This window comes from Calliopsis andreniformis, chromosome 12, assembly GCF_051401765.1.
Source record: "Calliopsis andreniformis isolate RMS-2024a chromosome 12, iyCalAndr_principal, whole genome shotgun sequence".
NCBI classification, from domain to species: domain Eukaryota; kingdom Metazoa; phylum Arthropoda; class Insecta; order Hymenoptera; family Andrenidae; genus Calliopsis; species Calliopsis andreniformis.
Genome location: NC_135073.1, coordinates 7073983 through 7218161, shown reverse-complemented (window position 1 = coordinate 7218161; position 144179 = coordinate 7073983). Strand labels below are relative to the sequence as shown.

The 144179-nt window shown below is 35.4% G+C and overlaps 2 protein-coding genes across 3 annotated transcripts; one reads left to right on the top strand and one right to left on the bottom strand.

The window, feature by feature from the left end:
• Window positions 1-47727: 47727 nt before the first annotated feature.
• On the top strand, window positions 47728-49893 carry LOC143186252 (glutamine amidotransferase-like class 1 domain-containing protein 3, mitochondrial). The gene is made up of 3 exons (XM_076389822.1): window positions 47728-48608; window positions 49279-49442; window positions 49682-49893. Exons 1-3 carry the CDS (start codon window positions 48304-48306, stop codon window positions 49891-49893), a joined length of 681 nt encoding a protein of 226 aa, XP_076245937.1. The 5' UTR covers window positions 47728-48303.
• Window positions 49894-52532: 2639 nt separating this feature from the next.
• Window positions 52533-127994, bottom strand: LOC143185765 (uncharacterized). 2 transcript variants are annotated; one of them, XM_076389009.1, is made up of 4 exons: window positions 127907-127940; window positions 92309-92374; window positions 60716-60753; window positions 52533-53828 (listed from the first exon to the last, which is right to left on the bottom strand). In XM_076389009.1, the coding sequence occupies exon 4, from the start codon at window positions 53820-53822 to the stop codon at window positions 52806-52808; it is 1017 nt and encodes a 338-aa protein (XP_076245124.1). In that variant the 5' UTR covers window positions 53823-53828; window positions 60716-60753; window positions 92309-92374; window positions 127907-127940; the 3' UTR covers window positions 52533-52805. The 2 variants fall into 2 exon arrangements, with proteins under 2 accessions (XP_076245124.1, XP_076245122.1); XM_076389007.1 differs by lacking the exon at window positions 92309-92374 and having other exon boundaries at window positions 127907-127994.
• Between the last annotated feature and the right edge of the window lie 16185 nt (window positions 127995-144179).

Sequence of the window (144179 nt, the reverse complement as noted above, 5' to 3'; positions counted from 1 at the left end):
TTTTCTTAAAAGTATAACAATAACGAATTAATAAAAATTAATTTTGTCAATTCTGAAATTTATTACATTTATCTATAATTAATTTTAAACTAACTATAATACGTCATCAACATCCACGTAATATGCAAAATCTAATTTCAAGTACACTCTACAATCATCTTTCACTCTCAATAATCACCTCTTCAGCGGATTATTAATACAACCTTCCCTTTCATCCAACGTAGTCTTTAAAAATTTCGTCACCATGGACGAATATATTACGACTGATAAAATCAGAGCGTACTCAATTATTAATAAATAGCGCGTCACAAAAAAACCTGCCTCTACGCCCAAAGAGCTTTTCTCGCGACTCAGCCAGAGAGAAATCTTCGTTTTCAGTTCCCGAACGAAATTCGCGCGGTTGTCTAGAGTCGCGGGTGGGGTGACGATCGACAATCGTCAGGTTTCCAATTTTCGATAAATCATCTCGAGACGAGTGCGCGGAGCGTCAATAGATCCACAACGGTATCAGAAACGTAAGGCGTTGGGCGAGAAGGTAGGGACCGCGGCGAGGGGCGAAAGGGAGAAGAGGACGCGGTGGTTCCACGGCCAGAAGGTGGAAGAAGGAGAGAAGAAAAGGGGTAGTTCTACGGGTTCCATGGGAGGATGGGGAAGGCGAAGTAGTACGGGAAGGGGACGGGGGAGGGGGTGCAATTTCCGCGGCTCGTGATTGGGGCAACCTCCTCGGGGAGCAAAAACTCCATCTACAAATGAACAGCCGTGACAAGAGCCATAATTTCTCGGGGCTGAGCTGCAGCCACCGTGGCTTCTGCCAGCCGCAACCTTCCTTTTCGCTTTTGATACGATCTTGTATATAGAAGATGGCACACGACTATGTCGAAGAATTCAGATCTTCGAGAAGCTCACCTCGCTTACTGTTCTTCGGTGAAACTGTCGGTGGATTCTCTGAACCGAGCGAGATTCTGTGATTAGAGAAGCGAAGGGACGCGATACTGTTTGGAAGTATCCACGAAATAATGACTATGAATATAATTAAAAGAATGTGCCTAAATTCTTTAGCTATGCAAGTTTCGCATCTCGTATATGTTGAGAGGACTGATACACAACTAAAGAAATGGAATTTATGTATGAAGAAATTTGTTTCCCCTTCCAAAAATTTTAATATTTACTTTACTTTTTGATATATTTGTGTACATACTTCTTTCATAAGAAGAAAAATATTTCAGTAGAACAACTCAACCATTTAAGATACTCTATACGCATAAACTCTAAAGTAATAATGTAAAGTTACAACTGATAATAATTACAACATATTCACAGTAACTTCTATACAGTATTATCAAGATAAATAATTTGTTTACAGATGTTACAATTTTTTTTATTAATAAGAAAGGTTAAAACCTCTTAACAAAGTATCTACGTTTAAAAGAAGATAAAAACTGATGACGTTTTATATCTACATCGTTATCAAAATGACAGATATTTTTCAAAACATATACAATTCCCATTAAAATGCTTCACTATTAAAAAATCATGAAACATCTTTATCTTAAATAATTTATGCATATCATTTGTTATTCTAAACTAACGAAATATATACTTCATAAATAAGCAGATAAACTTAAAACAATTTATATTTAAAATAATTTAACTTTCCAAACATTTTTCCTTGAATATTCAATTTAAAACAAAGTTTCCCCCGTCCTTACCAATTCCGTATTTAACCACAAAATGCATTTAACCTACTGATCTCAAATACATCCTTCAGCCAACACACGTCACCATGGATAAACGACAAACGTGCCCTTCTTCAATATTACTCTCCCAACGCGAACAGCCGCATCTCGATCGAGAGCCATCGATACCATGACGCGAGGTGTCAGCTCCACGAGAAACGACTCCACCGAAACTTCTTCCCGTCGGTATGACGTGTCGATCTGATCGCCAAGCTGCTACCACTTTTCGCCGACATTCCACGCCCGTTCCCTTTAAAAATGTGGAACGTTGCGCATCGCGCGGTATACTTTCACCGGTTCGGTCAATCTATCAGCAGCAATTCCAGGCTGCAACCGGGAATACGGTTGCTCGCGCGAGAAGCAAAAGGTGAGGTTCCATTTTCCGACGAATTTCTCGGTTGGTAATCCCGCCACGTCTACGGAAGCGAGCCCGACCCTCCAGCCCTAACCGGATCACGCTTCGAGGATGATGTATGATTGTGCCCGCGAAAAAATTAAACGTACATTTGATAAATAGAGTTGGCGGCAGTGACTGTGTCCGTGTGGAGGCAGGGAAGTGAAAAGGTCGGTTAGACCTTGCCGCTGCCGCGCTCGCTACAGTGGTAACGCGAGAGCTATCGTGCCTTTCGGTTTTCCTCCGAAATTCACTGTCCCGCGGGACGGCCTGCTCCTGATGGTTCCGCGTCGGAGATCGCGTTCGTTTGATCACGCCTTTCGTGAATCGTTAAAACTTTTTAGCACGGCTCGCGAGTAAAATCGCGCGACCTATCGGCCCTGCATCGGAATTTCGTTGCTTGGAATTAAATTTCTCCCGTGAAATATGAAGCGGCACGAAGGCGATGGAAGTTGCGGGTCCCAGGGAACCATGTGGTTTATACGCGAAGCTCGCTGACTTCTCATGATTCTGGGGAGCTAGCGTCGATAGAATTATAGTGGTATCTCGGTTTGCCAATTGACTGGTCGCACTGTGGCCATTAGTTCGGCCCTGTTTCTTTCTTTATGACTCCGTAACTCTATCGGCTATTGAGAAGCTAGGCGAAAAAATTTATCGCCCCTCGCAGCCAGGGTTCCTCGGAGATTACAAAATCTTACATAAATTTATCGAATTCTTTTGAAAAAGTGCTCCTCTGTTGGTAATAGAATTAAAATTATATTTTGGTGTATTTGGTGGTATTTAGGTATAGAAATGGTGTTGTATTTTTGATGAACAGTTTAGATGTATTTAGATTGGCTACGTACAGGTAATTCGCTCGGGCTTGTTGAGTGTTTCGATTGTTCTTAACTGAAAGCAAAGTGACAAGCCAGACTGAAACGATTGCTAGTTAGTTCAGCCTCTTCGAAGAGGGTAAACCAGTTTCCAAAGTCCGAGTTTCTGCCCCGAAGGAGCTGACCTCCATTACGCGGGGTTAACCGCTCTGCCTTCTCACTTCCGGTAGACTTTGATTGGTCCCGCAATCCTGTTAGTCTTGGGTACCACCCCTTACATTGTTTCGTTATTTCACGAAGAAATATCGCCGTCCACTAGTTCAATTTCAACTTCGGAAGACACTTCGGTACCCCTAATACCATTCTCCACTTTTACACGATATATATTTGATCATATACTGTATCATACGTGATTGGCAATAAATGGTTTTGTAAATAGATTACGTAAAGTAATTAATACTTTTTGAAGGTTTCCTTTCGTTTTTTTTTTAAATTTAATTGAATTGTATTATTCTAACTAATTTGAATTGTTTCAATTTTTTGTACCACCTTGAGATAGCATTTACTTTAGACAAAGAATGTCAATGACAATGGAAAATAATTTCTAAAGACATTTATTTCTTGTACGACTTGTAATAAAACTGATAGACAAAATGCATTCGTATTTTTAATTTATAATACGCACATTTTAATTGTGTGTATCATACTACGTATAGTTCAGATTTTGAGAAAGTGAAGAATTTAAATGAAGAATCAACCTTCAGTCCAATTTATTTTTCTAACATGACAATTCTTAATAACAAATTTAAACATGAAAATATAGTTAGAAAAATTTGTCTTTTTGATAGATTTTATATACCATACGATCTAAGAGATGTTCAGTTTTGAATTCCAATATAGGAGAGAGAATGTCAGGTTGCGTTCTTCCCCTTCCGCCATGAACTTCTCGTTTTCTCTTTTTGCAAGCTAGAAGTATAGATCAAATCTACATAGGGAACCATCTTCTTCGTGCATTCGGCGTTTCAAAGCATATGCAGATGGATAGATGGAAAGCTGTGACGTCGCTACCGCCTCGTCTTCGAGTCTCCGGAGACGCCGTGCGTCGCGACCCTAAATAATGCACAAGCATATTTTTCTATCACGTGCGCGCGGTGTCGTTGGCACTACTGAAAACGCGCGATTGTCACCGTCTCAATTTATTCTCAAGTTTAGCCAGTCACTGTAAAATATTTCCCAATAGTGTCAAAGCACTGTGGCGGAGTACTCTAGTTTTAAAAATATCCCAAAAATTTTTGGCGACCTATGATTTGATAAGCAGCTGACAAATTCATCGAAATAGATCACTTAAACAACGATTACTTAAAAAGTGCATTTTGAAAACATACATACAATTTTTAGAGGTATTTAAATTTGTATGTTCCAATATCAATACTGTTGGCTTTTCTCAAAATGAATTTCTAAATATGAAACTTGATTTTCTGTGTAATGAATTGTACAAGCACCTCTAGAGTGATTTCTACCACTATCTGATAGCAACCCTTAGAGTATATAGGATCTGATTCGGAGCGTGTTGTACCTAATTAATATTGAGCATTCGAGTATACGAGTGTACATCTACATATGTGTATGACACATTATGTAAAGAAATTGCACTATATATTCTTCAATAACGAATCTAGAGTTCAATTATGTTATTATAGAGGACCTTCTTTTTTCTATGCTGTTGGTGTGCATGGTGTCAAGGAAAGTTCCGAACAACGCAGTAATTTCGAAGAAAAACTTCGTCCCGATGAACCACCAGCATGTGGCGCGAGGGTGGAAGCGGAGACGAGAAGAAGAGGCTGTAAACAGCGAGCAGTCTTTTGCTGGCGATATTAAAACGGTATGAAGATAAATATCGTCTATCCAGGAGGAGGAATTGAAAATTTTTAAGCGACGAACGGTACCTCGCGAAGGGCATGTCGCTGAGTTCCAATAGAAATTTTTACTCCAAAAGATCAAGCAAAGAATATATCCTATGCTGCAACTTGCGAATAAGAAAAGTCTCTTATTTAATATATATGGATTAATAAAACATTTGTTCTTTAAGTATAGTTACTTTTAGTTACATCACAAATAATGTTGCTAGTATGATAAACTCTATGAAATAATGAATTCAGTCTTCTTCATGGTGCTGGTATTTACCGAATCAAAGTGGAATTTAGTTTGCTATTTTAATTTACATACATATAATATTTCATTTGTCATATCAGGAATGGAACTGAGTGATTTCTCCAAGCCAATTACTTCTACTGGAAAATGTACAATTGCAAGTAAAGCCAATTGGCTTTAGTTGCAATTTTGACACAAATCACCAAAAGTATGTAGAAGTCACAAAAATATATCTGTAATTCATTTAATATAAGTAAATATCGAAAATGAGACAATGAAAAGGAATCAGTTAGGGGCAAAGAAATAAAAACTGATAAATTATATCTCAAAATCTAACAATACCAAAATCCATAGTTATAAAAACCTTCTTCTGAGCTTTAAGACCTGCAATATATAACTAAATATCACAATATCCTTTTATAACAACCAAATAACAGTTACCACAGCCAACCTTATGGCAGTCAGAACTCTACCTTAGTTTTCACATAAATTTATTCAACCTCAACTCAAACCGAAGTTCCATATTAAATTCTGAATCTTCCCATAATTAATACTTGAGATGTATGCAAGCAGACCCTCTATTCCCCATTCAACATTTAAACTCACCCTACATACTCACATAATCGATCCACTCTGAAACTTCACACCTCGAAGTTGCGCCACCCTAAAGCATATCGGGTGCAATCAAACATATTCGATTAAAATCATTCTGTTCACAATAGTCCAAGTCAACAGACAAGTTTTTTGTAAAAACGAATCCAAGGATGAGCGGCGTTCGCTGCGGGGCTCGAAGGAGTCGGCAAGGTTCCAGGTGGCTGCAGCTACGCGTCGTGACCGCGCAGGTGCAAGTGGGCCGGGGCACTGCTCCACAATTAAGAGCGAGGTCCCTCCGAATTAAGAGTCAAGGTGCATAGGTGGCCCCGGCGGAGAGGGGACCTGGGGGTTGGTGGATTTCACAAGGGTTGCTGGCTGCGAAGGCGGCACCGGACACGCCCCTGGTGGCCGTGCGCACAACCACTGTGCGCCTTTCCTTGCGATATGCCATCTCTATATATATCGGAAAACCTAGCACACTCTGGCTGTCTCTTTATTCCTGTTCTCTCTCTCCACCCCTTTTGCACTCGCCGGGACGAGCTGACTATGCACGCATCGGCGCAAAGAGCGGTAAACCCGCTGCACCGTTCGCACAGCGCACTCCTCGCGGTTTTGTTGCTCCTCGGCAAAAACCGCGTCGCCATTAATCCTGGTACGTTCGATTTTCTCAAACTTCGAAGGAGGAAACTGTGGTGCGAGGGTTTTACGTTGTCGGGCGATAGAATATTTCGTACGTGTGTTTAATTATAGAGATATGGCGGTACTAAAGTCTTAGAGCTTACATCTACGGCATGAAAAGAGTCTTAGCTTAGATTTCAGATTTTGCAAATGGAATTTTAAAATTCTTGAAGAATTATATCCTTGTTCATAGGAATGTAACGAAAATCTTTTAGGAATTGTCTGACGAAGCTGTTTTTTGATATATGTAGCAAACTGTTTTATTCCTCAGATCTGTAAGGATTCTAAGTTATACAATACATCGATGGTCAAATAGGAAAGTAATTAGTTCATCTCGAAAAAGCTTTGTAAATATTTCAAACATATTTTGCAGTGCCCATCTGATAGACAAAGAGCAAAAATATTTACTGAAATTAGTCCCTATATAATGAGAAAGATATACGAATTTATAAAACAAGTAGCTTGATATAGATAAAAAGTTGACGTATACCACAAAAATGAAGAAATCATTCATCAAAAAATAACTAATATTTTATCACTAATCAGTAACTCAAAGAGAGTCATATAGTAACGAAATGTCATTATGTAAGCATATGTTATAACTGTAAGAACAGTATTCCTTTAAATAACATAATCATTTGCAAAATGCAGTATCAACACATGCAATCTGAAATTGATCACTTTGTACTGATTACTTTTCTAAAAAAGGACGTCTTTATATACCACATGAACGTTTTACTCCCCTAAAATCTCGTAACTTTCTTAAATCTAATAGTAAACCGAAGTTCCATATTTTCTGCGCTCTCTGTTGCTCCCTATATCGGTTTATGACTTGACTTCGCGACGAAAATGATCGCACGTGTCCATGGCCCGGGTGCGTACGGCTTCCGATACTTTTGGGACGAGTTCATGAGGGCACAAGCCCAGAACGGTAATTACGCGAGTCGGAAAGTCGTCAGCCTCGGTCATAACTTCGTGGATTCCCAGGAGAACGCGGTCGCAATTTGTTGGTAGGCACGAGCAGGAGAAAAGGACCGGCCTCGATTATTTGGGGTGCAGAATGCACGATGCAAACAACAGTGGGGGACGTTGAACAAATGATGTGCGCCTGTTTGTGCATTCGTCTTCTTTCGTCGATCGTCTGTCCCTGCTTGCTCTGATTCGGAGCGTGCTGCAAAATTCTGCCCCGTACCTCCGGCAAACACAGAACCTCGTCAAGGCAGCAATCGTTTTAACGACTTACGATTAATGGTACTACTTTGATCGATCGGAATTTCCAAATGCGTCGTTTACGTTATTAAAAGGGAGAATTAGTTTTTACATGGACGTGATCGGTTTTCGAATTCATTCAAATTCGTTATGGAGCTTTATAAAATTTCTGATGGACCTAGAATAGTAGCTAATGTATTAAATATTTTATCGAAAGTATCGTAATAAACTTTATCGTTTGGTATTTATTTTCAAAGCTTTAAATTTGTACTACAGTGTTTTTACACTTCGAGATCAGTATTTTTTCTCTTCCCCTGTATAATATAATCTCTCTCATATTTGACAATGATTTTTAAAGTAAAGTCCTAATAAATATCTTGAGTAATTTTGAATTATACGTTAATAATGCCCTCCCTTAAAATTCACGGTAAAATAGATTCTAAAAGAATTATTACCAAAAAATTTCTTCCATATACTGAAAGTGGAAAAAGTATACAAAAGTAATAAACTACAACGAGATATCCTGTCTAATCCACATAAGTGTATATAAATTTTCACGGAACTCACAATCGTCGCATCACAGGCTGGTTCCGTATACGTCTTGAGAACGACGAGATACATGGGCTAACCAATGATCCATCAATGATTCAGGCGCAATCTCATTCTGTATGATAATTCGTGGGTCCAGAGAAATATTCATCGTGGCGTTTCAGTGGTTTGCACGAAATTTCTCGTGGTTTTCGCGGCTCGCCCCTTCCTTAAGCAAATCACCAGAAGCGCCACCTCTGGCTCTGCCCTAGCCAGCTTTCCATAGCATGTGTTGGACAGTGTGATACATGCAGAAACATCCCTGCCGAGTTCTTGCGCCGAGAACAAGAAGACTCGTGAAAGAAATAGCACGAGGTGGTAGGAAGTAGAACGGCAGGAAAAACTTGTCCTCCTTTTTTCCTTCAGGAAAGTTTCTACATGGGAAACCGCGGGATTACGAACGGTGGGGAATGCTACTTTCGTGAGTCGGACACAAGTAAATGATGGATCGTCCTCGACGTGCCATGGAATGTAAAACTCCCGTAAATCTCAACCTCCCGTGGCGTTCTGACGCAAAGTCTGTTTAGTGTACTTCGCACTTTGCTGCCCGATGTTTCAAGGTTCCTCACTTTGTTTCATGGTGACCACGCTAATAAAGCTACATAATGTGTTCTGAATGATACTCCCGTAGGAAACAGAGCGTTCAGAAAGAGAAATTAGGGGGTTGTAGTTAACGAATTGATAAATCTGAGTTAGCTTGAGCAATTTGCAAAAATACATTCTGTAAGGTCCTCTGTACAATTTAATATAAGTACATATGTGGTGCATGAGAAAAATTTAGATACATATAGCTTTCACTGATCAGTGATACCTACTGTTTATTGCTAATATTTATTGGAAAGTAAGTCTATATGATGATGCACTAGTTAAAACTAAAAATTATTAGTATTTGAATTTTGTTATTCAAAATTTTGGCAATTTTAGAAGAATTTCTTCACTGAGCGAATAAAATGCTTTTCAAACTCAATCAATGCTCTAATTTATACAAAAAGTTTTCAAGAAACTTATAAGAAACTATCGCCTATTTCACGTATTAATCCAATTCAAATATGGAAACAATTAAAAGAAACAATAATTCCTTTTCAACAATAAAAAGCAGCCTAAAGTGAAAGCTAACCCCACAAGGCCGGGGTAGTCATTAGCATAGTTCGGCAATCTCTTATCACAGACACAAAAAGTGAAACTGGGACGATTCTGGTGGCGAAAGGTTTGGGAACAAGCGGCGATGATCCCTAGCTCTCTCGAGAATTTCAACGAACGGTGGCACGTACCTGCGAATCGAAATCTAACGCGGCGCTCCTTCTGGGGCTTTCGGAAGTCAAATATTTGGACGGATCGTCGAGTCATCGCGGGCCACACGCGCGGTTTTTCATGCAAAAGTCGACGGTTTTCACGGGGCTTGTCCGTACACCACGGCAACATGGAAGAAAAGAAACATTGTGCGAGCTTCCCGTACCCTCTGGGACATGCTCTCCTCCGCCTCGCCAACAGCTGATTAATCGTCCCAGATCTTCCCCGGAGACCAAGGAGACGCATCGAGCGGCTTCTTTGTCGTTACGAACGGCGTTTCGTGTCGACTACCTATTTTTCGTTTACCGTTAGAAGGAATGAACCGATACAACCCATCCAACGTAGACTTTCTCATAACACGCCCCCCTAGCCTTTACTTTGTTCTACAAGAATGTTTGACTGCACGACGTACAAATTTCTTACACAATGCTGTCGTAGTTGAATAAATTTCTTTTATGTAGAGTTATGGTTTGAAAGTTTTGTTAGACAGATTTTCCTTATTTTCAGTGGCGACTGAATACTTTTGTTGCAAGAGGGTGAAAGGTAAGATGGAGTAGATAAAAGTTTCATGATGAGACCTCATGAAATGTGACTAAGCTTTTAATGGATACTGGTGTATACTTGAGGGTTTAGTTCTTCCCCTTTTGTTAATTTAAATATTACTAATAAGATATAATATATATTATGATGAATGAATATTTATCGTGAAATTCATTAATATGAATTTGGAAGTTGATGGATATTATGCTAGGTATAATATAAAAATGTATTTTCTCAACTTCTAATGTGTTCGTTATCTTTCTATATATCAATGTTGTGGTTTAACTGATCCCGAAAATCTGATATCCTTGAATAAAATGAACAGGCTTAATGGTCAAAATCGCTCCCACTTACCTGTTATGGATTGTATTTTTGCATAAATATAAATAAAAATTACAAAATATATTCTTTACACATTTTTTTCTATAAAGCATCATTCCTGAAAAAATACTTGAATTTGCCGAAGACTAAGAAATTATAGTTTTACCAGCAATGGTAATTTTATTATCAATGCTACGAATACGATAAATCTAGTACAAATAGATTGATATAAGTACCTAATAGAGTTAATTAAAATTATAATTTTTTTCATTAATCACTTTAGTATCTAGCAAATTATCAAATAAGATTTTTCCCAAAATGAAGCTTGATAAAAGAAACTGATTTGCCTAGAAAAGAACTAATCCCAATCTAACTCCTGCAATGAAAATTAATTCATCTTTCCTCTCTCTAAATACAGTTGCCTGTCGCAGTGGTATTATGCTATACGAACTGTCTAGAATGCTAAAGCGAGAGCTACTCGAAGAATAAACGGGGGCGTTCCGAAGAGCAGACGTACGGCAGTTTGTTAAGCGTTGAAGTTGCCCCTGCAGTGCGGCACATTCGTTGCAGCTTAATTTGTTTATTTGTAGAAAACGGTGGTAGGGCGGTAGGACATCCGAGGGGGGAGGGTGAATTGCAGCGCGATACAATGTTTTATTTAAATACGTCGCTGCGATCTCACTCGTGCCCCATGGGTGTCCTGGACGGTAGCTGCCTACACTTAATATGGGAAGCGACAGACTCATTTTTATTTCTCTCAGTCCCATGGAAACCGACCATCCAGTTCTTCTTTCGTCCTCTTTCCGTCGCGATTTTACAACTTTTCTATGTATACATATATAAATTCTCAGAATTAATACTTCTGCCTAAATTGATAGTGTCCTGTAGATATTGTACTTTAACATATCTACTTTTTTCTATTGCTATTACGTTAAGTGCTATGATTGACGCTGGCTTGTCAGTATAACATACAAAGAAATTTTGTAGAGACTTGACGGTTAAGTATGTAGACATGACTAGGTAACAATTTTTTTCTGTGAAATCTTATTTGTCAGGAAATAATTTTCGAACAAACATGAAGAAATCTATGTTCCCTTAATCATCATTTTAATCTTTCTTAAAGATTTATTAGATTATTATTATTATTATATTAGAATAACACGAATAATTATTTCAAAATATTCTTACAACAAAAGATTATATCGTATTCCAATTATCTATCTCATATGTTTGTTAAAACAAATGCATTAGGCTGTAATTACTGATAGAAATCATCTTCCAAGTAGTTAAGGTCAACGAATTCCGCCACATCAGTGTTCCAAGTTCAAACGTCGCGCCGTCAAAAGTCACGTGTGTCCCACTTGAAAATCACATGTATTGAAAAATGCAGTATTTTATACTTTCTTGTTCGCTCGTTACCGAAATGTTCAATGATTCCTATAACAAATTCAAGCAAAGACTCTTGCATACGTGAATGCAGTTAATTGAACACTCCCCTTTATGGTTCCGTGACGGCGGTAATTAAGAAGAAACAAGAAGCTTTTGTACGACGTGTGGTTACGTCATGCTTGTTATCAGGTACTTCTCTTATGTTAGGGACAATGGAGATTTTGAAAAGACTGCATGAATTCTAAATCCATGCTGGGAGCATGGCCCAGCGCGGCGTAATTTGAGTTAATTCCGCTGCAGGGAGCAAGAGACTTGATTAAAAATCTTGACTCATTGTCTTCTGTTTGCTCTGGGTGCATACTGGACTCGGGCCAATTTTCTCGGACGGCGCTGGAAACGTGTTCATTAAAATTCATAAAACTATGCATCTAGTCAGCGACCACCACTAAAATCGCTTTCGTTGCACCTCACATCGAATATTCTATCCAATTGGCGTCTTTCCTTTCTCTTTTACATCATCCCTTTGGAATTCCAGATAGCCATGGTCAAACGATACCAAGGATGCCTTTCCATTTTGAGCCAGTGTAAAAGGAGCACCGCCTCGTCGATGCCAGTACGCCAAAGGTAATTATAAATTCTCTTTCTTGATTACATCGAAATCCCCACGGTATAGCAGAGTCAATGGGAGGCGACTTGTACTTAACTCTGAACTACCTTCGGTAATCTTACCGTGTACAGAAAGTTTTGTCCGACAGGAAACGTAATCTAGATTAGCTATTAGAAAAAAATAACTCGATCCTGATTGGAACTTGATCAATGGCGATTGAACTTCGAGCAACGAGGTAAGGAAGGGAGTAGGTTTTTCTTCATTGAAAATCGAACAGGAAATTTCACGTGTTTGGTCACACGTATGGAGACATTAGATCAGCGAGGATGTAAGCAAATACGGTTAACGCTGTTTGCTCTGGTTTGAATAGGAATCGCATGTGTGGTGCTCGAGGACCACGACCCAGGCTCCTCCTACACTGTAACCTTCTCCACCTCGGTGCGCACCAACGGTTCCTCAAGTTAAATAGTATAATGGCCAATTTAAAATGTCCCGGAGTATCTAAGATCCGTGTTTGCCCGTGGTCGAGATGTGTTTGAACGGTATCTCGGGTCCTGTAGAGCCAGAATAGAGAAAAGAGATGACGGATACGACGATGACAAACCCCCTGGGCCCTCGATCAGGGAGTGTCTTGAACTTTGAAACCACGGATCCTTCAGACGTACATTCAAACGGTGATTTAAAAAGTACAACTGGAATGAAACTCTTTGCTCGAAATAATTTATACAACGGGACACATGGTTCAATTATGACGGAGGATAAGATAGAATAAATGGACGTATAAATTCTTTTGCGGTGTGAAGAGTGTGTGCATGTAAAGTAAAATTCAACGAGAGAAAGGAACTTTATGAATTCTAGTATTAACTATTATATGTATACTGTATAATTTTTGTGTTCGTTAGTTTATTGTTCCATGTTTTATGAGTTTCTATGTAATTTACGAAGCTATGCAAATAATTTAATAAACCCCAGTCATTTCAAACTTTGCAGTCTTTAATAGTAACTATTAATACAGTTTATCATTACCTGTTCGAATATATACTTGAAGAATAGAATTAAAGACGAACAGATATTCAAATAAATTATTTATTGATACTAACTTCAATCCTTCAACTAGCCATACCTATTACTCCAAGGTATTCCAACAGAATCCAATAACATATAACTATAGTAGGTCTCTAATGTCAAACCTACCCTTTTTAACAAGAATTTACATCCATCCTATAAAACAGACAAATCGAACGACCCGTGGTACCCCCAAAAAAGCAGATTACTCGTCATGTTCGATCAGTGGTGGACCCAACGCTAAGCGAGACTATTTTTCACGTAGCCAGTGGAAAGGAGGCAGAGGGTTGCGCATTATTGCATTGTCCAGTTTGATAGAATCCCAAAATCCTTCAGGTCCTGCGACGGGGCCACGCGAGGTGCCTAGCAATGCGCCTTGCGACCATGCTCCCCAGGGCACGCGGTAACCCATCAAACTTTTAGCCGGACATTCCCCACCCAATCCTCCTTCACGCTATTCTTCTTCTTTCGCTGGAACGTGCCAGAAACCAGCTTCACGGGCAGCCTGTGAGAGGGGTTTACTGTGATGAATATTGCAGGGGGCGCTTATTGTTTCCACTCACAAATCATCCGCCGATGTCTCGCGGGGAGCGCCGCGCAATGTTTTATTCTCCTCTGGTCGACAGGGTCGACATTCGAACACCTTTCCTCTGACTTCCACCAACTCTTGCCCCCGCACAGAGTTCTCTTCTCATTCGAGGATAACGTTGATCAAATGCAAGACTTATCGACGTCAATTCAATAGATGTTCTATTTTGGTTGACGTATTTCACCAAATTCGACAATGTTTGATAAAAGTGGGTAAATTTAGGTTAGTGCCATCTAAATTAATTTAGAGGCGTTTAACAACTTGAATGAAAATTGAATTGACAGTAGCTTAGATCTGTAAGTTTCTAAACACTAACACAGAAGTTGTCTTTATTTTACATTTGACCAGAAATGATAAACGACTTTGAATATACTTCATTTAGAGTGATATCATGTGTAATACCTTAATTTAGAAGGGAGGTATATTATAATCGACACACGTAGTCTGTGCAATAGTTCCTTTCGAAAATTGAAAATTAACTCTCCTCCCTACCACTTTCTCAGTTTTACAAAATAAACTTCATGAAGTTTAAAAGAGTAAACATCAACTTTCTCCACACGTTACTGTAAAAAATAAGTTATTACAAGTTATCGTAAAGTCGATAAATTTGGCTTTCAACATTCCCAATTGTATTTAACATGATACCACGTGATAGATATTACAAAAATCTTATTACTGTTAACTTTGCATATTAACCTAAAATGTCGTATGAATCACGACAATTCGATATGCACATGTACTCTGGCGTCGTACACGTGTTACATAAGAATTCTAGAACGTGAGACTATGGGAAGAAATCGCATGTTGGTATAAGTATATATCCCAGTTCTTTACGAGGAAAGCTAAATGGTGGTCGGGAAAGAAACGTGTACTCGTTTCTTTGCCAAGCTCGAACACCACCCTCGCCCCAATTCCGTAACAATAATTTTGCAAATAGCCGACGGAAGCCGCTGCTAAATAATGAAGCATCCTGTCGTCCGGGAAGATTCAATTTGCGGCACCAACGCGTGGGATGAACCAAGGTATATTCCGACGGAAAAGAAGAACCGCGGTGAAGTTACTTCAACTCTGGTAAAATATCTGGCTATCGTCCCTTCTTCTCCATTTCGTCGAGCAATTCAGGGAGTGAGAGAGAGAGAGGAAAAATGACTCGTATGCATATTTTGATTCTCTTTGATTTAAACATGTATGACAGCTAGGTGTCTGCTAGCTGGTAGAGGTGTTTCGATAATTCTAGAAGTTACTTATGAATTATTTTTGAGTTTTTGAATATAGGAATAAAATTAAACGTTAATTTAGAGATGTTACATAAATTCCGTATTTGTGGTGTAATTAAATATTTTCTTCTCTAAGAGATTTACTTTAGGATAAGTAAAAATTAATAACTTTCATAAGGTACATCATTTTATATCCACTCATATTTATTGTATAGCCCTTCATAAAACGCAAGCATTTGAAACCTACTTATTGTTAGTAAGTAGTATAATATAACCTAATGTCCTAAATATCCAACACATTTATTGCACTTCCAAATTTGATTCAATTACATCTTATTTTAATTCAGGTGTTATACATTAAACCGAATAGTTTTTGTGTAGATATCGAACAAAGATATGTCTAAATATGAAACATGTTACTATTCTACACCACATTGAGAAACTCCAAGGTTTGGTAAGATATTCAAATGCAATATTCAAATGCTGACCGTAATCTGCAAACTTGATTTTTCACGTATATAAATCAACGTCCGTCTTTGGACGGAGCTGTCGTAGCTTGAAAAAACCGATTTCGAGGGTTGACAAGCTTTATACTATGTGACTACCATTTACCTAACACATATAGAATACGGTTGAAAAGTTTCTTATATCTGCCACAAAATGTATGGCAAATAAACATTTGAATTTTAGCCTTGTCTAAGTTCCCATGGCACATAATCTGTAAATGGAATCACTTAAAACTGATGGTAAGCTAATTTGTTATGTTAACAATTATAGCTCCTATTTGGTACATCTACTATCCTATATAGAACATATCCTATATGGATATTTGGTACATCAAATATTAAATTGTTTTCCACTTACAGTAACTTCATAAACAATTAGGAGCAAATAGCTAGTGAACTATTCTCTGTTCCTAATCTTTCAATCTCTTACTACAAAAGCGACAAATAAAAAATCTGAAAATTCTTTAAAAATCCTCAAATCGCCTCAGGTATCCCAATTAAATAGATCCTGCTTATAATCTCTTATTTCAGCTCTCTCAGTTTCAATCTCTATCTCCCTGAAGGGCACGGAAAGCGAGAAGCAACGCAAGGAAAGAAATATTCATCGAGATAAGCGAATACTATATTCCACGTATTATTTCACACACACAGAACGCCGACTAAACTGCGATCACGGGTAGCGTTGCCTTTAGAGAAGAGAGTGAGAAGTTGCGGATTTCCGGAGGTCAGGGAGGGAAGAGATCCGCTGGAACGTGTTTACTCCCGGCGAAACTAATTGCGCGTGCACGATTTTATTAAATTTGTCCACAACGTTAGCTCGTTTGCATTCGTTAATGAGTTTTCGGTCTGGCAGTCCGAGGCAGGGACGTAACGAGGTTGGGACGAGGGAAAAGGGGCGGGGATGGATGGTGGAACAAGCGGGTGGTCAGGCGAGTAAGCGAACCGTACCCGTTTGGTTTTTGCCGGAATTTGCATAATTTTCGCGGTAAGTTAATTCCTGGCACATGCAAAATCATGCTTTTTCTGTGTCCACGCGATGAAGTGACACTCGGCCTGGCCGAGGCAGACTTTTATACGGTACATATAAGTACACGGAGGCTGCGATAGACCATCGTAGATCACTCTGTGGTCTGGCATCTCAAGGGTCGCATTATCCCCACGCTGAAGGGGGTTGCAACCCTTTTTGTTGGGCTTTCTTCTACAAATTACGCTCTACATTCTGCCGCCTCGTTCGTGGAAGAGTTTAGTCGACCTCACGGAAAAAAGATGGGCACCTAAGCATTACTTGGCTGATCGAAGGAAGACTGCACCATCTTTCTGATCGTTCTTGTGCTTTCCATCCCTTATACTGTTCCTTTGATACTGAAGCTACTAACGATTAACGGATATTTCATTCTAGTGAAGTACTTAAAATGATAAATTTCTCAAAAAGTAGAAATATATTTCGGAAAAATACTGTTCCTTCATGCTGCCTTTTTTAAATCTGATTTAAAAGATTATATACTATTATAATCAAGTAAAAAATTCATGGAAAGAAGTGGATCTATTTTCAATAATGAGAAAAGAAGAAATAGAGGAAAGTGGAAGTTTTTTTTTTAGTGTACAATAATGTGGTGGAATACTAAAAGTGTGTAAAAGAAAAGACCATAATCTTCAGTCTTAAAAATTTTGAATTCAATTAATTAGTTTCAATAATAGATGCCAAATTTTCTTCAACTTCTTAAAAAAAAAAAAAAAAAAAAAGAAATAATTCAACAACTAAATATTTTCTAAGTATATATAGGTATAATTAAATTTGAATTTCAATATCTTACAACTACATTAAGATTAATGTATTAAGAGTGGCAATAGTTCTAAGAAATCTGAATATCAGGAAAAGTAGTCTGAATAACTGTCAGTTGACATGTATCAAAGGGGACGAAAAGTATTTCGCGACGATAGAAGCTAAAAATTTATTCGATATAACTTTTTATGTATTCGAAGTATGTGTATGATACTCCTATCGTGATGGTTGCCGAAACTTTTTAATCGCTCCGTTCTGATACATAGCGAAATCTTGACTAAAACACACTCCTCTTAATGTTGAGACTTCTACAACGATACGATGTCCCAGGGGAGCGAAACCACTTGGAATATTTACGATAAATACGCACACGTACTTTCCTGTCTACCACCCGGATAACAAGGGGATGTAGGCCGATAAAAGACATTATTCAAATTTGCTTTCCATATAATCGACTAGAATAAAGTGAAGATTGAAGAGAACATGGCAATGGATACATTTAACCAATGCTTTCTAATTCCAAGGAATGAAATATTAAATTGATTCGATCGCTAATTGTACGTAGAAGTACTATACCTATAAGAAGAATATTTATCTTCAAGTTTCTATTATTAAAAAATAGTGCATTGCCTAAAGCTGTTAATTAATACTTCTTTCTTTAAATTGCATTTCTTCTTATTTTTTTGTAAAAACTGAAATCTATTTACGAATTCAGTGAAAAGTTTGCGTGAATCCCTTGATATACAATATATTTGCAATAAATGTTGTAACTTAATGTGAACATATGAACGATTGTTTTACTTTTTATCAGATTAATAAAAACAAATTGTCTGTATTTAATTTAAAAGATTTATACTCTAAATTTTGAAGTATAATATAATTTACAATTTCTAAATTTCAGCTAATACTATAAATCCATATATACATTTCAAATCCACCCTAGAAAACCGCATGCATTATGTCCTTTAAAGCCTGTACATGTATCTGACCCTCTTCTGTCTATCCGAGCATTAAGATTAAGATATTATTGATCTTCTAACGCAAGCCCTGCTATGTATAAGATATGGTACATAATCTGGCTCTTTACCAGGAGAAACTTACTGGTCGTGAACAGAACCAGTGAGCATCGCGATGAAGGTGTGGTGATAGATGTCTGAGCAATATCACGGGGACATGGTCATCTTAATAGAGTCGTCGGACGTCGGCGTGAAACCAGGAATCCGAAAAGCACGCACCAATGATTTTAATGAGATTCACAGGTCGCAAATCCTGTCTGAAACGATGACACCCTACTACTGTTGGAAGTTTTAAGTTGAACCTTTTCTACCGCTCTAATCCTTCGCTATAAGTAATCAACGAAACACTTTAAACTAAGTTTATCAGCATCTTAGCAATGATCATACTTCGTATATATCGATTGCTTACATTATCTCTACACTTATTTCAAAATAAGTTCAATCGTTATTATGAACAATAATTTGCAATTTATTTGAGGTAAAAATATGTTCTATTAAGTATATCTATATTGTTAAATAAATACTCTCTACTAGTTCCAAAGTGCCGAGTAACTCTTGACGAGAGTAGCTCCTTAACAATAAGCGTTAATCAATAGATTTAGAAACTTTCAAATTGGTAAATGTTTCAATATTTATATTTTTAAATATGCAAATTACAAAGTGTTAAAATTTAAATATTTTTAAATATTTCAAAAAGTTAAATTTGGTGCACTGACTTTAATAAGTATCAACCCAAATTATTTCTAAACGTTAGTATACACATTATCATTCAAACATATCTACTCAAATTACTTCATATATATTCACAGTTACCTATCCAATAAATCTAATTCCATACAGAAACTAATTCATAAGGTAAGTAAGTATTCTCTATCATCAAGTCCACACAACAATCACGATCTTCACCATCAAGGAGTTTAGAAGTGCTAAACAATTAACGACATTCCAAGATTGAAGAAAGGCGTGGGAGACGATTGGTTTCCAAGCTCTCGATCCACGGCCAGCCAGGCAGCACGTGGTAAAAACGAAGTGGAAGAGGTTGAATTTCAGTTTCGCTCTACCGGATGGTTCGTGAGCACCGAGGATAATTGGAGAGAGAAGAGAATGGGGACGAGAAGGACGAGACGGTGGCGGGATTGCGTTCGTGCTGGCCATGAGTTTCGGACTTGGGAATTTCGGCCGGTGGCTCGTTCGCGGGGCACAAAGCGGTCTGCCAGACTTAACGTGATTAGCAGAGATACCCCGGTAGCTTCCTATTATCCGTGGTCCAGACGCCGCCACACAACCAACCCCTCTCCCTCTTTTCGACCCCGTCAACCACTTCATCTCGGTTCAACCATACAAATGGATAACGCTGACTATCAATGTCTTTGGTAAACTACGGTCTTTTCCTTGGTGGGCGAATCCCTGTCTCTGTATCAGACTTCCAATGCCAGGAAATAGTTCTATGACTGTATACATAAGGGTCACAAGATGACAAACTAAAATAGAGCATACCCTAAAGCAGACATCGCATTGTTGCATTAGCAGCCGAAGAAGAATAGGAGAAATCTTCAATAATCATTAGCATCTATTTAATTTCTTGAAATTTAACATTCAAGTGAGAGAGAAACTCTAAGGTAGCAAGTTAAACCTTGCATCCCTATTCAAATAGAAATACTTGCAATAAAGACACATGGTATTAAAAACTGAATAACTAAACTACGTTTAGTTACTCCAAAGAGTAAATGTGTCTCGTGAAGTCGTCACAGTTAGTGATGTTAAGACAAGTGGCTGTAAGCACAGCTGTTCGGTTGACTGAGATGAACGTAGAGCTGAGCCGAAGCTAAAATCGGAGAAACGAAGCAATATTCGAATGCACGAGCTTACGGACAGTACACAGGGTGAGAGTCCCTGCGAGTATGAAACTCAATTTGATTCCTGCTTCCACCCGACCCCGGTCGTCGGAAGCAGAGGTGGGTGGCCAGGGAGGGAAGAGTGGCGGACCACCGCCACCCCAGGAAAGGGGGTGCTCCCAGGGGCGTGCGACTGACCCGACATTCTGCAGGATCCAGCCACTCATATTGCCAATTACCAACTCTACGACCCTCTCGCTCTTCGCTCGCTTTGGACTTCGGATGATTCCAGCCACTTCTAGGCTGTTCCAGTTACGTCGCCGACGTTCTCTTCGTCATGCCACCAAGAAACGTCCTCCGCGCTTAAGAGACGTGCGTGTCTGTCCGTATACGATACAAGGACAATATTTCACGACATTGAAGAGTTTGTATATGTATTCCCGTGCTTTAAACGCGGGTTTAGGTTTATGAGGAACGTAAAAATGTGGCAAACTTGCAATTAGGTGAAGCCGATGGACACGAAGGTTGGGTTTATGAAATAACTTGTGTAGAGGTTCTGTTTAGGGAACTAACACTAGATGCTGTTGATTTGGGAGTTAGATAGGAGCTACAAAGTGGCATAAAAGTTTGTAATTTATAATATGTTAAGGAAGGACGCCAGAAGCGAGCTGGCAACTGAATACGAAAATTTGTAAAAACTAGTCGCGAGCTGTTTTAGTAAGCTTCAAACTACAAATTCTAAACTCAGTTTTAGAGTATAATTAGCCTTGAAGAAGGCTTTGGTAACAAGTAATACTTATTGTAGATTCTTTATTCAGATATACAATAAAAGAAACAATAAAAAGTACTCTGAATTCACTACAATAGGATCTCGATTATCTGAATTCTAAATAAGCGCAGTCTCGTTCATTTAAGGTTACGGCTACTCAGTCATTGTAATGACAATACAAATACAACACGTCGATTTAGTATCAGTGTAGTATTTTAGTTTAGATTTAGTATCAATTAGACAATAACTACAATTTAATAGCAGTCTACCAAAATAATAAAATTAGCTAGTAGCAGCGTACGTCCAGTGTAAGTCTCTGCTAAACTATCTTTCGAAAATACTGTACGAGGAGACATGAATTGCACGAAAAAAAATAATGAAGAAAGACGATATAAATGAATAAACACCTAAGAAAGATATACAAACAATATGGGTTACCCGTGTCAAGCTGTAGTACAATCGAAAAGAAACCACGAAAATACGATCGTAAAATGACTTAGGTTTATTGGACCGGAAGAGAAACGGTGGTGCATTTGACGAGGTAATCGTATATAAAATCTATATGTCACCCGTATACGATCCTATACCATGAAGTTTATGCGTTATAAAAGAGGGTCGCCCGGTGGCATGCGGATAGAGGCGAAGCCAGAGAGATGTCAGAAAGGCGAAAGGAGAAGGGGAAGTCGAGTTTAACAAATATTGAAGTCTTGGAAACGTCAACTCATCCCGTACCACTCTTCGTCGCGGCAAGGAAAGAAAGTTCGGAGTTTAAACTTGTCTAAATGTTTATACTTTTTCCTTGCTTCGATATTTCCGCGGGAACCGTCTTAACTCCTCTCCGCCATGCTCTGACACCATCGTCGATTCGACGTCCTTATGAAACGATATTTTCGCTCAGCCTTCCTTGAATATTTTCTGACTTAAACATGATCTTATTGTTCTTTCTCTGTTTCTCACTCTTAGGTCAATTTATTTTTAGATATATCTCTTGAATTGCATATGACTAAAGTTTCATATTTTTATTGATCTCTTGAGCGGTAGCTTGACGAATTAATAATACAGAAAAAAAGGCACAGTCTAGGTAAATTTTGAAAATCTGAAATAAGATTAGATTGAAAACTCGATACTGTTAGTGACATGTCAATAGGACATCAAGAAGTATTTAAATTGCTTCTTGTATTACATATTATAGAATACAATAAAACTGTATTATAATATATAACTTGTCGACTATTTTTCCATAATCAATAGGACAGTCAAATAAAACATCTTTATAAATACATTTTTCAAAAATCCACGTTGGACCTCTTTCTCAACATATCTCACAAGTATGTAAATCGTGTCACAGAATGTGTAAAATAATCAGCTTGACTCCATACAAAGCTGACGAGAAATATTTCCATATCGTGGAATGAACACACCATGGCCAGATGCAATCGAGGGACGATCGTTGCCGATTACAAACGCATCGATGCAACGCTCGCGGGTAACGGAGGGGTTGAGTTGATTCGTGGAAGAGTTGTCGGTGGTGGGTGGTTCACGGCAGAGTAAGATGTAATTTTCAATACTCGGGGCCGGGGTCTCTGGAGGCGCAAGGGGAGCTACAATTCCGGGGGTTTACCGTGCACTGTCGACGTAAACTCTCCTCAGTCACACCCCCGTCGGCCGAAGTCAGCCACGGAGAGTACCACTTATTCGAGCCCCCAGTGACTGTCAATACAGGTTCCTATAGTGTCTCCAGGACCATATCAGACGGATGAATAAATCTCGTTACATGCTTGATCCGATAGGATTCGAATAAGTTGCGACATGTTAAACCGTCGATCAAGACGCCGCGCGTTGCGACGTTGCTGCCCCTTTGAGTCATCCCCTGCGATCGTAGGGTTGCTGAAGATTCGGTGCGAAGATGATAATCAATATCGCGACATGCTTGAATATTTACGTATTTATGTGTAAGAAGTATTAAACTTAATGCTCCTTTTCGAAACAGATCTAATATTAACCCTGTTATCCCTTAAAGTGTACCACTTAAAATACCTTGAAAATATGTGATTTCTTAGATATAAAATATTTTCAAGGTAGGTACTTATTTATTATTATTTAGATGTCATTTATGTTTCTGAGGTTAATAGATTATTTTAATATGAAAAATGTAGATAACTTTCGAAATAGAAGTTTATAGATGAATCTTTCTAGGATTAATTTTCACCTAATTTATCTCAAGTATTTAACATCCAGTTACAGACATTTATCTGTGTATAATATGCGAACAAGGTAACACAAGGAATTCCTAAATTACAACAAGAAACAACATTTAGGTCCGCTCTATATCCTTTTGCAGAGTCTCTTAGCTAACATAATTAGTATCTTAATCATACAAGCGCAACGAAAGGGGAGACCAATAGGGTTTTCTTTAGAATAACCTTGTTTCAAAGTTGCATCTATGCCATTCGGTGTAGTAAGGTGAGAACCATGTGGGAGCGTCGTTCAGAGCCCAAGGGAGAGCTGAGAGTCACACTGATCTCGCTCTTTGTCGCGAGGCCCATTGGAGTGCATCCTCCACCTACGTGGCATCTACTACCGTTCCCTCTGCTGCGCCGCCACGATCTTCCCGGCATCCTCTCTGGTGCCTTCCTTCCGGAGGAGTCGCGGGCTACATATCGTGGCTTTCGAAACCTCCTGAGACGGTACGCTGACTTCGATATTCCGTATCGAATTACGCTCGTTTCGTGTACCAAACAGTCCGCAGGTACGTGGGCGTCAACCAACGCACTAGCAGCATTACAAGAGACTCGTTAAATTATTGAGAAGACACCTTCCCTATGTCTTCGCGAAACACTTCACCCGGTTTCACAACTAGATATCGTTTATAGATTATCGTTTCCCAAAGGCGGGAATTATGCCAGTCAACGAGGAATATGCCAAGGGAGGAATGACTTATCGCGAGGAATCCATCAATTTCATTTGCACGAAACGTCTACCAACATGTACCATGCGTGACGAAACATACGAAATACGTTCCTCACAATTTCTGATAACGCTGGCTTGTCATTCGCGAGATTAGAGATGAACACTGTGGTAATAATTAGACTAATGAACGAAGCTTGTAAGCCTACGATATCTGAATAATGATCCCTTCCTGGTAGCAATATTCCTTGAACAAGTACTGCATATGTGCAATTCTTTAGAAACGAATTTGCCAGTACATGGAACAAGAGATAGGAAAATTGATACCTGATCACTGATTCACCAAAGATAAATCAATGAAGTGTCTTCAAGTGGGTTTACGTATCAACTAATTATTACCTGGTTCATGTAAATTTTAGCTTTTATGACGGAGTCATGGCATTTGTACTAGCTCAGTTTTCTATGGTTTATTTTATGCTGTTTGGTATAAAAATACGGATAATTTATAAAGATTAACAAATATAAACATAACCAATTGTCTGTATATTCATTTTGTTTGATGAAAGCACAGTAGCCTTATTTATTTCCTTACACAACTGACAGCGTACCAGCCAAGGGTAAAAGATAGAGTTCCTGTTTGATCCATTCACCACAGGCTATATCTATGCACGCATCATCGATTGTTTATATCGACTTGTACAATCCATAATATGTACAGCTGAATTTATTTACACGTGTCCAACTTTCAACTCTGCTAAATATTAAGATACTTGTGATAATACTGTCTCCTCCTTACGAGACAAGGCATTTAGACACTTGCAGTCCGCGCGAGGAAAGTCAGAGTATCGGCAAATGGCGGCAGTAACGGAAGAGCGATAGCGATGATCGTGATCTCCGAGCGTATAACGATCTTCGAATCAGGGAAATTCCCAGAACGCCGCAAATTAGTATCCGTTTGATTTGCCCCTGGGAGGATAAGGTAAGTAGGCGATCGGCCGTTCGTCTCGGGTACACGCAAAAACGTCTTCCGGCCCACCGCTGGAAATGCGATCGTCATCTAATTGGAACTCGATACCCAGTAACGAGGGTTACAAACTTTTCCGTTTTCTGTCTGCCTCAGCCCTCTCTTTCCTCTCCCCCACATTGCTCCAACTTGCTCTCCCGGCTCCTGGTAGGTGCAATCCCTCGCGTTAAGACTACTCCTAGCTTGGTAAGAGGAGAAGGGACGCGAGAAGGGGATGAAAAATTGTTATCTTATTTATGGGCACGAGATTAGACCACGTAGAACGTTTCGCGCCGCTAACAGGCGTCGGAATGATGAATGGCCTTGGAATCGAGCGTGCCCGGACCGACTCGGTCAACGAGTCGTTAAGTCCATTTACTAGAAGCTCGTTAATTAACTAATTAAGCGAGCACATCGAAATAATGGATAAGCCAGAGGCGTCACGACGGTATGGCGAAAGATAGAGTGGAATGCACGATATTACGGGCGAGTTGATGCGGGACAACGATTACCACGTAATTGTCACGTCGTTCACGTACATGGCCTACATGTTTGTTAGCCTGTGCGAACAGGCTGTTGATTTATTAGGTGAGGATATTGGAGACGATCGTTCTCTATGCTGGTTTTGAGCAAGCGAGAGAAAGGTTGCTTTCCCGTCATAGTGTTGTGAAAAAGTAAATCAGAAAGATTGGCGGTGTCTGGGATTATAAATGCTCTGTCTGCATCGTAACATCCATTGCTGACCTCATTGCTACAATGAAGAAATGAAGATAATACACCACCTCAAGTTCCACGCGAGTACTGACATCTATTTAATGGATAGTATTTTCTGCACTTAATTACGAGGAATCTAATGGGACTTAAATAATTCTCTAAGTAGCATTTATATTTCTATTCCTTTTTACAAAATTCAGAGTAAGAAAAGGGCCAGAAAATAACTTTGACTAATATTTCATATTTTACAGTATAAAACTGGCCTTAAAATTGGCGTTTCACGAAGACCAAGCAAAGAACAGGAAGATTCAGTATAATGTGCTGCTATAAGACAAGCGCGTTGGGGGTAGGTAGGCGAAACGAGTAGCGTGTTTCGCGCGCAACGACGTCGAATACGGGGAATTACTCCTGCGCCATTACGAGCTGCGGTTCGTTTGCAGAGCGCCTCAACGATGCAGACAGTGCATTCGACTGCAACCGGCCACGAGTCCCCAAGAGGGATGCAGTACCAGCTTACCTACGCGCCAGTTTGGAAATCTCAGCGCGGAGATGCGATACGTCTGGAGGGTAGGTTGCAGACGTCACGTGAGGAGAGATTGAGAGAGAGCAAGAGGAAGCGATATAAGGGCGGAGAAGGGGTGTGGGAAACGACGGGAGAGGGAGGGTAAGGTCGCTTCAACCTCTCAGCATCCCACGAGGCCTCTGGTGTAATTAAGCGAGTGCACCCTCACATGTCTACGTACGTTCGCATCGTGTCTATCCATCTAACCGTGGCAGGGTTGTTCTCTTCGTCGAGACCGTGCCTTATAGCAAGGGTCGGCAGATAAGGTCGCAAAAACCTTTGAAACCTCGGTACGGCCTCATTCGTACACCTTGTCGACTCGCAACAGAATCTCGAAAAATGTCCGTGCTGTAAGAAACGACCGGGTCCGGCGGGACCTGGTGCCCACTTACATCAACGGTACGAAGGGTTGTCGGAACTTCTGTTCTCAGGATGATTATGTTTAAAAATAAAGTTCTTGTTAGAAATTGTGGTATTCAAGTAGGAGTATCTTCAATTAAAAAGCAACTAATTGCAGTAAATAGATAGGAATTATTTTCGCTCTTTAAACTGCGTACTGAGAGCTCAGTAAAAGTTAGAAACTAGATCAGCAACAGTTAATACTATCATTTTTTAACTTGATACATACGAAAGGAATAAATTTACTAGATTTTTACAATTCCTGGAAAATTTTTAACAATTTATAAATTTATATACACTAGGTAAGGATTGATATTATTAAGCGCTGTTGAAATACATTCTAATTCCTAACAGGGTCTTAGTCAGCCATAGAGTTAAAATAATTTCAAACTACTTCTGTTTGAGATACTCTACTTTCCTTTATGTAACTGAGGACTTTTTAGTAATTGCTTGTTTAAGTGTCACTACTAACAATAAGTAGAATATGTAGAACAGCAACGATTGTTGCACTTCTTTATAAGGCTAAAAGTTTTGCACCCTAACCGATTTGCTTAGTTTGCCATCATATTCTGTAACACATAAAGCATCTTTCCTGCAAATTCATCGGAAGTTTGCATACTCCTTCCCATTTAGAAATCCAGGGAATCGAAGCATATCGAAAGGTGGCGCGGGAATATCGTGGAGGACCGCATGCACGTTAGTGTGCACGTTATATGGTAATGGAAGGCCAATCATGCGGTAACTAGCCACCCTAGGGAGACGGTCAGTGCTGCCAACCGGTGGTCAGATCCCGTCAATGTGTCACTTACGTAGCTAGAATACCGAACCCTCCCGACAGAATGTTACTGCTGAACATGTTTCCCCTCGATTGCAAGTCCCGTCAGTCTCCTGTCTAGAACGTTCTGTCTGCGAGCATCAAAATTCTTCGCGATTTTCTTGACCTCGTAATAAGTCCCGAAGAGACCACTAGCTTTAATCTTTTGCATCATACTGTACGACTATGGGGACTGAAGATATCATATCGATGGGACATTGAAGATGTAAAAGGTAAATGAAGTTCTATCATTTTAAAAAGGAGTTATTCGAAATTGACAATGTTCTATAGATTTTTTAGATAAGAATGTTTTTACGAATATGACGACACTAGTGGAGCTAATATGTCATGTAGCAATTTACTATGTTTTCTATTCAATTTGGTATGAACACTATGGGGAGTAGATGAGTCTTAACCTGGAAGGTATTGTGAAACAAATGGAACATTTCAATTTTGGCACATCACATTGCTATTACGTATTCGTGTGATCATTTATCAATAGAATCAAGTCAAACCTCATCTGCTCTAATCAATATTTATTAGTTTTGCATAACTTTGAACCCTTCACATGCCATTAATTAAACCAATCGCATAATGAAAAGCATATAGAGCCAATCCCATGTATTTTGATTAACAAGCATTTGTACTAGTATGCTATTTGATTCTAACAATCAAATAAACGAAATCCATGAGTACAGCTATAAGAGGTCTTCAACCGAATGAGAAAATTTAACAGTACAATCAACAAGAACTAGTAACTTTCAGAATACTTCTTGATCACTTTTTAGAGTCAATAGCGTTGAGCAAAACAGATCAGTCGAAACGCAGGACTGAGTTAAATCTCGCATTAGACCCCGCAAAGGAAAGGGAGAAGAAGGAAAACAGAGAAGAGAAAACTGTACGAGGAGCGAGTAAGTTTAGAACGAAATGTGTCGAGCAATTCTTGATTCGAGGGTCATGAACGACTTGACGAAGGTCGAAGCAAAACCACCATCGGTAGAAACAAACGTATCACGTTCTATCACCGATGCTACCAGCCAGCTATACCACCTTCGCCACTGGTCAAGCCAAGGGTATATAGAACCGCGATAGAGCGAGAGAGAGTAGGAAACAGGGCGATAAATAACTACAGGATGAAAAAGGGGGCGCGGTACCCTCCCGGGGCCCCTAAACCTAGACTACATACCCCTCGCCATCCCTTGCCACCCCTCATCGTACCGGCATCGTATAAACCGCGTACGGGCCGACCCCGACAATTATACCCTCGCACGCGAAATGTTTTATTACCCTGACGTAGAATGCTTGCGTACGCTGAGAGCGTGTACGTGCACGTGAGCGTGCGGATTCGTGCGGCTAGTTGCATTTCGATGCATCCTGGACTTGGTGGACACTGGCCCACATAGCTGACACCTAAGGGGTTATCTGACAACTGAAAAAGAGCGTCTGTTTTGAAGGTTTGGTTGTTATAAACTGTTCTATCTTGTATTAGTTTAATTCGCTTTTTCGAGTGACTATTTTTGAACAAAATTTTACACAGAAATATTTAATAATGTTAGATGAATTGATTTGTTAATGTACCTACCATAGATTATCTTAGGTAATATTTTTGAAATAGACATGATGCTGAAACAACTTAACTGATTCAGGGAAACAAAACTAATCTTGTGAGATAGTTACTGTGAAGAATAACTATACACTGAATAGATAAAATACTTTAATCTGAATTAAATATTTGTGTTCCAAATTGTGACTTCTAAACTTTAAATTTTTAAAATATAAAAAGTACAAGAACACATGTCAATGAAAACTAAAATATAATGAGTCCTTTTCTTAGAAACTCAACTATATTTATTTAATAGTTCACAGACGCTTTAATCGAATGACTTGAAGAATAATTTTTAGAAATCTGAAATTATGAGCAGTAATATGGGCTACACATATTCGTAGTCAAATATATTCCAAGAAAGTAAGTAAATCACGAATATCTAAACCAAACGTCGTTTTTATCCAACTGAACACAACATAGGAAAATTTATTTTTCTAAATATGATCAAAACACTATAATTTGTTATGTCTTCTTATAGTTCTGACATATAACAAATTTTTACATGTACATAGCGTTATAGTGAACATCTTAAGGGGTTCTAGCAGAGTCTTTGAGATTCAAAGTGGCTAATTACGAGGCAAGCACCCGATAAAGTCCTTTGCGTTGGACTACGGTCTTGGAGGGATATACGAGGTCGGCAGCACTTGAGGGGATTCTATACTCCCAAATCGTGCAGCAGATGACGCTTGGTCTTTCGCCTAATTTTGCAATCTAGACTCATACTACCTGTTAACTGCTCACTAAATACAGGATCCAATCTTCCTTGCTATCCTAACTTTTCACTACAATGATGTGTCACCAAGAGTCACCCGTACAGTAGCTCACGTAATGTCGCGTGTTATGTTAAAACCTATACAGAAATAAGGATCGTACTACTTATTACGTTTAAGTCTATTGTCTGTACCCAGCAACACATCATATTCTTCTAAGTATGTCAAACATGCAGATTTCTGTGGATTTCAAATAATTTCCAATTTTAATTTATAACTAAAATGGAAATGTAATCCATAGATTTTTAGTCTGTGAAAAAAGAAAGAGTTCTACATAAAAGCTATTAATTCCTATTATTGTTAACACTCGAAATCATCCTCAGGAAATGAAAACAAATCGCCGGATACCAACAATGCAAGAATTAGTGCCATTCGTCATTTCACAATTCGAGCGATGTTTCTGCAGTCGGCGAAAAATATATTATTCTTCATTAGTTGCACGCTTTCACCCCTCGCTGCTCACGCCTTTCCGTGTTCCGTGTTATCAAGCCTCGTGAACACGGGTACAACTCCTGAAAGCGCATTTCGCGTGCAAATTGATCGTTAACTAATTAAAAATGTAGAGACTGACAGCAGAGGTATTTACCTCCCCCGTCGTGCATTTCGCCCCCCCAACTAAGCCAGCTCTTAGTCCTCGGTTAATCAGGTTAAATTAACTTGGTTAGCGCACGACGGGTTGCTGCTATGCCCTCGTAGTTAGCGACTTGTTACGTGCAATCGGCCTCCTCGTCAAAAACTCGTTGACGAGGGAACTCCCGCAAGTGTAAACTACTGTTGTTTTATCTATTGTTAATCGGTATTTATGTAATGAACTGTTATATCTCATAATATCACAGAATATTTGCCCATTTAGCAGTTCATCTAAATATTGATATTTGGATATTTGAATGATATATAATCTTAATTACTTGCAATTTGGATAGAATGCCTGTGTATGGTAATTTGATTAACTCAACTGTAGGTATTTGTTGCTATTAGGTATCAATCAAATGATGCTTTGGGAAATTTTGAATGAAATCTTTTTTAATATTTTGTGTATCGGAATTTTTATTTTAAATATTCAAATGAAAATCCGTTAAATTCTAAATCTATTTCTAAATGTACCATTTACGTGTATGATCATAGTAAGACTCAGATTCAATGAAACGTATATTCCTCATCTATTTTTAATTTTTTCATAAAATAAAGTGTTTACATAAAATGTGAGAAGCTTAGTGCAAAAATATTCAGAATCAAATATAATTTCAAATCTCAAATATAGATTACAATTAAAAATGAATGATGTACAAGCAGCTTAACAGATGCAGAACTTACAGTGTAGAGTTAAGAAGTGCTTTAACCTTACGAGCGTTTCTTTATTGGTTCCTATCGCAGCATCGATTTTTAAATTGAGTAATAAATAAAATTAGCAGCGAGGGTGACTTCGGTAGCCGCCCGAGGGGTCGAGTTGTAACTTAATCAGGGCAGCTTCCCTCGACTTAATAAAGCTGTCTCAATTTTCGCCTCATTACCGAAATACGTACGAAGATTTTTTTATTCGATTTATGCGCACTCGGTTAGTTAAGAAATTTCATCTCTGCGCAATTACTTACTGGAAAATTATAGTCTACAATTGACTGTACTGTCTCTGCACTAGTTTTTGTTGATTCTACTCGTGAAGTACCTATTGATAATTATTTTAATATATCTCTGAAATTAAGTAATATGTATAGTACAATTAATATTTAGTATTTAAGAAGTGCAACTAATATCTGTTGTGTAGATTTACACTTTATTCATGTACCATGTAGTGCATAAACTTGCATATTTAATAGCTGATAATTGATATTACCAAAGTACCTAACATTGAAATACCTAGTAAATGATGCAACAAAATGTCTCTAATTTTTTGTATAAACTGTAAGCCTGACCAAATATTACATCGAAATAATTACTCAAAATTTGTACGATTTCTACAATTGGATTTAATTCTTCACGAAGACTCAACTACTGCGAGAAAGGCTGATATCACCAGTCAATTGATTGATTACGATACGCTATATACAATCATTTTGATCGCTCTTCGTCGTTTGTGACAAGAGGACACGTTCACCTCGAGCTGAATACCATTGCTACGATGCATAGTCAATCGTCATACTAATGAAACATCAAAACCTACATGGTACAATCATGTTACATTATGCATGATGCTTGTCATGCCTCATGTTACGTACGTATGTAACAAGATACAGTGATCATAACAGACAATACACTTTTTATACAAAATTGTTGTAGTTACTAATTTATTCCCTTACACCGAGCAGTTTCCCAAGAACGATTGAATTTATCAAACGAAAATACAAATACAGAAAAAAATATAGGAAACATAGAAAAATTTCTTAAAATGTTGTTTGCATATTTAAAATATTGATCTAAGATTGGCTTTAAATTTCTGACTTCAATCCTATAGAGCTAGTTCTACAATTATTAAATAACATTTTTGTATGAAATTGTTTTTTTTTTTAACAGGAGAATGAGCAAATTGCAGTAGCATCTGTGCCTATAGCAATTGACTTATCAGAGAAATTATGAAATTCCGTTATTTGTCAATTTTCGTGAAAAACCATAAAATACATATTTTAAAGACTATTTTACTTGTCCTTAAGTGCTTCACAAATATATAAAATTCTACCAAAATTAGCGAAGATACGCCTAGTTGGTAGTTAAAATTGATCTGTTTTACATCACATAAACTAATTCTAATTCATCTAACAAATCTCGAATACGTTATTGATCAACACTAGGTTTTTAAACAGGAACCAGTTTTACGAATGCCTACACTACCGTCAAGGACCCAATCACTGATAAGAGTCCTATTCCTGATCAGTTTAATATTCCAATACATACATGAAATTTATTTTGATAAAAATCTGTTCCAAGAAAGTAGTAAATAATTATTACCTATTCTGATATTTATACATGAAATTTAATAGCTGGCAGTGAGACATAATTTAAGTCATCAGCTATTGCTCACTTCATATGCTTTACTTTAAAAACCAAATTACGATTCAATTACTATTATTCTTCCACCTTTTCCAATACAAAACTGAAGATAACATATAGATTTACATGAACAAACAAATTTTTTGATTTGGTTAATTTTTTCGTGTATATGTTAGTAACCATACTTTTTACTCTTGATCAAGAACTGAGTCTTTGACGGTATCCTACATTATTCTCATACTGACAATCACAACAACAATAAAGTCAACTAGGTCAATCCTAAATGATACACAGAACCGATAGGTCACGAACGAAGCGTGACGCAATTTTCCTCTATCAATTCGCGGATGAAAGACCTGGTTGGAAACGGTCCGCGATATCGCGGAGGCAAAAAGGAAAGAAAATAAGAGAATCGTGGCGAACAAAGTAATTATAGAGTGCTGGCGTAGCGAGAAGAAACGGTTCGTCGAGCTGGCGAGCATTCCGTGAGGCGGCGGCGGAACCAGGGGTCGGAGTTGATAAAGAAATAAAGAATCGTGAAAGTTCGCGTCGAACCCCCGCGCTCCCGTGGGGCCTTATGACTTAAAGTCTCCTTACTCCGTTAATTCCGAACATTAACAAAAGTCTCGCTAAAACTCACCGCCAACTTTTCCGACCCCGCGGGACCGGCCTGGACTTGTTAATGAAAAAAATACAATAAAACTCCCTCACGACGAAACTCGTCTCGAATTCTCGCCGCTCGCTGGTTCTTCGCGCTCTGCAACGAGCAGACTCTCTCCCACCTTCGCGTACGGGTCTTCAAGGCGAAATTATCGCGGAGAATAGACCCGAGACCCGCGACACTTTCAATAATGAAAAATTGTAAGCGCAACAATTGGCGCTGGACAAAAGAGCGGTGCTTTAAGAGAACGCGAAACAATGAATAATAAATGTATTCTGTGGCAGAGAAGCGAGGTTAAATGCGAGAAACGTAACGTGGTTAGAGACGATAGTCTCTTTAGGAACAATTTGCTTTCAATATCTTATTTGTATGTCTATTTAGTGTTTCATTTATGAATTTACTGGTGATTTCATCTGCAATTGAAGTTATTTAAATATATTAGAAGAGAGCAAAGAAATATTTCAATGATGTGATAGTAAATATTCACAGGAATTACTTAAACATTATAAAAGTAACCTTAAATAAGTTGTACACTTACTTATATTATTCTTAACTTGTTCATATTATAACATAAAAATTTTCAAAGTACATGTACAAATGCTTGGAGTAAAAATTTTTATGTACAATTAAATGTCATTTGTGGTGCAACTAAATAGAAATTGAATAAACATGTAAAATACATACATCCGCAAAAATTAATTTCGGTTCAACATACTACTTAATATAGGACTTGAGTGACGAGTCTGACTATTACTTAGTAATTCTACTTAAATTGCTGATTTACGTTTAAATTTGTAAATCCTAATAATAATACGTTTTAATTTGTTGTTGTACGTGGTAATTAAACTAGGAAATGTTCCCAACATGCAAAACTAATAAGCGTTCAATAATCAATAAATACTTAATTAAATTAAATTAATTTAATTACATGTAACTGAAATATTTCCTTCTATACATAATAGTCGATTGCAACTACAAAATTGAACATAGTATTAAATTACACAAAAAGAATGATAAATTATCAAATGTTAAAAATATTTAAAAAACCTGCGTTTATTATTAAAAATTACTGGATAATCGATTGAGATAAATAATAAATATAGAGGAAAACGATATAATTATCAGAAAATAATTATTATAAATTATTAGAAGTATTATCAATTAATTATTTTCTACCCATCTCACTTACCAAATCTACACATACAATTGTTACACCATAAATTACATTAATTCGACTCCATCGGTACATTATTATTCGACACTTTCTCCTCTGATACACCGATTTATGTGAAAGTAATAAAAAGAATGTAGAACGTTCGCCTTTCGTTGCCGTCGCTTCCGTCAAGATTGCCAAGAGTAAATTTAAATTCGGTATTCTTTTACTGGGGCGCGAGGCTTAATGCCGAGGTAGCGGTGCAAACCGCTTTATGCTTCCGCTTTATGCCGACCGACCCCTTCTTTCCGTCACGAACGAGACCTCTTATTTATTCATTTATGCCAGCGAGATGAACTTTACGGAGATTTTAGTGGCACCCTCAGCTCCTTGAAATCCGCGGCAAACCAGACGTTTTAGATTTAGAAATGCGTCGTGCACGCAACCCGCGGGAACGAGAAACGATTTTAGACGGATGAGGGCGCGAACGTTTCACGGGAATCAGCGAGGGTGGAATATTGTGTGAACTCGTTTCGTCAAATTAATTGCTCGAACCCTCCAACTAAGGTATACCTTGTGATTCAAGTAGCAACGTGTAAGGATAAACGTCTTAGTAACGTATGACGCTATTTAGCAAAGCTCAGGGTTTTAGCCTTCAGGTAAATCAAATGGAAATTAGGTTTTACTTTACTGCGGTTAGTGGTACCATTACACATACAATAAGGAATTTCATTTGTCTTCAGTACCATCCAAATTTCAAAGGTCTGTCGAGTCTGATGGGAAATAATACGGCGAGCACAAAAGTAAACAAATTTAGGGAAAATATCTCACAAAATTATTCTTATTATATTAGTTTTTTAACTCAAGATTTTCATGATAAGTATAAAATTAGTTGTCTTTAACTAAACATAATTAATACGATATTGGTTAATCCTATTTACTAATATTATACATAATCTATTGTATTAAGCACATTTATTGTTAAAGTCTCTACTGTAATATTAACCATATTTTTTTGTAATGATATTCTATACACTGAACAATTGTTCTATCTTTGTAAACTCTCATTAAGCATTCTATTTTAAATACTTATCACTCTGATGTACGCACAATAATTTCAACTAAATATATTGACTAAACAAACCACTTCTACATTCTGCCCTTGGCAACAACCCCCAAGTGAACAAAAATAGAGTGTGAAAGCAAAATACAAAAGAAAGAAAAGAAGAATCCCCGAATAAAGTTAACTTGAGCGGTAAACGAAAAACTTCTCAATATCGGTTAGACGAAGGTTTCAGTGTAGTGGTAGAACAAGCGGGAAATAATGTTTGATCGCGCTGAAAATTAGGGAAGCGATCTCGGCAGGCTCAGAAAGAAGAAGGGGAGAAAAATATTGGCGGCCAAAGAGACACTGAGTCGAAGTAAAACTGAAGGAGGGTTCTGAACCGAAGTTTTTCTATAATTTTAGTAACCAAAATTTACTTTTATCTAGAGCTTTATATCTATTATTGGAATGTAAAACAGTATTTTCTTCCAAATTTAAAAGTTGTCAATTATCTAAAAACACTATTGAACTGCTTTCTAATATTTACATTCAGTAAATGAATTACTTCTGAAATTTTTAAAATCGAATGAAAAATCAAAAAGACACAATCTTAAAAATAGAGAAAATAAATGTAAATTAACTAGATGTTTGAAGAAAACAAATATCCTTGGACAATGAAAGAGTGGACGGAAGCGAAGATATTAATGAAGAAGTTATTCGTAAAGGAGACGAAGAAGAATATGGAGACACAGAATATAACGGTGGAAACACTCAAGGGAATGAAATAAATGGAGCAAGTACAAATATTAAACGTTGGATAGAAGACCTCGAAGATATGACTCAACTGTGTCTGTGGACTGATATTTAAAGAATAATGTACGGAGAACTGTTACTTCGTAGGTTTACAAGGCAAACTTTCAAAGAATGTGATAAAACTTTGCAGATGTTGCAGAATGCACATTAAGATTACCATAAAAAATTGATAGACAAAATTCAGAAGAAAAATTAAGTTTTCAACATTTTCATTTTTTTCTATACAGAGTATAGTCAGCCCTCCTATAACGCAATTAATTCGTACCACGTTATAAAAAACTCAAAATTAGTGTAAATCAGAATAATTCTTATTGTGTTATATAGAAAAGAGGTGAATCCCATTAATTTCAATCATAAAAGGGTACATATTATAGAAACATCGTATTTTAAGACTACCACGTTATAGGATGGTTTACTGTATTTGACAAGTATCAGAATTTTTATACCTAATTCTACGTGCTAAAATAAAACGAAAATAAAGAATGATGAAATTATTTTTGAAACATCGTTTCAAAATTACCGATTAATGCCTGAAAGATATGTAAAACGCCTAAAGTATCTGACTTGCGCCTTGACCTACTGTCAGCATGCATTAGCCAGGCCAGACCTAGCAATTCAATAAAATAAGCCATCCAAATTCACATCCTACTCACTTCCCCCCAACAGCTCCTCTCATTCTCCCAAGCCTTGTCAGCACTATATTCAGATCCCTAGGTTTCTATTTCCCCTGAATCCCCATTTTTAATCGATCTCTCCTAACAGACAATTGTAATCGTAAGAGAGACCCATGAACTTAGCCTCCGACAAGTCTGCGTAAATTGGTCCTCGGGAGCATTCGTCGAAGGTGCCAACTTCGCTTACCGATCGAGATTCGATCTGTCCCCTCCGGGACCAGGAACGTGGCCTCGTTGCGCGAAGATGGAACCGGCCCAGGGGTGATGGCACACCTAGTTTTGATTCATCTCATGGCATGCTACCGGTCACGGGGCTGACGGCGCGTAATTGTTCTCTTGTCTGGTTCTCGCACAGCATCCGACCCCTGCCAACATCCGCCATCCCCGCGATTGCCTTCGCGCCAAGAATGCATAAGCAGCCTGCTTTACCAATCCGCAATGCTGCAAACTCCCGTACACTTACGCGCCCGATCGTCCCACCGTGTTTTCTGAAACGCACGAGAACACCCCGGCGATTTGGAAAACCACAACACGCCAGTCGCGCGACTGCTTCCTAGAAGCGGTAGAGGAGAATCCATCGGATCTCTCTTGTGAATAAATTCTTAGGGGGCTCTTGGAGTGTTATAGGATATGGGACGGATACGAACTGTGCAGATATTCGTAGTATGCATATCTTGGACTTGGATGTGGTTTCCGAGGAAAATGCTAAGAATGAAGCTGTCCATGGTACAATTTGACAAATCCAGTTTTGTCGGTTACAGTTGTCGATTGTTGTCTATTACTGATACTTTATCAATTGTTTTACTTGTACACTTTTAAAGATGTTCTACTGTGTGTCGGATACTTCATCTGTGAGAGTTTAGGAATACAATAATTGATAAGCCTAGGCGCACATATACTGACAATTGGTGATTGATAATTTTGTCGGTCTAAAGGTAAATTACAGACTTAATAGAATTTTATGCATAGATTGTTTTCTTGTGCATTAGACAGAAAAAGAAGGGTTGTTCATCCTGTAATCGACCTTTAGAAGAACAAATGTGTCAGTCACTGTCTTGAGGTGTGCGTTTAGACTGTTATTAGAAATTAACAACAATTGATAAAGGTGACCGGCAAAACTGAATTTATTAAATTGTAATGTTGAAAAAGCAAGGTATTAGCTAGCTCACGTATAATTACGTTTCCTTTATCTACCTGAGATATTTAAAAATTCAAAAATTTTCAAATTATGGAATATACGAATTTTTTAAACTATCAAATATATAAAATATTGAGATTTTTAAAATATACAAATTGTAGGATTTTCAAAGTATTAAAATTTCGAATATTCGAATAATACCCAATTATCAAGTCTTTCAGGAAAATAAGACGCGTACTTGCGCTATACTTAAGAAGTTTTCATTGTAAAATTTTACTGAATGAAAGCTAACTTACTTGAATAATAATTAGTCTGAAAAGTAGTTACGTGTCACGTGCATTAAATGATTTTTTTATTACCATTTAAATAATTTGTAACTTATATTTGAAGAGTTCTTGGAATAAATTCTATAATTTTAATGTTTAAATAGTAAACTGTTTACAACGAATAGAGGTGCTTTTATCAAATTGATTTATAGCTGTAATTAAAAATTTTCATTTTTCGAATTATGTCACTTTTGCACTACATGTACGATATAAATACTTAAAATATATCAAACTCAGAGAAATAATGAATGTAGAATTAAAATGTTCAATCTCTATGTCATCAAAGATGAAATTTCTAAAAACAAATCAATTTTCATGATATCCTACCGCCAACCCCTCGCAAAACAATCCTTTAACACAAATATAAGCGACGGGCAATATGTACATCGATTAGAAAATCAGAAACACAAGAATACCCAGCACACTTATTAAATTCGTCACGAACGATAATCCGAACTTATCTTAAAAGTTCCGCAAGTGTAACAGATGGATGTCGCATGACATGGCTCAGCGAGCAATCGACGGGACTTTTAGAAACTGATAAACGATCGTTTTCCCCTTCGTGTCCTCCCTCGGATTCGGGTATCGGTAGAAATCGAACTATCGCTACGGTTACCGTGTTATTAATGATTGACAAGCCGATCCGTTTCCCCGGCTTTCTCTCTTGTGTCATCGTCGACTTTCTCTCTGTCTCTCCATCCAGTCGGCTGCTGGATAGAGAGACGACTCACGGAGTCGCGCGGTTGCTGTTGAACCGCGCAATTCCACGCGGCAGCAATCATATCGTGGTTTGGTTAATTGGCAGAGAACCGACAATCGTCGTAATTTCGGGCTCCCGCCGCGGAAATTCTGACGTGTGACACGCGACGGATCGACGCTCCTGGGAGGCACTTCATTCAATTAGCCACTCAGTTACTCGCATCACATCGCATTTACCCATCAACCCGAGCCAGCCAGCCAACTCTCGCGAGCACGACCCTCCGTTGCCACGCGTACACAGGCAATTCGCCTTCGCTGCGGCAGCTCGTGATTTAAAGTTTCCGTGGAACCTCGACGATGATCCGTTCCACCGATACAACCGCCTCGGCTGAACATCAGCAGCCTGTCATTCGGTAAAACGGCTTTAGCTCGCTGCTCGTGTCGCCGGGGATATTGCCAAGAGCGACCGTGCTCCCCCGTACCTTCGTATAAGTTTGTTTCCGCGTCTGCCGACTGGATGAGCTAAACTTTGGCGACGTGTAAGAAACGACAGTGATGATTATTATCGGGACGGTTCTGAGTCGTTAAAATATTAAATCGTTTGGAACGATTACTCTTTGACAGACGTTTGTGGAGCTCTTTAGAGCAAGAGTTCATTATTTTTTTATAGGTGTAACAGTATTGAGGTTGATATTTCTTATGTATTTCGTGAGTAATTATGGGTCTTCGATAGCTGTGAAATATTAGATGGAAATTAACACGTTATCTGTTATATTAAGTTTATTAGAACTAACTTGGACTTCTTTTAAAGTTATTCTATTATCTTTTTCTCTTTATGTTTATTCTAAATGTAGAGTAAAATACTATATTCTACTACTGTTAGGATGGATTTATCATTATTATATTATACTAAAGTAGCTTCCGCTAGAAATATTTGATATATCATAGTAAAAATAACGCGTTATTATTTGTAATACTATTAAAAAAATTGAAAATGCTAATATAACTGTCTGCATTATAATGGAGTAAAAACAGACTACAGTATAATTTAGTAAAAATCACTAAAAGTTCTAACATTATACGGGTAGAAGATTTACGCTGATGCCTATCAAATTAATGTCATCAACTTTATGGTCTAATATTCATTGATTAATACTACGTGTTTTCTTTATAAATACTATATTAGCTCAACCTTTGTGTGTAATGTAAAAGTTATTTATCGAAAATTTATACAAAGTATTAAATCAAAACCTGTGAAATCTCTGCAAATTACTATACCTTCATTATTTCTTATAATAAAATCGTAGTAATTCTTTCACAATATTCTATAATACTAACACTATCCCAACTATAAGTTAAAAATTAAATAATAATGTCACATATTATACAAACACAATGGCATCTGAGTTATCTAATTCAACTTACAAAAGATCTAAGATCTGAATTTTCTTACAATATTGTTTCTATTGTATCCTGCTTTTACTTAATGCTTCTTTATATCGCACTGGCTTTATTACCCTGCTTATAAAACATGATATAATCTTTAAATCGCACATGTAAATAATACTCACACAATTACAAGACACGATACAAGCGAAATGCTTAACATTTTATGTTCCAAATAGGTATTAAAAATAGTAATTTTTTTCTTAATAGTGCCTATATAACATAGAAAAAGATGAACTAATGAGGAAAAAGCTTTTTGTTCATCATCCTTATATTATAGTATCGCCAATTTCTGACTTTAAAAAAGTTTGGAGTTACAAATCAATATACCAAACTACCTCTATTAATTATTCCCTGATACTTTCATACCTAACTAAACAAATATACAAATCTTGTGTTGACTCTGATTTCTAGCACATCAGAACAGCTTTGTACCACGATCCTAAGGGCTGTGGTTACAATGAATACATTTCGTGACAATTATGTTTGAACATGTCTCGCTTGTACGTAAACAGTTCAGACACATTCGTCAGAAAACGCATTCACTATAACCACAGTCTTACTCTGAAACTACTTCCTCTATCAAAGACTTTTAAACCGAAAACTTAAAACCTATTATTGAACACTTAACAACTATTTCAATGCTCATGATAGAAATATCACTCCATTCAACTTACATCTTACAACAGCTACCAAACACCGTACTACTATCCTAACCTTCTTTTCACCATACTCAGTTCCATCTGTATCACTTAACAATCCAACCACAATTCCTTATCTCATTTATTCATTAACGATCGCGCCGCGTCTTCGTCAACGCGACGCAATAAAGACATATTATTAATAGCAAGACGCCGAGTGGGAACGGAAGTCGACACGTAGGACCGCAGAAGTTGGTACGAATACGCGGTGCTGGTCGCAAACTCGCCGAAGGGCCGAAACCGCCGGCACAGCGGAATTACTCGACGGCTGCCTCCCGCGGGACCGAACTTGTCCGCGACAATTTCAAACTTATTTTAACATTCATATAAGCCCCGCGCCCTAGCCCCGTGCAACACCGGCGAACCGTCGCCTAAGCATCCCTTTCCACGTGTAACACGAGAACCGAGCCGCGTAAGGTGCTCACCTCCTATATGGGAAGGGCCGTACGGGCATAAGGGTAGCCTGGGATTTACATAAGATTATGCGTAAGCCTCCGTGCATCTCGTAGAAAAGGGGGGCAACGAGATGGCGGGCCAACGAAACGGCACTCGAGGGTGTGCTCCTTTTCGGTTGATAATTAAAATGAGCTGAGATTGCGTTACACGCGATTCTCGGGTAATTCGAGGCCTTGGATTCGATCCTCGACAGATGGATATTGGTTCTCGTTGGGTGATTTTGATAGAGATATTTCTACGATACAGAGATCGTGATACTAGTGTGAGTTACAATTTACTTAGGGGCTCAAAAGAGCAAGAAATTTTACATTGGTTGTACACTCTCGACAGTATTTTGTTTATAATAAAGATGTTCTGTTGATTGGTTTGTAGCATAGATTTTATATGCATTTGTCATTTTAATTAGATTATAAGTGGACGATTTAGTAAAGCGTTCTGGGTGTAATTTTGGTTAGAATATACGATCGATGTAATTTATTGCTTGTTGACCAAATGGTATCATTATATTATTTAAAATATGGGATTTATATTTAATAAAACATATAATTTAAAAATTTATTTGTGTTGAATTTGCTATGATTAATTTAACATCGTATTTACTACTTGATATTGGTAATCTCTGTATGTACTCACATGAAGTGTGTATAATTCATCAAATAATAGAGATAGATAAGATGTTTTCTATTAATAAAATCAAAAATATATAATAAAAGCTGACATAAAATTAATAAAATTTTATTCGAACAACGATTTCATCCCATAAGCATACGAATAAAAATATCAAACTCAATGTTTAACATGTTTTAAACATTATAAATTTAAGCAGTAAAATATTTGACATAGAAGGTGAGTCACGTCATTGTATCACTTAAATTTTCATTAAACTATTCGTTGCATGAAGAAATGTTTGGTGTCGAGGATATGCTTCTCTTCATACAAAGCAACTCTCGTTTGAAGCATTTGTTAATGCAATAAACAGTGTACAAGAAAATTCAGGCGATAGAATTACGTGACTCACCTTGTGTGCTATCTAATATTTTTATTCGTATGTTCATCACAATAAATTTTTGACAAAGAACCGTAAGGATTAATGCTCAATCTATAAAAATCCTTTAATTCTTTTATCAAATCTTTTATAAAATGATTTCAAATCACATACTTTGAATAGACTATAAGTATATTACTGAAACTAGTTTTTACTATTTATAAAATTGTTAAATAAAATTCATTGAATTATATAAAATATTGCAGAATAATTGGAAGTTACTAATATAACATTAGAATAAAATTGCATTTATAGCATAAAAATAGTATGAGTAATTTAAAGAGGTAATTCTACATATCCAAAAATGACGAAATTGTGTTTAGTACTTCGTTTTAGTGTTATTAATTGTTACAAAACTGTCCAAAATTTGCGTGAAATGTCTCTAACTGGCGACTAATTCTACTGTCACCCTGCGTTAGTCAGGTCAAACATAACGAAATCAGTAGAATAAGTCCCGAGTCAGACACATTTCACGCATATCTTAGGTGGTTTCTCAACAATTAATAAATCCATCTTTAGTTTCGTCTTATTTTGACTGTAGAACCACACCTTACAATTCCTGACATCTCTCATCGAACACCCTGTATATAAATTGCGTAACGCGTACTCTAATATACAGGTCTTCATATGCAAAATTATTATCACATATACTCTTTCTTCTAACCTGTGGTATACTTCGAATATACCCTCAGAAACAAAGGCTCGTCTTCCCCAAAGATTTGAATCACACTGTACATTTCAATAAGCTAGGGGAGGAATTTATTATTACATATAGCACTCTTTCTCATGGCGTTGTTAAATCTCTCCACCGTTCCCCATTATGTGTTTCGTATTCATAGTCTGAGCGAAAATTGCTCCTACAGCTCAATAAAGGTTATACGAGCTATAAAGTAAGTTCAGCCTACCTCGCTGATGTTTATTTAAGCGCAGGAGATGTTACGAAATTTTTCTCACCGCCAATCTTATTCCATGTCTTTTCGCTATTTCTTTATTTCATGCTTTCCGCTTTTCTCGTTACTTTCACCAGGTCTGGCATACTTCTGAAGTTCTGCATCGAGTCATGTAAGTAAAAGTTACCGACGGAGCACGCCCGACTATGAGTGTCTGAATCTCCTACGGAGGACTCTACCTGTAATTCTGTGTAACTCTGCCCTCTACTAATAATACGAGGAAGTTAAATTTCAAGTTCCCAAATATCGATGCTACTGTGCCGGAAGTTGCGACTTCACCACAGACAAGACATACGAGGCGATATATCGTTCATACGAAATTTCGTGTTCCTAGTCTGTCTGCTTTACCAACCAAGAAACTGGATGCCGACATTGACGAAGTATACGAATAGACTGAACAAACAATGCTTTTTTTTGCCAAACGACTTTGGAGCTCTCAGAAACTATTACTAACGTTAAGAGATATGCGTAAATTAAGACTAAAGGACTGCGAACGGTATATAAGAATTATAATACCGACACGCGATTAAATACAGGGTGTCCTAATATATTACGTAGCTACACATTGATACAGCATAATTAGAAAATTAAATAGTTAATGGAGTTCACATCACACCTAAATGTCTATTTTTTAATTATTAAAATTTTCTGCTACTAAATAAGTAAATTAAGCAAATGCTTTTGCACCAATTTATCGTATTATTGTTTCGAGAACCATATATAAATGAGAAAATAAATCATTTCTAAATATTCTATTGCAAAAGTTTCCAATGTTAAACAGTAAAGAATAAACAAAAACATTATAAAGAATTAGAAGCATTTGGATATCAATAGATATACATGGTTTTACTTACGTTAACACTCGTAGAGCTGACAAGATATCTTATATCTTCGACATTCATCGAGTAAAGGAGAACTCCTTTGTTCGCATCAAGTCGTTTCAGAAATGATTCTTGAGTAGGGAAGAACTGGCCACTATTGTTAATTCTGTTGTTTTGAAAATTTCCAAGGCTTTTATCCATTCCATTTCGCATATTTATAACCTAGTTTCCAATAATAACCTATAGGAACAGACGCAAGAAATCTATAAAAATGCCTAAAATTTAATAAACTAATTCGTTTCTGATAGATTCACTACTATTCCAATTTTATTCGGTTTCTAGACACATGATTTCTATCATTTGAAAGACTGACTCGAATATTTCATACGTTACGAAGATACATTAAAATTTACATGGAATGTGTCTACATATTAATGCAATAATACTTTATATACATCCGAAACACAAAAATCAGACAGATTTAACACTAATATTGAAAGAAATAGTAAAAAACTTACCTGTACAATGAGCTCTGCACTTCGACGGCGTTCCTTTCGAAATGAGCTGCGTGCGCAGGTCTAAGAATGCGCAGGTCTAAGAATGCGCAGGTCCAAGAATGCGCAGAATCACAGGCACCGCAAATTCTCATTTGACGAGTTTGGTGTCACTTCAGCGAGCAATTTTCAAGTGACTACGGTCACTATTAATGCCTACTGTACAAAACAAAATATGAAGATTCACTTAATTTATGTTTCATCACGTCACTTCATATAAAATTATGTTGTTTGTATGCTAAACTCTATTGAACAATAAGAAATATATTGCTATTACTCGAATAATTGAGGAGCAAGAAGTACAAATTTTTCAAACATATATTATTTGCTACAATTCTTGAAAGTACAGTAGATTTTCGTTAAATGAGTAATACTAAGCTAAAATTAAAAGCAGGTACCTTTATATATGGACAGTAACCGGCAAGAATAAATGTAAACGTCTTTAACGGGACAAAGGATACACACGTCTAATCACCAGCGTGTCTCCAACGAGAATGACGTAGCGCGTAATTTCAACAAATATGGCTACCGATTCGACAATATTGGCGGGAAGAAGGACCCCTATAAATCAAACATTGACATTATAACTTTCTAGCGACATAATATGTAGTATATTTTCACATTCTGCATTTTCTGGTTTCATTTATTTTCATGTGTAAATGGACTTTTAAAATTATTTCATAAAATGTTTTGATAACTGTATATTTCAAATTGAAGTTGTAGTTCGTAAGTGTCGCTACTAGATGGCTGCAGCGGCTATAGTGGCGGATATTACAAGCAAATTTATAATGCGATTTTTAGCAGTAAATAAACTAATTCCATAATACAGTAGTACTGTAGGTATAGATTTTCAAATTACAAACGTCAACAATCAAAGAGTGTCTTTCAAATCGATAGTTTATACTCTACAAGGATTTCTAAAACTTTATTTTAAGAATACATTAACAATTTCATAATATTGTATTATTCCATAGTGAAGTTTACAGAGTCTGTAATCCTTCTAAATTTATAAATAAACATTTACAGTTCCTCAATGTTTAATGATTCAATAAATTATTAAAATACTTCTTCAATCGTGAATAAAAAAATGCTGCTGCTTTATGTGTATATAATTAAATGTAGTAAATGAATATAAATATACACATAAATTATTTTTATACAAGATTATTTGGAACTTATTGAAATTAATATCAGAACACTTGCAGTAAGAACATAGGTAATATTCTTTCATTCGGTTGTCTTATTCAAGTAAGAAAGTTATTGAACTCTAAGTAAGTGTAACTTAAAATAGCTGGCTAAGAAATAGAGACTGGAAATATTTTAGTAAAATGTTGAATGTGTATATCTAATACTATAAAGGGTAGGAATAATTCATTAAAGTATCATACATTTTGATTTCTTAAAGTTGAAAGCATGGAAATAAAATTGATATAAATATATTAGCATTAAAATATTATTAAAATGCTATTAGTTATATTTACTACACTGCAATTTACGTATCTATATAAAAAAGTGTATGAGAATTAAATACATTTGGTTATATGTCTACCTCAAATCTCGTTAATGTTTCAACGTCTTCAAGTTAAAAACAAGTGAACGACACAAATTGGTAAAATGGAAGAATTCATCGTTTAAAATTATGAGTCAAATATAACCTTGATCGAAAAACAAATTTTTTAACTCCTTTTCAACTACTTCCTAACGATTTTGTATTATGTTACGTGCAAGGATTCTACCCCTATTGCAAAATGAATCTCCTCTGGTTGCGTCCATTTTATCATCCACCTTTCACACGACACAAATTCTTGACAGAAAATGCAAAAAGGAACGGGATAGGTCTTGCGATCCAATACCTGTAGCTGTCGTAAGTACTTGCATCTACGTACTATAATCATACACTCTTTATTTCTATACTTCTATTAAAAAATTCAGTTATTTTTATTTATTTAAAATCGATAAACTTTATACAATGTCTATCATTCACAATTTTTCTTAATATTTTAAACTCTTAATTCTTTAATAAAACGCTATTATAATACGTCAGTTTTTGAGAGTGGAAATTTCGTCTGTATGATACATTTATGTCATTTACGTATATGACTATTTTATTTCGAAAAATATTTAAACATTTTTGTACTTTTGTACAATTTACTTATAAATATATTCCCAGAACTTTTACGTTATTAAACGTGAAAATTTGTTATTTCGCAAATCACATTTCACCCCTAATTTAATTCTTACAAAGTGGAAAAACAGGAATATTATAAAATAGTCGATAAGTACCTACTACACAAGAAATAAAATATCTAAATATACTGCTTTATTTTTCCTCAATTTCGCAATTCACTTTCTTGTAGAAAATACATTTTTACTTTAAAATACATTTTATTGGTCAGTTCTGAATGCTAAACACTCGACTCGTAAATGTTAGCTAGTTACAGAGCAGGAAGCGATAAATCGTAGTATTGAAAATATTCAACAATTAGAGTTCGGTTTTATACGGTACAAGAAAAATATATCTTGCCGTCTGATTTATGCGAAAAAAGAAGAAATTGATAGACTCGTACGTACACGCTTCAAACATGATGTAACTTAATACTTTGTCATGTTTTAAAGCGGTGAACATTCGACGTTTGGGTAAAACTACGTAAGAAAATACGACCGAATAATTACAGACAGGTAACTAGGACCTACTTTGTGCTTATCGCGATAAAGAGTATTCCGTTTATTCATATCTAGTTTATTACAAGCACTCGTCCGGTAATAAAATTCATTCGTACCAAAGAGCGACATTAGCAATTAACAACGAACGTTCTGTATTAATGACACACTAGAAACGGTGATACAGAGGATTTATAAGATGTATAAATATGGTTGAAACAATTTTTGTTACATAAGCATGCTACGATAAATGTTACATTGGTCGAAACTTCTGTTTGAAAGCAAGAAATGTAATTCCGTAGATTTAGCTTTAAATGTTCCTATTGCAGATTTTATGCGGCTGCGGCTACCTCGATGGCACCGACGCTTCAGAGGCCATCTCAGCGACGATACATATCAGTCAGAAGGACTTGAGGCCGATTTTTTACTCGCCAGATGTCGACATCTGTGAAACTATCGATCACTGTAGTAAAGAAATAGACACGAACTGCACTCCCAGAAATGCGCTGGTTGAAGCTGCTAGATTGGCCAGGTCGAAAATAAAGCCATTATGCGAATGTGAAGCCTGCAATCATGGAGCGCTCGTCATCCCTGGAGGATTTGGCGCTGCAAAGACGTTGTTAGTATCTACATAGTCTGCCCAATTCTCTGTCTAAAACAGGGATCTTTATTCTTCTTCCTTTTTGCATTCTTTGGAGGTCTAATCGAATTTAAAAACTCATTTAGAAGAATTTTCTGTATATCGTCTTTAACGTACATTTGAAATATGATTGAGTTAAACTTAAACTTAGTTTTCTGAAGTATATTAATCTAAGGCTTATATTACTTTGATTAAATTATAGTTAAAACTTAATGAGAATGAACATATGTATTAATTTTTCTGAGTTCATGAATTGTAAAATATAACGATAAATTCACTTTTCTATGTTGAACTTGTAATCTATGAAATCAAAAAATTATTACTGTCTTTTTATACATTCGATAAAAATAGATACATGTTTAAAACTTACACGAATACATATATGTATATGATTAATATTTCCTTATATTTAAATTTTATTTAGGAAAATATTATTGCACAAATAGAGAAATTACAAAGAATTAATACTCTTTTCTATTCTTTATGATGTTTCATACTTTATGTTTTAAATCTACTACTTTCAATTCGAAAAATCTTCATAAAGGAAATTATTCATGATATGAGACCGTCTTATGACAAAATATATTTCAATAACATAATATTTTAACATTTAAGATGTATTTAATCATTTATGTCGTATTTCTTAAAGGAGTGATTTCGCAGAAAAAGGGGCTGATTGTACTTTACTTCCTGATGTTGAAAAACTTATTGAAGACTTTACCTGCGAAAAAAAACCAATCGCTACCATTTGTATTGCAAGTGTGCTTATTGCAAGAGTATTGAAAGGTTGCAAAATTACACTTGGAAAAGACTGTAAGTTATTCAGATACTCATACGTATACTATCTTATTAAAAAAACAAGGATTCTACTTTTCATAGCATTGCAGAACAGAAATTGCGAATGTAAAGTTAGCAAATAATATTCTATACAAAAATACATGTATTCTTTTTATTAATATTAATATATGAAAAAAATGAAAAATAATTCCATCTGAATCTTCAAGTTTCTCTTTTCTATTGATGTTAATATACATATAATTTCATACATTTAGCGCCAAAAGAAGATTGGCCGTATTCTGACGCTATCAAAAAAGCTCGAGACATGGGAGCCAAAATAGAAATGAAAAACGTAAAGGGGGTAACTCGATGTAAAAAATACAATGTTTTCAGTACACCAGCTTGGATGAATAAAACTGCATCGTACGCAGATATTCATAATGGCATTGGAAAGCTGATTACTATGATGAAGAAGTGCATAAATTAGTAGCATGTCTTATAAAAAGGTTATCATAATTCGTATGTCGAATACCGTGTATTAAAAATGTGTATAATGAAAACTCTTTATAGCGTAATATTTTTTCAGTAAATCATCGCCATGTATTTGTTAACTGGAAATGAAGTATTCACTAATATCAAGTATTATGTTTTTTCCCTTTATAAGCTACAGGCTTTAGTATGTCAAGAAGAATTTTATAGCATGTAAAGAGCAGTTTTCTAAGGTCATTTCGCAGCTTACTCATTTCTGCCTTCAGCAAGAAATAACAGTGAATAAAAAAGTAATTCCATGAAATGATGGCTATGATGACAAATTTATGAATTGTGAATGTATTTCAAGGAAATGTCTTCTCTTGCATTATTTATTTTATTCCGTAAAAACGATTGTGTTATATTAGGGTCTCAAATTTAATTTGATGGGGATTTGATGGGATTTGACAGGTACAAGTGTTTTCTGCATGGCACAATCGTGTGACCTACCTAATAAATGCCTAAATTAAGTATTATTACACACATCGCTTGGTTACAAATACAAATCGCTTGGTTAGAGGTCCAATAACTCAATCCAAATTTTCTCGTAACTGGTACACTGTTAAGTAGTGCCGCAAATAATGGTTTCCTATAATTGTATCCTAATTGCAGATATACAATGTATGTCACTCACCTGGGTGGTGCAAATTCTATCACCAAACGCTCCCATCGCAGTTCCTGAATAAAGATCGTACAAGGTTTTCGCATTTACGTGGTTTATGAAAAATATACTTTATTTCGATACTGTTTTGTGTCTCTTGCAGTAAAGCGAACAGTAAGAGACACAATTTTCGAGAACGATCGATCATTAGATTCGAAAGTGTGATCAATCGTCACGTCTATCGGTACATTTAAAATAATCAACAACAATGTAATAACAATGCGCCAAGTTCTGCGGCGAAGGATTCAAGCTGTCTGTTCATTTCATAATGTTCGCCTTTATGAAACGCAGCATGAACCTTCGCTGCAATTTTCATCGGGAATCGAGATTATTTCAAGGTTTCACAATCGGAAGCGCGATTAAGCTTCGAAACGACCAAGAAAGATGAAGATCCACATACAAGAATACTCGAAACACACTTGTTACTTGGAAAGCTGAACGAACATAAAAAGCTCCATGAAAAGAAACAAGTTTAATTTATAGAAAAGGAGTGAAGAATGCTTCAGAGCAGATAATAATGAATGAAAAGTCTTCATGAATTGGATGAACGCAGCGATACATTCTTTGCTTAGAAAAGAGAAGGTACTTATGTATCTACAATGAATCTTACGTTTACGCCTAGCTTAGACACAGAAATGGGGTTCACGAACGAATACAACATGTTCATTGAATGAGAGGCGCGATTGTTAGTCGGGTTCCGCTTTAGTTAAAACACTAAAGAAAACGCGAGGCAGAAACAGTACGAATTATTTACAAAAGAATAAAAAAGGACACGTACACGTGAATCGACGCTCGGCGAATTCTCGTCGCGCAAACAAATTCGCAAGCCAGGTGATAACGTGATCTATGGATTCTGCGTTTTCGCACGTGCACACGGTAACGCGAGATCGCGTGCCACCTGCGAACGTTGATTAACGCTAGTGTGTACATAGTTGCTCTTGTTGGATCGAGGCTTACTCGAGCAGAACGAAAGTACGTCAGCAAGTGCATCAATTCGAAATGTGTCTGTAAATTGTTTCTAAATGACATTAATCTTTTGAAATTGAGAAAGGTACGGTTGAGTAATGTTAGCTACTTAGTGGATCAATTGCTACAATCATCATTCTGTTCTCTCTAATTAGGAATTCTTGCCTAAAATCTTAATGCATTACATTTTTTTTTCTAATTAGTTGTTGTTAGTCACTTACACAGGACGTTTTGTAACAATTTCTGTCTATAGTGAAAGCAAAATAAAAAAAATGTAGAATAAGATTTTCTGCGAGAGTTCTCATTTGAACTCAGTTATTCAAAAGTTTATAATTTAAATAAATTTCATTCTACATTTTCCATCCGTTTTTGGACGTTTCAGATTTTGAACGCCCTGTATAGAGCATATCAGTAATCCAGTCAATACTTGCTAATCAGGTTGAAATTGACCGTTAAGCATTATCTAATACTTTGAATAATTATTCATATCAATCAATTAACATGTTCCGTACCGTAGCACAAATTCAGGTTTTCGACAGAGACCTAAGAAATCTAGGCAATGAAACTGCAACATTTAATTGCACACGAGTAACAGTTGTGTACAATATAATCATTACTGTTACCTTTTTTCTATCTTGTTTCGCTTCTAAATAAATTAGTTTAAGGATGCAACGAAAATATGAAAGTTTGAGATCACCGAAAATTTACAAGATACGAAACATGTTAATAACAATATACGAACAAACCAATTTTTTGAATCAGGTCGTCAGTATCAAAACCAAAGGCAACGATACACCACACTTCAAACAACACCGAAAAGCAACAGGAAATACTACCCGATCAGCAATCATGTACCATGATTGCCAGCTTCGAACAATTACGTTTCCACGTAATCGATTCGATTGCTACTCAGACAAAAAATTACATTTACATCCACGACCGTGTAAACATTGAGAAGTATGAAGCGGAACACCACTCACATAGCAATAGGATCTACGCAAAGGTCCATATCCATTGCAGCCTAACGTTTGAAATTTATCCAAGAATTCCGACAATCTAGTATAATTAACTCCTAAACGTTCATCAGGCATCCCTTTCATTTTCGACGCAGACTCCTCCGATGGTGGGCCGTGACGACACGTTTCAGACTTTGGTTCTGATCTCGTGGCCAGATTCCGCGTTTGGGAAAGGATCCCGAGGTACGGGCGTCCACACTACCATACAACTCGAATCTCAATATGCGTTCAGCTGAGTGCCAGCAGCGGCTCCACACTCATGCGAGACCTCCTGGCCTTGTCCTCTTCATACTGTTTCAATTTCATCAGCTTCCTTTTGCCCTTACTCTGCTTCTTCCTAGGTAACTCCGTCGTGGTTGCTGCCTCAGAGTTCATCTGGCCCTCCTCTTCCAGCATCCTCAGCGTTTCGATTATGTTCCTAGGCTCAGTGATACGGCCAGTCGCGCTGCCATTCTTATTGGCGTAGACCACGGACAAGTGGGAGAAGCTGGACTTAGGTGGAGCAGTGATGTCAGCAAAGTCCCTGAAGTTCGCGAAGAAGTCTCCTCCACGAATCGGTTGAGGTTTGGGGTTTCTGTAGTAGTTTGCTCGGCCACGGTTGCCACCGTGATAATAAGGATTGTACGCGCTATCATCGCCAGAGTATTCATCCTCCTCCTTGTCCTCGGGATAGTAAGTGCCGCCTCGGATCACACCGAAATTTCCTGATCCTAATAGAGGGTGATGGACGTCCTTCGTGGTCGCTGCTGCTGCTTGATAGCCACTACGATCGCGTTGGAAGTAGCCCAAGAATCTATTGGGTCTGTAGCGCTGTTCCGTGAATGGCAATCTGTGGTTTGTGAACAACTCTGCGAACGAGGGGAAGAAATTCTGGCTGTCTGTCTCCAGGCTTGTATTTTCGGTCTCAGACGTTTCGACTTGGCCAGTTTCGTCTGTGTTTTCTGCTTTTTGATCCTTGGATACTGGTTTCATTGTGGTGCTTGGGACTTCGGCTTTTTCTTCTGATACTACGACTGGTTCTTCGACTGATTTTTTCTGAGCTTCTTCGTCTTGTGTTTTACCTTCACCGCCTTGTGTTTTATCTTCTTCGTCTTGTGTTTTACTTTCTTCGTCTTGTGTTTTATCTTCTTCGCTTTCGCTTTTCTCTCTGGCTACACTGTCAGTTTCGGTAGTTTCAGGTTCCATGTACATATCTGAGTCATCACCATCTTCGTATTCTTCGGTTATTTTTGAAGCGGACGCCATGGAATCCTAGAACACAGTGATTCTGATATTAGAAGACTAAGTTCGATCTTCAAGCATATAATAGGTACTTATCATTTGAAAAAAAGTTTGGTACCTCTGTAGTGGTGCATGTACAGAATGACATGTTTCATTATTTTATTGAGATAACAATGTACGCTTTCTGAACTTTTATTTACTTATTAAATCCTATTAAAATAGAAAAATGGAAAAAATATAAATAATTATTACTATCGAATATTAAGGCAATTCCTTTTTCTTTGTAATAACTTTAATATTACTTTATTTTTAAGCAATTCCTAATACTTCATTAACGTATTAAAATAGTTGCGTTGCCTTCACTTGAGGAACTTGAAATTAAATTTCTGATAATGTTACTACATTATCTATTAAACAAAATATGTGTATGTTATCCGAAATACCTCTTCAAGTAGGTAAAACAAGTATCCTGTATAGGTAACTGTGAGACCTGATAATACTTTCCCCGTTGCAATTACAAGCCGTAGTAATCATACTTTATCGAATTTCATGTCAATTAATACCTTCAGGTATGGAGTAAATGCTGAACAAGTAATTTAAGAGCACATACTGATACGAGTTATCTATCGATCTTGGAATGGCAAATTATGAAATATTGTTTTGTCACATTGCATCGCCTTAAATTCTCCTTAACTAGTTTCAAACAGGATTTTATGTTCTTATTAACATTTTTTCTTGTCTTAATTTATTTATATGTATAGAGTCGAAATTGACATAATTTGTTCATAGACATTTCTAAAAGTGTATAAACTATATAGAAAAGTTAGTAAGGAAATCACTTTCTTCAAAATTAAACTTAAATTACTGAGTTTCCACTGGCAAATATAATGCCAATGTTGAGACCTAAGAAGGTAAAAATGATACATAGTAGTATCACAAAAATTCATAACTTCTTAGTTTATTAGCTCTTGTAAATTACCCATGGATATTTCTGTGACCACGTGGCAAAACACCAGAAAACTACAAGATAAAATTTATATGTTTAGCACTCTCATTAACTGCCCCTTACTCAGCTAAACTAAAATGAAACAACCCTTAAAATTAGTACCACTGTACATCAGAGAATTCTCATGTCCTAATTAGCGATCGAAGTGGTAAATATACTTTATACAAAATTAGAATCACTGTATGTGGTCTGACCTGGCGTCTAGTGAACAAAGTGCAACAAATCAGTGCGTTGTAACGAAAGAGCAACACGTCCTGTTCAAAGCCATCCAACGACCACTCTTAAAGCATCCGCGGTAATTTACTGCGTTCATTGTTTCGAAGGTAAACGCTCGTTAAAAGATACAGATGACGTGTGCACCAGGTTCCTTTCGCGGCGCTCATTCAGCGATCGCATAAAAGGCGAGGGTCTATCTACTAGGACAACTCCACCGTGTCCTCGCCTTGACATTTAAAACATCTTCGTGCCGACGACCGCCTGCAAAACTAGTTGGCTCGCGCATACACACTAACTGCACCTACAGATCCTCCATGCAGCCTGATATTACGCGTGCACTGTTATCTGCCGCAGGAACGTGCACGTGCAGACGCGTGCAATGCTCACGCGTTAATGTTAATGCAGACGATAGCCGCTGAAATCGGTTGCAACACACCGGTGACACGCCTAGCATTGTTACGAATATGTCAGGTCAACCGCAGCCCTGCTACAACTGTGTCGGCCTACACCAACAGCCTAGTAGAGTTCTTTCCTCTTGCTATCATTCCTACCCGGTCCATTTTTGAACCTATCTGGAAGCACTGATCGATACCTATTGGACGTTCGATTATCTGTTATTTACTGGGAGGCGAGGTATGCACGGGTTTTGCGATTGTATGGTAATTCGACATTGCATACATATGTAATATTGGGTGGTTGGCTGGTCGCGCTTTGGAGAACGGTAAGTGTAAATCAAAATACCTATTGGGTCCGGTGAAATATACACTGGCCTGGCTAAAATCGTTTCCATGCATAAAAATATGGTAATCTAGCAGGTATACTAGGCGCACTGTTTTTGATACAAGAGTGAGGAGTATTATTTAGGTGTTTGAAACGTTGGATCCATTTTGGGAGAGTATCTGTAAAGTGGGTTGTAAATAGTTAATACTATACAATACTTAATCAATGGATTCAAACTAAAAGCATTGCTCTCTATAATATCTGTCTTACGTTCAATTTCTTGTTAAATATAAAACAATTAAAAAACGTAAGTTATGTTTAAACAGATTTAATAATTAAAACAATAAAAAATGTAGTAAGTCATACGTGATATATTGAATGTTTTTAAGTATTTACATTTTTGGTGTTATTTAAATATTTCAGATTTTCAATTGTTAATCTTTCTACACAGCAACAAAACTATTTATTTTAACTAACTCCAACTAAAACATTTTAGATAATTTTAGTATTTAAACTACCATGCTATTTCCTTGAAGTTCTACTCAAACAAGAAAATAATTCTAAATAAGCGACCTATTTCAATTAATGGATAAGATTATTCAGTTTATGAGGATCCTTTTCTTCCGGTAACTTTCATTAGAAATTCATTCATATAATTTTCAAATGTACGGACAAATATTCTGTACTACTCCCATGTGGGTAACGTGATAGTTAAAGTATTAATATTTCTTTACCACAAACCAAATACAATCCAATGATAGCTAACATCATTCGAAGTAATATTAAAGAAACTTTCCTCCGAAAGGTGCAGTATTTCCATTCTTTTTCGCGACAACTTAGATAAGTTATCAATCGTGATTTATGATTATAAGTGAGGATTTATTTACTCGCCGTGCAGGCGTGTATTCGTTACGTATTGCGGCAAAGTATGGTTAAACGTGCGAACATAAATAAAGTTAGCAAGTTCCACATAGGTTGCGGATGTAGAAACGGTGATAAATCAATGAGGCGCAAAGGATTTTCCGGCAAAGAGACGTCGGATTAATGTATGCGCGCGTTCTTTTGCGAATGACCTATAAGTGAATGTTATTTAGAGATTCGTTGGCAACAAATGCTTCTTGCCCTCGTAAATGAAAGTGATGGATGAGCTGCTAGACTGCGTAATAAAGGACGAACCGCGATCGCGCTTCAACTATTCTAACTGTGATCACAATAGAGGAATATGTCGCGGTAAATCGCTTGGATATAATCCTTCGACGATATCAATTAGCCTAACAGCCTGGGGTATTTTCTTCAGTGAACCGACCTGTGTGTGCTGATTTCCTGCGAAAATTCTTTCTGTCGAAACAAGAGTTATGCAATACATGTCACAAATTTTAAAACTCTAATTTACTACTGTAGTACTAAAATAAGGCTAGTGTTAGACTTAGTGAGCATTAATTTAAGGAAGCTTTACAGTTTTTGACTTCACATAGTAATCAGCTTAGAACATCCAAGCGGATAATTCTATTTCTTATTGTTATAAGCATTATACTCATATTTATATTATAATCATTCTTAAATCGCCAGTGTATGTACTTTGAAATAAATACTTGTTCTGCTCTCAAAAATATATAATATATCTCATATAACATTATAATACTGTCCAAATTTTAATTCTCTCAAAATGTAAATAGTATTACATACATTATAGAAGCATGTTCTATTTAGAAGCAAATTCTATTTCTCTAAAGTTCAAAATTCTGTCCTGAAGAAAATCGACCGCACTTTATAATGCAATTAAGAAACAGATGTTTCTTTGTTCCTCTAAAACTGAGTTGGCTATCGTGCCTGACTATTACTTACTATTTCCACTTATAAAGTTTCGTCGTTCAGTGAACGGTATTGTGAATGATTTTTATTTGTAAAATCGTATTAGAAAAATCACACGTAGAAATTACTTCACGCTACTCCTTTAACATGTAAGGCAAAAACAAAAAATTGCGGAAAGTGTTTTAGAATAAAACAGTAGAAAATTAGTACAATACAATATGATTCGACAATTCTCACAATCTAACAGCTATTTCAGACTCAACACGGTCAACATCAAATATCACGCTTTGATTTCATTACACTACGCCACCAATTAATAACAAAGGCGTAAAAGCAATTATCTTACATAAGTCGGTGAAAGGAAACGATAAAAAACATTCCTGGAAAACTTTATAAACGCGCGTAACCGAATCCATCGGAACGGTGCCAGAAGGCTACGCAATCAAACCCCGCGGAAACTTGCAAGGGGTACTAGCCTCTCTTCTTTTCCCTTTTTCAATTATTTAAACGCCATAGGAAGGCAGTGAAGTAACAAGTGAAAGGGTCGTACGCTCGAACGAGATCAAAATCACAAATCCATCTGACATCTCCACGACGATCGCAACGCAGGACAGTGGAAGATGGATCGTGCCACTGAGCGACCGTAGAGGAAAGAAAAAGCAGGTGTTATTAGCGCTCGATTACAGAACAAAAATTAATCTTGCGGCTCGTTCGTTCGAGCAACACAACGTCACGATGATTATTATATTAACTCAACATTCGTACCCGGGGTATCCAATTAGCTGCATCCTCCTGGACTCCCACTCCTCGGCATAGGATAAATTATATGTGTATTAGGGGCATTCAGCCTACTAGGCTGCGGGCTATAGGATAGACTCCATAGACGATCCGCTTTGTGCTGAGGAGGAATAATCGTGGCGCAAAGAAACGTGGAGGCTTTATTACAGGTGCGCGAACAGTTAGACGCGAAAGTATCGCGCAAATCCTCGGGGCGAAATCCATTTCGACGCTTCAGCCAGTCGTGGGATATCGACCTATGACGCTTTGATCCTATTCCAGATCAAAGTCATCGTCACATCACACGGTTATGATTGATTGGTTTCTAATAACCGAGTCCTTTCATTTCTAGAGAATGGTACTGCCGTTTTGCGTTACGTTATTCTCTTGCAATTCAATACGTGGACTATTAAAATGCTATGAACATTGGTTGGATTTATTAGCTGACTTCGAAGAAAAGACGGAGGTATGGAAGAATTTGTTTGATATGAAATAGAAGAAAAGTTTTTTTTATAGGAATATTTAGAAAGAAGGCGGTGATGAATGTAGTGCAAAACTACTGCTATTTGGAGGATGAAGATGATTGAAATTACTGACTCTAGTTATCTGTTAACTATTAGTAGGAAAATATTTAAAGACTCCCGATTTCTTGGGGAACGGAGGAGATAAGAGTTTCTTTTTTACCTTAACAAAATTATTTAAGGTTTTGCTTCTTCTGTACAAACGTATTGAGGTGTTCTTTCTTAAAATCTGAATCTATTGTATTGTGCATAGCTACCTAAACATTATGTAACTTTTAGTTGAAATAATTCTTTAAGCAATGAATAATTCAAGAACAATTCCAAGTGATAATTTCCAATGCTTCAATTTTATTAAATTGGAGGAAGTATGTTTAAAAAATTCGAACCTAGTTGACAGACTTGACGAAGTTAAGTAAGTTAGTAGTTAAGTAATAATAAAATGTGAGTAGTAAATTTCTAAATGCAGCGTAATATGAAATATGTAACTAAACTACTATAGAGTGATAGTTCACTAATAGTTGCTTCAATTTTTTATCGAGCTAATTGGACGCAAGTAGCAGGATCTTTAATAATCTTAGGTATGTGGTTCTATAATCATAAGTTACTAATGTCGATCTGGCGTGATTCAAATATTACTTTAGATATTTTTACCGATAAATTTAATCCTTGATAGAGATATATCTTTTCCTCATTAGCAAGTGTTACGTGGATATATCGAATACATTAAATCTTGTAATACGTAACCTTCTAGTGTGTTTAGAAACAATCGCTAAATTCCGATCAAGATAGTAGGTTCGCTAACGGTATTATTTTGTTCCTCCAACATATTTATTGAATTGATCTTTTTAACATCTGTGTTCCAGCGTATGCTGTATTAAAAGCATCGTTCCTTATTATTATAATCTACAGAGGATCTATAATCGACATAAGGATCTACTTTTACTTTACTTTATTTGCTAAAGAACTATTGCAGCAAGGTAATCTACGCCAAGTTTTTGACACAGTTATATAAAGAGTTAATCAACATACTTTTTATCATCGTTAATCTTTTTCGTAATGATAGTATACTCTGTTACTCAAAAAAGGACACTAAACATTCATTATATCTTGTAATTTATTTGGTTTTGTACCTAGACTGTTCTATTACTATAATAAACCTATAACATTATAAAGTATCCTATAACTATAATATGTACACATGTTAACTTAATGGAATTATTGCTTAAAGCAAGAAGGCATAAGGCACTTTTTAGAGTTATTTTAGCTTCCCTATCACCTTGATAAATACTTCTATATATACTGAAGTCGTTGTACTTAATATTTAACATTTTCTTAACAATGAAAATTTTTAAATTTTCTTGCACATTTGAATATAGAAATTTCATATACCTACATATTACTTATATTAAAAAGCTAATCAAATGAAATACATTTATTATTATATTAAAGATTAATAAAAAAAGATCAGTACGTATCACTAATCAATTTTAAGAAATTAATCACCCAAGAGATTAACATAATTTATATTACAATGCAAAACAATATTTCATCTTACTCTTCGTTAACATTAGACCTAGTTTTGCCAAACAGAATATAAGATAAAATGTCACTGGACACGTTAATAGTTCACACAAACGTTTTATTACTTTGTTTCAAATTAAATTGAAACATCAGCGCTCGAATTTCTTTCGAACGCAACGAAACGACGGGTGGTAAACGCATTTTACAAATTGACTCGCAATAAATAATCGTCGAGCATCTCATTTCCTGATATAAATCAAGCCACGGACTTTCTCCTCATACAGAGAAAAAGTTAGAATTATTGAGTGATCATTCATCTGTTTTTCCCTGTTGGTTTTTCTTACCTCGTGTTCACTAGCGTCCTCGGGAATTGGTGCTCCATCTGAAAAAGAAAAAGTGTTATTTACTGACAAGATCATACTTAATAGTTTTTCTGGTAATTTAGAAGCAGAGCATTTTAATATTAATTATAACATAGCTGACAAAGTATATGCAACAAATAGTGTAATACAGTTTATTTTTTATTTAAATGTATATCTTAGAAAACGACTTAATATAATTGCTAGCTTTTTGAGAAACAGAACAACTATAATTGTACAATGTATATTATCAGTCCAAATTGTTTACGACCACCAATTTCAATAAATAAGCTAAATTAACAGATACCAAGTTATTCCCTATAATTACAAGTAATAGAAATATCCCTGTTACAACTAGAGGCTTGTAATTTTAAGCGACGGAGTAAAATACGTGGTATCGTGTTAATAGTAATCAATATAATCATCCTCAATTATTTAAGCGTATCGTTGAACTGATTGCAACTATCATTCGCAAATAGTTTAGTTACTGGTCGACTGAAAATTTGAAAGAGCAACTCAATAGGCTTTCAACATGATGGAAACGATCATTTATCAACCATTATTATAGTATTCAATATAGGATATATTAAATAAGTATTAATAAGTTATAGCTACGACTAAATTAATCAAGGGGCTCGCGAATGATTGAACGACAGTAGTGACCTCCTTTTCATTGGCAATTAAATTACTTGTAATAGGTGGTCTAAAATTTGCTTTAATCTTACTGAGATCAAGATCCAGAAAAATTACTCAAAAGAGGTAAAACATGTGCACATCGGAATGCAATTCAGAAAGCCGACTCCGAGTATGAATAACGTCAACAAGATTGCCTTCGAGCGAACACTTCCGACTACCTGTTACACTGACGCTTACTAAAAGTATGAAGAGAAATGGTCATCAAATGAACTGGTGCTGAAAGCTGATCAAGGAAATAGGTCTGAGTAATTGATCAGTTGTTAATTAAAATGAAGATATTAATGATGTGAGGTATGATATAGATTGTTGAAAGGTATTACCGATATAAAGCGCGGTTCAGGAACATGGATATAATTTATTAAACTCGTGAAAGCAATTTAAAAGAGTGAAAATTATATGTAAGACGTCATAAAGTGTACTAAAGTCTGTATTATTCGAGTTAAAATCACTATCATTATTACACTTGTTTTGAACATTTAGAAGCTTTTAAACATGTATATTTCATGAAACATTCCACAATAGGTGTCAGAATTTTAAAGAAGTGATTCTACATGTCAAAATAGGGCGAAAATAAAGAATAACAGAATTACGTTTGAGGCTTCGTTTTAGAGGCATTAGTTGTTAAAAAAACACCTAAAACTTGCGTGAGATGTGTCTGACTCGGAGCTTATTCTACTGCTAGTGTGTATCAATCAGGTCAGACAAAGCAAAGAGGGTGAAATAAGTTCCAATTCAGACATATCACGTAAATTTTTAGCGTTTTCTCAATAATTAATGCATAACTCTGAAACGAAGTCAGAAACGTTTCGTTTTTTAGCTTGTAGAATCATCCCTCAGAATTTCTGACACTTACTGTTGAACACCCTTTATAGATACATAATCTTCAAGATTGTCAAGATTCTGAACACGTAAAAAATATTTAAAGTTACGAAATCTAATAAGGCTAATATACTTTACAAAGAACTTTACAGAGTTTCCAACTTTGAACAATTATCAAAGTGATTCGAAAATTCGTAAAGATTCAATTTTTTTTAACATGCAAAACAGAATATTGAGTTTATCGCTGACTAGATCTCTCAAGACAAATTCTAATCAAACAGAATCTAAAAAATCCTTTACCCAACTTCCTCCAAAAAGGAAGTGTCACAAACGAAAAAATAGCAACCCGGAAGTGAGGGAACTAGAAAGGATTAATTAACTCAAACTATTCGACCGTGCAACGACGACAGCTTTCTTCCATCGCTGTCAGCAGGGAAAGTCAATTACTGCGATGACAGGCCATAACGTTTAGCGACGACAGAGTACGTCTCCGGAGATTCTCGTGGTACGTGTTCAAAGTTAAAACGTTCGTACTGTCGCTCCCTTGGCTCCACCTGTCAAGTGTGGTTTGAAAGACAAGGTGCTCGGTTGGGATCACCTTGTGCATTCTCGATTCGCGGCTCCCTTTTTTGTTCCATAAACGTCTACCGCTGAGTGAGTTCACAAAGAACCATAGACAAAACAGATTGTGTCTAGCTCATGCTCGTGTCTAATTGGATGAAACTTTTACGTAATAAGAAAAAGTACGACGCTGATAAGGGGACTTTAATTGCGACTCTTAATTCTTTGGGTGTTCTAGGGGTGAAGTAGTAAATCTAATTTTTATGCACTAACAGTGTCATTAATTTAAATTTCTTTTAACTCTGCACAGTAGTTGTAAACCACCTACGTCTTAAACTCTTAGGAAATCACTGCTTGAAGTCGTATTTAATACAATTAAGTATATTTCAATTAGAAACAATAAATAGTAATAGCTGTAATCTATTTAGCGAGTCGAGGCACCAGATGAAGTAACATATGCATGTACATAGAACGCGTGAGTGGAAAAGCGGTCATAGTATATAAAAGCTTATCGATCATTAAACTTATTTACGTTTCATCATATAAGAATCATAATGGCATCGAATAAAAGAAAACATTTACCTCTATGGCTTCTTGTATTTCCACTACACCATTCCTATGAACTTAAAACATTTAAAGGCGATTCAATAGTGCGCATATTACGAAGCTTGAGACATTGCACCATTGGATGATGACATGCAATTTTGCAGCTCATTAAAGTGTTTCTAAACGAATTATCTCGGATATGGATCACTTGTTAAGAAACTGATATTTTCTACCACGTACCAGTTGTAGAACGAGCTACAAATTGACATTCATGATTGGAAATTGAAATTGAAATTGGAAAGGGATAGGTCGAAAATGTCGATCACAAAAATATCAGTCATGAAAGAGTTTTTCTAAGTAATAAGAAGAGAAAGATATGTACCCATTTATAACATATGTATACATGCGAAACTGATTATCATAGTTTCTAAAGAGAAGTATATATTATAAATAAAAATTCTTAAAATTTTTAATTTATTTTCCAACTATTTTAATCAAATAGTTATGTAATTAATCATTATTAAATAATATGATTAATTATTAAAGATGCGCTTAAAGTGTCTGACTTTCGATTTATTCGACTGCCTACGTGCATTAGTCAGACCAGGCGAAGCGAAGCTAGTAGAATGGGCTCGTAGTCAGACACATTTCACGCGTTTAGACGTTTACTCAGCAATTAATGACTCTGTAACGAAGCCTCAATCGCAAATTCATTATTTATCATTTTATTTTCATTTTTGTACGTACAATCACCCCTTCACATTCCTAACACCTGTTCCCATGTACCCCATATACAAGGATACAGAGAAACTTACTATTAATTGATCAGAAATTATATTACACTTTCCTTTTTACTGAATAAAAAGAATGTTATGACCATAAAATTTTATTTTGAATGAAAATAGCTCTTACATTATCAAGCTACACATTGTAAGTTTATACTATGCTCATAACAATTACCTCTATCTCACAGCAAACGACTCTGAAAAACAAGACAATACATTGTGTGTCTAATTTTAAAAGTATGATCGTAGATTGTCTAAGAACAATCACCTCTTCCGAAGTGTTCAAACGACAAACGCTGCATACGAAATATACCCTGTATTGCAAGATGACACAGGTATTGGTCCTTTAAACTCATCAATATACCTTCTCACTTTCAAAAGATGTATTGCCAGTAACGTCGTCCGTGCTAGAGAACAATCAGGCAGCCGATGTCGAAAGACACATAGCCCCCGCGTTCTTGAGTAATAAGATATGGATGACGTGTCACTTCTTCAGCATATGCATGCCTCTTCCACCGCGCGACAGTATAGCGATTATCAAATGTTAATCTACCGCTCGCGCGACCCCGTTCCCCAATGATACTTTCTGAAGTGTACAACAATGAGGATGACCCCGACGGGAACATGTCCCGCTCTCAACATTGTTTATGCCATTGTTCGCGGCTTGAACCGGAGGTGACGTTTGATTATTGTTTCTATCTCGCGCGATTTGCCGCGAAAACAGCGTCGTTCACCGTGCAATCATAATGACTTAATAAGAGGAGCCCGACGACCTGGAAAGTCACAGTCTACCCCGCGGTTATTGTTTCAGTCTCTCATAATCATTGATTAGAGGGAAGTTCAGTCTTACTCGCGGTAGGAATGAGAACGTGAAACTAGTGATGGCATTATTATGTAAAATTACTTTTAATGAACTGGTTCATTAAATTTTAATGTATCACAATAGCATATTATTATAAGATCCTATTCTTTAGAGGTACAACGAATCTAAGTAAAAAAGATAAAAGTAACATTATATAAATTATTGAGGAAACCTATACAGATTCTTGTGACTGGCTGAGTAATAATTTGTCTGAGTTCCTTCTTTCTAATGAACAATTATCTACGACAAAAATTTACCGCAATAGAAAGGATTTTTCTTACCAAAAAATGAAATTGAAATATCGATACAAGATACGGTATAAGTTAATCTATGTAAGTGATTAATGGAATCGAATTATGAACCATGATTGAAAGAAACGAAAACTAGTTCTACCAAATGGAGACCAAAGTGTTCTACTAAAGAGTTCTACCAAACTGGACACCAGTACAACATGATTAGAAGTGAGAAACTATTATGAGTAAACTTAAAATAATAATCCAAAATCACTCATCTATTTACCTAATAAAAAACAGAATCGCCTTACTGCAATCTTTGTAATGAGAACCACTATGTACTATACATATATAATAATAAGAGATTCCATTTGCAAAAGAAAGAATATAGACTAAACCCAGACTTGATCCTTATATCATAGCATCACATAAATATTTACACTAAATTATCTAAAAAATACTAATCACTATCACAACATGTTCTTCCACCTAAAAGAAACACAAGTCAAATTTATTACTAAGGTTTCTTAAAAAAAATTATAAGTAAGTCTCTAATTTCTACTAAATTACCCTCGTTTCACCTGCCTTTCCGTAATAGCGATTTTTCAAAATAATGTTAAATACCGGTTACTGACATTTTATCGATTTTGCAGCCAATACTACAATGAAGCTTAGAACATACGAATACCAGACCCAACAAGATAACTTAAATAGTTTAGTTTGACAAACGAAGATCTAGTACAACAAAAAGGTCGCACGTTCACATCGATACATCGAAGACTTGGAATATCGTTCTCCATTCCTAGGCAGTCGGAACTGCTTTGAAATTATAATTCACACTGAAACGACATAATCAAATCGCGAATCAAACCAGATTCTTATGGCCGTTCGGCATACCGACGAGGAAGTGATTACCATCGCTCGAAATACGAGCTCCTCTCGTTCCTTTTTTCGCCCCTGGGTCGCGGAATGGGAAAGGACCTAGAATATTACGTGGCAGCTGCGAATCAGAAGGGAAAAATCGCGGCTGCACGATCGAATTGGGCGCTTCCTACTTTCAGATCTTTTCGAAAAATTGCTAAGACCGATCAGTGCCTACTGCACTATGGCGACGTAACAAGATGTTTGCGAGACCTTCCTGAGTGATATCTCGGTAATATTTTACCAACCAGGTGAACGGCGAGGCGAACATACTCGCCCGCTGAAAATTACGAACCAGGGATACTCTTGCGGGATTAATTAATATACGTGCATTTAGCATATTAAATGGAAGGCTAACGTTTCTTGCGATATCCGGGAGGCGAGGTTACGATTCATGTAAATCAACTTGAGTTCATTGCACACGTCGAACACGTATTTCTTGCCTGCGATTGGTCGGTTTTAGTCGTGAAAATATTGAGAGCCAATGAAACTGATTGAATCATAGGAAGCGATAACTATATTGAATGAGCGTTAATATTACTGGTTGCAGATCAAATTACAATAAACGTCTTAATGACTTTCGATATAAAAGACTGTGGTTAAAGGTAATGTATTGAGACGAGGAAATAAAGATGTATGGTAAAAAATACGTTGTATAAATAATCTCGCATCTTGGAATCAATAATAATTAATCTAAAGGAACATTAAAATTGAAGACAGGACCAAATATCAGAATGAGAAGTAGGTATTAGGTTGTAACATAAATCTTTTTCGTAATTTGTATGCTTGACCCAGTAAGGAAACAATAAAAACTTATGGGTCAAATTAACAAAATGTAGAATTATGTTTCTACAATTTTTTTGAGTAATTTTAGGGGTAGTAGAATCTTGATCACAGAAGTTAGCAAATGCTGTACTTAAATTATGAATTTTTCCTTTAGATAATCAATCAAATACATGGATATATTTTATAGATTTAAATTTATATTAATTTATGAATTCCCTCTAGTCTACACTTTAATTTTCTAATTCTCCTGCGACAGTAATTATTGACAAAAGAACATCCTACGTGTAGTATAACTGAAACCATTTATTGCATTATGAAGTTGCATTTCCTCGATCCCATCAATCACACCAGTACACCATCGCACAATAAAGAGCTTAATTAACTATTTCAATGAAACAATTCTTGCATACCTGCTCAAAGTGTCCCATTAATAATTACTAACGAGACAAGCTTCTTATCGATGCGGCAACCCCAATCCGCTAACGATTTCGAAACATAATTTAGCCGAGAACGAGGTAATTTCATTTCGTGTGACGAAGGTGATATGTTCCAGGAACTAACGTTAACCAGGCGCGAAGCTACCTCGTTAATTCCAGCCATCGTGATCGTAGACTTCGTGTGATTGTATCCGTATCCAAAGAGTCAACGTCACCGACACGACGCGGATAATTGAAAGTACACCGACGATAGAAGAGGCGCATAACCCTTGTGATAATCTGCATTTATTCATCGAATCATGGGCACCACGTCGGATTTAATTGAATGGCTTTTCATTAATCTTGGTGCAGAGGTAGCAGAGTTTCAGTTAAAGTAAATTGGTGGAGCTCCTGAAGCGATGCCCGTTTCTATGTACATTGCTATGCATTTCAATTCCTTGTGGTAGGCAGTGTTTGAATGTTAGGAAGTAACGTTTGGGAATTATGGGTTTCTCTGGGGTATTTGGGTCAGCCTATATTTAATGTTATACATGTGCATATCTGGATCTCAGAGCTAGAGTGCATTAGGTAAGTACACTTGTTTTCTGTGTGTTTTATGACTCTTTGAGTATGAAGCTCAGATTTATGTAATACTTGAAATTGTATGAGAGTTACTGATTTTAGTTAATAATACATAATAATGAAATGAAATACAACAACATAGTAAAGCATAATGGTGGTGTGGAATTCAGGTGAAATGACCAGCGAGTAATTTGGTTTTAAGTTCGACTAAATGGTTCAGAATTATGACTAAGTAATTTTCGTCTGCTTCATTTGTTAACATAGTTTTATATGTGGACATTTTATTTTTTTCATTCCTTCTAAATTCCTTTACACTTTACGAGGTAGATTTGTGTCATTTTTTCGTTCTAATGAACTTGGAAATATTATTCTTATCGAACATTCTTTTTGTCAATCTTAAACATTAAATTATAGCACTTGTCACATAAATAAACCACCATATACGGGCTTCCAAAACGAAGGAGCACTTAAACACCTTATTACAAATGCCTAAAGTTTATGTCCTACTTTATGAGCGTTGAAACTGAAGGTGCTAGGTCATGTAAAAATCTATTCTCTATAGTAACGTTATTAAATTACCTTCATATACAACCTACAAATGTGTTATCACATAAAATTACGTATATATGTAAATGGTAGTGAAATTTCTGTTTTGCATAACGTAGTAATACATACAGTTATAATACATGCGTAATTATAATATAAAATTGTTTTCTACATGTTATACTATAGAATAGTAGACATAAACGTGGAATACCTTTTCATGACCGATTCCATGACTTAAAGTAATGAATAAAGTTCATGCAAATACACATGTACTGATAACCTTTTACAATTCAATTATAAACACTTTAAAAATCTCACGTGGAAACTATTCGAACTTTTTTCAACTATTTCAACATTACTAAAATGGAATAAAATACTACAAATATCTGATTCGAATACGTATAAATACTACTATGTACTATATTTATATTATATATTTTAACTGTTCCAGATAATATAATTAAATTATATTAAACGGTACACTTGTCTACTCCCTTATAACAATTTCAAACTATAAGTAGTATAAGAATTTTTTTTACCCATTTCTTTCAAGTCAAGTTTAGTATAATCAAATAGAAGTAATACAGATATTGTACCATCATCTCTAAAAAAAGTAAACCAATAAAATCAATTTACATACATACATAAATCGCGTCAATTCTTAAAAAAAAATGTCCAATTTTTTTCTATCATTTAATACATTCCAGGAAACCAAGCCTAATTTACAATATTTCGACGCACAACAAATCAACCGCTAATTACTGTTACCTCCACACGATACCAAACATTCCACATGTATGTATCGTTTAAATCATTGATCCGTAAATACATTGATCAAACAGATAAGAGGAAAAATGATTTAGAAAGGTGCAGCTCTACGAGCTCAAACCGAGCTGCCGAAGAATGACGGCAAAGTTGACTGCAAAGTCGAAAAATGTTACCTACGGAGACAACAACGTTTAAAGGGGACCCGCAGAAACAGGGGAGGGCTCATCGATGCGCAACGTTAACAGACCAAGCTTGTATCATGGGAATCGCTTGCCAGGGAACGTGGGAGTCTGCAGCCACACCTTCCTCGTCGGGGAATCGCACTGAAAAGGACGTTCCGCGAGGAGACCGAAGCCGAGAGGGAAACAGAAAGAGAAAGGGACAGAGTGAGAGAGGATCTCTCGTCCCTCGAAAATATTTCTCGAGAGTGAAAGCATCCGGACTCCACGTAGCTCTGGGTGTATGTATAATACTTACGGTATACACCATCTCGAAGAACCTCCAGCACACCGCGCACCGCAGCGGCGGCGTGCTACACGAGGTAGCGATCGTCTCCTAGGGATCGTGACGACTTAAACTTTCGTTTAATTTATCATGGTGTGCTGAGGGTCCAATCAGGAACTTTCTCTCGAAGGGAAAAATCGAGGTGATCGTACTTACACCTCTTTCACTCTCTGTTTCTTCTCCGTGTTTGCCATGGCCTGCGTTCGGGAATGCGCTTTTGCAATGTTGTTATGGTGCCACTGTAACGAAAGGCTTCAGCTGTTTGGAGATATCTTCCAAGTTTTTGATATGCAGCCAATTCGTTTTCTTTCGTCTGTATTGTTAAAAGAGGCAACCTTTATTCTTGGAGCTGGAGACCTTTTTCTGAATTATACTGTTTTCAGCTAATGAATATTTTATGCCTTAACTTTCTCTAACTCGAGTTAAAGACTAATTTAATTTACGACGTTTGTCTAACCCAGGTTTAGGATAATAAACACTTATGTGAAACATCAAGAGAAGTTTTGTATCTTATAATAGATACTGGTACTAGAACGAAACAATTTATTATACATTCGGCGTACAATTAGCGATCATTTTGCTATGCGAAGAAATTTTCCGCGCAGAGGTCAGCACAGATAAATGTAGATAGTTTCATTCCTTGTGTAACAATTATCATGTCTGCATTCAAATATTTCATGTATCTTGGCGTAAACCTGTGGTATCGACTCAACGGAAACTAAGAAACATCCAGATAAGACATGATCGGTCGCTTTCAATCTCCTAATGGTCAAAGCGTTTCCAATTCCTTAATAGATTTCATTTTATAGTAAACTAACGAATGATTGAGAAAAAATCTTAAGTAAGCGATTCTATTTCTTTCCAAGAGTAAAGGCATTCTCTAGCCTCTAGCGAAATTGAGAGAGTTGGAAACAGCTAGATGTGTTATAAACATTGTATAATATTAATTCCTAATGTCTACATGTAAATGTAATAGAGTTTTTTTAAATGTATCCATCAAAATTTAACTACTTATTTAAAATACTGCGCACCTACTATATGTACTACAATTTTAATAAAATATCTATCTAAAGCACTAGTATCACATACATGTATACATGAAATGTTATCTATATGAGTAGTCACTACTTAAAGAAATAGTTTATGTATGAATTAAAAGAGTGAAAATATAAATTTACAATTATCTACCTCCTATACCTATTTTTCCGAGTTCTGACTTTCTAATTACCCACCAACTTTCCCGATGCATTCAAATTTGAAATCTGATAAGCCGAGTCGTTTATGCCCCCATAACTCTTGACGGTCGAGGAATAACATCACGTTTTATCTACAATCGGATGCACTCGGCTTCCGTATCCTAACATGGAAAGCGGATCACGATTGATATCCAGAATATACGACTCGCCAAGGGTCTTGCGCGATCAAGACTTGCCGGTTTCGTGGATTGATCTACAGGTAAATAAATCCGACACCAAATTGCGGAAACGGCTTGCCTCGCGAGAAACGCTTAAAACGCGGTTTAATATCAATTTAGCGGGCGTATTAATTAACGCTTCCGACACTTATAAATAGCGATTTTTCAGGCGCCCTCGTTGACGTTTATATTCGTAAAAAACTTATTAGAAGGTAATACAAGTAAGTTTCTACTGCGAAGAATAAGTGAAATTTCTTACTTTAATTATGGAAACTTACTTGCAGTGGTTAAATGCAGTTAAATATAACTATCAATTACTTAAGTTGAACTCGCGAATAATGTTTATGTAAATGCTACGTTTGACTTTATGCTAGTTACAGTTATAAGTAGTAGATACGTATATTTTAGTTCGATACGAATGTTCTGGTAATTAAGGCAATATCGTTTTTACAATTTCTGTGATAAGCAAGTGACATCAGTTTGTTGATAAAATAAAATTTTGATAATTAGTAAAAAATAGAGATAAAGCTAAAGCTCTGCGTCTTCATGGAGGTATTTAACATTATTGCACATGAAAAATGTAAAGAACTTACTTACTCTACTATCTTACGTTTTAATATTAAATTTTATGTACTTTATTCTATGCTAAATTTATTGTGTATATTGTATACTGAATCTTGAAACTAATGATCCTCCATTGCCTAATTAAAAGCAAGAGCTCTTTCAAATATTGCTCACACTCATTGTTCATAATTTATATTAAATTTTATGTACTAGGATACTCATTCAGTATTTTCGTTTGTAAGTGCTTAATGTGCAAGAGTACGAAAAACAGTTCACAAATCTATTAGATGCTGTCGACACGTGCTGGGCTAAAATGCTTTTGAATATTAATGAAGCTGAAAAACACGTTCTTCACATAGTTACACATATGTCGCTAGTGTGGAATATTCACTGTGTTGCGTCTACATGCTATTCAATAATACAGAATAATACACGACAACTACATATGGATCAATAGCAAGATGAAAGTAATATGAATTCGATTGCATAGTATCAAATACGGCTATCGAGTAACATTTTATTCATTCCTTTTGTCGCTGGGTCAGACTGGCCTTGGCAATGTGGCGAAGTGCAGCCAGTTCGGTATACATTTCAGCGCCAAAAGTTCGATGTTACTTTCACAATCTGATGTATATATAAATGTAACTATTTCATTTTACGTGAGTCTATGACTTCCTTTTGAGAGCAAGGAAATTCGAAAATTAAAACAAAGACTTAAATTAAGAATGAAAAACTGCAATTTTTCTTCATTCTAATAATACTATTCTTATATAATATTTTTAAATAGAATATAAATAATTTTCTATAATAATTACATAACTTTTACTAAAATCATTACTTTTGAGTTAAAAATTAATTCCTGTATTTAATACATTTCTCTATAAATACTAAGTTGTTAAAAGTTTACTAAACTGGCTGTCAGCAAATTATTATAATAGTTTCTACACAATGTAACCTGTTATTCATGTGTTGCAGGCAGTTACAATAATAAAAGTGAATGTCAAGTAATATAAAAATGCCTTTGTATATTGTATCTATTTATAAAAGAATGCATGTAATAGTGATGTATAATTTGATATAATAAGGGTGTAATTTGCACTGCTATCCATCACACTTGATTGTGTAGAAACACAGATCATGGAAATGGTATTTTATGATGGATCGTCATTAATGCAGCGAAGCAATGATTGCGAAGAATTGTTTGGTAAGAAAGAAACCGTATAGGTCGACTCATGAAGCCTTGGTCGCCATTTAATGATGAGTTCTAAATGTTGGTTTAGAATCAACAGCCATTTACACGGAAACGTGAAATCGTTTCGTATTTTTCCCCTGAGATCTGTGAAATACGACAATCTGACGACGCTTTCTCTTTAATTAAAGAACGATTGTTCTTTAATTAAACACCACACGTGCTATTAATTGCAATTCTATTTTTTGCAGTCAATTTATGGAAGAACGTAAGCATCAAATGGCACCTTATCAGATGATGTACTTTTTAATGCTTATTACCGATTCTAATAACGATCTTTCTTGATAAAAAATACCAATATACTTAATTATAATTTTAATTACACTTTAAATTAGTAGACCATGACTAAAAAATACATGAAATTTATTGATCGTTACATAAGCAAGTTAAACGGGTTTTCTAAAAAAAAAGAATTAATGAGAAATCGGATGCAGTCGAGTTTCTGACGATTTTGGCCACGATGAAAGATTTTATAAACGTTACTAGTAACATTCCTACTGGTTGTTTATATTATCTTGTAGCTCGTCATTCATATTAATTTCTTCAGAGATAAAACTAGACTTAGGAAAAGATTATTTAATTTTTCATTCAGTTTTACTTACGAAATATATACTTAAATATATACTTTTCCATTCTTTGGTTGAGAATTTTGTTATCTATCACAATATTCATCACATCTATATCAAAATCATGTAATTTTATTTCTCATACAGACTACGCTTTCAGTACAATAACAAAAATTCAAGTTTCCTAAATGCAGTGCATGTCTCAAGATTTCACAAAGATAAATCCAATTTTCCTAGAGATTGTTTTTCCCAGACACGTATTGATCGACCACCATTAACATTAAGTATACCCTTTAACAACGGATGTTAGCCTCAAGATTTAGACCTTAGCTCTGCACTCTAGTCAATACATCATCGAAGAGACAGTTACGCTCGTGCAGATCGACTCGATACACAGCAAAGATCGCAAGCATGCGGGATCGGTATAATTCCTTCAGAGAACAGTAGAATCTTACAAGAGTCATGATGTTCGTATGACTTTCTCTCCTCGCCATCAGCCGACCGACTTCCTGGTAGTGGACGACTGGCTTATGACGGACATATCGGGCACGATCACGAAGATCCTTAATCTCTCAAACAGTTTTTCTCCGTTCTCGATCCCAGAGAACAACACGATCTGGATTTTAAACTTCGAAGTCTCATGATCGCTCTCGGGCACTTCTATTACAGGTTATTTGAAACGATCGGTTCAACGTTGATCGATAGAAATGGTTTCAGCTATCCTGTTACAGGCATTCTGATATAAAACCACAAAAATGGATTGGCAAATAGCAGAGTATTGTGCTTTACCGAGCGAATCTTGCTCGCAATTTTTGTTTGGACAAAATTACTAACATTTATTTCAGATCTCTAGGATTATATTGTTGCGATCAACAAGTATATTTCTCCATCAATGATCAATATATTACATTTATGCAAAACAAGAAATAAGTAAGAAGATCTACTATTGTAATTCTTTTTTATACTCATTATTAATAAGGAAAGGGTTCTATTTTTTTATCACTGAATTTAATTAAACTTTTTTTTTAAATGTATGGAAGTTGACTTGTAAGAAAGATGAAGCCTGATGCAAGTCCAAAAAATTTCATTTTCTTGTAGCAAACATAATTTTAAAACTGACAAGTAATTATTTATGAAAAGTACTAAATTCTGCTGTTTCTGAAATAGATACTGAAGCATGTCATTCTTTAAGTATTTATGAGTGATTCACAAGTAGTTAGGTTCCACGGTTAACAGACCTTCGTCTAATAAATATCGATGAGATTAACTGGAGGATACAACGTCCTTGGTACAGATTCCTTCCTGCACAGATGCAACCTAGATCTAGAACGTTTCGATCATCCACACAAGGACACTGATTATTCGCAATCTCTAATAATAAATTACTCTAGTTTATATGCTTTTCCCACGTTCTTACAAATTATTACACTTTACTTCCATGAAAAGCGGTCAGAAATTACTTAGACAGATAATGCTTAGTATAAAATATGTATTAGGTTGTTCCACGAGTCTCCTTCGTTTTCTTACTATATCGTAAATGCAGATTACAAAAAGGACTTATCGGACAACTGAATACATTAATTTTCTATTACTTTATGAAATTTGGATTATATAAATTAAATACAAATTTTATTTTGGAACTCTTCCACCGTGAACAACATTCAAATACACTTTATTTAATATTAACCTACATAAAAAAAGACCATTTATAGAAAAAATAATAATATCTATTTACAAACCTAGCCAATTGACATGGAATCCTAGCTACAGCCTACCTTTTGCATTTATTACTATCCGATGCCTAACACAACAGAAAACGTGAAACTATAAAACCTGCATAACAATACATTTCCATTCAAAACTCGTTACAATCAAAGTGTTAAAGACGCTTAAACAAATTACCTTCAGTGTCACCTTCGAGTCACCACTATCATATTCCTCATTCACAGCAGGCGGTCCCACGCATCGCCGCGAAATGAGCCACTGACAGTGTCTCATCGCTTTATTTACGAGTTGTCAGTATATCAGTAATCTCCTAACTGATTTATAATGTGCGAATATTCTGCTCAGAAGTCAAGAGGAAATAAAGAACGCAATACACACCTCTCGTGGTGGACCCAACACGCCCAAAGGTCTCTTTTTGATTGGATCGCACGCCCCAGGTGTCCAACCTTTGTTGAACCACCGTCCGCCGTTTAATGCAACGCACGTATTTAACAGTAGCGAAACGATTTAGTTATTTGTCATGCCTGCCGGCTTTATTGTAACAACCTGCAACGACTTGCTCGACCGTAGAGAACCGGCGACGACCGGAGGGCGATACTGGTTTCCCGATTAGAAGTTCAATGGTCAGCGGCCGTTATAGATGACATTAGGCGCGGGATTCGTGTGCTCTGATTCCTTGGGCGACTGGCAGACACACAGTTGCACGCGTCCCACACGGCGGAAAGTGAACAGGTAATCGGTGATTTTCTTTATTACCGTGTGCACACATATAAATGTCAATTGGCCGATCTCGACTGGCATTGTCGAGCTGCAGGACGATAGAAAGAAGCAGAAATGGGTATCATGTTGCCGTGAAGCAATAGCGAGCGACGCAATGAGAATGATCGATCGTTTGCCTACGAACTCTTATAGGGTGAAAAATTCACGTTTAAGGGGAACAGTGTGACGTGAATTGAACTGAAAGCAATTTACTAAAAGAGTGTTCACGCTTTGATGTCGACAATCTATAAAGCCGGATGTTGATCAGTAGCGAGTATAAAAGTAGCAAGAAATTGATTTTTAATTTAAATCGCGTTAGTACCAGAGATCGATCGTTTTAGGAACTTTTAGTAGCAATAAAGATTTTAGATTGTATATTGAAATCTATATGAGATATGTGATCCATTAAGAAAGAAATTTTATAGTAGAAGCAATTAATATTTTATTGAAATATGATTTTTTGATAGTGTAAATAACTTTTTTGTTAACCTGATCTAAGAGGGAGAATTCTTTTCCGCATAAATAGAAAAAGTCCTTGAATAAATAGGAAGTATTTTTCATAGGTATTTAAATATAACGAAAAAAGTTTATATAAGCATATATCCCATTTTATCTTGTTTACCAAATATAGCAAGTTTTATATTCTAAATAATAATACTAAATGATATTCTAGTTAGCAAAATTGGTATGACTTATTCTGTTTCACAAATATTAACAAAGTAAAAAAGCATCAAGAAGTGTGGAAAAAGTAGTTACATTGACGATAAAGCGTATACAGGCATGTGTTGAAATGCATAGTAACTATTTTTTCGAACATCTTTTGTGAAAGTAAACACATACAGCATGAAAGAACACAAAATTGGCTATATTTCGTGAATAAGGTAATATATTTCCTACATAGTCAGGGATACCCTGTATATTGGATGAATTGCTTTATCACGTCTAATTATAACTTGGCTTCTCGATCCATTAGAGACTATCTAAACCTCTTCCATTTAGTTTCTTCAACCTCCCTTCACTGATTAATTAGATATTTTCTGCGAGTCTACAATTACTGGCAACTAATATAAAGAGAACTTTCTAATTAGATCCTTTGATCAAACTAACAAAGAAAACTTCAAATTTGTATACTAGAACAAACTACTTCTTCAAAGAATTCTATGCTTTCCAAAATTAAAAAAATAAATAAAATAGAATTATAACAGAAAATGATCTAATGTCGAATTCATATTCTTTAACAAGCACTACTTTGTCACTCTTTACTATATATTATCACATGCAACAATAATTTATGTTCAATACCTAACCCATTTCTCTCAACATTAGAACTCAAGCGACAGGAAAATTTTTCATTAAAGCACGGTTGCACAGTCGCAAAAAAGAATTATGACACGTTGGCCCGTGTCAACAAATGGGTGCAGCTGACAGACAACATTACACGTTGAAATTTAACGGTCAGCGTAGGTGGCGTATTGTGGCTACTTGATAGGTGGGTGCCAGAGAATGCACGAGTGCGTAAGAGTGCGTGAGCGTTTCTATCGATTGTTGCCTACGAGATAATGTATGCAGTATGCGTGCCAAGGCTCACGAGTCACGCGTGATCTTTACAATCACGTGACGCCTCTGATAACTGATCATCACTTTCTGAGATGTTTGTGTTCAGCTTCACACATGATGATCTCTTAAGCACGTGGGAATTCGAAAACTATCAAACGTGGGAACTGTTTATATTAGGCTTCTGTGGTATTTAACAGCAGTTTATTATGTTAGTAATAGGAAACGTAATAGTGAATTTTAGAAATAGTAAATACTATCTAAATATTGTTTAAATATTATTTAATTAGTATTTACTGTCACCTAAAGGTATATTTCTGATCACCCCATTGCTTCTATTCACCCCATTTTACAGTAACAGTATTTGTAATATTTTACACCTGTTATTATGCTACACATAAAATACCACGCATTTTGATTTTTAAGAATATTCTATAAAATATATTGATACTGTACATCGCTCCTTAAAAATTAGAATTTTAACCGAGTATGAAAGTAAATGTCTTCTTTTAGTACTTCTACCAAATTTGAATAATATTTGAGTAAAGTTTACGAATGAAATTAACTACTCATGAATAACATATTTTAAACGAAATTTTATTCGAATAACACCTAACTCTGCAGTTCCAGTTTCAGATGGTTAATGCTATCCAGAACGAAAGGAACAGTCACAAGCTAACCAGTAACTCTGTATCTAATACAAAATAGAAACGTTTATCTTCATTCGGATTTGACTAAAAGTTAATCTTTCTATAAAAGAAAAAATTATGTCTAGAATTTTTCCAACTTTCAGATACCTCATACATAGTAAAATTGCAAAAGTTCTCTCAGTAGTTAACACAATGTCTTGATATAGAAAATATCATTTTCCTCCTGTTTAATTATTAACATCGTGTCAGATACACCTTCCTAAATGAAAGGTGCCGTGACGTGATTTCACCAATAATTGATTTATCGCTTTCTAACAAATTGTACGTTTAATTTCAATCAAGGTCGCTACTGACGTTCAAGCTATGGACAGTATACCTTTAACTGGAAAGCTGATTAATATTAGTCTACTTTCTTATACCCACTGTATGGGCCCAGAACAACGAACTAGTCAATTTGCGCGTTCAACATCAATCACTTTGCCAGAGTGAACAAAAGCGATTTCCGCAACGCTTTTGGTATGCAACGCGACATAATTTCGAGTCTCCAACATTCAAGCGTTTACCATTGTGGGCCTTGCTCCGTGATATGTATGCAAATTTTCAGAAAACCGGTCGCAATTTACGACCCGCCAGGGCTATCATTATTTAAGGAATAAGGCAATAACAAAAGTGTCTGTCACTATTGGCTGTTTCTCGTTTCCAAAGGGACACGATTCTTTAAACCTGACTCTGAGCTCTGAGTCGACTCATGCTGCGCGGCGTTTGTTGAAAGGACTTCATTAAAAAACGAAAAGACCTCGCTAAAAGGCGATTATACACTTGTCCGAGACAAAAGTCTTTAATCTTACTACAGCCACTTTGCATAACTGTCAATAATGAAAAATATTTTTTTGAAGCGTTACCCCTAAAGAGCATAAGTTAAATTCAACTGTACTTCCATGGAACAGCTGATCTTATCTCAATTATCCTTGAAGATATAAAATCCATAAAAGACGAAATTGTGATTCAGATATATAAACATGATAGCAGAATACTTAACTGTTTCATAATTTAGATTATTGTTTGTAATAGCTGAATATAGGCTTTGTGTTTTGAAATTAATTATTGAAAATTCCTATTTTCTGTGACTGTTAAAATTAATTTTAGTGCAAAGCTAGGGATGCATTTTCGACGCATGAACAAATTTCTATAGCCTATTTATCTTTATTTGATGAAAAATAAATACATCAACAGATTCGTCCAAACTGAATTTATTGAACAAGCAAAGATACTTTTCCTTTTTCAAGAAACTTTTTATCTTCACACTGAACAGGATTTTTACTGTCACTTTTATTTAAAATATATTCATACCTTTGAATAGCCTACAAGGCTGATTTAATCAGTTTTCAAAGACAAGCTATACCCCCCTGTTCCCTTTTATCTCCTTGCTTGCGGCAAGTGCTGTGAGATATTCATTTTATCTTCGACAAAATATTCGAAATTTTTATCTAAGTAATAATTTCACCTTCGTTTCAGAAAGGGCAAAATTTCGACACAAAAATGTTAATATTAAGTATAAACATAGGTATAAACATGCCTATAATTCTTTTATGCTATTAATATTCTTCACTGAAAATCAAATTCCACAAGAATTATAGAATAAAAGTATAATACAAAATCACATATTGAAACAAAAAACAGAATCTGAAAACTTTCCATTTCGAAGTTAAAATAGAAAATCGTTTTAGAATCAAAGTGTTATGGTAGATATAACCATTTCAACTTGAAATTCATGAAAACAATGAGCATACTAATTTACCTTGCGTAATCTAATTAAATAATAGACCGCGCACGGAATAGACTTTTTATCTTTTTATCGCAAAGCGAACACAATGGTTAAAGTAGCGCATAGAGCACGAATTAATTCACTTTCACGGCGTTCACGATGGAAAATATTTGCGTGAAGTAGGAAGTCGGTAATCGTTCGATATAGATATAAGATTGCGTGCTATCGGATATGGCAAATTTGACAAATAAACTAACGAAATTGAATATGTAAGCGTTTATCCGTTTGAAAATCGTATTCCCTTTGAAACGCCGACAAAGTTGCTAGGAAGTCATATAATAAAAGGAGTTTGAAATGATACGAGTGCACACGTAGCAACTATTTATACTTCTCAAATAACGATACGAAAGTGTAACTTGTATTCAACGGAACTAATAAAACAGATCAGTGTCAAATTACATCTGTAAATTATACTACAAAATATGTTAGATATTGTATATCTGTTAAAATTTTCAATTATAAGATCGATTCAATTACGAATGAAATTATTTTATGTAGTAGATTACTTTCATGTTATGAAAAATTGGACTCTTTCATGTTTTTTAACGATTCGTTCAAATCAAGCGAGCGAATGCTCGTTTTACCTCCACTTCAACAAAATACAAGTGACATGCATTCTTTCATTTAGTTGTCGATTTTATTCTTCTATAACAATTGAATTATGCTGAAGGTAAGAGAAAAACGAGATAAGACACTTTGAAACCTTTTATAACAAATTATAAAAATACGCGATCTTTATTTGAAGGATTTAAAAACAATATAAAGATTAGTTTTTGTTAATTTAGCATTCTAATTGTCTATGTACACCTTCTGAATTTATAGTATTTTAGAAAATACCGAAATAATATATGTATGTAAAATTTTAAACATAAATTAAATTGTTTGGTGAAACTGCAGATTAGTCATACCACCAACGACTTTGATAATCTTTGGATATATTATAGACGAAATTTTGAATAACTTTTTCCTGTATATATAATAGGCGATCGGCCTTAATTTTAAGGTTACAAGCAAAAATCGAAATCGGTAATGATATGAATAAATTAACCCAGTGGACAAGTCCAAAAAAAATCTCCCAAGCAACGTAACACCTTATAAGGATTCAATGGAAAAAGGTGACCTAAATCTAACTATCTTGCATTCTATGTTTCGAGGATCGTTCAGTGTGCGTTACTGTGTGATCTGGATTCACCAATTGTTTTAAATATAAATCAAATTGTTTTAAATTGTTCAGAAAAGAAAGTCGATAAAATTCCAACTTTTACACTCCTATATCAAAATTCAAATGTGATTCAGTCTTCAACGAATTCATATGTACTTTACGAATTCCACAGAAAGGGGTACAGTGAAAGTGAACGAAAAATGATCTGATTATCCTGTGAAAGAGACCGATCATGGCGAACACTTTCCTTTACATCGTAGTGTGGGTGTGTATTCGCGCGTCGACACGAACGCGTCTCTCGGTTCCAATTATATGGCAGCAGCGAGAAATAGCCTTTCTTCCTAGAGGGCAGATAATGAAGGCGATCGTAATCACTACCTATTAGCACATCTTTCCGGGTATCTCAGCTTCTCTCTTCAATTCAATCCTTTTACAGGATGTATCCTTTACCTATCAACCGTGAATTTTCCTCATTCCGGTTTATTGTGTGGACGCATTTTTTCTCTCAACGACTCGCTTGCTTCCTTGAACTGCGATTATGTATTTTCTAGTACGTAATAGTAGCGTATAGCAGCAATAAATTTAACTGTGGTGGTAATGCACTACCGTCGTTTTATCTATCAATATAATAGTACATAAGTGTCTCATCGATTTATCTTTATGACTAGACTATCAAACTATATGTACCTAGACATGTACCTACATAAAATGCTATTTAGTATTCACAATTGAATTATTAAAAGGAGTAATATGAAAGTAATGGACAAGCTGATTAAAATCATAAAAACAGTTTTATTTGAAATTAGAATCATATTTCAGAATCTGATGATGATTCTCATGAACATGGTCCGACAGTCAGAATGTTAAAAAGTATGACATTCATATAAATATGCTTTTATATCTTATATACAAAATGCTAATGCTACAATTTAACAGATTAGTTTATTTTATAGTGTGGAAAAATTCTAGACAGAATTATTAAAATAAATAAACATTACTTTCTACATTTTATCAGTATTCGAAGAATTTGATTCACATACTGAGAACTTGTTTGTTCTCCACATCTAAACTCTGATCCCACTGTTCCCGAAATATCCTACACAACTCTATTAATTCTACTTTCCCTGAGTGTATTTCAAGCTAAAACATTCCACTGTTATGGGAAAAACAACTCAAAGTATTCAAAAAGAACTATGAAACTTTGAGCCACGATTTAACAAAAAAGTAAGCTGAAAAAGTAAGAAAGGAATATTTTCGTCGATTTGGCATCAGCAGAGAAAACAGAGAGATCAAGTAGAATACTTCAAATTCCAAGCTGCCTTTCTTCCAAAAAAAAGAGACAGTATTCTTCGACAGGCACATGTAGCTATCGCTGGCAAGCAGTTACATTATTATTTTCTGCATAACACAAAAAGATACCACGAACTAATGGTTTTAACGGAAAACACACAGCCTACAAGCTGACATTGGCGCGACGTAATAAATTCCAGAGGGTCCATGACTCGAAAGAGCTGGCCGCGCGTCTCTCATGGTCAAGGTGGCCAGTTTCGTGGTCAACCAGACGGCCAATTCTCTTCGCCGCAGAATATCCCGTTGCCAGCGTGTTTACGATGCCAATAAAACAACCGTATCACTTTCACGCGTTAATTCAACGAGAGTTCGATCTCTATGCACCGAAACCACCTAGGTGAGGCGCATAGCTTCAAAGAAACGAGCGTAGATGCAAAACACAGAGATCTTTCGTTCGTGCTCGCTGTCATATTCACCATACTTCAAATTATTTAGAGCGCAGAAGTTTTACTTCGATACACTTTCACTCATACTTCTCAGAAAACAACAGTGAGCTACATATAAGCTGACCTCAGAAAAGTATTCCTCGTTATAATCTGGTCGTCATTGAGCCGTACCCATGGCGAGAAAACGCTATACTTCAGGACTGATATAACGTCTGTCTATCGTTTTCGCCGGGATTCTTGCCAATCGTTTAACAACTTCCTTGAAATCGTTCGAAACGCCCCACTTGGCAGTTGATCGTCGTAGAACGTACACGCATCATGTTCCGCTAGCGGAATGACAGCGACAATAAATTAAAAATTAACGTTCTTCGACCAGTAGAAAGGGTGGTCCGCGCGTGGAATGATAGAAAAACGAGACACGTTCTTATTCAAGTCGATAGAAAATACCAAGGCGAGAGGATGGAAGACATGGCCGTTCAAATTTATCGAGGTTCTTGACCACCCAGTTCTTGTTTGCCACTCGACCGATCTTGGCACTGACATCATCAGTTGTGATCGTACAACAGGCCCCCGCGACTGATTTTTCTTTAGTATAATTCTTCTTCTGTTGCTGTGAATATGAAGGATTACTCATGGCTGGATGATTCTTCAGCGACTGCAAAAATATCCCACCTCGCCCGCGGCTTGGAGAAAGTGGTTGGGTTCCCTCGAACGTGTTAGTCCGAGTCCGCGACTGGTAATTGAGGAACTCATCATCGACGGTCGTTTCGTCCCATAACTTCCACGCGCGATGATCTACGGTACAGTGTTCGCGAATCGCGGCTGAGTAGATGGATGCATGCGTATGAATATTCATTAGTCATTCTGCTGAATAAATTGTGACGCGTTGATCGCTGGAGGTCGCGAACCTATTAATTGCGAACTGATGACTTTGGATATTGCTGCGTATTGTTGATCCTCGCGTTGACTCAGCTATGATTGGGTTGTTGGTATATTTGATGTTATTGTCGCGATGGGAATTACTTTTGGTTTTGAGAATGAGCGCGATGCATACTCTCTGTACTCTTTTATTTGTTTTTTGATCATAGAATATTTATTGATAATTATTTATTTAACATCGATAACATACTAACTAAACAATACTTACGGTGATGAACCTAATGTCGCAGAAAAGAATTTGAACGTATTTTTTTAATTGTTTATGTTTAATATACGTAATGGTTGCAGGTTAAATTTCCAATAAATTTAATAATAAAGTTTCTATTTATCTTAAATTTATTCTGGTACTTTAATTTTATGAATTTTATGAACAATCTTCTATGAATAAAATTGCAGTCACTTATTAAAATTTACGAATACAAAAAATATTAAACCCTGTTCTATAAACACTGTCATAACGAATGAAGATATTTTTAGTGATATTTCTCTTTTCCTTTGATAAATAAGGTCTTTAAGCACACTGTTTAAACTAGATTTCTCCTTGGGACTAGGAGTATCAATTATAAACCTATAATATTTAATTCATAATGAAATAATTTCACAGCTAGAAATTAATTTCACTTGTCTCATTAAATTTCAATTAAATCAGGCATGCAACGAAGCATGCATAGCAATATTTAATTACGATAATATTGACTCTCACAATTAGAAGAAATCCAATTTCATAAAATTCATAAATAAAACGTATTTAATAAAAATTTTCATATATCATTAATGAGCTGATTGATTGTTAATTATTATATAGCAATATTAAATATTTTACCACAGACTTTTTTTCAATATTTCCTAGCACGTAAATTGGATTTCTCGCGAGAAAAGTGCGACGTAACGCAAGATTTGAAACTCACCACCATGCTTTCATTTACTTGCTCCAACTTCCCGCTTCACTTTCTCTTAGGTATTACAATAGAATCTTTCGTTCTTTATGTCTTCCTAATTTTCGAGACAAGTTAGTATTCGCAACGGTCGTCAATCCTCCACATTTCGCAATCTTTCTTTGCACGTAAATCTATCTCCAAGCATTTTGCACCAATTTCCGGGATACAGTTCCAGTGATTGTTTTGCGGTGTTCCATAAGTCTACTTGGATTTTCAAGAAACTCCATCAGCGAAGTTTCCATTCTTTTTCATTCCTCGTTCGTCAAACTCTCTTAAATCTCGACTTCCACATTTTCTTGTTGCCGTATCGAGTCATCAAAGTGACACTTCGCATCGTGACCGTTACAAATCACGAGTCCAAGTCGTCCAAGTGGAGAATGTTACCATCCCGTTTAAGCTGGACGTTACGATCGCATGAGCGAGTACGCGGATATCGACGGCGAAAGGACGCATTCGAGTCTGTCACACGCCTTACTTGTGTTTACAGGAAAACGTGACGACTTATAAGTGGATTCACCGTCTACGGAAACGCCATCGACCGACGTGACGTTACCGAGGACTTCCCTTAAAGCTGACACGTATAATGCACCACCGTCTCTTATACTGAAAATGAAATCATGAGTTGATTCACGTTTTACTGTGTAATGAGTAATCAGTGGAATGTAACATTGTCTATAATACTGAAACAAAGTTGAACAGAAGATAAGCAAGGTACACAAACTTTTTGAAATTATTTTTATGCTTACAATTGTCTTTTCATATTATATCAAAAAGCATAGTTCTAAAAAGTCAGTGTCTCCACCATGTATTAACAAAATGCTTATGGAACTCAAATTTATTAGGTGTTATTTTTTAATTTAGGGACCCACATGTGTAATTATTACAATTTCTCAGGAGTACTTTAAAACCTTATTTCTCAAAATAAAGGAGGAGGATGGAAGGCTGTGAAGATTGCAGTAAGATGTGATCTGAATAGAGGACTGTCAACTCATATATCAATTTCTCTGAAGCACAGTTGTATCGACAAAATAAACAGAAGTTGAAGTGGTAAATCATATGAGTACCTGGCACTTCTATCCCCCTCAATCATAGCGATATTAATACTTGTGATCTCAAGTGTATTTTACAACAACCCTATGAACTGAAATAAATTATCATAACACTCACAGCGTTTACCATAGCATTCGGTATGAAATTTACACATTTTTCCACTTAAAAAATATTATTTCATTTTCCACTTACACCATTGACTATTTAAAATTCACAGTTGCTCTAATTTAATCTTCAATGTGCTTAACATTCTGAGCAAGTAGTCTGAGTCAATATGTACACAGACGGAGGACAGAGAATTTAAAAAATGATGAAGCAAACGCCAAACAGAATATTGCAAATCAATAGCTCACTCTAGAACCTAACATTCATCCTCTGTAGAACTAATCTACGACTACTAACATCAACAATTAACACGTTCGACAATGAGATCGAATAGATACTGAGAAAAACAGTGGCCCAAATTCTTCACCGATTTCTCCGTTTCAATGTTGACCCGACCACTATCGGAAAGGTGAGTGATGCTTGACAAAGTAGACGTTACAAATAGCGCGTTCTTATTTACGCGAGTTGACAAGCAGGAGAATGTCTCACCTGCCATTTTCGTCGGCTGCCCGAGTGGCCGGTCTGGCTCGCGAACGTGCATCTGATCCTGACATAAGCCGTGCAAGGAGGTCGGCGAAAGAGACACCAGCGGCCACGTTACTTCACCAGATCGGATCGCTTAAAAGGTGCGAGATATGAGGAACTCGCTTTGCCCGGCATCCGTAGAAATCTCAGCGGTCACAGTTCTTTCCCAATCCTTGACCACTTCCTTTTTCTCCTTTTTCTTCCCGCCGCGCTCGAGACAGAAGCCTCGATACGAATCTCGAGTGTCTCTTCCATATTATTTGCATTTCAAATATTCTACGCTTGCCATCGTTATCTAATGGCAAGGAAATGTATGGCTACTTATTGAACGTTGTTCAGATACTCATTCATTAAAACAAATAAATGGTAGTTGAATTATGAATAAACTAATGAAGTTGTAGGTATGTAAATCTTGTGCTGCTTACATTGGTGAATTCAATATCGCTTAATTAGTAATAATTCCAGCAATGGTATAACTGACAAATCATAATTTTGAGTAATATTTTGTATTATGAGTTGAGTAATATTTTGAGTAATATTTTTGAGTATGTAAGTAATATTTTTTATATAATTCAAATATGGTAATTCCTTTATGGCTATCTCATTGTTGCAGCAAATGAGTGATGTGTTTGCAGAATGGAGGTTGTAAAGCAAACAAATTTCTGATATCAGTCAACATTATTGTGGTTAATAAAAGTACATGTAACTGTACCTAAATCAAATTGTTTGGTTTCAATATTTCAATATTGTTCGATTTCACATAGTGTTGTACTTGTGCCAAAGACGTACTCGAACGGAGAAAGGCCAGAAGTCTACTACTAAGAATTAGCTGGCGAGCGATTTCGTAGCGATTGCGAGTGATTTTGCAAAACCGTAGGAACGGCTGAAACGTGTGTCGAATGAATGTCGCACGAGCGCACCCACGATTTGCACACGTTAAAGCTCGTTAGTCTGGCATTCGAGCCAATTCTCGAAATTGCTCTTACTGGCAATTAGGTATGAGGTGTTGTGCCTTTCGAAAGTATGCACAATTAGGTGGAAAAAGGAAGGCAGCATCGAAATCTTGGGAATGTTTGGTATTTAATTAAACAGTCACCTTTGCAAATTAGTTTCCGATTCTTTTAGTAGGTTTGCTCTTGAAAACATTACGTGGCTCAGTGCCATTAAATGCTTTCTTTGTTGATATGTAAAATACTTCACATGCAAACTTTTTGCACTTTCTACATTTCCATGCAAAGAATTAATTTTGCTGCTCTTATTCTAGTGTTCAAGAATTAGGTATTTCATAATTTTAGTAAATCAGTAATTTTACGTTTCTATAATGCATTTGAATTACTTTGTAATTAATTTTACTAATTGTGCCATAAATCAAGTGTCAATATCAACTATTTAATTAAAAAACTTTTAAGTAACTCCACTCAGAGTTCTCAATTATCAAGATAACAAAGGTAATCGAATAAGGCTGTGTTATTAGAAAATTCTGTGCTGTCTGTGAAGTCGTTTTCCTTTTACGAACGAAACTAAACTCTACAGGGAAAACCGGAAAAGCGAAAGGAACTGTTGCAACACTTCGAAGGTATTCATGGTATTTAATTAAGCATCATTTTGCAAATAGCTCGTTAAGGAAGACGTGTTATTAGGAAGTTTTCTGTGGTTCACGTTTGACTACCTTTTACGATCAGGAAGAATTCGAACGACTGGTAAAATTGATGCGTTACTCTCGGGCCACGGAACAACTTTTTCTTAGGGAAATATACTAGATTAGTTTGAAACTTCCCAACCAATGTGATGTTATTGAGTGTCATTGATTGTTATGTAGATTTTACAGGAAGACAGACACTTGACCATGTCACAGTTTCAATACATTCCTTTTTTACCCAATTAAGCTTCAAAGGATTTATGCATGCAAGAAGATTTACAAGGATTTATTATTCTACTCCGATCCTGGGGTATTACATGCGAAATTTCAATAACAGCGTTGCATACGAATGATTAATACTTTCGTGCGAGTCAAGGCAAGGATTGCAAGATACAGACGTTAGATGGTCGATTAGACAGCTCACCAAATGATTCGATCGTGTCCATTACTGTACGCACTTGCTACGCATAATTATATTAAATTGCTGGACAGTGGTTCACTCGGCTAAGGAAACTGCCGTACGTGCTCAATGAACGTGTGTGCTGCAGATGACATTGGTAGAACGGAAATTTCATTAAATTTTAGTCGTTTTTGACATTTCGCAGTTAATGAACACGTGGAGATATATAATCTCTTACATGAGAATAGTATTCTTTTGTACATGAACTCAATCGTTTCGTGTAATTTGACCATAAATTAAATTACCACACCTGATGATTGCGATACCCAATATCTTAAGAAACAAAAATGGACTGTAATATTTAAGCTTGGAATCTAACAAAGTTGACCTTATGTTGCCAAATCTGAGAAAAAAAATCAAGAAGCCAGGTGATAAAAATACTGATATCATTAATATATAATAGGATGATTCATCTTAAAACGACTTCAACGGACAATGAATCTTGAGTTATTTAACAATTTCATCGGGTTTAAATTTAATTAAATTTATGTATGCCGATTTTCAGAGACAAATAATTGCATAAATGGATCCATAGTTATTATTCCTGTTTATAAAAGAAATGTCTTTACTGTAACTCCTTCAAAATCGCTCTGTTGCAATATTTGTATTTCACAAGTCTCGACGATGTGTTAAATAGTAAACTTCTTTGATTAGTGACAGTGCGAACTAGATTCCAATCTACAACCTCATTACATATATATTTTCATTTGCTTTCCACCGCATTTTCCATTTTACATATTCACACATCCATCAAACCACATCGAATTACATGATGAATAATTTGTCCTACGATTAACCTGCCACCAGAAGGATTTAAATTATTTGGCTACATAACTGCTGTATCTGAACCCCCAAAACATAGTGTATTAAGTTCACTTGTTTTCTGTGTGACTTAATTCACTTTAGCTCTGGGGGTCCAGGTATGTAATCAAGCTATGATTAGACGAAGAATATAATAAGCTAAATAAAAGAAACGAAATAGAATAAAATTGGTATTCCAATTTCTTTCATTCGGAAATTGGTACACGTAAGAAAAATATATTGTCTCTTTTCTCGAACATCTTCTGTATTCACTACACGTTTTTCGACAATTCCGATGTTAATGGTGCGACTCGCTTTAGAATTGCGTTAAAGGTTCACTCGAATGCATTTAAAGTTAAGCAAGTACTTTCTAACTCGACTAGTGATTGCATGTTTTGCATTACAATGCAAGGATTACAGTTCTTAAACGCCACATTAAAGGATTACGTTGTGCTTAACAAATCTGGAGCTTATCCACTTATGTTAACTCAGAAAAAAACGAAAAATATTTCACTGTATACGTACAATTGCACATGCTTAATTAAAATGAAGAAATAAGAATAATGAAATAATAAAAATGCCGCAGTAAAAAATTCTATAGATAAAAATTTCACTCAAAGTTCGAGATGGTTTGATTTCTCTCATTCATTCTATTTCACTGAAATTCTTCAGAAATAATTGAGTTCATACCCACAGCTATACTGTCCATCGCACTTGTGTTGCTAATGCAATTCACGCGAACTATATTAACGCGATGATTGAGAGATCCTATGATTTCATCTAAAGAGGGAAAAAGCAGAAGAAAGAATGCGGACATAAAACAATTTCATCGAAAGTTGATTCCCATTAATATCTGCCTCATTAACTGATCTCACAGTCACGGGGATATCGCAACGCCGCACAACGAGCCGACAAATAACGGCACCAATCAAGATCAGCATCAGAGCTTCACGGTGCTCGCGAGGTAGCAACGCTGGCAACTGATAGTTACGCACAAACGTCATACTCTGATTAGCTCGCCGACTTCGCTTCGTGCTCGCTTGCAGAACGAGCTTCTGAAACTAGATTCACAGTATCTGTCTCATCGATGCACAATGATGATATAAATTTTTTAGAAAATAAAAAGCAAAATCCTAAGACTTCAAAATTAAACAATTTTAGCATACTTACACGTTCATATCTATTAATATTGAAATATGAACATGTTCAAATATTTAAATTTTTAGTTTTAATGATTTCTAAAAGTGGATACTAGTGTACTTCATTTGAAAAATTCTGGAAACTGGCAAGAACTTATTCAAAAGTGAGTATACACTTGGAGGGATCTTCTGTCCTGGGTTACCCTCGACTGTACTGTAATGGTAGAGAACAAACCCTCTGAGTTCATTGATACTTATAGAGTTTTATTGGCGTTTGCCTAGAATATTTTATCGATATATAAAATACCTGTCATACCTTCACTTGATGGTTTTGAAATCCAATCAAATACGGTTTATTCAAGAATGCGTTAGTTTATAATTAGTAGATGACAACCAGTAGTTTGTAATCGATTAAGTGAATAGTGCAAATCTTGTTTAAAGCGTGAAGTCGTATATGTAAACGCATACGATCGTAATGGACAAGCGCGTAAACGACCACCAGTTGCAACAGTGCGAATAATATTGTAAAGTGGACGTGTAACACGTGGGGAGAGAGAGAGAGAGAGAGAGAAACATGAGAACGAGCACGTAATCGCATTAAACGAATTGAAATGGAATTCTGGAGTAGCTGCAGGTAGTGCGCTTCGCTGGTGCCAGTAATCGATCAGAAATTGCGTAAATATTTCCCAAAATAACCACTATTCAATTCAATCAGTTCACAGTCAAAAATCCCAAAGTAAATACGTTTAAACAACTTTTCATTAACCGAGATTTAAATTTTTCGAAACTGTTACAAACCCTGAATAGTATCAACGATAGCTCTCATCAATTTAAAAATTTGAAATTTATAAAATGGCACATTATTAGAATTTTAAGATTCTCTTACTGCTGTTATGCATCGATTGAACACTACACTACACTCAATGTTTATGACGTAGATTAATAAAAAAAAGTAGATAGCAATATTGTCTAATAGTCCATTATAAACTATGCTTCGTTAAGAGAAAAGGAGCGCGTGTATAATGTAATACCTAGCAAGTGAATAAATTATATAACTACAAACTGTAATTAACTTTCTTTATAGTACCTAAAGCTATTCTCGTTAATTTGGAAAAAATGTTGCGGCTCAGAAGTACCACATAATTCATGATCAACATGCACACAAGACGATCATAACATCCTTTATTGCAGTTAGTGGATAACCACTGCACTGCTATAAATTAATAGGAAGAATGTGTTACAAAAGCATATACTGCTATATCGAGGACAGTGATCTTTTTATGATCATCAGATGCAAAGTTGTATGACACTGCAACTTTGATTTATTACGAGAATATTACTGACGCCAGAATGAAAAAATGTCTTTGCAAAAATCTTGAATTGACTGGAATGATAATCTTCCAGGTAGTAGTGTTCTGAACATTCGGAAATAACTTGAAATATAAAGGTGTTGTTTATCTCAGTTATAAATCCATTGATTTGTAAACATGTGTTAAATCTATGCGTAAACTATGGTAAATAAAGAAGAAAATTTACAGACCAATAACTAGAATCCCATTACATGTTATTTATTGCAAGAAATTTAGTACCTATTCAAAAAGGTCATGTTAAGGGCATCAAAAATGTACTTCGAACACTAATCACGTTAACAAGAAATACTTTTGTAATTATGTACTTGCTGTTAATTAAATGCAATAATCTGGAACACATTCATGTACTAAGGCAATAAATGACTAATAAATAAGCATCGTACCTTACAAGTAAGTGAGTACACGTGAACTGTAAATCCCAGAGTAGTAAAAAGACGTTGTATCCTTACCTGCAACAAACAAAGAAAAGAACTCGTAAATTATTTGAATGTATGGAGAAAAATTTCTGAAAATACTAAATGTCACAGTAAACTTCTTAACCTATGGGAAATAGTTTATAATTTCTGTTTCAACAACACAATGCAATATATCTTATGATTGCAGTTTATTACTATGGTACAGAACATACGAATGTAATGGGTCAGAGCTACTAAAATGTTTCATCATTTTTTAATGGTCTTAATACAGCAGAGGTTAACGCAGAAACCATTAGGCTAAACAATATTGACATAACATAAATTAAGTACTTAGTTAAAATGAACTAATTACCGCAACCGCTCTGTAATGACCTAAATCGAATTCAAGTCTTAAGCAAATTTAACTGGACTACATCTGAGCTTCCTTTCTCTCCTCTACCTTTACAGCGACTCTTCTGATGTATGCATGTACCAAAGCATTTGATGCAAAGAAGAGATCCTGCTATTAACCAAGCAAGTGCTAATTTAGATTTCAAACTAGAAAGTGAGGACGTTGAAAAACATAGTACTTCATTACTAAAAGCAGCTGCTACTTATCAACTAAACTCCAATAACTCAGGGTTAACAGAGTGGACAGGCCAACAAAGTTTCCATCGATGTAAAAAGCTGCATTAATTGATTGATCGAGTTAATACACCGAAGTATCCATTTCTTTAAACTAGTCTTAGGGTTATTATACCCTATGGGGTATTTCGTCCCGATTCCATGTGGGTTGTTCTCATAAAACACAAACTGGTTGTTAGCTAAAGATTTGAGCCCGTTTCCCAACAACGAGGGCCCACAGAAACGGACAGGTGGTTCTATTATACCTCGCGCATTCCAGTGGTTCGTTGCGCCGTTCAGATTTGTCGATCTAGCCAGCCGCGATTTGCATGTACAAGTAGCAATGTCGGAACACAACGTTTCCACGGTCGTTACCGCGGGACAGTAACTAGAAGAGCGATCGGCGCCGTAGCTCCAAGGAGCTAGGAATTGTATGCAACTCCATCGTAATAGACGAGAGTCTCCTCGGTGTCACGAGAGGAACTTATCAGAATGACGTTCCTGTTGCAAAACTACTGCTTTAATTTGAAGACAACTTTACAGGGCTCATGAAATAGAAATACATGTGTATATTGAAAGTTCTGAGGGTATATAAGCTTCAATTTTTACAATACAATGTGTTGGACAAATATTTTCGATAGTGCTATAACTGTTAAATGTTGCAATTAATAACTCTAAATTTTTAATCGTTCTCTAAGGGAACAAGACGAGAATCTAATAGGTATTTCTCTAGGTATAAGGTAGAACGATACAAATTAGATTGTCAAAAATAAAAATATAATATGTAGCTTATGCTCTTTGCCATACTACTACAGATTCTACGATTAAAAAAATGTTAATATATTAAGTTTCTTCAAGGAAACGTTATTATTTAGGAATCTTGTGACTACTATAACAATTATTTAATTAATTTAAAAATGAGTATTCTATGTCAACAATTTAAGGAAATAATATAATACTATAATGTAGTCTAAAGGAAAAGTTGAACTTTTAAGTCTCTAAGCATTCAGTTCTGCAAAAGGATGAAATATGTATTTATAGTTACGGATTCAATAAATGTCAGTACTATTACACTGTAGCCAATAGGAGCCCACTGACACCTTTTGAGCTCCCAATAGTACTTACATACTTATTTAAAAAGCAAATACTGAGAACAATAGAGAAAACAGTATTTTTTGCTACTTAAATCTGAGAAACTAAATAATGCATCCATGAAAGTGAATACAAGGTATTCAGTAATGCGATTGAATCTAATCTACAACAATGAGGAAGAAGTGTCTACCAGTGAGCAACAGGTTGTTGGAATTTAAAATGATAACTCTCATTGTTCTAGCAAAAGAGCAGAGGTTACTTTGCGAAGAAACGATAAGGTACTTTAATGCTTTGCGAAACCATTCCGTAATCAGGAGTACCCCAAGAGTTTGTTCGGTTGCTAAACAATTATTTAGAGTAACGGGGCCACCCGCGAGTTCAACTCAGCGTGTATCCTGAGCTACGTTAATGCAATAACCGTGTAGAACTGAGCTGTTCTGAAAAGAAGGGAACACATCAAAAGACGGCGATCATCCATCCACTTCTAACGATCAGAATAAAACTGGAAAGCGCGTTAATTGCATCATGAAAACTGATCTTCCTTCGCTATTCATTCAATCATAGAGGGTGGAAATTATAAAGCGTTACAGACGAATATCTCCAAAAATAATGACTATACGCAAAAATATTTCAAATGAAAGTTGTTCAGCACCAAGGGGAATATCATGTGCTGGGACATTTATTTTTCGCGGTGAGTGCTCAAAAGTGAGGCGAAGGTCAAGACTATTTTTTCAAGTGGAATCATACTTTTATTTTTTGCTAGTATTGTAGCTTATTTTAAAATGAATTTGAATACTATCTGCAGAAGGTCATTCAAGATTAAACTTGCAGGGAAATGCAATGCAATTACAAAATATTGACGCCTTAAGAGACTAATTACGAATTACTGTCACTTTCGAACAGTCAAAGATAATGATTCATGGAAACAGCATCTTGTATATCCCGTTTGTTGCATGTCATGATACCAGCGAGGCAGGTCATGGTTGCTGAACAGCTCGATAATAATTCAACGCGTGTTCAACGAGTCTATTGCCCGACAAATGGACATCAAGGGTATATTGGAGACACGATGGGAATGGAATCGTTATAAGTAGAAAGTGATAAAAGAACCGGATTCTCGTTGGCGTATTAATTACGGAAACGTTCCGCTATATTAGACCTCAAGAATTTATCAACGCATCGTTGCCTCGTTCCTATTGAGCAATCCCCTTTTTTCTTCAATGATTTCCTCTCCGCTTCATCACTTCCGACACAAATCCTCGTTTCAGTTTCCTTCTTTTGTTTATACTAAGCGAATTGATTCGACACAATGGACGTAACGATCTGCTGCAAGTTATGATGTCCTTACGACTTACGACTTCCTTGAATCAGTTTGAATATACATATATAGATACTTAGATATCATAAATTTAGAAAAATTTTAGGAATCTTATAAATCATGGACACGTAGAGAGCTGTAAGTATGTATTCCATAAATTCTGAATCCCTCAAGCTTCATCATTAAAATCTTAAGTATTTCGAGGTTTACAAACTTTCCAGTTATCATGTTTATTCATGAAGAGTTTAAAGAATTTCTGATATTAAGTAATTATTAAATAAGTTATTCGAAATCGATACCTGTATCACTATAGAACTTGCAAAAACCACATATGGAACACCCATCACTAATTATGTACAGACAAGTTCTCGATATTCAACCCGATTTTCCACAAATGAGCTACAATGTTAATATCTTATCACATGCGAAACTAGTTTTCAATGAAACAGCTCGCTGCCTTTCGTAATTTATTGATCATCGACGCATGTTTGGTGAGTCACAGGTGTGTTTCGTTGCTCCATGCGTGATGGAAGACTGGCTGAGAATGATGCGGCTTAATTAAATTCGATTCCGATACGGGCGGCCTGAGATTGATATTAATTAGACTTGAGCCGCTGTAGGATGCTCCGAGGTATAGTAATTATGGATATCGAGCTTAAACGAATGGCATGAGATATGATGTAATCTTATCGCAGAAAGTTATATTAATTCCAAGAGGCCTGTGCAGCCTCACGATCTCATTCTAGGGTGCACTCAGGGAGCCAGTACTGCAGTTGATGTATCAATTAACTATATCGGAAAGTAGACAGTTTATGGTGCCGATTGAATTCACTTTTCATTCACATTTGGGGATCTCTAAAGGAGTCGATCGGTTATTTGAAATGGCTTTTATCGACAAAGTCGTCTGAGCTGTAATCCTATTGATCGTTAAATAAAGTAAACTGGATTTTACCATAGACAGTGTGTTCCTCTCAATTGACTGACAGTTTAAGAAAGATCGATTGCCGTTCATCCGTGAGATGTAAAAAACTTTTCCTGTTTCGCGAAAGAAACGCTTTCTAATGACGAAACGCTGCACGTTGGTGGTGCACATTATGCTCGGCACAATGAATTACTCTATTGAGATTGCACTTTTGATGCACTCCGAATCTGTCCTGTGAACGCTGCATCGAGCCGAGGAATTAATATCAGAAAATGTGACTTTAAACAAGATGGTAAAATAATTTACCTTATAATTTTTCGTATAATTAATATTAGTACTTATATTCGTATTATAAATTGATAATAAAAAATTATTTATGTTTGTTAAAAATAAGTAATAAATACCTACTATTTTAAAACCGATTCGTACATGGAATTTTTGATAACATTCATTGTTGAAAACGAAAGTAACATTGTAATATTTTTCTAATGAAGAATTCTAAATTGTAGTCATAATACAGTTTGTTAATAGTCAATTTACCTAGTCATAATACAATTTACTACCACATTTGAATACTGTCCAATACAATAAGTTCCACAAATGTTAAATATAGAACAGTAAAGAATTAAAAAGTCTAAGTACCTGAAATTAACATTGAATATCTAATACTTCAAAACAGATTCTAAACTATTTTCCCGACAAATTATTCTCATAGTAACACTCTTTTCTAGACAAAGAATTACACGCTAACTCATTTTATAAGCATACTAGAAGTATTTTTCCATAATCCAAGGACATCCATTTAAGAGCCCTACCCGTTACTATCTTTTTATAATGGATTACGAGTTACACCTAATTGCCTACAAGTACGTTAGTTACGCTGCAAAGCCACACTACTTTTTATCACCTTTAACTTAAGTGATCCTTTACTTGCACGTTCCCCTAACGAAGAGAGGGAAAGAAAGCTTGAAGCGAAGCTAGAGCTACAATATAATCCAAAACGATTTATTGCTAAACGTTAAACTGTAAAAGAATGTGTTACATGCTATTGTAGGGACTGGCTGCGCAAAATACGGTATTTTATAAACCTTGGGGGATGTGTTCAACGATGATTAATATTGCCGTGCGTAATAATTTTGTTGCAGCCTTCCGCTTGGCTTGCAACCACAGCACTTACGAAATTTCGTGGCGCAGGATCACCAGGGAATTAAATACTGAGATTTTCCGATTATTTCCTCGCATGGCGACACTCCGTTCTAAGAACGCGGGAAAGAAACATTCAGCAGGATACGACAACGCCTTCTCGATTTCAAAAGAATATTAAATAAAGAAGAAGAGTTGCGCATCAATTGCTTAACATAATTGCAAAATACAATTTTTAAACGAACTATTCTGAAATCTTCATTCCTGTCAGACTTCGTATATTAATAACCAAGACTAACTGGAACCTGGTACGTCAATATAATTCCTGGAGTTCCAACTTGGTTCATTAACGCACGAACAGGAGCAGAGAATAAAAACGGGGAAAATTGAATCGAAACTCGTAATAAGCTTGAAGATAATTGATTAGATTCATGAGTTATTACGCATTCTTCTGGTCGCGATGTGGAGAAAGCAATACCGTGAAGCGAAAACGTTCGTCGTTTTATGAAAAACAGTTAATTGAAAACCGACTGTGGGTTTTACTAATCGCGCGTACCGATCGAATTCCCATTAGATTCTCTTTGGCATTATGCGTAGAGAAAGTCATTGGATATATCTTTTCAGATTATTAATAGAGGTAGAAAAAGCAAAATTATAAAACGGTTTCAGAAAGAGAGGCTGTAATGAGGATGTGGTGTCTAAATACGAAATATTTGCGATAATTTATGCTTGATAGGTAAATAAATTAATATGCTCATGTTGTGTGAATTTTATGCAAACTATCTGCTGTTATGTTTTTTAAATCAATTTCTGTAATGAATTTACAGCAATTTTACCGTACTATATTATATCAGAAGATATTCAATTTTAAAAAACAGTAAAATAAATGCATTTTAATATTCATATATTTTACAGAACTATTTGATTTTTTCGACTGCATCAGAGGCTACTCAGATTCCCGCCAAATCTATTATAGCATCTTCGACAGTTCGATTTCATAGCAATCGAATAACTAAATGTACAATGTAAACTATGTTCGCCTAATAGTAGTTGTATCGCATTTAATCTGTAGATATCGATCAAATGAATTAGTAATTATAACGTTACAAATACTATCTTCCGATCATCTTCGATAAACTGGACAGAATCTAGCGAATCTAATGAATTGCTACTCACTAGATGACGTTTCCTTTTTTTTTCTACATTATTCCGATATCTATCGAAGTGAAGAGTAGAATCATCTTGTCAGAAACGTGACTTTAGTTCTGAACACGATCAGATTGCTAAAACGGTGAAGACGAACGAGCAGGTTCTTTACACGTCCACGGGTCGCGATATCACGCAAACAAGCATAACGTATATCGTGAGCTTCAAAGCTGGTAATTATACAGTTGTCAATCAGATGGTGAGAAAACGCGTTCACGATTGAGAGATCAAGCCGTGCGTAGAAATCTTCGACGTGGACGTCGTCACCTTGCCACGCGAGGCTGAAAGACGATCATTATTTTTTACATTACGTCACGTCTGACGCAAATGCTTTTATAACGGTGCGTAATGATATGATTACAACTAAAACGATAATTATTATATAGTAATATTTCTTTATTAGTAACTGGGTGCAACTTTTCACTTTTCACGAGCTCACTTTCTCAAGCCTAAAATAATTTACCAATTTTCATATTCAAAGTAATGTAATTTTCAATTAAATTTTTTGTGTAATTAGACTTATTTCAGAAAAGAAAAGAATTAATAGACAATGCAAATGTTCAATAGGTTTTATTAAAGATATTACTGGTAGATATTTTTCATTACTTAATTAACAGCCTCACTACTTATGAACGCTTTTTAAACAACCTATTCAATAGATTTTTTTAAACTCTGACAATTTCCCTTAGAAAAATAACAAATATTTTATTTCACTTTTTATTGTTACTAGTTACGTACCGATTCTTAAACGTTTTAACATAATAAGAATCCTGTTCAATGTACTTCATACAACGCAACCGCAACACAAATTGTATAAATGAAATTGTACAAGAACTACTAAGTAATTTCAAATGGAAACTTCTAAAATGCAATTTCTTGCTGCCGTTGACGTTTCCCTGGCCATTCACGTACTAATTGTGCGTCACTAAAGATAATGTTCAACAAATTGAATCAAGTTGGCACTGGCTATTTTGCAAAGAGTAATTCATCATAAGCGAGTCGCATGGACACCGCCGATAGGTACCGATTACAATTTCACAAAAGCCAGTTTACTAGCCCGTTTCTTAATGTTTGGCGCTCAAATTGCTGTGCAGCGATGTATTCGTAAAAAACATTAGCTTTCACTCGAAGCACGACCGAGCCGCGGTGCGGTGCAATCACAAATCAGTTGCAACGAATGGGGTGATCAATAATGACACTACGAAACATTTCAGAAACTGGAATACGTTCAAACCGCCAGCATTATTCCTTAATGACGAAATACAGGGAACCGACTCACACGAATTAAGCGATTCGATTACTGAATTAGCAGAATTATTGCCGATTGTGGACTTTTCTATCATTACACCTTCGTACAAATGATCCCTCAGCTGTCTGTCGCGTTTTATGTAACTTCAAGGCATACTGTTATTTGACTCTAACAGTTACAAGACTGCTGCATATATTGAATCTATCTAATATTCAAAGAGATATGTTTAAAAAAAGAGAAAGCTAGTTCATTTAAGAAAAAGTGTCGGCAAAACATTAAATTAGAAATATTATAACCAATACTACTACGCTTATACAATATAGGCATTAATAAGGGTACACCCAGTAGGAGAGCTAATAAAACATGCATGGCTTTTTAAGAATTGATTACGGTTAAACTACGTCTCAAATATACATTTAATACCTCTTATTTTGCTTTTCTTCCTAAAATTGATTTTTTATTCCAAATATCAGCAAGAAAGTATTTGATGGTTCCTCAAATTTTAATTAAGTTTATAAAGCAAGTGGTCAGTGAGTAGATTTCAGCAACGCTCGACTTCAATTCAACGTCAGTCCACGTTTTTCTCAGCTTTCTATGACAAGGACAAACTACGCCCATGTGTTTGTATACACAACAACCCAATCGTTCAAGTGGTATTGCGTAAATGTTGAAATTGAATTATAACCGCAAAAACACGAAAATACATTTGAACCGTGGCGGCTGGCCACCTGCGACACCGGAAGCGAAGCTGACTTCCAGAAACTGTTTACGCTCACTGAACCACGTCGATTATCGCATTGAAACCATGCGTTCTTCCATTTCTCCGATTATCTCTTGGCCCTGGTCACCCTCTCGTATTCTGTATTCAGCGTGTGCCTGAGCCGAGACACGCAGTCGCAGATTAACCGTGTTGATCGCAAATGGAAATATTCTGTACGCCAAGTAATTGCACCGACCATTGTTAGCTATCGATAATAATTTTGTTCTAGCGTGACCGAGATGTTGTAATAGCGCTGACATTACAGGAGGGTTACAGGTACACCGGCCTGTTATTAAACACCGACGTTATTTAGTGAATCACGATGCAGATGTCAGTTTGTAATTGGATCCAGGAAACATTTCGTGTAATTGGCTTTTAAAGGATTGCTATTTTCATGGGAATAAAGGAACAAAAATCGTGAAATTGCAACATTGTTCGCGAAATAAATTTTCAAGACATTGAAGTTTAATTACCGATAAATTGGACTGTATTTATTTTCCATTGTTAATTTAATGTTTTTAAGTATTAAATTTTCTTCAATTATAATTAGATTATCTTATAAAGTATGTTTCACTATATTCGTATTGTTATTTAATGAAATGTATATTAAGTATATAATTTGTAATTATATGTACGTTTGTCTAATATAAAATGAAAAAAGTTATATAGAATTTTGTATATAAAATTTAATTTAATTTGAAATTGGAAAAAATAATACTTTTTTGAACAGACGTGTCTAATCATTTCAACTTCCTTTTGCAAATATAATATTTATGAAATACAAATTCTAGGTCCAGTTTAAAAGAGTACTCTACATGAAAGTTTAATTTTTTACTGCAGTATCTTTCTAACAATTAATAAAGTTGTAACAAAATTATTCATTTCGAAAGTGTACTGATTTCGATAACGTAAAACAAATTATTATTGGCATATAAAGGACTTCAAAAAATTCATTCACTTTAAAATGAAAAAAATACTCTAATTATAAGTTGCCACAATAGAGTATCCTTTTCAACGAAGAGCAACAGTTTCGATTTAAACCAGACAAGGGTGCATCTAAGTTAATTGCGAAACTAGGAAAAGTGCAAGTTGCACGTTGGACTGCAATTAAGCAAGCCTGCAATAGCTTGAGTTTGTTTAATCAAGTATTCGAAATCAAAGTGAAACTTCGTTTCGTTTGACGCTTCTCTCCTTCTCTATTTCAGATAATTGATGTAATTATCTTCCGAATCATTGGCACATACTTATTCCCTCGAGCGAGTAACTTCTTTTCTCGTGTACCCGTAACAAACACAGCTATACATTCTCTAGCACGTTCGTGTTTGCCCAGACCGTTGTCTTTCGTATTCCGATAATTGTTCACGCATTGTACATGCAGCGCAACGATCTCTGTGCAATCGAGAATTCGTTCAGTGATTCTCATTCACGGTTTATTTACTTATTTTATGAAAAATATTCCTTTCAATGCCACAACTTTCTCTACTATATTCAACACTACATAAAATTAACTTAATAAAAATTCCTTCAGATATATCAACTAACAGGATGTAAAATGCATGCGTAGTATGGAGTGAGTAGATATAAAAAGCATTCACAAATTCATGATATCCTTTAATAGTTCAAACTTAATGATAATTTATGATCAAAGACAAGTGTACATCAACAGATATTACATACAAAAATCATGTTCCATAAATTTAACAAAATATACGTCTCATAAGTCAATAAAGCATGTATATGTCTCGTATACAGCGTCTTTCTAATCCTGATTTACTTACTAGGAAAGTTTGAACGAGTACTTTTCCACTTTCAGAGCTGAGAACCGTATCGTTCCTGAAATTAAATCACGAAGACGATATAAAATGGAAAGCAGAATCGCAATCTTGCCCAACTCCAACCGCCATGGATATTCTGAGGGGCTTACGGCTCGAACTTAATCGACTGAATTCTAGACAAAATTGCTTGACCACGGTAAATTTCCGTGAAGCGTAATCGTTTAATCTCGCTGATCGAAGGGAAGTACCACCAAGTAGAGTAACACAATGCATGACTTCAATTTCACTTTCTTCGACGTAAGAATTAAGGATTCCACGCGCGTTCTGAACGAGCACACGAATTCTGGCTTCGACGCCTCGTAACTGATTACTGTTAACGCACAAACAGATCGAATCTTATCCCGGAGCCACCTGGCTTTTACCATCCTCGCGAGAGAATTAGAATTCTTAGAGTAATCTGCATCGGGCGAGATTTACAGCCGACTCTTTTCCCCTTAGCTTTCGTGAAGTTTCGTTTCTAGCCTTTAATTGCATCTTGTTTCATGCAATACCCATTACTCAACAACAACCTCGTAATTCAAAAGTTCAATTCCATACGTACAATTTTATTCGCGATAATGAGTTACAGTTCGTTAGAGGCGTGAACAAAAAGTTATAACTTTTGAGTTATGAAGTGAAAAGTTCGATTAGAATTTATGGTTATGTGCTGGGATTTATATTTTATCATTGGGGAGAAAATGTAGTTTCTGATAATACTAGTCTCCGATTTTATAACTGAGGATCATTTGGCTTTTTTCTTCATTTCGATATAGGAAGCACTTAGTGTGGCATAACTTCACTCTTCCATAAGCTGTTATATTTATGTCAATTTTGTTTTAGATTAACATAGAATATTTTATGCAGGTACATAAGGAAATGCGATTTATTATGACTTGTGAATGTTTTCACGAAGGATTAATAAATTTATGTACTGAATATCTAAGATATCTTACTTTTTGCGATAAAATTAGGGAAACTAGGTAATAGATAAACGTAAGCATGCAACATGATATTACATAACAGAAAGTACACTTCAATTTGTAATGTATAGTAATACAATTCGATTATCAGTGAACGACTTATCACCCTCTTATCGTTAAGATGAGCTATCTTGACAAGATAATGTAGCTATTCCTTAAATGGACCAGAATTTTGTTCCTCCAGAGTCGAAAAGAAATTTTTTGTAGGTATATGGCTACAAAAATATCTAAGCAATTTAGAAAGAGTAACGAATAGAGCTTTTACAAGAATTTATGCCATGTATGTATGAAATATAATTCAGTTGTAAATCTATTGGTTTGGATACTCCTTTAAGCTTCTTTAAACTTCTTTTCTGTACGAATTTAAAATACAGTAGTTATACACAATCTACTTTGTGTTATTTTCGTTTATTCCACTATACTCCGCAGAAACCTACCTCAACATCTAAATTAGACTAAACAGGACCATTTCTATTAATTGTTGACAAGCTAACCAAATGAAAAATCTTTTCATTGCAAGCATTCTACAACATATTTGTTCAGCGTATAAATACTCCATTCACCTTTATCACAGGAATGTCGACCTTTTTCTAGCAAATCGAAAAAACGCTTCGAATCCACACAACGTGACAGCTCGCAGCGTATAGTAAAACGATTAAATCGCTACCAACAGCCAACGAAGGGAAGAGGCCCGAAGACCCGAGGGCAGACTTTGCATGCAGACATAAATACTTCATCGGGGGACGTCGATTAAACGAGGCCCATAATCTACCCGGAAGTCGGTCACAAATCTCTCGGTGAAACTATGCGCGCTTATTCCTCCTAGACTCGTCGCTATTGCAATTCGAGCGGGGGAATAAAAAATCCCCCGCTCGACTTCGGCTGAGCAAGTGCCCGAAGAAATTATCGGCGATCCAGATTCGAATGCGCCCCGGTCGATATGTCGCTAAACGATAAAATATTGCCCTCCCGACGAAATCAGAATTGAATTAAACGTTGCCCGAGGAGTAATCGCGTCACTAAATCGTGCAAAGTGAAAAGCAGCGTACACACGCGAGACAAATCCGGATCTGCATGTTGATTTTATTGAAATGGAACGACGTCTTAGCCGACGATTTCTTTTCTTTTCAGTTTCGTAAGTGGGGAGAACAGTCGCGTGGAAAAAATATCTCGTTAATCAGAGGAGATAAACGACACGGACAATGCACGGGAGTCGTGTGATGTAAGCAACACCTAGAAGAGTGAACGACACTAGGCATTCTGGACGTTAATGTTAAAGTGCAAATGTTGTGTCGGTTGAGACTCTGAGGGTTTTTCATTAAGTCACTTGTATATCTCATGACCACGTGCGTGAAAGAATTACAAGACAGGTTGCGCGAGAAAATTACCCTTTAATCGATTTCGTTGCTAGATAGATGTATAGGACGGCCATCCGTTCACAAGCAATGATGACAGTGGCGACAGGTTATTAAACACCTGGCTGATAAGGCGTTACAGATGGGGAACATCAATTTATGAGATAGGAACAGAATCAAGCGGGAAACTGACGAGTAAATATATCGGAGAGCATGTTATGATGTACTTAGATCCTATTTTTTCCTTTCCAATTTATACTGTATGCATTTTGTGAAAATTTATGCAACATATTAAAAATTAAAATATGTGTATTTCATGATATTTAAAAGGTATAACAAATCTTTACTCAAAATTTATTTACTAAATGTAGAATTAATGTAAAATGCTGAGACACCTGTCAGACAAATTGGAGCTTATTATAAAATTGACATAAATTTTATTCTACTAAAAAGAGATTAGGCAAATGCCATGATCCCTCTATTCGTCTTCCAATTAAAAGCATCATCTTACCCAATTTTCACTATTTCTCTCATCTTTTAATTATAAACGTGACCTAGTATCCTCTCATAAAAGATAAATAACATAACAAATGCAAACGAGCGATATTTCAACACATGATTTCGTTACGATCATATGTTCCTTTTGTTTTCCCAATTACAAGTAACGAAGACAGACATATAATCACAATGGGATCGTGTGTCAAAATATCGTTTGCGTGCATCAGGTCTTAAACTATCCACGAAACTCAATCCACCTTACAACTGTGCTACACGAGCGTCTTCCCACTTTATGGAGTAGCAAATGCTACAGTTCTATAAGATTCGTCGAACAAGGGACATAAAACTGTCACGCGCCCAGGTTTATCGCGTGCGAATCGCCGATCGTATCGTGAACCGTTTCAAAATGCCGCCTTATACGACGACCCGGAGCAAAGTAATACGAGGTGCACGACTATTTATGCAAATGAACCCTCCGATACGATCGTTTTAAGATCAGGTGCGTGGTATTATTTTTGAACGTAATCACACTCGGGTCCCATGTGCCATGGTTACCTAATTACGACGGTCAGGTCCGTTCGAACGACACGACGCCTGTGCATGCCTAATCGCTGCAATCTGACAGTGAAAACTACATTGAGCCGCGCATGATTATATTTTCAGCGCGAGGACATCATTGCTCCGCGGCCAGTCGAACCCTTCACTGAGCTTGAAGCATGGCCTGCACGTGTCCAAGCGGCACGTGTCGACCAACTTCAATGCTTCTGAAAGTATTTCTACTGGCTAACGAATTGAGTTGTCAAGTCTTGGCTTATTATACAAAAACGCGTCCTGCAGAAGAGCGGAGTATCATTTCGAAGCATTGGCAGAGCCATAACATGCAGCTTCGTACATATATGAATGACATCATATTTCTCCTCTTATGGTGATTGGCAATCGTGTGTGATTATTACTCTTAATTGAAAAAAAGAGTATATCGTGGTATTGCAAAAAATTAAATTTGTATGTAAATTACTTATGTAAAGGTTAGACAGCAAACATATAAATAATAATTCTAATAACTTAGGTCTGGTAAAAGTTTCAATTTAATTATGGATATTCTGACGACCTAAAAATGGCACCATGAATAGTAAAAAATTATAGTATATTACGTATACCAAGAGCATTGCCTTAAGTACAACAAAGTTATTTTGTAATCCAATAAAGATGCTATTATTATAATTATTGTTGCGATTAGAAAAAGTATGTAAGCCATTCAAATACCTTCGAAAACCATTTTCACAATACCAACCACATTCCCCTGTTGCTTCTAAACATAAAAAAATCCTATGATCGTAGTGACTCACGCAAAACCGCTCGCGCGCGCTTTGGAGAACCGCAGGCAAGAAGTCCCAGTGAAACGCAACCGTTGACCAAACTGTGGTTAAATTTATGAAACGCCAGACCTAGCAGCGCGCGAACGCGAAATACTCCAAGTCGGACGCGACTGTTTTACGAGATTCATAAAATCATTTGACGTGGAATAGCTCATTGTAACGCACGCGACATTACATCGCCAACGATCACGTATCATTCCACCAACAAATACGTCTCTTGCAGCCGCGAAGATTACAATATCGTCATTATGCAGTCATGATTAATGACCAATTTATAGCCAAAGACATTCATGTCTAATATCAGCTCTTGCGTTTATAACGCTTGTAAAAACGGACTCATTTATTGCCAATCATTAGAAGTTATAATGAATTTAGCATCAGTTAATTACAAAAGATTGCTGTAACGCTACTTCGGCAAATTATGCATTCTTGTGGCGACTTTTATGTGTTTAATGAACTTTATTGGGACCCAGCGAGCCAACGGTTCACGGGAGCGCCGATAGAAAGAAAAAGTCGGTTGTCGTTCTATCAGCACAGAAAGTCTGGCCACTTTCGAAATAATGGGCACGCGTTAGCGGGAATAAAAAGCAGCAAGCTGGACGTTGCTAAATCAAAAAAGCAAGCGCAGTGGCATCAAACGTGACTGGCCAGTTCTGCGAAATCGCGACATGTTTTAGGCTTCCGAACGGATTCTACCAGGCTGGCTCTTGTAAGTTGGCTTAGCTCTTCAAGGAAGTATACGGAAACAAGCGCAACCGGTACTAAAGCATGACGGGAGCGAACATGAGCTACTGAACGGGATCTCGTTAATTACCAGCACGATGTCATATAAATCGGCACCCTATGGCGTTATGATATCAATATTTCGTCGCTGCGTATCGATAAACAGGCTTTAATATTGCGACAATTCACTGTTGCTCGGCGTGCAAATAAGTTATCGGTTCATCAAGAATCAGCGTGAACATTTTAATTACTATTTTTGATCAAATCATGCCGCTGCATAATTAATTGAGTGATTTAAATGAGTACATGGCAGGCTGTGTGATTTCGAATGAAGTAAGCCGTGCTCGGTTACCGAAGCGTCGAATTTCAGTGGAATCGAACCAGAACAAAATATTCTTTAAACGCAAATGGTTTTTGCCTTCACTTTCTGTTGGGTGAAACGGAAAGGGAGAGCACAGAATGCCAAATATCGAATGGCATAAAGAAAAGCTAAATGGTTCCATGGAAATGATGAAAGTCGAACGAATTTCAGAGAATTGCTGGGAAATTAGATGCATACAAACGGAAGGTTATTATGAGTGTCGAGTTAGTGTGATTATACGTTGAGGAGTTTGATGTATGTGTGAAAATTTTGAAATATTCAAGCATTCAAATACTCAAATTGTCAATTTTTTCTATTTTCAGCTGCTCAAATGTTCAAATATTCAATTGTTACATTTTCAGCTGTTTCAATGTTGAAATATTCAATTCTTAAAATTTTCAGCAGTTCAAATATTCAAATATTCAATTTCTTAAATTTTCACCTGTTCAAATGTTCCACTAGAATATCTCTAATTCTTAATATTTTATTTATTTGAAAATTATTGCTTGAACTCCTTAATTATTCTTACTTATTCCAAATGTATATGTCTAACAACAACTGCGTTGAATTATTGTAATTCTACAAAGATCATGCTAGTTTTAGGTCATCGATACCACTTCGAACCGACCAACAAAGAATCGAGGACAGGAGCAGAAGCTGCATGTCGCGTCAATAAGTTTTCCTCCTTGCAACACCATTGAAGGAATTACGTGGGAGCCCGAAGCAGTTTAATAGGGACAAGTTTCACGGACTGCTACGTTAGAAAAGGAAGAACACTGGCTTGCATCGACTAGTAACTTTTTCCGGCGATCGACCGATCGCGATCGAGTCACGAGAGGCTACGTGCGCTACGTTGCACAGTGCATCGCGTTGCATCTCGAGCTTAGATTCAAGGACTGCATCGTGTTAAAGTTCACAACACTCTTCGACGGCGAGCACGCTGCCTGCAGCGAGTGCATGAAATTCATCGCACGTTGCGACTCGAGCCAGTCAGCGTTACCATCTTCTCACGTGAGCAATACTCGTTACCAGTCGCGTCATTATTCTCCTCCAAACCAATTAGAAGCACCTGAGAACTAGAGATAACTGTACTCTGAGGCAACCGAGCCGATGCTACCGCTGTCAATACGTCGACGGTCCCTTTTTCTCTTTCCGCTCTTGGCTACGCGAACACCTCGAAGGTCGATTTGATAGACGAACGTGACGAAAGCTTCTTTCTCGCAAAAGGTCATCTACTCGTGACTTTAACGGAGTTCGTGATCATTGTTGAGATAGACAAAGGTCGTTGAAATAAGTAAGTACTGTTAAAAATCCTCTTTTTCTGCGAAGAGTAAATGTGTGTTACTTTAATTAAATTAGAAAAGTCGATTGTACTCAATAATGTATTTGGCGCTTTAAATCCTACTTGTTGCATTTGACCTTGTTATTGTTGTATAAAATTTGCCAGCATTTTCACTTAAGATTAAATTATAATTTGTACTTAAACACATATGTATCTCGATTATAATAAGATTTATACCATAAATTAATGTACCATGTACTAATTATTCAATTTCATTATCTGTACTCTTATCTCAACACAAACGTGATACCGAGATTTGCATTGAATATGCGATTCCAATGTATATTTACATCATATATCATGCATTCGTTTCAATGACAGACTAACTGTGAGTAATAGTGACTTATAGCGTAACATTTAAAAATATTAGATACTGCAGACTCATTTCTTGAACTTATTTATCAATGTTACTCATACTCTTTATGCGACTTTCTCCTATGTCAGAAGATTTGCATAAATAAGGATTCAAATTTGATATGATAATTCAGTTCAGTTGGGGTTAATCCATTAGATATAGCACAGGAACAAAGTGACAAAGATATGAAAAAATGTAATAATAGTTGTGTAATAAATGTACAAGATTTATTTTAATGTATAAAAGCATTTGCAATTATACCTATTTTTCAAAGGTAGTCGATTAATTAACACGTGTAATACACGCTTGTGGAAGATGTTCTGCACGGTATCTCCAAACTTTTTGTTCAATCAATTTGAAATATTTAAACGCCATTGCAGAAAAATTAAGAATATTAAAATAAAATAATTTAAAAATTCACATAAAACTCAATAGAACAATGAATATTACTGAAAGTCTTTTAAATACATGTAGTTACCAACGCTTTCCAATCTATGCTTAATTAATTTGTTACGAGAAATTTTCTACTGAAAGATTAAGAAACAGACTTTGACAAACTTTTTATCTCCGTAAAATATTTCTGGTTTGAGTCCAGTTTGTACAATACACTTGTAATATGGAATCATTTTCGTTTTAAAAATCGAGTAACTAAATGTAATCCGATAGTTGATCTCATTACTTATATATCTACTTGATATCGGGCATTTTCGGTAGTTAGTACCATACTGGTTACTCGAAAATGTGACAGTAACATTAAAACTAGAAGTAGTTGTGCCTCAAGAACAAGATTTCCCGATCCATGTTTACTTATGCATTTTTATGCATTACTTTTCAACTTATGTTTCTGGCAACATGTCAAATACATTCCACAAGCAATATTTACAAGACAATCTGGTGAAACGCGGCGACCTGGGAAAGCAAAATCACGAGTCATAAAATCATGATTCTACAGCCTCCAGCTTTCCCGTTGAACCTTAGAAATACTTTTTCTTCTTTTGCTTTCCACTCTTCCTCCATCAACTTTCCGGTTTTCCGGATAAAGGTTGATCTTTCGTAGCCACTTTCACGATTATAGTCCAATTTACGATCGATCAAGCTCGATACCAAACGCGAAACGAAATCTCGAGAGTTTAAGCATGACTTGTAACCGGTCATACGTTGAATAAATAATAGCAATGAAAAATACATAAATTCTATTTTAAGAGCTCGTAACTACGTCCTATGGACTTGTTAACCAAACTGTTTCCGTGATAACAGGTCTTCGAGAAACATTCAGTTTACTTTTGGATATTTCTAATATGGTTTAATTGCTATTTAATTAAGGATTTGTATCTTATATATAATATTAATCGTACTTTGTGGGTACTTGGCAATCTTATACTTCTTTTTCATTCCTCAATTACTGTCATATTATGATCATGTAAATAAGGTTGCTAGTTTGAATAAAATCAATTTTCATTCCACCTTTCAATACTAAGATAAAATCCTCAAATAAAGAACTACATATAATAAGAAAAAAGAGTGCATTAGAAGGTTAAAGGGTTATTTATCTTCTAGCAATAAGATAAGAATTCCATTACTATTTCTACAGTCTTCAACAAAGCGGCATTCATAGTACCTTATATGGCTCTGTGAACACGCATTGTGTGTCATCAAGCATGGAAAAATTAGAGACAGTAATTACGCTAGGTATACAATTTTTCACGGTAGGAACTAAACGCTCAACAACGGAACGATAATTCATGTAATCCCGTTCGCCTCTGAACTGCAACGAGAACTATGTAATGAGGCACGATCCGAGCTGTCTTAATTGCCCAGTTCTTGATTATTGCTGCATCATAATGCATTCTAAATTATCGTGTCGGTAGCTCATTTATAACTATCCACGTGTTACTAGAAATGCAATAATATCGCGCAACTATGAGGGCTCGAAAAATTGCGCGAACAACGTGCTGGCGGTAACTCAGTGGGTCCATAGAATAAATATGCGCACGACAAACATTTGCAACTTGTCATAATCATCGTTCGCATAAACAAACGAAGCGTCAAAAGTTGAGGTTCGTGCGTAATTAACGAATGGTTCAATGTGTCGTGAAATGCTAGCAAGTTGAAAAGACCTACTGGCAGTAGCCTTACCTAGACGCACTAATTAAAGCTGGAATTGTTAAATTTATTACTTTGGTAGTAAATTGGCACTACATAAACGTAACGTGTTATCGCTTTAATGAGCAAACTTCAAGAACGTACAGTGACCGTAATAAAGAAAAAAGGTTTATGAAGAACGCTAACTCGTTATCACTTCATTTCCTTGGTACATACAGTGTGAGGCTATTTGTAATTGTCACTGTAGATTGATGGAATATCTGGACGAAATTATCAACTGTAACTTTCTAAAGTAAGAAAAATGAGTAGGTAAATAAAAAAATAAATAGAAAAACTGCAAATACATTTGAAACAATTTATGGCTTGTCGGCTGCATTTAATGACCGGTTTGAAATGCGAATTGAAATTATTTAACAAAGTGATGCATAGTTAATCACAAAATCCAAATGTAGCGTATTATGTAGTTTGTACTATTCTTTATACTGATGTTTTGTATGAAGATACGTATAATTTATATTTATAGATAGTATTGTTTTTTCAAACTGAATATTATACAAGTGCTTGTACCACTTACTGTTGAAAGATTGAATGAAACTTTGTACATTTTCTCCATAGTTTTATACATTTATTCTTTTCATATGTACATAGATATACAGCGTGTTCAACAGCATGTATTAAAACCGTTAAGAAGTAATTCAACATTTCGAAAAAGGCCAAAACTGAAGGTAAACGAAAATACATAAATGAATATTAGATATTATTTTGCTTTAAGGTTTCAATTGTTGTGAAATCATTTAAAATTTGCGAAAAATGTATCTGACTTAGGACTTATTCTACTGCCGATGCCAGCATGCATTAGATAGGGCAGCGTAGCCAAGTTAGTAGAATAAGTACTGACACATTTCGCGCGTATTTTAGGCAATTTCTCGACAGTTAATAACTTGGAAACGAAGTCTGAAAAGCAATTTCATCTATCTTCATTTCCGTCTTATATTAGCAAATAGAATCAGCCCTTATCATTCTTAACACCAATCGTTAAACACTCTCTATACGTAGATTTCACTTATTAATTTCTTGCAAAAAACTTCAGCTTCTATTCATAAGTAATAAATGATTCCAAGCTCTCTTCTGTATTCGAAATATTAGGTATACTTGTATGCAAATTTTTACCCTGATCCAACGAATATCACGCACAAGAATAGTACCTAATAATATAAATCACTCGATGCAAGCATACAGAGACAGGGTAAAAAGGGCGTAACAAAAGTACCTCCATGACCATAACTTGTCCAATGTTAAAAAAGGACTGAAATCAAGTCCCTGAACGCTCAAATGCAGCGCGAAGACCGTAACAACAATACGGTCGATAATCGACAGCGACAAAGAGGGTCGGAACGAAAGGAATGGTCTGAAAGCGTCAGAGAGGTGTTGCTAACCAATCGTGGGTGTAGTGGTATCCGGTAGTAATATAACGGCAATATATGGGAACGTGGTTATTTTTGCAGCACACTACCGCGTCGAGAATAATTCTAACAGCGCGCAAGATCAAGGGAATCTGGTTTCTCGTCAGCAGGCCCGCTCTCGCCGATGTATTCGTGCGGTTTATCTCGACGAGTTCCCGCATTTGCATGAAATCGCGCGGTATCTCTGCCGCCGCGCCGCGACGTCTCGCGACAAAGAGCAGAGCAAGCGGTGGAATGGGTCCTCCAGTCATTGTGCCCGCTTAGAGCGTTGTCGTAGGTAGATCTTATCCTTTAATCACGAACGACCCGTGCAAGCGGATTCTTAGATGCCTATCGTCAACGTTCCTTCGGTGGTCGACTATTATGCATCCTGCACAATCGCGTTTGCACGTTGAGGCGTCGATGCGCGAGAATGACTTCTTATGAAACCAAGAGCCATTTACAGCCACCGACCGAAGGATTAATAGCCTAAGCCAATAATACGGGCTGGATATTAATTTGCCAATGATAATCAATTTCGATAGACTTAATTGAAAACACGTAATGCCGATTTTGTAAGTACAATCGTTGTAATTTAATGATAACTTTTTTCATCCTGGGAAATTGAAACTGTCAGAAGGTTTAAAATCAAGTTTCGTGAAAAAATAAGTAGACTTGATATGTAATTCGTTTGTTTATACTTGTTAAATAGAATTACTTTATTAGTAAAAATAAATTCTGCGTCTGAGAGTTACTGCGTTTTCTTCATTTTATTAGGACAATAGGAACTGAGATATATTATACTAGAGTGGACCATGACTTAAAACCAAATTCAAATCCAACGCATGAGTTTAATGGCTAATTCTCTCTTCTAATACGAATTGTTAAAAAGTCATAGTTTAAGTTAGTAGTTTAGGTTTTAGCCAAAATCCTGTTATATTCCTATTGTTAGAAGAAAATAACCAAATAGAGCATGGACCACGATATAGCGAGATCATAAACTCAGTCAGACGTTAAAGTAAACATTATGAATGACTTTATTCCATTGTATAATAATGAACAGTAGGCATATTATTGTGCGAAACTTAAAACAGATTGCAATGTACATAAATGAAAGAAAATTAAGAATTTAATTTACGAGCTTGCTATATCGTATAAGGTCTACTGTACATGGATAAAGAGATTAAGCTCGGTAAATCAAAGTACTACCGTGCAAGCAAGTTCCTACAGTAACTACTTTAAATACATTATTTAAAAAAGTGTGATCGTAGTAGTTATTTTCGTTATGATCAAAAATAACAAAAAAGCTTGGATCAGTCTGACTGGCAGGTACAAAATTGTTGTAAGTATACACAAGTTAATTTTTTAAAAAAGATTAACAATAAGAATTACTTAAGAGTATGCTAACGTATTTTGACTTCAGTTATTAGAGTTTTTAAGTTTAAAGATTTTATAACTGAAAAATACGTTTCAAAGTTACTTAACCAGTAACTAGTGGTGGATTCTGAACGTTTCTTTATATCTTGCTAAGATTGTGGTTATTGAAATCTGAGTTATCTCGAGGAAATCCAACTTTGGCCTTAAATACGTCCTCCTTGGAAAACAGATTCAAGTCATAATCTTTATTCAGAAAAAATACAATATAAACTTCTTTGAATATGTAACCATTAATTATGCTTCACCCCGTTCTCCACATTACTACGATACTATCGATATTTTCGGCTCGTTCGATCTCCACAGCGCACGTTTTACAAAAAATCATCACATTTACCTTGACGAGCGAAAGGTTATTAAGTAGCAGCGGTCGGAATGCCTTGACATGCGTCTATATCGTGTCAACAAATTTATGCGACCGTTTCGGTCAACGACACGTGCACAATTTTTGCAGACCTACCCATGTCGTTTCATGCACATTCATCACCTCTCACCGTTTCTTTCACCCTCTCACTGCCCTAATATCCCAATGACTTTGCCGATAAAAACCGAACGACAGCGATACACTTTAAACTGTACCCCTCTTAATTGAGAAATAAAAGACAATTTTCCACCAGTTAAGGTATCGCGAACGTTTACCTTCGTTCGCCAGGAAGAATGTGTGCTTACGTAAAAAAAGAAACAGCACAGCCGGTTCCAAGTCATTTAATTGATCCTGCCCCTAGTTGCGTACTTAAACTCTGGGTTTTATTAATTGAATAATTACCTCTTGGTTAAGACCACGTTTGTATCGTTCCACTTCTATGGACCAAGTTATATTCACATGTGATGGGAGTTCCCTTAGACTTGTGTCATATCTTTTATTTCAATTAGCAGAATAGAACTACACGTTGAAAACAGAATTATTAGATTCCTTAAATATGCATACGAATAAATATCAAAAACTCTGTTTTGGAAAAGGAAGAAAAAAGTGTGGCAAGCAAAATTAATTTACAAGTCATCCTGTTTTAAAATTGTACACAGAAGTCATTTATCATTCATAATTGGGATAGTGAATGCTCTGAAACTCTACCTTCTTTAAAAAAAAAGTTTATAAAATTCAATGTCTATTTACGTAATAATTGTCACTTTTTGTTAATCAACTGCGACTTTAAAATGATACACATCTATAGTAGCTTTCATACTATTTATGTCGTAATCGTCATTATCATTCATCATGTAACGCTGTTGAATATTATACGAGTTAGAAAACACTTTATGGTAAATTAATATTTTTGTTACGAATAAATAAACATATAAACAATTCAGATAAGTAATCTCTAAGTGACACAATACACATGCAACAAGATTCACAAATGTGTACCCATATTCCTATGTTACATACTCAATATGTATATCACGTATTGATAGACACGTAATACACGAAAAGTATTAGAACAGGCTTCTTATTCATTTATGTTAAGTGTCATTTGCTCGAGGCCATTAGACATTCGTAATTAGTGTTTGACAACACATTTGTTCAGAACGCTACATAAATCACGAGCTGTAACCTATAACCAACCAGATCTCTTTTTATGGTGTCTGTTATCTGTACACCGACTTTCTCGACAATCTCGTCCAAACATTTCTAAAAAAACAAAGAGATTCGGTGTCCAACGAACTGTCACTTTTGAAGCAATCGTCATGTCTCACGGGTCACATATCGCGCAATATAAATTCACTTTCTCTGCTTTCGTATTCTTAGATTAAATTCTTAATTCAAAAAAATGCGTAATAAAACATCACTTGCGAACATTATAATTTTTAGTTTCTTAAAATTTGTGCTCGTTAAATTTAATTAAGCGAGAGTGTAGAATACATAAAACAAATACCGCGTAGATCCTCTCGTTAAACGTGGAAACATCATTAAAGCAGAATTAACGACAAATAATATTGCAACATCTTCAACGTGGATGTGACTAGTTAGGCAATGGTTAAAATAAAACAATCAGCGACGAAGATAAGGGAGAGCGTGTAGGTGTGCATTATTCGAATACCCGAGGGATTACTCATTGTCTTTCCCTCTTTGTTCGCCTACTAAGCTAAGCGTGACTGCATCTTTACGTTCAAGGATGACTGGAATATAGAAGCTCGACATGCACGAGTGGTGATCGTTCGACCCGGAATCTTAACTTGTTGACCACGTTCGAGACGCGAGTTACAGTCGATATCGAACGATATTGAAGAGACTTAACACGTTTGAAACCGGTAGGATGAGGTACATATATTTGAAAATAACGGACCGATAAAGATAGCAAATTGACAACCACTCGCGCGGGTCTTGTTGGAACATAACTGATTCAAGTTGTCATCGTATTGCTCAAGAAACATTTTCCACGTCTAAATGATACACTAAAATTATTTATCTATAATAAAAATATACTATTATCGTTTGTTTATCTATTAGTTAGCACGTCATTTCTGTTATAGTTACCACAAAGATTATGCTAATATGCATAGAACTATTATTATTTTCGTGAAAGTTAACTATAGAAGAGATTCAAAACATCATTGAAAATTATCAATTTAAAAACTTTCAAAATTGTACAAATCTAAAATTAGACTAAGAATTTTTTAGAAATATTTTGCAAGATGAATTAAGATGCTTTGATTTGAATGGGTAGCCCTGTACCTACTTCGATAGAGTTTTCGATTGAAATTCTACTAATTTACAGAAGAAAAAAAATCAAGTAAGTATGTACACGTCTTACAATTTAAGAAATTTTGTTCAATTCAAAAGAAAATTTGGGATATTCATAAAAGTGAATACCTCTATCGTAGAGGTCACTATTGATCGACACTTTAGACTTATATTTTCTCAAAGGGTTTACAAGAAATAAATCCTACTTCTACAATTAATTAAAAATTGTGCAAAACAAATGAATTATAGAACTTGCAACTGCGCTTGTCCTTAAAATATTAAGTATATATCAGTAAAAATGTTAAGATTGCTTCCTGTAAATCCTAGAAACGAAGTTCTGAAGAAAGTGCCTTTCCATTACCAATGTGATGCTGTAAAGGTGAAGAAAATACAAGTCTCAGCTCTGCCATTAGCGATGCAAACTAGGAAATTCGCACGAATGCAGGAAGTTCGTAAGCACCGTGGTCAGTTGAATGTGCAAGGACGAACAAGGAGATGCACGTAATCTCTCAATTTCACTCAAAAGAGTAGTGTTGTAAAACCTATCTTACGACAGTCGTTTCTTTTTTTCATCTCAGCCGGCTGGTTGCGCATTCTCGTCGCCAGAAATGGAAAACGTTGAAACGAAACTCGTCAATCGACGTCCCTCCGCGTCCTTTCGATCGCGTGTTTCTATTCTACTTAGAGTTTGATACGTGCGAACGTTACGAAACTTCACGGTTTCACCCGCATATCAGCCGGTGTCAACACGAACTTTATGTTCTCACCGAAGGATCGAATTGACTCCTAGAATGTAGTATTTTTACCTTTTAGGACCCATCGATGCCTTTGATAGACTGGTAAAGCCTGGAGACTCTTTCTCACAATGTTTCTAAGTGCACAAAGGTAGAAGATATGTATTGGGTTGCGACAGAAAGTGCCTCAGAGCTTTTATGATGAAAATGAGGAGAAGGATAACCTGAGCCAAGTTAGTTTTACAAATTTAGAGAGTTCTTGGATATAATCTTATATCCCAAGAAAGACACTATTTACTATCCTAGAATGTCGATGATTCCAAATGTTTTGAGATTAATGCGACTTTATGTTAATTATCATAATATATTTTGTTGCATACATTCTAAATAATTGTAAGAAATTACTCTACATTAACGAAAGAACCAAGGAAATATCGAAGTAAGTACATGGGGTTGAATATAACATAATAATTTAGAATTATTTTTAGCATTTCGTTTCTAAAACATCTAAAGAGATTGAATATGAAAAAAGATTACCATATAATTTTATGTTTATTATTCTTTTCGTTGCTATGTGTAATTCCTTTCTCCAAGTGAAACAATGTTCAGATTTTGTCACACGATCCATTAACAATTTACAAGTAATTTTTACGTTAACCCACTTTCTGATAACCCGTAACTATTTAATAACATCATTTATCTGTATTTTAGATAATAGTCGGATATAAGAAACAGGAACGCATTAGACCTCCTCAGATTGAAAGCGGGCGTCAACAGCTGTTCCTTATAAATCAATTGTCAGTCCATAAGCAGAACGTTAAATTCAAGGTGGCAAAATCGAGCCGCATTCCTATCGGCTAGGAGTCAAACGTCCTATACTTTATAAGTGGCCAATAAGAGTAATTACTAGGTGGACGTAGAGTAAGGCCGACCTAGAAAATGCTCCAGTTTGACGATATTAGCCGCTCTCGAGCCTCGATAGACCGTGGCGGTGCAGATAAACATATGCTTTATCGATACGTTATTATATGCAGATATACACCTTTACCAACGAATTGTGAAAACTATTTACTGTTATCGCGCATAAGTCGGCAGCATATTATTTATCTTCTTTTGCGGCGCGTATGAAAAAAATACGCTCTAATACCGACGTTATTGTGCACCACAGGATACGAGACGTTGACTTATGCGAGATATTACGTTTGCTCCAGCTTCGACTACTTATAACGGTATCCAGTGTTGCGACGGTGTTTGAAAAATAAGTAATACGATTAAACCGACCGTGTTTGCTCAACTCATGCGAATGACGTGGGCGATTTTTGAAACAGATTCTATTACATTCCTCTTCTGGCAGAATTAAGTTCAGGCAGGAAAGTGAATTCTGCTCGTACATTGTTGCTCTAATGAAGCTGCTTGTTAGGAAACAGAGACTCAAAGCGTAATGCGTAATCCACTGTTACTGGAGTTTAATGAAAAGGTTATCTCTTTATTGATCGTAAATACGTTAGTATTATGCAAGTTTCTATAGTCTTTGATATGAGTGATGCACATGAACAATTGAGTAATGCAGTTATGGAGTTAGTGCATATGAGATATCTGATCGCAGGTAGCATTTCCTTTAAACTTTTACTGCATGAATATGGATGACTGAAGTGCGTAGTTAATGGCTGGGAATGCGCAAGGATACGTTTATACGATTGAGAAATGATAGATTTAAAGTGGAGTAAATAATTATAGGTAACAAAAAGGTTAATGTTCTGACATAGTATTCAAGTTAAAGAAGAATGTATTAAATTATATTAATTGCTCTTAGATGAGTGACAGACTGAAATAAGATCAGTTGTTACCTATAATTAAGATCTAAAGTATTTATACATTTAAAGATGTATATACATATATATACATATGTATATGTCTATTAATACATCAAGTATATATCAAAATTTCTTGTGTCAGTTTTTAATAGAGGTGAGACTGTAGCTAATATTAGAAGTTGCAATACAGTGCTGAATATGGTAGTCATGAGTTTGTTATCCACCTACATTCCTACAATACTATTTTCAGCGAATTCCACAACGATCCCTTTCCTACCAGCTTTCAACCATTTAAGACGAATATATAAATGTGATTTGACCAAAAACGATAGACGTCTAATATGATTCGCGTATATTTCAGTGCGTGTGAGGAATATGCCAACAAATCTGTACGTTCCCTATTCTTACCGAGACAGAGTGTTGGCTGGTGCACGTGACTATAGCCGGCGCATTGCACCTCGCGTCACGTGCATCGGACAGTGCACCGACTGCCACGCTTTCATGCACGTGAATTCTGCATATAAGAGCAACAGTATCGGCGCGTTTATGGCTCGATGGAAATCGGGTCTGTCTGAAACCGCCACCGCTCGGCAATCGTAAAAAGTAAGAGGACAAAATCAATCATGTTGCATTTTTAACCGAAATTGCAGCGGACCATTTCTGGTCCAAGTGTACTTTTTATGGGTATGACCGACTTATAAAATTCAAATGAAGTTTAGCTATGAGTTGCTCAGAAACGTTCCGGTTTATGATAACCGTTAAATGCAATTAATGAATCAAATTTATTCATTATAAGAGAAATTAACCATGTTTTTTTTTAAATACCAATAATTCTACTCAAAATCCTACTATTGAAAGATACTACTGAGAATTAGTGTCTAAAATGAATATTCTCTAAATGGAAACTCTATTTATTTGAACAATTAATAATTATCTAGGCCCATTTCTTATTATTTAGGATTGCTACGTAGATATTGTTATAAGTAAGATAGAATAGAAATCACGAGTAATGTCTGAACATAGGATCATATGAAATCTCATACTTTGAAAAGGAAATGCAATCGTAGCCACTTTAATTACTCTCACAAATAATATTAAACCTAGAATGAACATCTGCGAAATTCATGCTGTAACATTTTTATAGCACCATTCACTGAAACGAAAGTCATATTTTGCTGGATCAAAATTTATTGCATTTCCTTGATCATACTTGTTCTTCATTAATTTACTGTGATTGCTATTAATCTCTTCTGTTATATAGAATATTAGAAGACATTTTTCCAGGAGATAATTAAAGCAGAAAGCATTAAATTCAGGATAACGTGTTACACAATATTAATAGGATTGTAATCTATGTTTACGCAATTAATGTTAGAATCGGCGCGTATTTCTGAAGTTATCAGCTACGAAATCTTTAAGTAGTATTTTATAATCATGGTCAGACCAGGAGAAATGATATCTTAACGAAGATAGTCTTTCATCTTGGCACATATTAAACATTTGCGTACGCAGAAAGATCCTCGCAAATTCTCTCCTATCTCGCAGTAATAGCTGCCTCTAATTAGCTAAGTGGACTAAAAGGATTTAAATTGCAAAGACTGCGCTTTAACGCTAATCACTTGGTAGTGAAATACGACGTCGAAACACAATGGTGAGTGGCTTTGCTATTAATGACTAATTTTCTATGAAGTTAATTTGATTACTCAATTGTATTGATTTCCGTCGAAAAAAATATTGCTTAAAACAAAAGGAACAAATCAAACATAGTTTACTTTCGACTTACATCAAATTTATAAAAAGACACAAAAATTACAAATAACGAGACAATAGAATTATAATATTTTTATTATAAGAAGTCAATACTAGATCACAATACACATCACTCCCTAAATAATGTAATCGCTAGAAGATAAATTTTATCATTCCAGCTGTTTTCCTCCATCAAAGAATCGAGATCTAATCTTTTTAATAGTTTCACAAGCGTAGATGGAAAGAAAGGAAAAGAAAGACGACTGTCCCGCGGCAATATTAAAGCAGCTGAACTAACTAATTTAGTAATTTGTGAAAAAGAATGTTGTACCTGTACTCAAGTAAAAAGTATACTAATAAACCCGCAAAATACACATATGTTCAATCCTTATCCTAAAGTCATCGATAAATCACGAAAAAATTACAATTCTGACAGCCTAACAATATTAATTATTAGAATAGGCTCGATTCGAATCCTTTGGGGGCTTTTTCTCCTCCTGCCTAATATAATAAGCTTGAAAATTTATTTTAGGTCTCCGAGTCACGTCCAAACTAATAACATGTACCGTATAGTAGAAAGTTAATGTTTAAATCAACGCGCCTTCAGGAGTGAATAAGGTTGCCCGAGGACTGTCGGGTATTCGAAAAATCCCTTGGGTATGTACTTACGAGAGATCTCGAGATCAAACCACGAAAACGCAAGAGCAGCAAGAATGGCCGCTGCTTTTACGACAATTCAACCGATCGCTGAGAACGTTTCCAGCAGAAAAAGTGCGCTCGTAATTAAACGCAAGATTTGCAGATTTACAACCTGACAGATGTATTTCTCCCGACCCAAATACGTGGGTGACTTACGCACCCGACCCAATGCAAAATAACTTGCATAAATATTCATTCGATTAACTTTGGAAAGTAGATAACCCATAGATATCGCTGCTTTCTCATTCAACTTTCGGTTCAAACGCAGATATTGCGAGAGCGTTGCAAAACTCCTCCACGATGGAAGACCGATATCCACTTGAATATGAACATGCAAAGTTTAATAAGCCTGTACAGGTGTTGGTTGTGATATAAACTAGGGACAGGTATATGCTCTGGTTGTGTAGGGTAATAGTGAAATGTTTTCGTGATCGGTTAGTCCTATTTCTGTATGATTTGTGGATCAATTATTTTAGATGTACCAATAGGGTCTACAATAAAGCGAGCTTTTAGTCTTTCGAGCCACAGATTTTGTAACTGGAAGATACGACAACCTTATATCTACTTTGAGGATTTAACCTAGATCTAATCAAGATCAAAATAAGATTTGTACATCCATGTACAGAATACTTTGCAAACAAATGACAAAACTTAGGTGCCTAGTATAAAACCAAACTGTTGTTTGCTTAAATAATGCTAAACACTTGAAAAATTTGCAATTTGTAATTTAGGTTTCAATTAAGATTGAGATATCTACTGGAAAAGATTTTGGGTTACGAATCTTTAAGATATAGTTTTTGAAATATAAAAGTGTGTGAAGTAATAGAAAACATCTTCATAAAGACACATACTGAATCGTCTGTGACAAGAAGAGGATAAAACTATGTAATTCGACTTATCAATATCATTAAAGTAAGTAGTAATATCCCTGTAATTATCGAAATTGCAAGCATGATGTATAAATTAATAATAGAAGATAACCTTCCTGTTCTCGTAACCTTGGGGCTCCGTAGCTGTCGCAAGCGAGCGATAGTAATAGCAAATTTGCATATCCAGAGCGCTGAAGGCTTATGTACGGTAAATTCGCTTCCGCGCATTTAATTACGTACCTCGATTTCACTAATAATTTACTGCGTTGACGCACGATTACATGCACCTTTTGACGCATTTCGCTTGAAATCTCTCGCGATAATGAACCGTAAATCGCCCTTCCACAGATTTTGTTTACGAAATCATGATAACATGTTCAAACAAAGTAAAAGTGGAATCTGCAAAGATTTCGTGAATGTAGCCAATCATTAGTGAAACCTTAATAAATTCGAATGTAAAGCAACACGTATGTAGGTGGGCAATAAATTGATATAAAAATATTTAACTGGCTATTATTCTATGATCACGGCTCTTGTTATTACATGAATAGAAATTATGGAACCAGAATCTGTAAATCAAACGTTCTTACATTTTTACGATTTAAGTTCGGAATGTAGATTACACCGTGTGTACATTTTTGCACCGATTGTGTGATATAAAATTTTTCCTAAAAACAATTTATGTTATCGATATTCGTTTAACCATTTTAGTATCTATATCGCAATAGCAGAAAGACCTACATAAAAACCGACATACCAGCTTGCGGGTACTAAAAACTTTAATAATCTTGTCATTCATTTCCGTTTTAAAAAGGATTAACGCTGATGAATTAATTTCTTGTGAAAGGCAAAAGAAATTTTTCCTTACTTTCCTTAGAGTTCCTAGCTTAAAAATTGCAAGGAACTTATAAAAAAGACAGAAGACCCCACACGCACATCAGTCCTTCAGGATAACAATCTATAGAACCAAATACTACTGAAGAAGACAAGTATAGATATTGCAGAACCTTCCACCCAACTCCCAAATGCATTTCTCTAGGTGCACACGCCTCTGACCCCCAACGCAAAACGAGTTTAACGATGACCTTGCGACCACCTATGCGGAGAGCCGCGAAGACGTCGCGGTGGTTAATTGACAGGACGACCGGTCGTATGAATCGAGTCGAGTGTCTGACGCGTGCACGTGACTCGGTCACGCTTTTCCTTCGATGGTATTACCCCGTACGAGGAAAGGCGTATAAGCGTGACTCTCTTTCTCTCCTGGCCGTTCTCTCTCTCCCGACGGATCGACCAGCACAGTTAGCACGTGCAGAAAAACGTGGAATCACGTGCCGCACGTGATCCGGACTTCAGTCTGCTCGTGGAGGAATTATTATTATCCTCCATTGCCCCACATCATCGCCAGTTTCTCCATCGACACCCGTCACTGATTGCGGGTACGCCACGCTGCTCGTCGCCCTTGCTCCTGCATCCACGTTTCCTGGCAAAAATGCACCGACAGCCTTTGCCAGCTGACGCACGCCGCCACCACAACGCTAGGGTGAAACTGGCAACGGAACTTGCTCACAGACCGTGTACTACTTCCTCGAGGCTTACGTAGCCGTGATTTCTTCGCGCGAAGCTTTGCACGCGAATACTATCAGCTACCGGATAAGGCTTCCGATAAATTAAGTCTGCTCCGAGCAAATGGGGAAGACGGAAGTCCTCGAGGGGAACATGTAGGTGAGCTAGGGGAAATTCTTAGGAATACTGTCTAATTATATGTTTTGTCAATGTGTGTTGTGTAGTAGAATTGAATCTTATGAATTGAAAATTATGAATGTGGTTTTTTGTTACTGTGAACTCTCTTTGTATTTGAGAAAGTGTTGTGTAGAGATCCAAGGTTTACATTATATTTACGGTTGTTAGAGAAAATAATATGAAAACTTTTAATATTTACCAAACTAAGGGGAAGAATATTTCAAATTTTGTCTCAATTATATTGGCTAAAGATATATATTATTCGAGAAGTCCTTTGAAATGCATTGCTCCTAACGCGTTTCAGAGGACTTCTTATATGGCAGGAATAGTATATATTCTTGTAGTAGTGAACAAAAAAACAGTACGTATTATTTATATTTAACAAACTTATATTGATTTTTTAATCTCTCAAGTAACTGTAACCTCTCAAAATTGAAATAAAATGTTATTTTATTTCAATTCTTGAATAGTATTTAGAAGTAGTATTTTATTTGTAACATGATAAGAACAGAAAGATAATATACAATCAAGAACAAACGATAAATACAGATTAGTAGAATAACTTATGGACTTTATGCAGTACTTAAATTCATAAATGCAAACAATATGCTGGGTGTATCACCCTATAAATAGAATATTTTGAGAGTTATAAAATTACTAGAAAAATGTCTATGTTGACTATATTTCATCTTATACATAATATATTTACACCTAAAATTAAAATGGGCCATTTTATTTTTTGCAACATGTAATAAATCATATTGAAAATATTTTTTCCTATTTAATAAAGATATTTCGAGTTTAAAAATAGTAAAGGTGCCTATAACGGTTCATGTCTTCAATATAAAATTTACAATTCATATAAGACGAACAAACAAAGACTACCATTAATCAACAGTACAGTATAAGTTTAAAGACACTTATTTATAGAACTGATATATCCTTCTCCAACCTGTGATCATAAATGCAACATGTAAGAAGATTTCAAGATAAATTGATAAATAATGTCTTATTGCAGAGACGTAAAGTAAACATTGATTCACAAATATCAAAATAAACTCTTATGAGAATTACTGCAATTCTGATATGATTAACGGATAACGTACTCGATAATACAACGTTCCATTCACATAATATTTAAATGAATGAAAAATCAACACTTACTTTCAATATTTGTTAAAAATATGATTTTGCTCTTTTACTGTTAAACTTTTATTCAATTTTCAACTAAACATGTCCGACTTGTATGACTAAAATCTTATTTTATATAAACATTATTTTGTATTTTATATAAATTTATATTTTAACATTGAAATATTCGATTTCGTTTACAAAGAACATAAGAAATAATTGTGACTCAATTCATTTAATATTATAGAGACTTTTAATATTATACATTTAATATTTAATATTATAATATTAGACATTTAATATTATAAAGACATTGCTTTCGTTTGTATTTTCAAGTAATTAACAATCGTTACCTAATTAATGATAGTGATAATTCATTGCAAGTATCCCACAATAAAAATTGAAAAAATAAATCAAATAAAATGCAGTCTATGTGAGCTATGTTATAATGGCGAGAAAACAAAACAAAATATGACTACTCGAGTAACGAACCTGTTTCTATACCCATTTCAGACTATCTATACTCATTTCAGACTACAATGAACAGATTCAAGGTTCAACGTGAGAAGTACAACAACGCGGAATAAATGAGGCGACGACTCTAAACAAGTTGTGACCGCAACAGATTTGAATATTGTCTCGTGCCAAAGGGACGGTTCACAGTGGGATTATCGCAGTTAACATCTATACAAGGAAGTGCTCTACTTTCGTGAGAGCAAAAGAGAAACGAAGACTGAAAAACGGGTAGGGCTGTAATTGTCTGCAATAAAGGTGAACGCAAGGGGCAGGGGAAATGAAAGGGATAGAAGAAAAGTGGCAAAGATTGACGCTCTTGGCGAGTTAATTGTGGTAACCAGAGATGCTAAATTTTGTGCGATTAGTATCTTTTGTAAGTTCACTCGATCGTATTTAGTATTTACTAGTACGAGACAATGCACAATAAATTGCGAAATGCAGGTAATAAAGTTAACGTGCGGAATTGTCGCTTTTATCGTTCTATTACTGCTAGTATTATTCAATTATTTTAAAGAATATTTTATTACAATTTCAATTTAAAAAACTACTTCTAAAAATATTGTTAGTATTTATGTATTAAATATCAATATCATACCGTATTAAATTAATTATATATTTCAATATATGATATTTAAAAGAAAATACTTTTAATTATAATATAAAAATCTGAACATTAGATAATATTTGTCTTAATTAATTATTTGACACAAATTTGTTAATATATCTTAACTAAAATTTGTTTACTTGTTTTGTGAATTCTATTGATGAAGTTTTGAGTATTATCAATATCCCTTCATATAATTTTAAGACATATGTAAAAAATTATTCTAAGTCTAGTAATATATATTATACTAATTTATTATATCATGTACCAAGCATGTAAAAAAATGCTGAAATGATACTGAATGAAATAAAAAGTACCATAATTAATGTAGCTTCTAACTTTAGAATACCTCTTTTTCTAAACCTCATAGATGTATGAGCAAAGATATATACGATAATAAAATTACACATATCTTACTATTTTATTATAGTTGGAAATCGTAGTTGACAAACATGCGATCATTCTAAATTTCAATTAAAATTTTTAATTTCCATCATTATAAAACAATTTGCATTCTTGAAGACACTAACAAGGACTTGTCATATCCAAATCTACAATCCTTCAATAAATGGAAATACCACCGAATTTAAGTATCTCCAGCACAAAATAGAATACAGATGAAATATTTATGCCAATAGAATATATTCCTCTCCTAATTAACTGTCTAGAAATATTATTCCCACGTATAACAACAGTTTACGAACGTGATAGTTTCTTTTCTCAATTCAAAATACAATCGAATTACGCGCGTTTTCACGCAAGCACAGAATTATATAACACTTGTTCAATACTATTAACTGTCAAAATGTGTTTCAAACAATTTGCCCATTCTGTTATAATAATAACAAATGAATTATACCACACACCACTCCGTCAAATTCAAATTCTAATGAACTCTGCATAATGATGTTTTTAATAAATGGTAAAAAATATTAAAAAATTTGTGCACTCACCAGGCATGAGTCTCTCCTGCGGTGGATACCCCAGCACCTGCGTTCCAATCAGAGACACGATGATGAGACTCCTGAGTATTGTCTTCATTGTCACTCCCTGTCTAAGCTATTCTAGTCACAAATACCCCACGAACGTACCGACGCTACCGAAACACTATCAGCCACGCGTAATGTGTTAACGAAACTCTCGATTTATTGTGAAAAATCGTTAATTGTTACTCTAACCCTGACGTGACGCTACTTTACAGACTTCTTACTCTTGTCGTGGTACGCGATGGTCTGGAGGGCCGGCTGGCGCTTTCACCGGTTTTATACGTGCGCAGGAAAGCACTTCTTCCGAAGGGGTGGGGGGATTCGCGCGATTCTGTCACAGAAGCTTCCCATGTGTCGACTATCTGTCATAAAATATGGCTGGCCAGTTATCTAGGAAATTTTCAGGTATTATAACAAAGAGCAATCAATTCTGAAGTTAAATTAGATTCTTAATAGGTTACTCTAAACAGTAACCTTAAATAGTTTTACATGTGTATAGGTTAGTCGTTTTAGTCTAATTAAACTTGATTTTCTTTTGTAACAAATGAGATAAATTTTATTCAAGTAGATGCAGAGGAAACAAATTGAAAGCACATATAAACATTTTATGTGATGATTGTTTGTAATAACATTCTTTGTTTGAAAATTTCTTCATAAAAATATTATAACAGAATTAATATTAATATTAATACAGAATTAAAAATATTTAATTCTGTAGAGGTAGGTAGAGTGAAGCCAAAGATAAAGTAAAGGGAATCACGTGATTATTGCAGTAGCGTTCTATGTTACAATCTTAATGACACTAAGTATTATGAGTAACTTACTAGATATGTAGAGTGCTCTTATGATTTCGTAATTTGAATGAAACCATTCTCGAATACACTTTAAATCATTTCAGTCATATAGATATGTACGAGATATATTTTGCTAATTATATTACCATAGAAATAATTTCAAATTAGTAACATATTTAGTATGGTAGCGCCATCTGTAATGTGACAAAATTTCTACTTAACATCTTTTTCTATCTTTATACATTTGCAAATCATTGACTACTCAATTTCAAATCTTCAACTAATACGACATAAATATAACGTAGTATAAGTTCTAATCTTACTGATAAGAAGTTACAGATAAATCAAGAAACCTATGTAATAATTCTAAATAGTCATTGTAGTCAGTGCCATACGTGAATCGTTCGAAAAAAGCGGGGAAATGTTTGACTACACTGAAGCGGTAGAGGTGGAGGGGATGGCGCAGTGCGCAGCTATTCCAGAGACGCTCCGTGGATTGATGTGTTAAGTGCACGATTTTTCAACTGAATTCGATATTTTCAGGTATTGTACCAAAAAAGCCATTTTAAAGCCAATGACACAAAGTCACGGTTAAATTATTTCTTCTTTTGTTCTCTATAGTATTTGAATCGTTCGTAAGAAACAAGCATGAGTCTGAACAGTGGAAAATTTCGCAAGCGGTACAAACATCCAACAATTGTGTTCATTGTTCGTTATAAAATGTGCATGGCCAGACGACTTTGAAATGTTCAGGTATGTAACTATTAATTATATTTTAACGAAGAATTAGAGGTAACGAATAAATTTCTCATTCGTAAGAAACGAGATCAGTTCTAACCTGTACAATTTTATGTTTCTTACGAAGCAAAATGAGTTTGTCAAATATCGAAAAGTGATTGAATCCCAGATTTCTATACGCTACATGATATACACTAGATAATGATACACTAAAATGCTAGCTTCTGTTTGTGAAGCGTCCTAACTTTTATGTACGAATTTAATACATAGACTAAAGCGCTTGCGCGGCGAAAGTTGCAAAAGAAGCGCTAGAATTTGAACATTCATTCAAATATGTATTTATGCCAGAAGTCAATTTTTTATAACCTGATCAAAGATTAGATGAAAATAATACGTATTTTAAATAATATCATTTTTTATAGTCACAGTATTTATATACTTGCCGTATGTATGTATAGGTACTTATATACTTGCACCTTTTCATGCGCCATTTTAGTACATACTTTTTGGGTACATTCGTCTGAAGCTATACATGGAGAGTTCGCAATCTAGTGTATTATATGTATAGAAGTTTGTGGATTAAACGAAGTCTAACGACAACAAAAGTTCGTGTATTTGTATACGCATTTTATTCTTATTAATTCTCTAAATATTAGTGAAGTTAAAACTTACTTTATTTCTTAAAATGGTGGAGAATACAAGGAAATAGGAAACAGCATTTCTCTTAGATAGATTTACAATTATTATTTTTACGACTTTCAACTTGTTTTTTAAATGACATATCACTATTTGTATAAGTTACAAATGTACATACGTTTATTCATAAAATTCTTCTTTATTGTGTTGATTGAAAAAGATATCTGAAATATCAGAATTAATACATGTTAATACGAAATAATTTACAATAATTACAATAATTATGACAATCATCATAGTTATCTGATTATCTTTAATAGTTTAAAACAAAAAATTATACTAGATTCTTTACATTAAATAATTTATGTAGTTTCATGGAGGAAGTTTTACAAAAAGTTAAGTATTTTGTAAAATTATTTAGAATAGTTTTGCACCAATTTTGTTGCTTTTTATGTAGTTAAGTATTTTTATTACATTTATTTTTATATGGTCTATTTTTCAACTACCACTTTCTTAAATATTTATATGTATCTTCGTGTTTTCGGTAAATATTAGTCTTGATCAGCAGCTTCCGAAGGTCGATTCAATTGTTTTCACATTCGAAATTCGTAATGTTGATCAAAATTACTATTACAATACTGAGCGGCTAATATTCATGCAAATATTTAAAATTTAAGTTTGGTTTGGCTTATACTAAATTAAGTAAATTTTTTTTACATTTGGTTTTACAGAAACCACTGCAGTAGTAACCGTAGTTTTCGCTTTAAATATCTCTCATGTTCATTGTGCTATGGCACACAATTTTAATATACTAAATTTAATTATTATCGTCAAATGTAAATTTGTACGGTAGAATGTTGAAAATATTTGTAACCTGACATTTAATTTCACGTGGTGTGAATTACTAACTAAAGAGTAATATACATTCATTTCCACTTGCAAGTTATAAATATCTCCATTAGGTGACGCTTTTAAAACATTAAAAGATTTTTAGTGTCAACAGTGAACATTCTCTTCGTAAAAAATTATTTCTTTTTCCAAAAAATTGTATCCCCTTATCAACTCAGATAATGGAGAATCCACTGCACCAAATATGTCTAAAAATATAGCTATAACTCGTGCAGACAAGACATGTAGTTATAATTAGGTTTCCTTATTGCCAACGACTGATTCACTGATAAGGAGACCAGAGAATTTGCTCAAAGTAAAACAACAGAAGGTATGCAAACGAAGCGACAGACAGTTCAATGGAGGTAGGTTTGGTCTCTTAACAATTTATAACGGTTTGACGCGACTTATCACAGTTTGCACATTACTAACAATCGTGCTAGCTGCTTTCGGTTGATCGATTATTAAGTTCCAGTAGACATGAAATATGGCTAAACTTACGTGATTCAGGATTTGATTCCGCGCTTGGTTTGGTCGTACATATCGTTAGCTCGATCGTTGACACAAACCGAAGCAGGAGGCGAAATTATCTCTTTGAACGGAAACTTGATCTTTAATGCTATCGCTCTCGGTACCGATTGCTATTCATACGTAGATTTCTATTAACATATGTACGTATAAGAATAGACACGTTCTTGAAATAGGCCACATGAATTCTGGGAATCAGCTTCGTTTGGAAACTAATGGGAGTGGGAGCTGAATTTTTGATCAAACTTGAAAGTTCACTAGAATACTATTACAGGTGACACAATTTTCTGTTAGTGAAGGAACGTATAGATACATACATGTAATATTGTATTCGCACATAACTTGCTTTAAACATTTTCTTTTTAATTTTCCTATAAATCTGATGAAAATACTGACATAATTAAAGAATATATATGTATCTATATCAAAATATGAAATATATTAAGATCAGGATGTTATCAGTTAAATATGGCAGTGAAAAATTCTTGCTTTTGTTGAGAAACTATTTAATCATAGTTTTCTTCAAGTGGAAAGAAGTTTGCATACATTTATTTCTACATTCCTGTACGTATAAAAACATTTCAAGAATGAAGTATGAGTATTTTATACGAAGAGTAAACACAATTACTTTACTTAAGATATTTGATTGAAACTCAAGTTTTTCATACACTTCACACACATTATCAGCAACTATTGCACATACCTGCATGAAGTTATGTGTAATATACTGCGCGGTAACAAGCAGGACGAATTGTGGTGCTTAACCTTAATTTGTTATAATTTTTCTTAACAAGCAGAAAGCTATTACTAAATCGAGGATGTAATACAATCGAGCCTTCAGCTTCCCAATTTTTTGCGTGTGTAATAGGACTTCTCGTAGCTTTTTATCCTTCCATAATACTTGGTGGCGCACGTTCGACAATTACACGGGGGAACAGTTCTGAAGTCATTTGAATCATTGTCCATTGCACCTTGCTGGTCGTTCACAAGATGGAACATTATTGCGCCTGAGATTATTATCCTTGCTTGTTGAACATAATTCGTTCGTGTGTTTCGAAACCCCCGACGATCCTCTTGTATGTTGTACGTTTTATATTGCCTAACGCATGAATACGAGTGCTCCAGTCTAACTCATAACGTGCAATGTTCACGGGTCACTTTCGTGATCGCACATCAGCGTCATGTATATATCGTCGTCTTAAGATCAGGTCACAGGGGTCGAAATACTCAAAACCAGATAGCATCGATTTTTTTTTACATCTCGGACAAATAAATGTCGTTTAAATTTTTGGTGACATCAGTGCAGACAATGCCAATTAGTATGTATGTAGTAGTTTATGGTAGCATATGTTTTTTTTAGTAGACAGCACATTTGACAATTTATATCATTGTTTGAAGTAAAAGGAACGCACAATTTTTTGGATAGCCGAAGATTTCTTTTTTAATACTTATTGTTATGGTTTTTGGACAAAATAATATGAGTTTGAATATTATTGAAAATATATGGTTTTTAAGCTAATAGTATTACTTAAGATATTCTTCTTACTTTTTATACTTCAAAGCAATTTCTTGTTAAACACTATTATTTTAATAACAGTATTATTTTAAATAATAAACCTATATGAAATAGAGTTCTTGTTGTTGCATCTAATTTTGTCATGAGTGTGTTTTACTGTATTCAGTACATTCTTTTAAATACACTACACGTCTTGTAGTTGATCTAACGTATTCCAATAATAATAAAATGTTATTTAGATTGTCTTTATTTCTTTCCATTTGTTTGTTGGAACTGTGACAGTATGTATTCCCAGAGTCGTGCCCAGTATTTCCAGCTGTAAAAATAATATAGATTAATGTGAGAACGCAGAATGTTCCGATGCAACTGATTGTGGATTCTGCTTCGTGAAAACTGGGTTGTTGTGACAATCGCTGTTGCAACAACGTACGATCATGGAACATTGAATCAATTGAAATCAATACATCTTCCTCCAAAGCACGCTCTTCTATGTGTATAAAGGTACGTGTCAGACTTATATTACAATCGTTAATTATACAGAAAAGAATTCGTAACATGGTGTTAAAAGATATTATTGCTCGTGCAAAAACAGTTCGTTGATATTTAAAAATCTTTTCTTACTTAAAACGTATTTCTTATACATATTATTTAATTAATTATTAGTGTTGTATTTGCAAAAATTTCGTGATAGTCTACTGTACAATAATATCTATTAAAAAATGACTGTTTGATTTTACCGAATATGAAAAGTAAAACAAGCAGATTTATTTTGCACCTTCATTTAATTTTTGAAGAAAAATCATCTTTTCTTCAAACTATAAATTTACTCTATTAACGGAACAATAAATTTCACCTATTTCTTTGCAGCTTCTGCCTATTTTTGAAAAGGATATTGATGTTTTCGCTGTATAGACGTCTGAACCTTGACCTAATAGGCATTCCTATACGTATTGTTAATCTGAAATCAAAGAAGCAGTGGCACATACATTACAATCTACAGTGCTTTGAACGACGAAAGGTTTTCTTCAGATGTAAATAAAGGTGAGTGGAATTGCCTTACGATTCTTACTTGGTGTAGAGCTTGCTTTAATATCTTGCATCAATGTGCAAATACCTTTGATAATTAAGTATGCCACGAAGTCTCGTCGGAACTGTTCAGTAGAAAAATGTATCTATTTTCACATAAACGTGAGCATGCATATGTAACAAGTGACAGAAACATTTAAATTGCATAATTAAATGATGTCTATCGATAAATTATTTTAGAATCTAGTGCCAAGAATTTTCTTAGTAAGATTTAGGAGACATGTACTTATGTTTGGACGTGTTACGTTAATCTCGAGAAAGAAATTAGCAATGTTAAATTAATAAATAATAAAAGTTTCGTTAGCCTTCTTCCGTTATTGCTAACAATTTCAAATAAATTCATGTATTCATACATTCGTATCGTAACATCAATCTTGGATGAAATAAAAATCTTTAATATATAATTAGTAACGCTAATGGATGTTACGAAATTCTTCATCCTCGCTGCGTACCACCCATGCTCTGGAATTCCCCTTTTTTCTCAAATCACACGCTCTCGTTCAGACGCAGGCTTTCGCAATTATCGGAGTGTCAAAGCACTTGACCGTGATCTTAATTGATGTGAAAATCTTCACCAGTGAGACAACTGTCGTTGTCCTTATAGTGGTCACTTCACACTTTCGTCATTCTTGTGAATTTGTATTGTTTCCACTTACGCAACCCTTTCCTTTATTTGGAGACTTATGTCTGTATACTCATGATGTTTGTCTTAATTCTATCAAGATCTTTAAGATGCTAACACACTTTATTAGTCCTATAAAATCTTATGATTTGCAAAAATAATTAGCTTTTAGAATTGATAAGTTAGTACATTTGAATCATTAAACATAGAAATGTACAATTAAATGTATTATTATGATTCAATGCACTATTAATTAGATCCTCTTGATTAACTCTATATTATTGATGTAACTACTAGATTGATCTAGTAGTCACAATTGATCTAGTTTATGCCATTAGAAATTTTTTTCAAAATCAATTTAAGTTAAACATAGTAGTTTTAAAAAGTATCTCGTTCAGTTACTAAGATAAATATCCGAATACATGGACGCTTAAGATGTCTAACGTCTCAGTACTTGGACAATCTAAAAATGAATGTCCCGAGATTTGAATTGCATCCTAGTAGCTCAATGATACTATTCTTTCTTATTAAGTATACTAGAATTTAGCTTAAAACTAAATAAAATTAGATGTTATTTTCTTATTGTTAGTCTCTCAATTTCATTAGTCTAGGTAGTATATTACAATCAGATATACAATTCGAACAAAGGTTCAACGTGTTCTGCAAACTATTCTCCTTATTAATCAAGAAATTTTCATTGACGCTTAATGGCACAGGTATATGAGATAGTCGAACGATAGGAACCTTAAGTCGAGCAACGTAGCATTTGTTCCTTCATTACGTTTACCTCGCTCTAAATCTTCGCTGACACTTTCCGAGTCGCGAATTATAAATCGCAGAGCAGTCGGCGTTGCGCAATATAAAATGTACAGCTGAGGAAATGGCTGACATAATTAAGATGTGAATCTCCTAGTGATCACAATGTACTCGCTGTTGCAACTTATCTGACTGGCATAATTTATATTAATCAAAGTAGTTTGGAAAATGCAGTATCAAAAATTGTGCCTTTTACTAATAATTTATGCGTTATTAGAACTTAAAATATATACTTACTACTGAATGGTAATCGTGTCATATGTAAATGTAGTAACTTAGATATAAATACAATTAGGGTAAGTGTATCTAGTACTAGACAGCAGTTAATCCTGGAAATTAGCTATTTTCTTTAAAAAATAAAACGCAACGAAGCGGTCAAACTGCAAAAGGTTACAAGGGATTTCTTTGCTACCACTTGTGTAGTTTGGCCACTTCGTTGCATTTCATTTTTTAAAAATAATAGCTAATTTCCAGTATTAGGTGCTGTCCAGGATTAGATACACTTATTCTATTTTAATTTAATATCAGTAGGTAATACTTTTCAAGTACAGGATAATTCTTAATATTTTGATTAGTGTTTAAAAATTGCACATGTATTTAGTTAAAAAAAGGGAAAGCATACTATCTTTTCAATTTAAAATTCTTGCACTTAAAAATTGATCGACTACTCATGGTAATAATTACATCATTTTAATCATTACTCGATGTACCTATCTATGTAGTGCATCCGAGAGTTTATGCAAACGATTGCAGAAGTGATTATAATTAATTATTCAAGCAATTACGAAGACTTGATTTCGCTTCCTTATTCGAGAACAATAACTGCGACAATCTATCTATGTCATTATACTTTCTTCGATCAAGAAATTTACTGTCACACCACATACTTGCTTGTTTATAGATATGTGCATATTGTATGAAAAGTTAATGTGAAAGGTTCGCGGAAATTAAATTATGATTTTTTATTTTCTTATTACTAATGGAATTACGTCAGTTGTCGCGGGAATCGAGGTGAACGCACTATTATGCTCGATCTTTGCAATGATGTAGATGACTTAAGCATATTTCTTTTCTATGTAAATAACTGTTAGATAATTTTCTGCCTATATGTAATAACGTATACAAGACTTATAATAATAATTTACCTGTCTCCAGATGACAAAATTGACAAAAAGTGTAATGCTTATCAAATATAAAATATATTTTCAATCTTTACATGAATATTTAATGAATTATAAATTCAGCTGAATAATTTCAAATACATACCAACTTCGAGAATGAATGAAGTGATCAAGTTTTCTTGATTACTACTCAACTCACACATAATGAACCTTAGTCACTGAATTGATAGATATTAATGGCTACATATCGAATTTACAATTAGTTTCATCGAGATTTCAGATTACATTATCAAGATGGACATTCAGTCAACTTAGGTGTTATATACAATGTAAATAGTGATGGAAAACAGTTTAAATAGGCTGTTTTACATTATTTCGTGACACTGTATTTGTATTACACGTTGATCATTGATATACAAGAATTTTATGATAATGCAGTCTCACTCGTGTGATTAATTATTCGCTAGACTCCGCGTTGCTCAATAATGGCACGTTATTACTCTTCGCTCGTGCTACTTATTCTTTTAATCAAACGCTTCCGTATACTTCTTGAAATGGTATCAATATGTCGTAGGTGGACATGAAATAGTGCAAAACGTAGGTGTTATCCGTGATAATGAATATCACGGTCCAGTTAAATTATGTGTACCGTCTCATGTTCCTTTAGTCGCCATAGATCAACTTTGAGTTACTGTCGGGGCAATAAAATATGTACTGATTTTCAAGATATGAGAACGAGAAAAACTTCTGCTCGTGTTTTTCATGAATCGCGTGTAAATAATTACCCGGTATAAATTATGAAACGATTGTTAAGAGACAATTACTGCACCACTATTGTAAGGAAAATATGTTTGGTATAAAAGTTGAGAATGAAAAAAAGGAAAAAATACACCATAATACTTTGCATAACTAGTCCCTGAATAAATACCTAAAAAGGACCTATTATAAAATATTCAAATTTTGAAACTGCATTCAGAACCATTAAATTGTTATGCCTAGTAGTTAATTATACAATACTGTTCTTAAATTTTCCGCGATACTGTACATATTCAAAATTCGAAGTCATAAAATCTTCACATAGTAGTTTACGCCTCTCTTAAAGTGGTCAACGTAGCCTTCATTTAGCGGATAAAGCACATTCTTCAACAAAATATAAATCACTTACATCGATAAGACAGCCGTGTAACGCTAATAGCTAGTTTTACTGCCCATAAAATGTATTTTTAATCGTTCAATCCAATCGATGCGATCGTGTGTCCAGTGTAGAAATACAGAAACAGACCACACAATAAAAATCGCAAGGCCTATGAACGCAGCGCTACAGGAAGTTTCTTTGTGTGCGTTGCTGAAAGCACATAACTAAGAGAAGGACAGAGACCGATTTTTTAAAATTGCTTCTAGATGGCAATCGGGATATAAACAATCTATCGATAACACAATCAGATATCATACGCTCTTAAAAGGAATTACTTTCTACGCCTGCTAGTAAACGCGGCACAGTGAAACGACAAAAGGGCAATTGAATTGTCGTCAGCTTGTAGCATTTTTCTCTTTTCATTCTTATGTCTTCCGTAATCAACATAAACCATTGCCTTGCCTTTTAAAGACTTGTTTTAAAGTTCTATTTTTAACAGCCATAGCTGTCAACACAATCATTTTACCGTTTTATATTCTAGTACAATCAGATGAGGTGGCTGCTATTAATCATATGTTAAGAAATTCAAACGATTCGTGGTTCATATGAATCGCTTCCTCGCATTTACTTTGGAAAAAAACTTACAGATTGCAGCCGATGAGTTAAGTAACACGAGAACCATTTGACATGGTAGCGAATGATGCTCTATCACGAATCATTTAGAAACATTGTTTAAAATTATCGTGGCGCATTGTTAAACTGCATAATTATGAAATGCACTCAGTGAACAACTTCTTACCTGTCGTTTAGATTAGAAAGTCTTAATAAAACCTTGTTCGAGGGGAATATAATTCTTTTATTAAACTATCTACTGAAGGATAGTTGTGCATTATTAGAAGGTTTATTACAAAATACTGTTGAATCATTAAACTATAACATTCTTATTACCATTACTCAATTATAAGGAAATAATGATTAGTAGACTGCGAACTTTTATGCAATTTCATAGTTTTATAGACACAGTTAAGAAAATGAAATGTGAATACAAGTTCCTCTCATTTTTTAAATATTACTATTTGCCTTCTATTTTTCATATGTACTAGACTTTTGAATAATACATGTATTTTGTAACTTTTCATACGTTTCAAATTTTAATAAATGCGTAAAAATTCGAAGTCTAATGATTAGAAACCCGTGAGATTATATACATAGAAAATTTGTACTCAAACCTATTAAAAAAGGCACTAATAAAATTTTTGATAAAAATGATTGCAAGTTTCAGAAATATGGGTATGTACTCAAGCGAAGTAGGATTAAATGAGTTGGTGTCATAAAATATATTACTGGCAACAGTTCGAAATATTAATTAAAAGTTTAAAATATAGTGTTATCGAATTTCATAGCGCAACTATTAATCAATATTTATCTATTTTCTAATATATTAAATTTTAATAGCATTTGGTATTTACCTTGGTTCTTCTTACTTTTAAGGAAACTAATATTCCTACACAAGGGGACATTAGAATTACACTATGAGTCATAAAATTTTTATTTTTCATTATAGATTCATTTAATCCGCGAATTAAACCGTTCAACCTCGTTGTAGGTACAACCTTTCTGTATTACTCCGAACATATCTTCTACTCATTAAATTATTCTTGAGTCAAATTACATAATTACCTGTATGTACGACAGCAGTGGATCCCCAATCAGAAATACCTAGCACTTTCAAAACATTCCAGTTTCAGTTCCCCTGTGTATTCTCTTGATCACATTTCACAGCTTCTTTACGAGTATGACGAAATTTTTATTATTTAACACGAACAGATACATAAGCTATTCCAATAACCATAATACAATCACATTTATGACACTGCTATTTCCGGAGTTATTAGACCTGGACATTGGCGTAAAGATTTTGTATGGCCACATATCAGTGAAAATTGCATAATACAGTACACACGAAGCTCTTAATAGAATTATAGAGGGAACGTCCGATAGTAAAAGAAATCGTTTTCTTTCTGTTCTTAAAAAATGATCGCATTGTCTGTTGCAACCTTTAAATCTTCTCTAATCGTTAGTCTCATCGGCCAGGGAATCTCGTGCTTCGAAGCGTCTATTAAAGCAGTGCTCTGTAGAGTCACGATCGAACGCAATTATCCCTTTTGTAGTAGCTACAATAAAGTGCTACATGGCTACGGCCAGACGCCTGGGGTGTAGGCGGATAACAAGCTACGAGTGTCGACCGATTACCGATGAACGATTAAACGACATTCCACGGTGGTCTAACTTCGGCTACAGGGAGATAGGGCTTGCGGTGTACAAGATACATCGCATATAAATACATTTACATGGAACGTACACTGCATCTGTCAACAGTTTTTTGAGATTGTCATAATATGACAACAATGGTTATAAATTGTTGTTTAGTGAGTGTTAGTACTGAAAGTTAAAGGTACACCTTAGAGTAGCAATTATGGAGTTGAATGAGCTTTGTCAAAAAAGTGAATTTTAGAATTTTTATTTTAATATGGTATTAATTTTCATAAATTGAATTGGTTCTGTACAAAAATATACAGCGAATAAGAGGATCAATTTCATTATGTACAAGTATGTAAATTAGTTATATTCAACTTTTAAATTTAACTCTCATTTAGTGTCTTTAATTTCCATGCAAAAGATGCACTATTTAAGAATTTTATCACTTCAAATCTAGATATTGAAACTAAACGACAATTTCATCAAAGACACTCCAGTTATAGTAGTGTACGAACCAATTTATGCTTAGGCACCTGCAGCTGATAAATATCTACAAGCGTCGTTTAGTTAACGATAATCAATGCGTAATTGTTACATTTGTAAATTGGTACGATCATAATTCGTGCAAGCGTCCTTGCTCACCGTCGTACCTGCGATCGCTAGCTTAAATACGGCCGCCAATTAATACCGATTACTTTGGAAAACTTGCGGCAGTACTTCCATTGGCAGATTAAATAAGGCCCCGAAAGATAATCGCGATGTTACGAAATTCGTACGTGGGTCCTCGTGGTGTGGTCGCGCACGACGATCACGGTGTTCAATGTACATGGTGACCAGTAATCGATGGTACAAGTAGAAAAGATTCGACATAATTCTATGTGACAAATTGAGTCGAAAATGTAGACAAAAATTGTTCCATATTGCAGTTCGTTTTGTAAAAAGTTGTCAATAGTTTACTTTAGTGTATACTGCTTTATAGCAGGGCTTCTATTTTCCAGTAGATAAATCAGATCAATAGTCAGACTGTAAGTTTTCTCTTTATTCACACTTGAAGTCAAATAACTTGAAAGCTCTTTTTAAATTAGTCAAGAGTTATTATGCCTAGTTCAGATAGATAAAGTGGCTTGAATTTAATTAATTTAACTTGCAACAATGGATATCTATAATGATGTCAAAAGAATTGGTGTTTGTTAGAATATCCATAATAACAAGAGAAATTTTAAATATATTGTTACATGTTATAAACTAGAATACTAAAAAAAAAAATGATCAATTTAAGTGAGGAAGTGGACTGCCACAAGAAATAATCTTCTGCACCTGGATCTTCGTTAAAACATTTGATTGTAAAAAATAAAGCAGGATCTAGAAATCATTTCGAGATATCTAAGTATAACGAGCTTAATTTTACATGAAACTTGAAAGGACATCTCCATTCAAGTAAAATTGCAGGTTTACATTGATAAAGTAGTTCTGAAGTTGCTTAAATATAAATAATCACATTGCTCGAATTCAAATTCCTTGACTCATAAAATCTAAACGAAGCAATAGGCACTTAGAACAGTACCTCCATAGAAACACATCTGGGCAAAATTCAAATTTAATCTTCTCGCAAACGACGTACAGTATCGAACAATTTTGTTCTATATTTTCAACTTACATTTTCATATAGAATCTCTAGCCATCAATTCGAGGACACCCTATATGTACACTATCGACTCAACGAAACGCGTACTCCACGAGTGTCGCGATAACGATCCGTTCTCTCGACACCTTGTCGTGTACGCATCAGTAAAAATGACAAATCTTATGGGGCTCGATGCAACGGTCGATTGTAGCCGTAATTCCTGCATGCCGTGGTTCCCTCTTGCGGATTGATCTGTGATCGATACACTACCGGCGTATTTTCTATCGTTCTCAAAGATTGACATTCCACATGCTCGATCTACCGTGATCGATCATTACTTCACCTATTAATCGTCTGTGTGATGCAGGTCCCGATTTCGTTCTCGGGAGAAGCGGTCACCGTAACGCACTAATGAATTTTTATACGTCGTGCATGGGGAACAGTTTATGTTTCTATTTGTAAATGCCCTATTTCTATCGATGCTGCTTGCCTTTTCACATGAGACCTTTTTCGTTTGTGGGAATTGTGTTCGTTAAGTGTTAGAAAGTTTGAAGTCGTTGAAATAGCAGTTGCGATCTACTAAGCTGTGTGCAAACAGATAAAAATGAAATTTACGATAGATGATTGATAAAAGAGATTACTAATTGAGATGCTTTATCTGTGATCAGGTTATACGTATGAAAGTATTCGGCTCGTAGAATGGTTTACATTGATAGTTATAAAAGTGGTTTAATCGTAAATCAAAAATCTAAAAAAGTTGAATTTATTACGTGTTCCTATTGTATCGATTTCTGTTACAAAATACGTGGTATATTCAATTATTTAAAACTACTGATTTAGACATTGATTTACATCACTTTCATGATTTTATTATCGGCACATTTATAGTGTTTTGTAAGCATTTAGAATATTATTTAATTGATAAAATCACATTCGTGTAATTTCTTGTGTTAGTTACTTTATGTCAAGTTATTACAGTTAACCAATGTCCAATTTCCTTAATTTTAATACAAAAAACATTTTCGCAATTTGCACTATTTCTATAGATTTATGAATTTAATAATCTTTATTGAATACTTTCATGAGTTACTGTACTTTGTTTTGTAGTGATTCAAATTGATCTACGAAATGAAATTAGATTTCAAACATTTTTTGTAATGAGCCTTCTGATGTGAATAATTAGGTTCAAAAAACATATTCCTCACAAAATCTTTTATGGTAATGCAATTCCCTTCTTTGAAAATTAAGTTTTGAAATTAAACTAAAATGATAAGCATGTTTAGTCTCATTTGTAATAAATTGTTTAAAAGGGGAAAAAGGAAACATTGACCTCTATACCTTTCGTAAAAGTACTTGCTGGAAAACTATATATCATATAACGTTACTAAATAACTTCACGGTACAGAAAAATTTAAGTAAGTATGAGAACCTTGAAAGTATAATAAAAATAGCAATAGGTGATCAGAACCGTAACGTGAAAGCTTATTCTTTTAATGTTTTGTTCTGTATTGTATAGTGTGGGTATACTTCATGGGTTTTTCTAAAAATGGAGGATACTATTCTCTCCCTTTTTGCCTACCGTAACAATAAATTTGAAATTACAGCCAGAATTGATTACATCATACGCATAAAATATGTATTAAAATTAAATTGGATATGGGAAAGGAACGAAAAGTGATGCTGCGCATGTGGAAACCAATCTCCTCTTAATGCGCTGCACTTGCTATACTTCCTCCATATTACTTGATGGGAAATACATATACTTACTTCATAGCAATGAAAAGTAGATTGCCAGATTACAACAGTTTATTTTATAATAGTGAAATAAAAGGAAAAGCATAACGAAATTGTCAATTTCAAGCTATATAATTCGTCTTACGTGAGTATAAGATATCTGATCACTACCTTGACGATACACGTACCTACCTATGTTAAATTAAACGTCTTTATTAGTTAATCAAAATATTTACTGCATACTTTTTCGCTATAAAAAATAGTTACGTCACTAAGATTAAAAAAATTATTTTTCATATTGTATGTATAATACTGTCTATCTTTAAAAATTATTTCCAAATATTATACGAAATAATTTGTTGCTTAAAGTTGAGCAAGGAAGAAGATTCTCTCGAACAATGTAATCGTCATTCGATATCTTCGTCCCACATCTTACTAAACAAGCGCCCGATCTTCATAGTCACGAAAACGAGAGTAAAAGCGAGTTGGTACTAGCCAGAGAATGTTGAACTGTCGCAACAACAATTGTGCGGTTCCATGATTCTACAGAAACTGTTTAGAAATATATAATTTTCTTCGAAAAGGGTTATAATTTTAAAGTAGATCTAAATTGCATTAGGTGACAAAGTAACCTGTTTTCAACTTTATAGTAAGTTAAATTTAATAATAAAATTTTATAAAATGTCAAGAATCTTCTGGACGTTTTACATGTGATACTGTAATTTTTCAGAGTAAGCAATGTA

Bases quoted from the DNA above. Each gene is read 5' to 3' on its own strand.
- LOC143185765 (XM_076389007.1), bottom strand. From the start codon at position 127,994: ATGAAGACAATACTCAGGAGTCTCATCATCGTGTCTCTGATTGGAACG. The intron at 60,754-127,906 runs GTGAGTGCACAA...TTTCTTTTTCAG, and splicing joins GCAGGAGAGACTCATGCCTG to ATGGAGCACCAATTCCCGAG. The intron at 53,829-60,715 runs GTAAGAAAAACC...ACTGTGTTCTAG, and splicing joins AGGACGCTAGTGAACACGAG to GATTCCATGGCGTCCGCTTC.
- LOC143186252 (XM_076389822.1), top strand. From the start codon at position 48,304: ATGTTCCTATTGCAGATTTTATGCGGCTGCGGCTACCTCGATGGCACC. The intron at 48,609-49,278 runs GTTAGTATCTAC...TATTTCTTAAAG, and splicing joins TTTGGCGCTGCAAAGACGTT to GAGTGATTTCGCAGAAAAAG. The intron at 49,443-49,681 runs GTAAGTTATTCA...TCATACATTTAG, and splicing joins AATTACACTTGGAAAAGACT to CGCCAAAAGAAGATTGGCCG.